Consider the following 142,979-nt stretch of genomic DNA (forward strand, 5'->3'; position numbering starts at 1 on the left):
GCTTCCAACTGCAAACTGCCCCTGCCACCGCACACCAACCTCTCCCATTGCTTTATAGACTCCTCAGAAATCTTGATGCTCCTGGTTACGGAATCCGGCCAGGCCCTACCGTTGGGTCCAAGCCCTGATTCACCCTCTGGGGAGCCCCTACTTCTTTTTTCCACCTAGGCCACCCCCTCCACCCTCGAACCTCCCTTTTTCCCCCTCTTCCAAGGGTTTCCTGTGTCCTTCAGAATCCTCGAAGACTCTCTTAGGCTTGCCTCTGTTTTGAAGTGGGGGTAGATTAGCCCGGGATAGGAGGGGGGTGGTCACAGCCAGGTCAGAGGGCTTTTTCCCAGAACCTCTGGAGTTACAAGGGAGCCTGTCTCGGGTGCCTCGGTTGGTAAAGAACCCACCAGCCAACGCAGGAGACGGAAGAGACACAGTTTCGATCCCTGGGTCGGGAAGATCCCCTGGAGTAGGAAATGGCAACCCACTCCAGTATTCTTGCCTGGAGAATTCCACGAGCAGAGGAGCCTGGTGGGCTACAGTTCATGGGGTCGCAAAGAGTCCTGAGGACTGAGCACACACACTCCCAGGCATGTGCCCACGCACAGTGCTATTCCCAGTGGTTTAGTATCTCACGTCTGCTCTCCTCCTCCGGCCCCCTACCCAACCATTCCAGCCCCCTCCCTCCACCGCAGGTCCTGTCTGCATTCCTGACCCTCCATCCTTCGCCTGTCTGGACACTGGTTCCACACTTGGAAACCTGCTTCCACTTCGTGGCCTGACCCCTGCTACAGCCCCCCCACCACCCACCTTCTTGACTTGAGGGTCCTTGGTGGGATTCAGAGATCATGGACCCCTTGAGGTTGTATGGGAAATGCTGGAAGTCTATGTGGTTTTTTCTTTTTTTTCCTGGGAGAAAGATTCAGTATAGCTGTGATAGTGGTACAGTGGCTCTGGAGCTATACGCTGGGGAATCAAGTCCCGGCTCCAGCTTATTGTTGGATGACCTTGAGCAAGTTATGCAATCTTCTGCAGAAACCTCATTTGAAATATGATGAAAGTGATATTTACCTCGTGAAATTGTTCAGGGCAATGCCACCCTTAGACCTGGGCAACAGGGGCCTCAGCCCTGGGCTGCTGAGTTTGGAGGGTCTCACTCTGGCCCTCCTTTGATCACACCCCCTCCTCCTCACTGGAAAAGTGGTTCCTGGGACAGCAGGGAAGGGTAATCCCTACACCTCATCTTCTAGACCATGCTCCAGACACCTGAGATCATGGAATTCTCTGTTCAAATGACCCAATTCTGAGCAAGCCTCTTCCCTGGGCCCATCCTCTTAGGAGCTGCCCGTGCAGAATGTGTACCCACAGGCCTGGGGAGAGGGCAAAGGGCAGCTGTTTGCAGAGGGTGGGGAGTGGATGGAACTTGACATTCAGGTGGAACCTGACATCCAGACACGCATCAGAGACCCTATCCTCCAAGGACCAGGGAAGAGTGGACCAGGGAATGGCTTTGGGCCCTGGCCTTAAAATTAAGACTGAGAAAAATCCATCAAAGACAGAAGATAATAGGTAAGTTTCCACACTTTTTTATCTTGATTCTTAACTTATATTTAGACATATATGTAATTTCCATTTGTGTGCTCACCCCAAGCATCACAGACATCAGATGTAGACCTATGGAGACTGGATGAGATGTTGTTGTTTGTCCTTTAGTCTCTAAGTTGTGTCTGACTCCTCTGCAACCCCATGGACTACAGCCCACCAGGCTCCTCTGTCCAGGGTTTCCCAGGCAAGAATACTGGAGTGGGTTGCCATTTCCTCTTCTAGGGGATCTTCCTGACCCAGGGATTGAACCTGCATCTCCTGGTTGCCAGGTAGATTCTTTACCACTGAGCCACCAGGGAAGCCCTGGATGAGCTATTATCACATGTAAAATGCTAATAGAGTTCTAGGCACAGGGTCAGCTCCCAGTACATTTTAGCTCTTATTATTCTCAAAGAGGTCTGGGGCCCTAAAAAGTCTAAGCCTCTTTCTGTCTCCAAGTTTGCACGTTCACCCCCTCCTTTGCCAGGAGGTTCCAGACACTAGATCCACAGGGCCAGGCCTCCTTGCTGCTCAATTTATTTTTACAGCAGGGGTTATGTTTCTCAGGAGCTGGAGCCTGAGGTGAGTCAGGAGGTGAGCCAAAGGGAAGGAACGTGACCCCTGCCCAGAGAAGGGGGTTGGGAGGGGACAGAGCTCCCTGGGTATCTCTAGATCCTGGTGACCCGAAAATGTGCCAGTTTCCTCCATGCCCTCCACCTTTTCAGCTGCATCTCTGCTCACCAATTCGTAGAGCCGGAAGGGTCTTTACAAAATCCATACGCCTCCCAAATGAAAAAACAGGCGCAGAGAGGTAAGATGTGTGGGCCAAGGTCACAGAGAAAGTGATTCTTCAAGTCAGAATTAGAATCTAGCCCATTATTTGATTCCCTCCCTCCACACCCCCAGCTCTCCTCTAAAGAACATCAGGAGGGCTCCACAACTGGGCAGAAAAAGTGTTTGAGAGATGCATTAGCGGCTAGAGGAATTTTACATTTAGAGAGCACTTTCCTCAAAAATTCTCAAAACCCTAGTCCATCGATTGATCCATCCAGGGATGCCAGGGGAGAGGGCAAGCAAAAGTCAGAATTCCTCTGTCCCACCTTTAGAAAGCTACTTCTTTGCAGAGCCCTCCCTGACATAAACCCCCTTCATCCAACTCAAGAGCCCCAGTCTGGGGTCTGGGAGGGAGATGGGCAGGTACCTTGGCTCTTTCCTCCTCCTCCTCCTCCTTCTGTTGGAAGTCCTAGAAGGCAGGATGGCAGTTGGGACACAGCCCCCACCTGCACCCAGCAGGGTGGATTCCTGAGGGTGGGCTCCTGCACCCTCAGGTCTTAGGCGGCTTGGCTCAGAAATACCCTGAAGAGCAAGTTTTCAGGGAGGCATAGAGGGATTGGGCCCTGGGCCAAGGAGCTGTCAGGGAGCTGTTATCAGGTGGGAGGAGATAGGGCCTAGATTTAAGGGGAAAGGATTTTTTTTCTATGTAGGGGGGTGGGGGAGGGGGGGTGGGGGGAGGGGGGACGGGGGGAGGGTTCAAGCGGTTCTTTGAGGCAGTTAGTCCAACAGTCTTCTCTGAGATAGGCGAGCCTCTCTCAGTTCCTGCTCTCGGCCCCCACCCCCGGCCCTCCCGGGAGCAAGATGGGAGCTAGGAAGGGGGCGCAAGCACGAGATGAGGGTCAGAGTGTCAGAGTGTGGTGGGGACATGGCCCGGGCAGGAACGGGGGTTAAAGCTCTGGCTCGAAGCCTTCCGGGAGATGCTCTTACCCGGGAAGGCACGCACCCCTGGGCGCGGTCCCACCTTCCACGGTGGGGGGTAGGGGGTGGTGATGGAAGATTCCATCCCCTATCTGTTCTCAGAAAGCGAGCCAAGACCCCGGCAGGGGAGGAAGGGAGAGATCTGGTGAGGTCTCCAGAGCTATTTTAAGAGGAGTTCCTTCTAAGTAAAGAGAACTTGGCAGGGAGCCGCCCCCCTCCACCCCCCGGCTCCCCTCTCGCCCTTGCCTCCCGCTCGCCTCCCCCGCTCCCCCACAAGCCCTCGCGGCTCCTGTCCGGGCATTGCAGGTAACGGGGCTGGAGGGCAACCCTGCTGACTCGGCTCTTAGAGGCAGAGGACGAGGGGCTCTGCAGGGAGCCCCCCAAGCCCTCCACTTCACAGCCTCTCCCACCAACCATGGACCACTTGCATCAACACCCCAGAGCTTATAACCCCCGGTTATAAACAGAGCCCCAACCTCAGGACCGCGGGACTGCAGGAGCCAGGAAGCTCTGCATGAACTTCAAGCTGAATGCCCCCAAATCCTTCTGCCTCTGGGGTTGGGGTAGAGTGGATGTGACCTGGACAGACATTTGGGAACCTCTTTCTAGTGTACCTCGGTCTATTCGCTGCCCATCCTTACTATTCTGCCCCCACCCCCAACTCACTGCCGGCTTGCCCCAGCCACAGTCTCAGCATCCGCTGAAGTTTGGCAGGTGCTGAGGGGGTTAACCCGACAGAGTGTACCTAACCAACCCGCAGGCACGTGGCTCAGCAGTCCAGCAAGGAACCAGTACTGGCCACCTTGCCTGCTGATCCCCAGCCCACCGGGCATCTGAGTTGGGGTGGAGATAAACCCTTCCTGAACCCTTCTCAGGCATCTCCACTTTCTAAGGGCTCTGGATGCAGGCAGGTAGGCAGCCACCCCCTCCATCCCTCCCTTCCTCTTTTTCTGTTTTCTGCCAGGTTCTTTCCAAACATCCTCTCAGGCAAAGGGGGGTGGGGAGCCCCAGACAGATGAGCTCATTGGGAGGAGGAGGGCAGAGAGAGGAGGAAGCTGAAATATCCTGACCAGAGAGATGCTCACCGGACTATCCTAAGCTGGAGAGGGGTGTGTGCCCTCTTCCAGGAACAGGCTCTGCTTCCCTCACAGCAACTCAGAGATGGGGTGAGTCCTGGGCATCCCTTTATTCTGGGCCACTTTGGGGTGGGGTGTGAAGCCCCACGGCAAGGTCTCTGCCACCCTGCCCAGCACCCCAGAGCTGTGTTTACCTCTCTGCTTCAGGGGTTACCATGCCTCCTCACTGCCTTCCCATCAAGGGAGGATGGGGGTTCAGGAGGGCTGGGGGTCGGAGGCATCAGGAAGGTGGTCACTGATCGCAGGGAGACTGCCTTGTCAGCTGAATGGCCAGATGTCCTCCCAGAACCCTAGACCTGGTCCTGCCACTGAGCTGGGCACTGGGACAGACTGACCAAACCAGGAGCATAAAATGGAACAGAGCGCCAGGCAAGGCTCCCTGGATGTTCTGATCCCGTCTGCTATGAACATTTTAGTGCAGGAGCAGTGGATCTTGTAAAATGAGGGGAAAGGGAGGGCATGGAGTAGGAGCAGAGCTATGACAGGGACAGAAGGTCAGGATTTGGCCAAGAGGAAGGGAAGCAGCATGGAGAGAGTCTGCCCGGAGTGAAGGGTCGCCTGGGGAAGTTGGAGTGAGACACAGGCCGAGGAGGAGGGGTAACGATAGAGGCAACTGGTCAGCAGGTGAAGAAGAATTTTCATAGATTTTCAGAAACCAAGAGAGGAGAGGGTGGCCGGCAGAGGCCAGAGCTGTTTGCACAGAGCTGTGGGGTCAAGGGCCAGGCCAGTCAGGGTGGGATGTTTGGGGCATCCCAAACATCCCAGTGGGGAGGCTTTGCCTCTGCTTCCAAACACTTTTGCCCACCTCTTGTTGTCTACAGTCATTTTGAGACTGGCTCCGAGTCGCCCTTCCCCCACCCACTCCCAGGTCTCTGGGCTGCAAGAGGCTGGTCCACTGCCCTCTCACAGTCTGATGTGATGGCTTTGGCATCGCTCCACCCTGGGTTTGAATTCTTTGCTAGTATTTTCTAGCTGTGTCACCTTGAATGTACACATACTTTGTATAACAGAACCTTGGTCTCTTTATCTGTAAAAGTGAGAAAAGAATGCATATTGGGGGAGTTGTCCTGAGGATTAAGTCAGCTGATGCACACAGAATACTGAGTTCAGAGCAAGGCACAGAGTGGCTACTCAGTAAAAAGTGATCATCCTTATTAGCCTAGCCAACTGTCACTCATCCCTGCAACCAACCCGGCCCCACCATCCAAGCCCTCTGAGGCTGGATATGAACCCACCTGAGCTTCTCAATGTCTCAGTGGTAAAGAATCCACCTGTAATGCAGGAGATGCATGGGTTCGACCCCTGGGTTGGGAAGATCCCTTGGAAGAGGGCATGGCAACCCACTCCAGTATTCCTGCCGTATGCATTTAAACATGCTATGAGACAAGGATGGGGAGGCTGAAGACTATAGCAAAGTTGGGAGGGTGAAGGGAGGAGGGGGAAAGGATTGTCACCATTTTCTGCAGTTTTGCTTGAAGGACAAGGGATACTCCGCCCCTGCTGGAGGACCAAGCATTCAAGTTAGGCTTGGTGTGATCTTTGGAAGGAAGCTCCTGAGGGTTCCTAACTCCAAATTTCCACCCTCTCCCAGCCTATTTCCCACTGTGAATAGGGTTTTGCCACCTGCCCTCTCCCCACCATTGCTAAGTCAAGTAAAGATGGCCAGGGCAGGCAGGTAGAAGGATGCAGAGGCAGCCTGGGATAGAGCACGACAGGAACACGGCAGCCAGACAGGACAGAGTTTGCCCTTGTGTGTGTCCTGTTCATCTTCAGCCAAGCAAGAGTTAATCCCACATCTGTCATTTGAATCCTAAGATGACAGCGGCAGAGGGACATCGCCAGTAAGTTTAGACAGCATCTAAAAGTATGCCCTAATATATGCATCTTCTGGACAACACCCCCAAGCTAGGCTTGAAGACCTTCCGGGATCGAGATCTCATTACCTCAAAGAAACTCAACCCTCTGCACAGCTCTGACTTACGCTGGATCTATACCCGCCTCTGTCTGCCAGCTCTAATGTTTCACCCTGGGGCAGAACAGGACAAGGCTAATCCCTCTCCCCTGTGGCCACAGCCCTAACCACTTTTTGGCCATCAGCTGTGACATATACTTTCCCTCCAAGCGGAACCCACCCTCTTCATTTGTCCGTTTGCCCACAGGGGGCTTTCAATCTGTTGAGGCAAACAGTTCCTAGTCCTCACGCCACCTGTTCACAGGGAATTTGTCACAGCTGAGAAGCAGAGACAGCTACGGTCAGGACAAAGGTGATTTGCCAATGAGGCAAAAGGGAAAGCCCCTCCCATGGAATCCTGAGTTGCCAAGCAGAGCATCCAGTGTCCACTTGCCCCCCTTCCCTAACACCTCATGGACCCTCAAGGTCATGATGGCCAGAGAAAAGAGGCTGCTTTGTGAGGCTTCCCACTACTAGCCTAGTGGGAGCACTCAACTCATCCAGTCCCGCCACCTGCATCCCACAGTCTTTCTCTCTCCTAGACAGAGATGTCCTCGGCCCCACAGAGGAGTGGGGTTCTAGGCTAGACTAATCTATATGGGGGCAAGTTTATGTGCCATATCAAGATGCCAGGATCTAGTTCTAAGATGAACTTCCTTCCCCATCACCCTCTGGAACCCTCAATCACTGGGTGGTTGGAGCCTTGCACGTCAGCATGGTAGCAGGCATCATGGCTGGCATCAGGATGAGTCTGTGCAGGGCAATGCCACTGGGCATCTGAGAAGCATGCCTGCAAAGCCCAGCCAGCATGGACCTTCTGAGGCCCCAAAACGCCAAAGGAGGAGGAGGGCAGGAGAGCTAGTGGGGCCCATGCTCCGCCTTCCGGCTGCCCAGCCCGCATTTCACCAGGCCCTGCTCCAGCCTCCTCTCACCTAAAGGTTTCTAGATACCACCCCCACCCCTGCAAGATGGAAGGAAGACGAGTGGTCTAAGAGGGACTGGACACCACCAGCATGAAGAAAGTCACTCTACTGGGGTGTAGAAGAGGACTCAGAAAGGCAACTAAAGCCAAGCTCTGTCAATAGCCTACTGTGTGACTTTGGGAAAATTACTTACCCTCTTTGAACCTCAGCTTTAAAAACTGCACCCTGACGAGAAGCCTGGGGCCTCTTCTTGTGCAACTCAAGCCCTCTGGGGAGGGGCAGGCAGGCGCCTGGGCCGGTGTGGGCTGCTGTGCTGAGCTGTGCCGAGCTCTAGGCCCAGACGAGGTGTGGGCTATGGGAAGAACAGGTTGGAGCCTGCTGGGAGATCCTGGATTGTCCTGGACTCATCAACTGGCCTTAAGCAAGTCACTGCCCCAATCTGGTCCTCAATTTCCCCTTCAGGATAATCAGGAGACCTGGTCAAGTAGTCCCTAGGACCCGTCTGATGTAAAGATCTACTCCCTCCCAAACTCCACCATTCTTCTGGGCTCTAAAACCTGTCTTAGAGACTCAGGCCCGGCACACAGACTCCTGTTCCATGGCAGCTGGCTGTGAGCAGGCCGATGGCCTGAGCCACGGGGGCTCCAGTGGGAAGCCAAGGAGCAGTGGGGATGGGGAGGCTCTTGTACAGGCACCTCGGCTGGGGGCCATGGGAGGCTGGTGAGCAATTCTGAACACCAGGGTGGGAGCTAACCTTCCCCTGACACGGCAGTGCCTTCAGCAATCAGAAACAAACCTCCCCCCAGGCCCCAAGCAGGCTGGGCCCCAAAACATCAATTTAGGGGAGACACCTGAGCCAAACCCAGCCCTCCCAGAAGCCAGTTGTTATTGTTTAGTGGCTAAGTCATGTCCAACTCCTTGTGACCTCATGGACTGTAGCCCACCAGGCTCCTCTGTCCATGGGATTTTCCAGGCAAAAATACTGGAGTGGGTTGCCATTTCCTCCTCCAGGGGATCTTCCCGACCCAGGGATCAAACACACGTCTCCTGCACTGGTGGGCGGGTTCTTTACTGCTGAGCCACAAGGGAAGACTCCCACGAGCCAGGCCCAGATCCGAGGTGTCCTCCAAGGCTCTGGTGGAAAAGCCCTGGGCTGAGTTAGATGCTGTATCCACCCAGAAGGAACCAGCCAGGATCCTAGCAGCTTCTACTCCTGAGTCCACGTCGCTTGCATCAGTTTCCCTGTTAGGTAAAGAAGCATCCTGTCTAACATCAGGTCCTTGGAAGGACTCCGGGACTCCAAGGACAGACATCCTTTTAAACTAGGGTAGCTTCAGTTCTGTCAAATACTGGCCACCTCTGCTTAAGGCTGCCAGCTTCTATCTGGCTGCTTTCTTGGGGAGCAGCTGCCAGCATTAGGACTATGAGTGTTAGGCTCCTCCTGGAATATTCTAAAATGCATCTGACCACTCACCACTGGTGAAGGTCTCTGGATTACCGGGGAGCAGGCAAAAATGAGAAAGGAACTAAGAAAAAAACAGGAACCAACCACTTCAGCATTCCCTTGACATTCAGAAAGTTGAGGCTTTTCTTATTGGGTGAGCTTCCTAGGCAAGGGTTTGTGTGTGTGTGTGTCTGTGCATAAGAGAGAGAAAAATGCAAAGAGAAACATAAGAACAGGAGGCAAGAGAGGAAAAGATTGTATGTGCCTAGGGGAAGCAGAACCCCAGGGCCAGGTGGTTGCTTTTGGTCCTAAATTGAGGGCTGACACATCAACACATCACTAGGATACAGCAGTTCGCAGATGGGACACGAGCAACTTGATTCCTCCCTGCAGCCACCCTCATCCGTGAAGTTGCATGAGGGCAGACTCTGCACCAGCTGTCGTCTATTTTCTGTGAGCCTGAAGCAGATGAAAGAGATGTCTGCCTAGTCAGAAGCAGCTTAGCAACAGGGAGCAGGAAGGATGGCCCATCCAACCCCAGAAAGAGTAGACAGCACCAGCATGACAGTCGGCCTTGGGGGCTTGCAGTGTTGTTGTCATCCAGAAATAACCAAGAGCCCTCCAAGAAGTGGGTGTTTAGCCACCCTGTCCCCAGGGTGCTTTCAAGGTGGATGGAGTCGCCCAGGATTCTGGGAAGGCCACGAGGGAAAAAGAGGAGACATCTGACAACAAGAGGGGAGCGGGACGACCTCATCCTTGATGGGGACCCGGCAGTGTCAGTGACGTCACCAGGAAAGGAGTAACAGGGGCCCCTGTGACGGTCCTGGCACTGCTTCAACTTGCCCCACCCCCTGAAAAAAGTCACACTCAAGGGAGGTTCAGGGGAGACCGTCAGTTTATTGCAGCCAATACATCCAAGCAAGGAGACACACCGCGGGAGAAACTCAGTCTGCTACCGAAAGCAGACACCTCACAGCGGTTGGGTCACAGAGGACCACTTGAGTTTCTCTCCCCACTACCTCTTCCATCACCACATAGCACATCAGTCCTAGAAAATGCATGAGTAGCTGTGTTTTCCCCTCCAAGTGCACAAACAGCCATGAGAACATTCCATAATTTGCCTTTGATGAATCAACTCAAAATATTGAGAAATGATTGTTTCCCCCCTACCCAGTGTAACTTTTGGGGTGGATGTAGTGAGATGTCCTATATTTGTATATATAATATATCTCTACCTATATATAGACTATGTACAAACGCATCGGCAAGCTTCAATAAAGGACAACATCAGCAAGAGGCACAGCAAAAGACACAGGCTGTCTATCCTTAAGACGCAGATAGGAAGAAAAATCTCTTGATCATCACCCGTTCCAATTACATCAAGCCATTCCTATGGCTGGGACTATCTTTTTTGGACCTAGCCAGTATTTTCATTTGTCCATCTGCTTAACCTGACCTTGCAAATACTTACCAGCCCGGCCTCACCAAGGAGATTCACAAGGAGAAATACGGATCCAGCTTCTCCTTTTTATAAACCGAGAATAAACTGTGATTAGCCCAGAGCCAGGGGGCAGATAGCTATTTCCAAAGCCAGTTCCAAGGCACCTCAAGGCATTTCAGTCCTGAAAAAGTGTACTTTGTTCTTCATAAGCTAAACTCCATGGGTTGGCCAGCCCACCTCTCTTTACAGGGACCCTTAATTAGGAGAAAGAGACAGATAGGGGGTTCCAAGAGAGCAGGTGAGGCAGGAGCAGTTGAGAAAACCAGCAGAGTGCAGTGATGGGAATGTGCAGCTGGAAGCAGGGCTTGAGCCCCATGGTGCAGGAGGAGGTCCACGCTAGAAAGCAGGGTGCCGAGGGGACATCTCACCGGTCTCCCACCTCTACTCGCAGAAGCCCCATTTTGTTCCCAACCTCATCGCCTTGGGGGAGGTAGCTCCATGAGGCCTCTGGAAGAGATTCTTAAGAGGCTTGGGAAGAAAGAGCATATGAAGATGGGCCCCTGGGACAAAGGTGGTTCCTGGTCCCTCCCCATCGGCTCAGGCATCTGAGGCCCCTTGGAGAGGCATTGCTCTCCCTAGGACCCTCCAGGTCAGGGCAGAGAAAGGAAGGAACCCGAAAGTCTCAGGCTTCTTTTATAGAGAGTAGAATTTCTTAGAATAAACCTAGGGAATCTTGCAAATAATTCCCCTAAATGTTATGAAAAAGAAGAGCTTCCAGCATCTGCAGATCCTTCCTCATCCTGGAAGAGGAGAGCACTTAAGAAGTTGCCCAAAAAAGCGAAATCTGCAAGGGGCAGACGTGTATCTACAACCACCCTTGATCTCAGCTGGAGATCAAGGTGCCCACCACCCACCTCTCCCCTCTCAGCTGGCTGGCTTCAAGGATGGGCAATGTCCACCCACCCCAGGTATCCTGGGGGCTTAGCCCACCCCCCATTGGCAGTGTGTTGATTGGCAGTTAGGTACTGATGACTTAGAATTTCCAGATGAGCTGGACTCATCCCACCTAGGAGCTCTCAGGCTGTGGCCCATCCCCAACTCTGTGTGCACTCTGCCTGGCCTCTCACCCTCTTCCCTATTGTATCTTCCCTTTTTCCTTCCTTTCTTCCCTTCCCAGGGCCCAGATTCTGGAATCTCTTCCTTCTTCTCCTACTCCAGCCCTGGAAGCAGTAGCTGCAGAGGTGGAATTAGATGCACCAAAAAAAAAAAAAAAAATCTTGGTTCCCCATAGTGCTGACCTAGCAGTTCCCAGCTCTGTTATGGCTTTGTGTACATCCCCAGTACCTGGCCCAGTGCCTGGCACATAGGAGATGCTCAATAAATGGATGGTGAGTTGAAGTGAATTAAAGTGAATCGTCCATATGCTATTGCTCTCTCCCCTCTGCTGGGCAGAGGCAGAGAATGGTCCCAGAGGCTGCTGGAGTCCTGTCTCCACCCCATTTCCCCAGACTCCCATTCTCGGGTTCTGGGCACTGACTCCCTGAGCCTGGGCAGGGCTTGAGCTCCGAGAAAGATTGGGAAGTGCTGCAGAGGGTCCGCTTGGGGCAGGGTGGGGCATTCTGGCAGCTCTGCCCTCCCACTGCCATCACCCCATCCCAGGCTCCCAAGAGGTGAGTGGGGCTGGAGGAGCCCGACTCCCTCTCCCCATCTCTTCCACAAACTGTAGCTCTGTTGATTCAAACTGGAAAATAAGAAACCCAAGGAGAAGCAGGCCCCTTGGTTTCTGTGAATGTGACCCTCAGTCTCCTGGTCTGTAGTATGGGTAACGAGGCTAGTTGATCTCCGAGGGCCTTCCAAGGCAGTTTCTCTCTGTCTCTCTCCCTCTCCTGAGGTTTAAGCAATTCCCTCTCCATGTGAGTAAAATGGCAGTGAAAGTTGGCTCCCCACAAATGCTACTCTGCTCTCCACAGAGAGAGTCGTCCAGGCAGGGGAGGGTGTAACATGGCTTCAGATGTGACATGGCCACACGGTCTCAGAGGCTTCCCTCCCGGCCAAAAGCCAGATGGAACCCTGCTGAGCTCGGGAAAGTTTGAGCAGAAGTCCCAGTGAAGCCCTCCACTCTGCGCACCAGCTCCTCCAGTGTGGCTCCCACCCCCACCCTCCTCATCTCCACACCTGAGGCGGCTCCTGGCCCAGTGAGAGCCGCCACCCTGGGCGAGAAGGCAGTTGACCGTAAACTCCATTCTACAACAGAGCCCCCAGCCCCTTGTCTCTCTCTCCGCTAACTCTGAACTTCATCTCCTGTTAGTGGGTAACTGTGGTGAAAACGGACCACCAGCCAGACAGACCCGACCCCTGCCCCATGGCCTCGCTCAGCAGGCCTTTGGTACTTTTCTCTCTCCAGAAGTCCCAAAGGCTTGGCAGCCAGTGCAGACCCAAGGGCATCTGTGGAAGCAGACGAGGTGGGGAAGGGCGAGGAGTAGAGATCCCGGGGTCAAGGCTTGTCTCTGGCTGCCTCCAGCTCCGGCTCCCCTTCCTTCCACACCCAGGAAACGCACAGGTGTCCCTTCAACAAGCCTCCAAGTTACAGGAAGCTGTCACCACCCCCATGACAAGGCCGCCCGGGGCTGGGAGCCGGGCCATGCGCCCCGCGCCTTGAAGGGGCAGCCCCAGAGCCCTGTCCCACCTTCAGGCCCCCTCTGAAGCAACCACCAGATCAGCCCACGCCCTGGACAGGCTGGACAGCTGGTCCCCTCCTCTCTCTCCGCGCCCCTCCCGCAGGCCTCCTGCCTCCTCTCAGGGGCTGGCAGTTTTCACCCCGCTTCTCCACCCCACCCCCCACCCCCCACCCAGGGCCCACACATCCCAGACGCCCAGCAGGTTTCTCAAATCAAAGAGAGGTGGGTCACTCTTGGTGCAGGGGACAGGAAGGGAGGGGCTCAGGAGGCGGCCCCAGGCGGGCCCCGGGGTCCTGGCTCGAGAGAAGCGCACCGAGAGAGGGCAGGCGGGGCGGGGTGGGGGAGGGAGGGGCAGCGCACGGGGGCGGGGCCGCAGGGCCGCCGCCGTTACTTGGCGCCGTCGTCCGCGTTGCCCTCTCCATCGGTCTTGCCCTCCTCCTCAGTCTTCAGGTCATCCGTGCTCAGTTTCTGCTCTTTTTTCCTCCTCACGCATTTCACCACCATCAGCACCAAGATGACCACAGCCAGAAAGCCTCCGACGGAGGCGCCCACGATCACGGCCACTGTGGAATCCCGCTCAGGGGGCTCTGGAGAACGAAAGGAGACAGACCGGCTGAGCAATAGGGCTGGAAAAGGGAGTCCCGCCAGCTGGCGCCTGCTCCCTGCAGCGCGCGCGGGATGGTCCTGCCTTCACTCTGCTGCTGGAAAGCTGCTGCTGCTGCTGCTAAGTCGCTTCAGTCGTATCCGACTCGGCGCGACCCCATAGACGGCAGCCCACCAGGCTCCCCGGTCCCTGGGATTCTCCAGGCAAGAACATTGGAGTGGGTTGCCATTGCCTTCTCCAATGCATGAAAGTGAAAAGTGAAAGTGAAGTCGCTCAGTCGTGTCCGACTCCTAGCGACCCCATGGACTGCAGCCCACCAGGCTCCTCCGTCCATGGGATTTGCCAGGCAAGAGTACTGGAGTGGGGTGCTATTGCCTTCTCCGTGCGGGAAAGCTAGTCATAGCCAAAATCCAACCCAGCCTCTCAGCGCCCGGCCCACCCCATAATCCCAGGGCACCTGAAATCGCCAGGGGTGAGTGGTCCAATACCATATCCAAGAGGATGGGCTTTGAGGCCGATGGACCAATCTGAGTCCCAATTGTACTATTTTTCCTTTTTGTTTTTTCTTCACACTTCTTCAGTAACATTTCTTTTATTAAAAACTTCTCTCAAAATTTTTTTAATTTTTAAAAAGTAAAATATAGAAAAGCTGCCGCACTCCCATATACTCTTCACAGTTTCACCAATTATTAACATTTTGGCAACGCTAACAAATTTGCCAATTTGTTTTATAAACCTTTTATTCTATATTGGGGCATAGCTGATAAACAGTGTTGTACAGTTTCAAGTGAACATCGAAGGGACTCAGCCACACATGTACAAGTATCTGTTCTCCCTGAAACTCCCCTCCCTTCCAGGCTACCACATAACATGGAACAGAGTTCCAAAGGCTCTACAGTAGATCCTCACTGCTTATCCATTTTAAATATACCAATGTCTGATTGCACTATTTTTTTAAATTCTCTTTTTTAATTAATTATTTATTTGCACCGAATCTCAATTGCTGCATGTAGGATCCTTAGTTGTGGCATGTGGGATCTTTAGTGGCAGCACTCGAAGTCTTAGTTACAGCATGTGTGATCTAGTTTCCTGACCAGGGACCAAACCTAAGCCCTCTGGATGCAGAGTCTTGACCACTGGACCACCAGGGAAGTTGCTGTACTATTTATTGTGTGACCTTAGGTACCTCACAAAGCCTTGGTTTTCTCATCTGTAAAATGGGGATGAGAAAGGGCTGTATGAAGATGAAATGAGATAATGCATATAGAGAGTTTACCTGTACCTATAACTGAGACATAGTAAGTGTCCAATAAATGAAAGCTGTTCTCAAGATTCTTAAGGTCATGATCATGATGGATAGCATCATCAGGACTCTCGGAGACACAGTCCTCAAGGACTGGAAGGAGTAAAACAGATGCCTTCCACCCAGCACACGCTGTGGCTCCCACCCCTCAGGAGGGCACAGCTTCTCCCAAGGCGCCCACTGTCCCTGCTGGAGAGTAGCGGGCTGGGAATGGGCAGGGCCCCCCCAGCAGCCTCTCACCTTCCATGAGGACCTGCAGATAGATCTTGCCGTGGCCGCGGTGGCGGTCAGGCGGATTCATGATGTAGCAGTTGTAGGTGCCCTCATCCTCCAGCTGCACTTTTTTCAGGGTGACTGACACGTCATACTTGCTGGGGTTCCCCGAGAACTCCACGCGGTCTCGGAACCGCTCCAGCTTCAGGTTAATGATCTTCATGCGGAACTGGAGGAACTGAGTGGGGGCGAAGGACAGGATGGGGTGGGGGGGGCTGGATGAGCGAGGAGCTGCAAGGACAGCAGGACCCCCCTCCTCCCTCCCCCGCCTTTACCTGGAAGGGAGGCAGTCACCTCCAGATCTCTGCCGCCCTCCCAGGGCCACCCAGGTGTGACCACACACCTCTGCTGAGGCCCTGGGGAGCAGACAGCCCACCAGGGTATGCTGCAGTCCTGGTCCAAGGCAGGGACAGGTGGTGGGAAAGGGGGCTTCATGTTGTGGGGCTCCTGCCTCCTCCCCCATCCCCTGCCACCATCCCAGGGCTCACCATCTCCTCGGAGCAGTTGTTACACTCCTGGTAAGTCCAGTTCAGGGAGAACTGTTTGTGGTTCACGGTGTAGCAGGAGTTGAAGGTGCAGGACAGGCGGGCATCAGAGCCATTGAGGACGTTGAGGGTGTTAGGTACTGTGACTTCCATGCTCCTCCCTGGTGGCACTGTGGACAAAGTCACACCCAGTGAGGATTCTGGCTGATGCTGCCGGGGAGGGGACAGGTGCGCCTGATGGGGAGTGGAGCAGAGCTCGGGCAGCTGGCTGAGTCCCTTGTGGCTGCAATTTGTCAGGGGAAGGGGTGGAGGGGAGGGCAAAACTCCTAAGGGGTGCCTCATGTGGCCCTTGGAGAGAAGTGGGGGACAGAACAAGGCTGGGGTGAAGAGAAAGCATCTGTCAAGCCAGGAACAGACAGATGGCCTCAAGGCCTCCCTCCACCTGACTGTCATGACTCCACAGGACTGTCATGGCCACCTGGTGGCTGAAGACCTTGGACAAGGCGCTGCATTATGCTGGCCTAGCTTTCCCCTTCTTGCCACCGCTTCCAACCATCTCAGCAGAGCCCATGCCCTTCCAGCTGCAGCTGCGGTGTCTCGGGGGCAGGCAGCCGGGAGGACAGATGCAGACCGGCACACCCCAGAGCAGAGGAAAGCTTGTGCACTCAGCCCAGCCCAGTTCCCTCCTCTTCCCCAGGGTCCTGGTGGGGATGGCAGATGAACAACAGGAGGGAAGCAATACCCCAGAAGAACAAGCACAATTCGAAGGGATCAACCGATGGGTCTACAAGGACAGGAGTCCCTTTAGGAGACATCAGGCCTGGACTGCAAAATGCCAGGCTGGATGAATCACAAGCTGGAATCAAGACTGCCGTGAGAAATATTAACAACTTCAGATATGCAGATGACACCACACTTATGGCAGAAAGTGAAAAGGAACTAAAGAGCCTCTTGATGAAGGTGAAAGAGGAGACTGGAAAAAGCTGGCTTAAAACTCAACATTCAGAAAACTCAGATCATGGCATATGATCCCATCACTTCATGGAAACAATATGGGGAAAAAATGAAAACAGTGGCAGATTATATTTTCTTGGGCTCCAAAATTACTGTGGACAGTGACTGCAGCCATGAAATTAAAAAAAGCTTGCTCCTTGGAAGAAAAGCTATGACAAACCTAGACAGCATATTAAAAAGCAGAGACATCACTTTACTCACAAAGGTCCATACAGTCAAAATTTCCATAGTCATGTAGGGAGGTGAGAATTGGACCATAAAGAAGCTAAGTGCCAAAGAACTGATGCTTTTGAACTGTGGTGCTGGAGAAGATTCTTGACAGTCCTTTGGACAGCAAGCCTAGCAAACCAGTCAATCCTGAAGGAAATCAACCCTGAATATTCATTGAAAGGACTGATGCTGAAGCTGAAGCTTCAATCCTTTGGCCACGTGGTGCAAAGAGCTGACTCATTGGAAAAGACCCTGATGCTGGGAAAGATTGAAGGCAGGAGGAGAAGAAGGTGACAGAGGATGAGATAGTTGGCTGACATCATCGATTCAATGGACATGACTTTGAGCAAACTCTGAGAGATAGTGAAGGACAGGGAAGCCTGGCATGCTGCAGTCCGTGGGGTCACAAAGAGTCAGACAGGACTGAGTGGCTGAACAACAACACAGAGGAGAAATAGTAATACTAAGTATCAATCATTCATTCATCCATTTACCAAATGTTTACCAAACATTTCTAAATCACCTTCTCTGCCCGCCCCCGCCCCCCCCCAGACACTCAGTCTAGGCCCCAGAGTTATTGCTGTGATACAGGCAGAGATGCTATAACTGAGTTTGTATTCTAGGGAGGGGGGCAGATGTTAACAGGGAAAAGATAATAATGTAACTTTAGTGATACAGGGCAAGGGCTGTAAATAATATAAGGTGCAGGGTGCTGTTTGACATCAAAAGTCAGGGAAGGCTTCCCCAAGGGGTGCCCTGTAGGTGGGCCCCACTAAAGTGAGGGAGGAAGAAGTTTTCAAATTTTGAAGGAAGCTGGGGCAGCAGAACATCCAGAGGAAAGTTCCAGTGGTTGAATGAGCATCACGTGTCTGGGGCACAACCCAGGAGGTGATCAAAGGGGCAGTTGGAGACAGCTGAGGTCTCAGACTTAGGCAGGGACCAGGCTGCCATTCTTCTGAGATAGGAAGCCACTAGAGGGTGCCCAGGGAGCAGCTAGGAGGCACGGAGTTCCCATTAGACACAGTTCAATCCTAGCTCTGCCTTCTGTCAGCTGGGAGAACGTGGGCAGGTTCTTCCACCTTCTGAGGCTCAGGCACCCCCTGTGTAAAATGCACTGATGATATCTACCTGCTGGGGTAATTATAACAATTAAATAAGACAAAACATATAAACCAAAGGGTAGAGGAATTCCCTGGCTGTCCAGCACTTAGGACTGCACTTCACTGCAGTGGCTGGGGGTTCAACCCCTGGTTGGGGAACTTAAGATCCCGCAAGCTGCACAGCATGGGCCCCCCAAAAATAAAATAAAGCAAAAGGTAGACTAAATTCTCCTCAAGCTCTGCCCCATAGAAGGAAGAGCTTCTGGGGCACTCTCCTGGCAGGGGCACCTTGGAGCCTGGCCCCTCAGGACAGCCCCTTGGAACTCCCTGGGATCTGGCAAAGGGCGCTCCTTCTGCAGAAGTTGTTTTTTGTGCCAAGCTGCGGAGGCCCCACCCCAGGCACTGCAGCCTGGAAGCAGGGATAGCAAAGTCCTTCCGCTCAGCTCATTCCTCGGGATGAGTGGCCAGGGCCCAGCAGGCAGCACTTAAGAACAGGGGATGCTCAGAAACATCCTGATGCTGGCCCCAGAGATCAGGACCTAACCATAGACAGCGGGGGCAGACAGGCGGCCCCACCTGCAAGGACAGGCTGCTAGGTGTGCTGACGTGCATGTCAGGGGAATATGAACTGGGGAGGCTGAGCTGCCGGCCCAGAAGAACAAAGCCCAGTTCCTACCTCCCCACTCGCAGCCGTTATGAAAGCGCCGAGCATAGATACGCCAGGCTAGGAGGAGGTGTGCGGAAAATGCCATCTCCACCCCAGCTCTGCAGAGGCGGAGGAATCTGCAGGGAAAGAGCCTGGCAGGGCCTTGTCCTGAGCTTACCTCATATCCCAGGAACACCCTGCTTCTCCAGCACCTTCCCTGGGAAGGGTCTGCCCTTTCCCAGGGCTCCTGAGCAAAAGGAGCCTCCAAGTGACATCAGGAAGTAGGTCGGGTGAATCTGCGTAACCCATCCCTGCCTCTGTCCCGCCCCAGCCCACGACATCACTCCACACACAGAACTTGAACCCTACCAGGAAACCCCTCCATCTTGAAGAAGCTAGCACCCTTCGGGGAGGTCGGGACTCTGGGAAGCGAGGGGCCTTTTCTGGCCCGCAGGAGGGAGGCAGACATAGAGATGCAATGCGGATCCCTCCTGCATCCCTACCGCACGTCCGGCAGGAGGCACCAGGCGGACACGTGTGCCCTCTAGCGGCCAGAGAGGTCAATCGTCAATTCCCAACTGCAGAGAGGGAAACTCGGGAATTGTATCCACAGATCCAGCTCCATCATCTTACCAACGAGGAAAGGGAGGCCTGAGGAAGACACACCGCGGATAGGGACAAGCCGGGGCCAGAGTCATGGTCCCTGACTCCCTGTCCAGCGCCTACTTCCACCTGAGGCCTCCCAGGATCCCAGCTCAGGGCAAAGTCTTGATGTCCTTTCACCAATCCAGGCGGTCCTTAAAGATGAGTAAGTCATCAGGCAACACAGGCAGAACTCTGAGCAAACTTCTGGGCTCCTGATGAACTCTGCTGCTTCAGGAAAGTAGTGGAATCCACAGCTAAGGCCACAAAAGGACTTCATAATAACAAGGCCCTTACCATGTACCAGGCTCTGTTTAAGCACCCTACAGATATTGCCCTATGACCACCCCCACTTTCCAGGTGAAGAAATGGAGCACAAAGAAGTAAATGAATAGCCCAAGTTCACAGCTAGTAAGTGACAAAGCTAGATTGGAACCCAGGCTTCTAGGCTCCAGACAGAGAGGGTTGAGGGGTGGAGACTGTGTGAGGGTGTGGGTTTTGTTCCAAGGGGTCCCAGAGACCAGGCCTCCTGCTGTCTGCAAAGCAGGTCCTGCGCCATAACTGTCAGCCCCCAGGCTGGCCAGAGGGGAATGGTCTTATTGAAAATGAACTTCCATACAAGAGGGGGCTTCCCAGGTGGTACTAGTGGTAAAGAACCTGCCTGCCAATGCAGGAGATGTAAGAGACGTGGGTTTGATCCCTGGGTTGGGAAGACCCCTGGAGGAGGGCATGGCAACCCATTCCAGTATTCTTGCCTGGAGAATCCCATGGACAGAGGAGCCTGGTGGGCTATAGGATCACAAAGAGTCTGACATGACTGAAGCGACTTAGCACACGTGCCCCGTACAAGGGGAGCCCACGGTCTTCCTGGACCAGGTCTAGAGCCTGGGTCTCCTGAATTCCAGCTCACAGAAAGGATATGATCAACAGGGGTACAGTCAGGATGTGGCTTTTGACATTACCAGGGCCCAGGCCCCCTCATTTTCTCCTAAGCTCATCTGGGCATCGTGGGCCCCATGTCATACAATGGCCCATCCTGCAGAGATCATGAACATTTGCTCATTACCGTCAAACACTTTCCTACAGAGACTAGGAGTTAATTCTCCTCATGCCTCCTTCCAGTCTATGAGGTAGACTAATTTTTTCTGGGTTAAAAAAAAAAAAAAGTTTGTCTAAGCAGAGAAATTGCCTCCCACCCTTCTGGAGCACATGGCCTCCTGCCACCCCTGACTCCCAGGTGAGTGTGACGTGCAGTCTATCTCCTGGGCTGCCTCACTATTTAGACCTATCACTTCAGGGCTCCCCTCCCAGGCCAGGCCACCCCCATGCAGCCATGAAAGCCCTTGTCCTCATCACCCCTCACTCCCAACCACCACAGGCTCCCTGGTACTTTCAGGATCTCGTCCAGGCTCCTGGGCTTCCAAGCCCTTTACCATCTGGGGCCAACCAGCATCCCAACCTCATTTCCGGCTCCCAACCCTCCATACTTCCTCCACTCCAGTGACTCCAGAGTTCTTGTGGTGATTTAGTCGCTAAGTTACATCCAATTCTTGCGACCCCATGGACTGTAGCCTCCTGGGCTCCTCTGTCCATGGGGTGCTCCAGGCAAGAATATTGGAGTGGGTTGCCATTCCCTTCTCCAGAGTTCTTACTTTTCTGAAAACACCGCCTTCCTCCACTCCTCCATGCCTTTGCATGAGTTTTTGTTCCAGGTTGGGACGCTCATTCACCCTGCTGCACCTGAGCCCTCCTGCTTATCCTGCAGACCCCAGCTAACAAGGCATCACTTCCCCAGCGCCTGAACCTTCTCCCCAGCCTTCCAGACCCATAGGCAGAGCAGTATCATGGCCAAGACCGGTGCTCTCATACCCTGCTCTGATCTCAGGCAAGATGGTTCACCTCCCAACACCTCAGCTTCCTCATCTGTAAAACGGGAGACAACAATAGGCCCTACCTCCTAGGGTTGTTGTGAGGATTACATACTAAAACATAAAGCTCATGGCAGTGCCTGGTACGTGGTCAGCCTCACCAAAGGTTAGCTGCTGTTATTATCACCATTCGGAGAAGGCAAAGGCACCCCACTCCAGTACTCTTGCCTGGAAAATCCCATGGACAGAGGAGCCTGGTAGGCTGCAGTCCATGGGGTTGCTGAGGGTCGGACACGACTGAGCGACTTCACTTTCACTTTTCACTTTCATGCATTGGAGAAGGAAATGGCAACCCACTCCAGTGTTCTTGCCTGGAGAATCCCAGGGATGGGGAGCCTGGTGGGCTGCCGTCTATGGGGTCGCACAGAGTCGGACACGACTGAAGCGACTTAGCAGCAGCAGCAGCAGCAGCAGCGTTATCACCATTGCTGTTGTTTTATAGCACATGTGATGTGGCATTGTTATTTATGTTCCCAAATCCCTCGGGAGACTCTGGGGAGCTGATTCTTACCCATCTTGGCATCCCTGGACCTAGAACAGTGAACGACACACAGGGGACACTCAGTAACAGTCTGTAGGGGGAAGGGAAGGCCTCTTCCCCCGTGTGTTCATGCACAGTGGGCTTGAGTGAGGACCAGACTCCACTTTCTAGGCCTCATCTAATATGACCCAGGGGCTTCCTGGGTGGCTCAATGGTGAAGAATCCACCTGCCAAGCACAGGTTTGATCCCTGGGTCGGGAACATCCACTGGAGAAGGAAATGCCACCCCACTCCAGTATTCTTGCCTGGGAAGATCTCATGGACAGAGGAGACTGGTGGGCTACAGTGTCCACAAAAGAGTCAGACACGATTTAGTGACTAAACAATACCAACAACATAATCCAGACTCTGGTAACCAGTCCAGTGACTACCGGGCCGAGGCTCTTGAGAAAAACTCTAGGAAAGATCAGTCAATTGGATTGCTTCCAACTGAGAGCTAGTCTCACGTGCTTCTGCCGTGTATACAGCAGGTTGACCCACTGTCCCCTGCCCTGTGTCCGCTCTACAGTCATCCTCACAAGCCTGTCGTGGCCCCACCCTTCTCACCTGTGGCGGTCCCTGCTACAGCCGTCAAAGTTTCCTTGTCCACCTGACTCCTTGGCCTTGAGTGCCAGAGCATGCCTCATCACAGCACCAACCAAGTCCAAGTTCAAGGTCCCCACTCTTGCATCCTCCCCCCGTCCAGGTTTGCAGAAGCTTTCCTCCCACCATCACATCACAGCCTCCACACCCTGACTTCTTCACCCCAGACTCCACCTTCCCCTGAGCCACACCCCGGTTCAGGACCCCCAAACACCCTCCCTTTCTTCACTTAGGGAAGGCTCTCCCTCCCACAGGAAGCTCTCTCTAACTCCTGGAAGAGATCGCCTGTCCTGCTTCCCCATCTCCTTATACACTGGTCACTCACCCAGCTCCCCTTTTTTTTGCCCGTACTTAAGATTCTTTAATCCAAATTGTTAGCATGTGCTGTGCTTAGTCGCTCAGTTGTGTCTGACTCTTTGCAACCCCACAGACTGTAGCCCACCAGGCTTCTCTGTCCATTGGATTTTCCAGGCGAGAATTTTGGAGTAGGTTGCCATTTCCTCCTCCAGGGGGATATTCCCAACCCACGGATCGAACTCAGGTCTCCCGCAGGTGGATTCTTTACTGTCTGCGCTACCAGGGTAGCCCAAGAATACTGGAGTGGATAGCCTATCCCTTCTCCACGGGATCTTCCTGACCCAGGGAGCAAACCAGGATCTAGGGCGTTGCAGGCTGATTCTTTACCAGCTGAGCTAACAGAGCCCATTTTTAGCATAGAAGTACCATTTCTCAAACATTGGGGGCAGTAGAGTTCAGTGGTTAAGAATGGGCTGAAGTCAGACAACCAAGGGTTCAAATCTCAACTCCCTTTAAACTATTCCTGGGACCCTATTGGGCAAGTTATTTCTCTGTGCCTGTTTCCTTATCTATAACATGAGAATCACAGCATATCTACCCCACATGATTACCAATTGCCTCAGGACTAAACAATCGCAGTGCACAGGCATGTGAAAAGCATTCATAAATGTTAACTATCATTGAGCATCTGCTGTGTGCCAGACTCAAAACACCCCAGGCAGTAGATACTCTTCAGTTCACCCAGGAAAGAGGTGAGTAACTTGGCAATCAGTTCAGTTCAGTCGCTCAGTCGTGTCCGACTCTTTGCGACCCCATGAATCGCAACTTGGCAATAGTATAAAGTAAATGACAAAGGTGGCTTTAAAACCAGATGGAATCCAAGGCTTATGCTCTTTCTACCACCTTAGCTTCTGTAACACTCTGTTAATACACCCAATAATCCAGCAAAGCTCATTTGCCTCATCGTGCAGGCTGCCAGGGGCCCTGTGCTGTCTCTGTTTAGCACTCCAGCCCAATAGCCAGCATGTATGCTAAGTCACTTCAGTCATGTCCAACTCTTTGTGACCCCATGGACTGTAGCCTGCCAGCTTCCTCTGTCCATGGGATTCTCCAGGCAAGAATACTGGAGTGGGTTGCCATGCCCTCCTCCAGGGGATCTTCCCCACCCAGGGATTGAATTCGCGTCTCTTATGTCTCCTGCATTGGCAGGCAGGTTCTTTACCACTAGCGCCACCAATAGCCAGCACAGCATGCCAGATAAGGAGAGAGAAAGAGGGTTAAAGAGAGGGAGTGAGAGAGAGACTTTGTGATAGGGAATATTCCCACTGACCGCCCTTGGACTGGATCCTCAATTGCTACACCAGCAATGAGTAAGTTTAAGAGCAAGAGTGAAACTACCTTGAAAGCAGGCTTGCAAGTAACTCCTTCACCCACCTACCCACCAGGAAGTCCATGAGTGGTCAGGTATGAAATTAGCATTTGGATCTCTTGACAGTCTGCAAGCGGGGTGGTGGGGGCAGTGCTGGGCAGTTTAGAGACATGATCTAAAGGGCCACAACCACCCTCAGTCCATGAGTTGCTTTTTTTTTTCTCCTGATCCCTTCACCTGACCCCTCCTCCACTCCATCTGGCCCAAGCCAGAGAGCTTCTTCATCAGTGCCTGCTTCAGCAGTTCTCATCCCAATGCAGAAATCATTCCTCAAGCCTGCTTCCCACCTACGCCCCCACACACAGCAACAGATCAGTGGTACAGATTTCCAGGAAGCCAGACCCAGACTCAACTTTCTGCCCCCTACTCCACCACCGAATACTCTTTTAAATACCCTAAATCCGCCAGATTCTGAAGATTCACAGACATTAAGTCCCAGATCATCTGTAGCAGCTGAAAGCAAAAATCCATGAAGAGGCTCTGCACATCAACCTACCCTCTGCCCCCACCCCCACATAGGTCCATTTCAGGGAAATCCACAGAAAAATCACTTCTCTTGACACCTCTGGGGAATTCTCAGATCCCCTGACCCAGCGTTTCTGTGACCAGATCACCCCAGCATTAGGCAGTCCCCAGACTGCATTATGCAGTCCCACAGTCCCAGCACCTCTCTCCCCAAGGACACCAAGGGAACCACAAGCAATGTCTTCTTTCCTGCCCCCGGCCCCCATCCTCCTCCTGTTGCAGCTGCACTTCTGGACCCCTCAGGAGCATGCAGATGTGCAGTCTAACTTACCCAAAGAGAAAAAGAGACTGAGCCCCGTGAGACTGAAGGCAGGGCGAGGTAGCCAGGCATTTCTGTGCATTTTCAGACTGAGATGTTAGTCGGGTGGGAGAGGGGAGAGGGCGATTTGAGAGGGGCCGAGGGCTACGAGGGAGGAATGGTTAGGTGCTAAAAAAAAAAATGCACGGATGTACTTCAAAGACACATACAACATTAAGGAACCTTTATTTCCATCTCTCTAATATGGCCGGCTTGTATGTTGCTGCTAAAAAAGAGAGAGGGAGTGTGGAAGGGAGAGAGAAAAAAGTGGATGGAGTAAATTTTGTGGTTAGTGGATTTTGAAAAGCAGGTGGGAGGGCATAAAAAAGTCTTTCTGCAAAGAAAAAAGTCCCTCCAACAGCAGCACTGAAGTATGGACTGCTTTTCTTCTTCACTGGGATGATTGTTGGGGTTTGAAAGTTGTTTGAGGAACCCATTTATCTCAAAGCAGCTGAATCCTTTTTTGGGGGTGAATTCTTTTTTGTCATTTAAAAACACCCAAAAAAGGAGATGATAATTTTTGTTTACTTGGAATGGGTTCAGGAAGTAGGCTGGGAGATTTTCAGGAAGTAAGAACTTCCTCATTTTTCTAGCATTTCCACTGAAAACAGAACAGCAGATTGGTGTGAAAATGTCTAGGAGACCTTATAATCAAATGTAATGTGAACTTTTGGGGAATCCTGATTCAATCAAATCAATAGTAAAAAGACATTGTTGAGATCACTGGGGAGAGAACAAATATGGACTGGGTGTTAGATTAATGAAGAATACTTCATTTCGGGGGTGTAATAAAAAAAATTGTAGTTATGTTCTTTAACGTTTTTTCTGTTATACGCACTGGAATGTTTATAGTTGAAATGATAGGATGGATGAAATTTGCTTTAAAATATTTCAAGAAAAAAAATTATGGGGGGAGGCCGGTGACACAGGAGACGTGGTAGTTGTTGACTCTTGAAAGTAGTGATGGATGCAAAGGTTTACTATATGTCCACTCTTCTGTTGTGTATGTTGGAAAATACCTCCTTTGAAAAAAAGAAGAAGAAAAAAAGCTAAAATCATAAGAGAACTTGCGGTGTAGTACCCACTCTTCCAAGGAGACATTTGAGGAGAACACAGACTCTCATGCAGCCACTACATGCCCTTGTGACGGGCCACTGAAGAGCCAAGAGGGAGCCACTTGCATCTGAGAGCATTAACTCTGTACCAAGTCTGAACAAGTCTCTACCTCGATATAAGCCTGGAAGAAGTGCTTTCTTCTTTTTTAAGTTTATTTTTTAATTGGAGTATAGTTTCTTCACAATGTTGGGCTAGTTTCTGCCCTACAACAACATGGATCAGTACACAAGCATCCTCTCCCTCTTGAGCCTCCCTCCCGCCTCCCCCATCCCAGCCCTCTAGGCCATCACAGAGCTCAGCTCCCCGTGTTACACAGCAGCTTCCCACTAGCTGTCTAGTTCACACAGGGTCGTGAAACAGGAGATACATGCCCACCCCCCAGGGTAAAGCAATTGGAGAGTCATTCCCTGCAGAATAATAATATAATATATATGTAAGTATTAATAATATGATTCCCTGGTGGCTCAGACAGTAAAGAATCTGCCTGCAATGCAGGAGACCCAGGTTCGATCCCTGGGTCGAGAAGATCCCCTGGAGAAGGGAATGGCTACCCGCTCCAGTACTCTCACCTGCACAATCCCATGGACAGAGAGTCTGGTGGGCTACAGTCCATGGTGGTGCAAAGAGCTAGACATAACTGAGTGACTAACACAACAACAATAATTGTTGTTGTTCAATAATTACATAAATTATGAATAATATATATGATTATGAATTCATATAATATTCATTATATATATGAATAATTATGAGTGAATTATAATTATATGCTGTTGTTCAATAATTACAATAATAAAAATGATATAATACTGTAGCCCGCCAGATTCCTCAGTTCATGGAGTTCTCCAGGCAAGAACACTAGAGTGGGTAGCCATTCCCTTTTCCAGGGGGTCTTCTCAACCCAGGGATCCAAACTGGGTCTCCTGCATTGTAGGCAGATTCTTTATTGTCTGAGCCACTAGGGAAGCCCTAATATAATGTAAGAGTAGGACAATTAAGGGAGGAGGCTGGGCCCTGCCTAGAAAACATATTTCTCATTCTTGAAATCAGGAGACCTCCCCAACCACATGTGCACAGAAAGGCTCCTTGGAGGTTAAAGGGGGATTGATGTCAATGGATGCTCTACCCACAGACCTTTGCGGTAGAATTCATCTTGGCTAAGAAACGCCTGTACACACATGGAAGGATCCTGAGATATACCAAATATAAACTGGCAACTCAAAATGATCAGGCAACTCAAAATGATTGGCCAAAGGAAAACAGGAAGAAATGCCCCCACGTAAGTGATTTTAACTGCCATGGGAGCACAGTTCAAGGACTTTCCCTCTGAGTTTGCACTTGTGTCTATGCACACATCCTGTACTCTTTCTTCCTCTTAATAACTACTTGCTTCCCTACTTTCTGTCTTTGTGGAAATTCTTTTCTGTAAAGCCAAAGGGCCAGGCCCCTTGTCACTGACCGCTGGTCTAATGGCCAGGATCTGGTGCACTCACCACCACAGTCTGGCCTCGCTCTGTGGCTGGGAACCCAAGCCTCCCTCCAAGCGATTGCGGGCCAAGGCCACCTGAGATAAGTAGTGTATGTGTGTCAATGCTGCTCTCTCAATTCATCCTTTTCCCTTTCTTTTTGTTAACTGCAATGAGGAAACAGAGGACAACAGGGCCTAACCCACTCAAGTTCAGTTCAATTCAGTCACTCAGTCGTGTCCAACTCTTTGCGACCCCATGGACTGCAGCACGCCAGGCCTCCCTGTCCATCACCAATTCCTGGAGTTTGCTTAAACTCATGTCCATTGAGTTGGTAATGCCATCCAACCATCTCATCCTCTGTCATCCCCTTCTCTTCCTGCCCTCAATCTTTCCTGGCATCAGGGTCTTTTCAAATGAGTCACCTCTTTGCATGAGGTGGCTAAAGTATTGGAGTTTCAGCTTCAACATTAGTCCTTCCAAAGAACACCCAGGACTGATTTCCTTTAGGATGGACTGGTTGGATCTCCTTGAAGTCCAAGGGACTCTCAAGAGTCTTCTCCACGCCACAGTTCAAAAGCGTCAATCCTTCAGTGCTCAGCTTTCTTTATAGTCCAACTCTCACATTCACACATGACTACTGGAAAAACCATAGCTTTGACTAGACAAACCTTTGTTGGCAAAATAATGTCTCTCCTTTTTAATAAACTGTCTAGGTTGGTCATAATTTTCCTTCCAAGGAGTAAGCATCTTTTAATTTCATGGCTGCCATCACCATCTGTAGTGATTTTGGAGCCCAGAAAAATAAAGTCAGCCACTGTTTCCACTGTTTCTCCATCTATTTGCCATGAAGTGATGGGACCGGATGCCATGATCTTCGTTTTCTCAATATTGAGCTTTAAGCCAACTTTTTCACTCTCCACTTTCACTTTTATCAAGAGGCTCTTCAGTTCTTCTTCACTTTCTGCCCTAAGGGTGGTGTCATCTGCATATCTGAGGTTATTGGTATTTCTCCCAGCAATCTTGATTCCAGATTGTGCTTCTTCCAGCCCAGCGTTTCTCATATGATGTACTCTGCATATAAGTTAAATAAGCAGGGTGACAATATATAGCCTTGACATACTCCTTTTCCTATTTGGAACCAGTCTGTTGTTCCATGTCCAGTTCTAACTGTCGCTTCCTGACCTGCATACAGGTTTCTCAAGAGGCAGGTCAGGTGGTCTGGTATTCCCATCTCTTTCAGAATTTTCCACAGTTTCTTGTGATACACACAGTCAAAGGCTTTGGCATAGTTGATAAAGCAGAAATAGATGTTTTTCTGGAACTCTCTTGCTTTTTTGATGATCCAGCGGATGTTGGCAATTTGATCTCCAGGTCCTCTGCCTTTTCTAAAACCAGCTTGAACATCTGGAAGTTCACGGTTCACATATTGCTGAAGCCTGCCTTGGAGAATTTTGAGCATTACTTTACTAGCGTGTGAGATGAGTGCAATTGTGTGGTAGTTTGAGCATTCTTTGGCATTGCCTTTCTTTGGGATTGGAATGAAAACTGACCTTTTCCAGTCCTGTGGCCACTGCTGAGTTTTCCAAATTTGTCGGCATATTGAGTGCAGCACTTTCACAGGATCATCTTTCAGGATTTGAAATAGCTCAACTGGAATTCCATCAACCTCTACTAGCTTTGTTCATAGTGATGCTTCCTAAGGCCCACTTGACTTCACATTCCAGGATGTCTGGCTCTAGGTCAGTGATCACACCATCGTGATTATCTGGGTCGTGAAGATCTTTTTTGTACAGTTCTTCTGTGTATTCTTGCCACCTCTTCTTAACATCTTCTGCTTCTGTTAGGTCCATACCATTTCTGTCTTTTATTGAGCCCATCTTTAACTTGAGCCCACTTAAGTTACCTATGATATTAATAGTTAAGGGCAGGGCTGGAGTCAGGACTCAAGCTGAGGTCTGTGTGAAACACTGCATATATCCAGCAATCCATATCACCTGTTACCAAGGGAAGGAGACATGAGAACTTCCCTTGGGTTGTTTAGAGACACAGAGAAGAGAAAACCAGAATAGATGAAGCAAGATGCCTGTGTGTGTGTGTGTCTGTGTGTGTGTGTGTAACAGAATGCAGAAAGAGTCAGGGCACAAAGGAATCAAATGGGAGGCCAGCACAGTGCTGAGTTCAGAGCAGACACCGGTGCTGCCTAGCTGCCCAGTGGTACCCTGGATGAATGAATGAGTGAATTTGGAGAGGGATGGGACATCATCCACATTATCGAGAAGGCAGTGAAATCTAGCCCAGGCCACTGAAGCCATCCTAGGTTGAGGAGGAGTGAAGTGGGTCAAATGTGGGTGGCAGTTGCTGAAGGCAGAGGTGTGGGGAGAAGACCTCTGAGCTTCTCCACACCAGAGGCGCTTATCCGCACCTGATCTTACAGAGACTCTGTTGCCAAAGTGCCTCTCTCACTTCACCAGAGTCTGGCTCTAGCTGGCTCATTCACAGAGCTCACAGCCCAAAGGAAGAGAAATCAGAGAAGGAGAGATGGGGTAGCCTAGGAGAAAAGGGTCTCCTGGTGGCCACAACCCTCAGATCCCAGGCCTCCTCTGCCATCAGCACTGGCCTGGCTCTCAGGTGCGCTCACAGGGATACAACGGCATCGGTCCAGGGTCCCCCCAGCTCCCTCCCAGCCCCTCAGCCCGGTCCCAGTCTGCAGCACCATGCTGCCGCAGGCACATGTCTGGCGGAGAGTTTTGGTTTGATGTAGCCGGCCTCCTCATTTTTCTTAACGCTGTTGAGCATGCCTGTGAGGCCCAGGGAAGCTGCTTGCTTACCCAGCTCACTTGGTCTCACACTGGGTCCAAAAGCTTCTATTTGGGGGACGTCTAAGAAACAGACCCAGAAGTTCCTTTGCCTCTATCCAGAATTTGGCTAAGAGAAGCCAAGCCTGTGACTTAGTATAGCCTTTGTCCAATTCAGCTCTCCAGGACCAAGAGTCAGAAGGCATTGGATCAGGGGAGAGGCACCCTGGCAGGGTGAATTGGGAAGAGAGCAGACCTCGAGCCTCCCCACAGCTCAATCGGGCTTCCAGATGCCCATCTGCTTCAAAAAGGTATGCCTTGCCCTAGGAGCCAATAAAAGCCTGGGAAGCAGAAACTCAAAGAGGTAATCAATAATCTGCAAAACGAAGACACCACTATTGAAGACGGGCTATCTGGGGAATGGGGTCCTCTTTTCAGCATTTCTACCCAGTGCCATTTATCCCTGAAGACTGGATTAGACTACACTCAATTTTCTATCCTGCTGGCAGAAGAATGTTACAAATAATCCAAAGGAAGGTGGTTTCCTTTTGCCTTTGGAATTCTTAGTTGAGGCTACAGAGACCCCCCTGGGTACCACTGCCTTACTGGACCAACATCCTCAGCCTCACCTGGGAGCTCCATAGAAATGCAGAGTCATGGGTCCCACCTCAGACCCAAAGAATCGGAATCTGCATGTTAAACAAGATCTTTAGATGTTTCTTGAGCACATGAAAGTTTAAGAAGTAATGCCTTCAATGAATATTAAAAGGTTTGCATCCCAGGAGCAAGAAGCAGTGCAGAGGCCAGGTATGGGAGGCTGGGAAGAAGGGGCTGGAGAGCAGGAACAAGCTTGGGATTAAATGTGTACAGCACCAAGTGGCCTGCTCAGGAATAACAATTGCACTCACCTTTCTTCTCTGCCCCGACCCTTCCCAAGCCGTTCTGCACCAGGCAAGTTTCGAGGTTTCTCTTACCCCATGCAAGAGCTTCACATCATGGTGTCTCTACCTTTGAAGTTTCCTCTTCCAGGAATGCCCTTTCTCCCTTGTCTGCTCAGCTAGCTCCTAGTCCTTCTTCAAAAATCTACTAAATGACTTCCCTGGTGGTCCAGTGATTAAGAATCTGCCTGCCAAAAATGTAAGGGACACAGGTTTGATCCCTGGTCCGGGAAGACCCCACATACAGTGGGGCAACTAAGCCCGTGCCCCACAACCACAGAATCACACATGCTCTAGAGCTTGAATGCCACACCTACTGAAGCCCGCGCCCTAGAGTCTGTGCTCCGCAACAAGAGAAGCCAGCACAATGAGCAGCCCATGCGCTACAACTAGAGGGTTGACCCAGCTCGCAGCAATGAAGATTCAGTGCAGCCATAAACAAATAAAACATAAATAGTTTTTTTTTTTTTTAATCTGCTACAAAGTAACCCCTTCCTTGTTGTACCTACATACTTCTCTCTGTGCTGCTTGACCCTGGGTCCGCTCACTCATCAGTTCCTTCATACAACAAACTCAAATATCTAATGTCCCCTGTGTGCCAAACACAAGGCTAGAAACTAGAGACATAAACAAGAATGAGAACCAACTCAGTCTGTGAAAGTTTACCTTCTAGACAGATAAATGTCTCAACTCTCATCTACGGTACCCCTGGGATTGCTTAAGCCAGGGAGTATTGTCGTTTTTTGTTTTTATATCTTACCTCCCCAACTAGACTGTAGCTCCTTAAAGACAGGGGTTCTGTCTTATTCCTCTTAGTTTGTGCTAGGCCACTATTAGTCCCTGAGGAGATGAGAATGAATGTATGAATGAATATCTATTTCATGTCTTGGGAAAGAGCAGAAACTCCATCAACCTGACCTTCCACAGTCAAAGAGTGGTGGAACCAGGACTGGGAGCCAGGTTCAGCCACCCTATTCCCTAGGAATTCCATTCAATGAAGGATTTCCCCACATGGAGTCAGATACTGCAACACTCACAGAAAAGACCTAAAGCAGGATCTCTAAAGAGTTTAAGATCTCTCAGAGAAAATAAAACCCACACCCATGAAACAATTAGAAAACATCAGATAATAAAATCCAGTAAGTATAGAGACATGTAGAAATGGACCATCACCCAAGCAAGACTCAAGCAGGTCCTTGAAGAAATGTTTATTTGGGCAGGTAAGAAGAAAAAGAGAATTCTAGACAGGGGAACACCAAGAGCAAAGGCTCAGAAGCCCAAAAGACAAAGGTATTTGGAGCATGGGGGAAAAAAATGGGAGGTGTGGATGGGTAGACAAGATGTACCCAGTGTCAGAGGCCATGAGCATACAATGGGTAATTCAGACAAGAGTTTGGGGAGTTCTGGGACAAAGTAAGTCACTATTGCTCTCACCATCTAGGAAATATGAAAGGGTTTAGCTTTCTGTTAAAACTCCAAGTTCCCTTATTTTTTGATGAAGAAGGGATGTTTCAAGAGTTGGTTTTTATAGAAGTGGTAATGGGCCACCTGATCTCCCTTGAGGAAGAACGAACCACATTTGCAAACCAACTGGCCAGGACAGAAGGTCAGGAGTTCTGAGAAACTTTGGTTTACTCTCAGTAAGAAGATAACTGGTCTGGGTTGGGACAAAACTTGCAACCTAAGGTTCTCTAGGTCTAAGTAACTGAGCCAAATCAATGGCAGCATGACCGCTTCCAAACACACACACACACATACATGTACAAAGAGCTGGTGTTTTTAAGAAAATTCCCAGTATAGACATGTAAGAACATAGACTAGCTAAAAGGAGAAAGAGTGAGGTGGCAAAGAGAAAAAGACTGAAGGGCTGGCAAGAAGGCAGAAGTCTTCTAAAGGAGGCATGTCTTCTGTAGTCCCCAGGGGACAGGCTGAACTGTTTCAATTCCAGTAGCCAAACTCTGATGGTGCCAGATTCTCCATTATTCCTGGATGGCCCCACCCCCTCCACCCTTAGGCTGCTTTCTGTTGGCAAAAATTTGGTCACTTCTGGAAGCCTTTGAATATGGGAGCATCTGGTCACCTAGAGACTTAAAATACTGCAAATTCAAGTAACATAACTGCTTGGATCTACAAGGAGATCCAACTTGCTCCATCTCTAGCAGCTGTCTTGCCCTTCAGAACGTCACCCCTCAAAGCTATGCAAAATCCTTCCCCAAGTTTGGCTTCCTAACTCTTTCTTTGGATGAGAAGAAGGACTTAGTTATTATATTTAGGGTTGCAGGGCTTCCTGCCCATAGACATAAAAAGTAATAAGATGGGGACTGAATCATCAGATGACAAATCCACTGGGGAAAACATGTTGGAAGGGGATGGAGGACCCAGACCAGGCTCTAGCCCCTAACCGACCTCATTTAGTTCCCATGATTATTTTCTATCAGGCAAATAGCCTCAAAGAATTGCCATAAATTTCGTCATATTGAACAGAGAGTAAGAGGCAGAACCACAATTTAAACCAGGTTTGTTTCACCTAGAAGCCATTCCCTACGCCATATGCCTTCATGGTCCTGGATTTAGTAGACAACCACCCCTAAGCGAAGGGCATAGGGGGCAGGCAGGTCTTTCCCATGGGCCCCTGCAGGGCTATTTTGGTTTGGGGCAAAATTGTATTTGACAGCTGTGAACTTGCGCTCTCAACCTTAACTCCATGCCTGTGTGTAAGAGGAAGATTTGTGGAGAGGCAGAGTTGAGGGAGAGAGGTAGACTTCCTCTTCTTCCTCCTCAGAATGAAAGCTTAACCTTGAATGAATGGAATTCAAATTTGATGTGCGCTAGTCAAACCCTGCAGGGCTATGTGCACACTTGTGGGGCAGAGCACCCTCTGCAGGGAGGACACATGGAGAAGCTGCCTGCCCCACTCAGCCCTTATCCCAAGTATTCCTTTCTACCCAGGACAACAGATGTACAATCACCATCCATCCACTCCACTCAGTATCCTGAAGGTTGTCATCACATGAAAACAATATTTGAGGAAGTGGAAAAGGGCCCCTTAGCCCAGGAAAGCATGTTGCCTAATAAGTCAGAAATGAAACCACTTCCTCCCCATGAACTCTTAGTATATGAAAGAGGGTCCCCACCCCATCATGTCAACATGTCTCCCCTCTCTGATATGTCTTGGACAGGATATTGCCTTAATCCACATATTGTAAATTACTGACATGCTCCTTATTGAGAGCTAACAATGAGGAGGAAACATTTCACGACTCTTAGCCATGGCTGAACAAAAAGAGGCTTCAAGCCTCCAAGTAGAGACCAGAGGACAGCTGGTAAAAGAGAAAGTTAATGATGAGTGTCTAGTGGAGGGTCCTTGAAATCTGGAGAGTTAGGGAAATCACTCAAAAATGTAGCTCTGGGACTTCCCTGGTGGTCCAGTGGTTAAGACTCCACACTTCCAATGAAAGGTGCATGGGTTCGATCACTGATCAGGGAACTAAGATCCCACGTGCTGTGGGGTGCAGCTAAAAAATATTAAAAATTACCTCAACTTGAGATTGGATCAGAAATCAGAGACCTACAAAGGATCTGCTCTTTATCCAGGCCCTAAATGGCTAAGAGGGGAAAATGGGACACAGTACCTGAGGCAGGCCGTATGGGAGTAAAGACAAAGAGATCTGAGCTGAGCCCAGACTAGAAACAGGAGTTCAGAACCAGAGGATTTAAAAAAAAAAACAAAAAACAACTAGCCTTATTAAATCTTACAACAGTAAAGGAACCGAAAGGAAAGGAATCTCACATTTCAGACCAAGAGTTAAATCAGTGGCTGTCCGCTTTGGTGACCCAGGAGTGTCGCTTCTGAAAAAGACAAGTGCTCCAGATCCACCCATATATTCTATCCAGACCTCTGGTGGGGCCCAACCAAGAGCCACCAGCCACTCTGATACCCAGCCGGCATCAAGAAGCACTGAGTTACATCAAAGAGATGTATTTGTATCCCACTTCCACCCCATTCATGCCCCCCAAACTTCCTCAGGCCTCAAACTGGCCCCCAACGTGTGAGTCACAGCAGGGCTTTCTTCCAGTCACTTCAGCTGTTTCAGGAGTTCCCAACTACAGATTCTTCACCAGCACACCACATGCCTTTCAGCCAGGGTAGAAACACAGGATGATTGCCACAGACTGCATTTATTTAGGGATCGTTGGCCAAAGGAATAATCATTTGGGGTGGTTTTTATCTCTGATTCTTCTCTGGAACCTTCCACAGAGAGCACTGTCCAAGCAGAGGGTCTGACCTGAAGGGATGCTCGAGGCCACTGCGGCAGCTGACCAGGGTCCCCAGGACCAGAGTCTCACTCCAGGGGGACCAAGTCCATGCTCCCTCTTATCAGCCTGTCTTCCTCCAGGGCTGTCCAGTCTCTTTGCTGGCCTTCGAGCCCTCCATCATCAGCCCTCTGCCCAAACAGGGAGGCAGGAAGAGGACTGGGAGGGCAGAGGGTCTGAAACAACCGCTACATGGATGGACTCAGGACACACAACAAAGAGAGTCTCTGCCGCAGCCAAGGGTAAAAGGACTACCCCTTCTTCTCAGAAGGCTTGCTCTGTTTTTGCCATTCCCCAAGTTGACCTTTGGTCTGGAGGGCTAATTGGTGCTGACCTCAGAGAAGGCCAAACTGGGTTCTGTGGGGGGGAGAGAAACAAAGCATATTTGTAAGAAGCATTTCAATCATAATAGTTACCATTTACTGAGCTCCTTCCATCTCTCTGGGCCAGTTCTGAATTTCACACGCTGCACTACCTCATTTGTTCCTCACCACCCAAGAGGTAGGTTTTATTAATATTATTCCCATTAAGGATGGGGAAACTGAAGCTCAAGAAACCAAGTTACCTGCCCACTGCCCAAGACGATCCAGCTTCTAAGTCAGGGTAAAGATGCGGATGCTGGTCTGTCCAACTCCAAAGCTAGGGATTGTAACCATTGTGCCACATGGCCTCAGAAAGAGGACGTGGTATGGCGCCCCTCCATTTAAGTAAATTTAATAGAAAAGCAAAGGTTCTGGGACTTCCCTGGCAGCCCAGTGGTCAGGACACCAGGGAGGCACGGGTAGGGGGGAAAGGGCTCAATCCCTGGCTGGGGATTTAAGATCCTGCACACTGCAGGTGTAGTCAAAAATAAACATCAATGTAAAAAAAAATCCATGATGAACAAAAAATCCAAAAAAAAAATTTTTTTTAAGCAAAATTTCTTTGTTACCCCTGCTCTCTATCAGATAACAGTCCCCTACCTGAAGTCTCAAACAAGTGGTACACAGGCCAGAATTCACCCACAGCCGTGTGTAACTTGACACAGTGTTTTGCAGTAGCTTGACGAGCCCCTGAAGGCCTTTGAGTCTGTGGCCCTGGTCCCCCATCACACTTGCTTTATTGGATCCGTTTCAAGGGGCCATGGGTGCTGTTTTCTGCAGAGTTTAAATCGCAAACACCTGGCGCCAAGCATGAGACGCTGGCACTGAAGGTGGCTCACTGCTCCGTCACCTCTGCCCCACAGAGCGTCTGCGAACGGCACCGCCCAGGTGACGGCCACACTGAGCAGCAGGCACCGTTGTCAGCAGGTCTCTAAGGCAAGGTCCTGGCAGCTGCTGCAGCATCACATGGCAATGATGGGAGAAGCATGGGGGGAAGGGGAGTGACTGTGTTCAACTTCAGAGGGGAGCTCGCGTTTCACTTGGTGGAGCAAGGCCAGATTCTGATCTCACTCTGCCCTGGCAGAACCTTTCTCTGCTGCAATCATCTGGGAGTCATGTGTCCTTGGAGCTGGTGTAACAGGAAAAAAACACAAGCCATCATCCTGTAAACAGAGGAGGCCAGCCTTCCTGAACACAGCAGAACACTGTTCCCTCCATGGCTGGGGTGCCTATTGTGAAAGTCCCTCAGTCGTGTCCGACTCTCTGCGACCCCATGGACTACACAGTCCATGGAATTCTCCAGGCCAGAATACTGGACTGGATAGCTGCTCCCTTCTCCAGGGGATCTTCCCAACTCAGGGATCGAACCCAGGTCTCCCGCCCTGCAGGGGGATTCTTGACCAGCTATTATTTATCTACAAATAGCATCATGTCCCTCGCCAGCTCATTCCTTTTGTCCTTAGCCCTTCTCACTATACAGCCAGTGTCTTTTCTAGGTGCTAGACTTCCCTGGAGAGTTGAACAAAGAGAACATAGGAATCAGACTCTGTATTTTTACATGAAATCCAGCATGCAGCCTTCCAGCAGTTGGATTATGTCAAGGTACAATAAGTCACAGAATTTAAAAATCTAAGAGTTGAAAGATATTGACTTTAAATACAACTGGTGGGTAAATTTAGTTTAGGGCTTCCCAGGTGGAGCTTCGACTCAGTGGTCACGAGTTTGAGCAAACGCCATGAGATAGTGAAGGACAGGGAAACCTGGAGCGCTGCAGGCCAAGGGGTCGGCAAAGAGCCCCCGTGGGGCATAACTGAGCAATTAAACAACAACACATGTGGAGCTAGTGCGAAGAATCTGCCTGCCAATGCAGGAGATGTGCATTCAATCCCTGGGTCAGGAAGATCCCCTAGAGCAGGAAATGGCAACTCACTCCAGTATTCTTGCCTGGAGAATCCCATGGACAGAGGAGTCTGGCGGGCTACAGTCCATGGGACCACAAAGAGTCGGATGTGACTGAGCACACACAGGTAAGTTTAGTAAACATTGTAAATTACAGGAAAATACCAGTGAAGGAGAAGCTCACAAGCTAACACTGAAGACGCGTAACACTCCAGGACATACTAGAACGTATATATTTGGATATACGTTGGCCATCCAGAATTGGAGCCAACTAGAAATCAGTGTGGAGAAGGCGATGGCACCCCACTCCAGTACTCTTGCCTGGAAAATCCCATGGACAGAGGAGCCTAGTGGGCTGCAGTCCATGGGGTCGCTAAGAGTCGGATACGACTGAGTGACTTCACTTTCACTTTTCACTTTTGTGCATTGGAGGAGATGGCAACCCAATCCGGTGTTCTTGCCTGGAGAATCCCAGGGACGGGGGAGCCTGGTGGGCTGCCATCTATGGGGTCGCACAGAGTTGGACATGACTGAAGCAACTTAGTAGCAGCAGCAGGAGCAGCAGAAATCAGTGTAAAGATAAAACCATTAGTAATCTAAGGAATTCTAAAAGATATGTGCAGAGAAGAGGTCATACTCAGAAATGTAAAAAAATAAAATTTAATAACAAGATAAAGCAATTAGCAAGTATTTAAAATATCCCAATGGATATGACTCAGTGGCAAGGAACCCAACTGCCAATGCAGGGGACACAGGTTGGATCCCTGAGTCAAGAAGACACCCTGGAGGAGGAAATGGCAACCTACTCCAGTATTCTTGCCTGGAGATCCCATGGACAGAGGAGCCTGGTAGGCTAAAGTCCTTGAGGTCACGAAAGAGTCAGGTATGACTTAGTGACTAAACAACAACAATAAAATATCCAGACACCATAGGAAAACTGTAAGGGCTGTGAATAAAGGAGCATTGGGTAAAACAGCATAAACAGTAGAGTTCTCATAGTTAGTGGTGCATCAAATAAAGAATGTTACTAGCATAAAGAGGACTTGGGAAAGACATGGAATTCATTAAGGGACCTAGGGCTTAAATCGTATATAGCAGTTCCTTAGCACAACACGCACTAGGAAGTAATTGGTGCTGGGCTTGCAGGCATGTGTATATGAGCATCTAATGTGCATGGTAAATTTGTGTTGTGTTCAGTTAATAAAGTGCAAATAATGATCTTATGCTGCAAAAACAAAAAAATCTAAGAGTTGGAAGGGACCTTTTGAAAGGGAGGAAAACAGTTCCTCATGACATGATTTTTGTACAAGGATCTTCCAGTCCCTCTTCACTACATTGTGAAACCAGTATTGTGCTGATGAGGAAGAGATCTTTGTCTAACCTCATGATGGCACTTCCTTTTACCTCTAAGATCAACCCTCTCTAGCCCTAGAGATGCTCAGAAGACTCGAAATTGGGTATAAGGACAAGTTTGCTACTACTCTTCTATCCAGCAGAGCTTCAACTTCTTACAATTTCCAACTACCTAGAAAAAGCTCTGCCTTCAGCAGAGTGTCCCCCTACCCCACCACCACCCCACCTCACCCCAACCCCTGCTCCCACCAGGAAACCTAGCAATGTCCATCCCCCGTGAGTCTGCCATATCCTTCCCAAGTTCTTTTCCTGCCTCCAGACACCAGGCTCAGCGGGACCCAGAACAATTCCTCACCATGGTCATGTAGGTGGCCTCTGATTTTCCACTTGATTCCTCCTCATCATTCACCTCTTGTGTGGTTATTGAGGAATAAATATGTTTCTGGAGGGGAGAAAATCATATAAACATTCTTAAAACTCAACAAATCTTACATGCCAGAGAAAAGGCTTTCTTTTCTATGTTCTTATGATCCCCTATGTTCACAGGGCATCAACCCCCAAAATCAGTGGGTTCTGAGGGTTATTGAGAGCTACAGAATGATCACAGGTCACAATAATCCAGTCCTCAGACTTCCTGAAAATTAACTCATTGGCAAAGAACACTATATTAAGAACCAAATTCTTTGGTTCAAAAGTCAAACCTTTGGGACTTCGCTGGTGGTCCAGTGGTTAAGACTCCACACTCCCAATGCAGGGGGCACGGGTTCAATCCCTTGTCTGGGAACTAAGATTCCACTTGTCCCACAGTGTGACCAGGAAAAAAAAAAAAAAGTCCAACATCTTTGTTTGGATGGGCATTGAGGTAGCAGCAGAGAATTCTTATTTTGCCTAATGATTTGAATTTTGTGGTTATTTCTTCCTAATTAGAGTCTTGGCAGGACAGCATTCATCAGCATGTAATTGTCATCATCCCTCTGATAGGGCTTCAGTGGCAGGAACAGCCCTCACTGAACTTCATGTCTGTGAGGTCGGGGTACTTTGTGACTCCCGTCCCTGTCACTATCTGGGGAAATGATATCATCCAGTGACAAATTCTTAGACTTCTGGAGTCCCCTGTACTATGATGTGAGAAAATCCTACTCTTGGGTCACAAACAGCCCAAAAGATGGATAGGATAAGTATGTAAGAAGAGTTTTTCAAAGGAAAGAAAGGAAGGCGGGAAGAAGGAAAACAGGAAGGAAGAAAGAAAGAGGGAGGGAGGGGGAAGAGAGGAGGGAAGAAAAGAAAGAACAAAAGTGGGGGGAGTTCAAGGAAATTAATCCATTTCTCAGTTCCTACTAGAAATTATTTATTTTTTATATAAACTATCACAAACCAATATGATCAAGAAAAAGTTCTTGCTTCTCTCTTTCTAAAGGTTTCTAAATATTTAATGTGAACTATTAACTCCTTCACAACCTCAGATCAGATCAGATCAGATCAGTCGCTCAGTCGTGTCCAACTCTTTGCGATCCCATGAATCACAGCACACCAGGCCTCCCTCTCCAACACCAACTCCCGGAGTTCACTGAGACTCACATCCATCAAATCAGTAAAACCATCCAGTCATCTCATCCTCTGTCGTCCTCTTCTCCTCCTGCCCCCAATCCCTCCCAGCATCAGAGTCTTTTCCAATGAGTCAACTCTTCGCATGAGGTGGCCAAAGTACTGGAGTTTCAGCTTTAGCATCATTCCTTCCAAAGAAATCCCAGGGCTGATCTTCAGAATGGACTGGTTGGATCTCCTTGCAGTCCAAGGGACTCTCAAGAGTCTTCTCCAACACCACAGTTCAAAAGCATCAATTCTTCGGCGCTCAGCCTTCTTCACAGTCCAACTCTCACATCCATACATGACCACAGGAAAAACCATAGTCTTGACTAAACGGACCTTTGTTGGCAAAGTAATGTCTCTGCTTTTGAACATGCTATCTAGGTTGGTCATAACTTTCCTTCCAAGGAGTAAGTGTCTTTTAATTTCATGGCTGCAGTCACCATCTGTAGTGATTTTGGAGCCCAGAAAAATAAAGTCTGACACTGTTTCCACTGTTTCCCCATCTATTTCCCATGAAGTGATGGGACCAGATGCCATGATCTTCGTTTTCTGAATGTTGAGCTTTAAGCCAACTTTTTCACTCTCCACTTTCACTTTTATCAAGAGGCTTTTGAGTTCCTCTTCACTTTCTGCCATAAGGGTGGTGTCATCTGCATATCTGAGGTTATTGATATTTCTCCCGGCAATCTTGATTCCAACTTGTGTTTCTTCCAGTCCAGCGTTTCTCATGATGTACTCTGCATATAAGTTAAATAAACAGGGTGACAATATACAGCCTTGACGAACTCCTTTTCCTATTTGGAACCAGTCTGTTGTTCCATGTCCAGTTCGAACTGTTGCTTCCTGACCTGCATACAAATTTCTCAAGAGGCAGATCAGGTGGTCTGGTATTCCCATCCCTTTCAGAATTTTCCACAGTTTATTGTGATCCACACAGTCAAAGGCTTTGGCATAGTTAATAAAGCAGAAATAGATGTTTTTCTGGAACTCTCTTGCTTTTTTGATGATCCAGCGGATGTTGGCAATTTGATCTCTGGTTCCTCTGCCTTTTCTAAAACCAGCCTGAACATAGGGAAGTTTACCGTTCACAAATTGCTGAAGCCTGGCTTGGAGAATTTTGAGCATTACTTTACTAGTGTGTGAGATGAGTGCAATTGTGCGGTAGTTTGAGCATTCTTTGGCATTGCCTTTCTTTGGGATTGGAATGAAAACTGACCTTTTCCAGTCCTGTGGCCACTGCTGAGTTTTCAAAATTTGCTGGCATACTGAGTGCAGCATTTTCACAGCATCACCTTTCAGGATTTGGAATAGCTCAACTGGAATTCCATCACCTCCACTAGCTTTGTTCGTAGTGCTGCTTTCTAAGGCCCACTTGACTTCACATTCCAGGATGTCTGGCTCTAGGTCAGTGATCACACCATCGTGATTATCTAGGTCATGAAGATCTTTTTTGTACAGTTCTTCTGTGTATTCTTGCCATCTCTTCTTAATATCTTCTGCTTCTGTTAGGTCCATACCATTTCTGTCACTTACCTCAGAATGGATCATAATCACCCCTCATATTGATACAGTGCCTCAGAGATTATAGAGCACTTGCACATAGCGTCATGTTATTTGAACCTCACAACTGGGCAAATGTGTTTGTCCTTATCCTCATTTGGGGGATGAGAAAACAGAGGCTCAAGAAGTGGCAGAGCTGGGCTTGAACCGGGACTTTCCGATTCCGAGTCCAGTGCTCTTTCCCAGGACCCTCCAAGACTGGGCGGGGCTGCTGGGCTGGCCCCGCCCACCCCTACTCACTATGCTCCTCACTACTCCTGGGCTGTTACTGAGTGATGGAGATCTCCTAGGCACTGCTCTGGGCCAGGCACTGGAGGTGCTGAGACATAACAATGAATGAGACACAGTTCTCAGGAGAATGATAAAGGCACCACCTGGGTGCTGGAGCAGTCTCCACCTTGTCCTCATGGGGCACAGCTGCAAAACAGGATAATTCTGTTTTTTGGTTTGTCCTTTTTTATTATTTTATTTATTTATTTGGCCCTACAGGCTTGTGGGCTCTTAGTTCCCTAACCAGGAATCAAACCCATGTCCCGTGCGTTGGAGGCACAGAGTCTTAACAACTGGACCGCCAGGGAGGTCCCAGAATGGCAGAATTCTTCTCTTACCTCTGCACAAGCCTTCTCTGTGTTCTCCAGGTTTTTGACCAGGGTGGTGGAAGTGACTGAACTGCAAAGACATGAAAAGCACATGCGATTAACCACCTGGCATTGTAGAGTTAAGGGTGATAACACAAGACCACACAGAGTTTTTACAAAAAGAGACCCCAGAGGAGGACCCAATTCTAGACACCTTCAGCCCACACTACACAGCTCAGCTTAGAATCTGAGGCATGCATCTCTTTAATGGAGAGCAGAGAAGTATCTAGAGAAAGCCTGGGCTGAAGACAGCTTCAGCCTCTCTAGTGAGTGAAAGTTGCTCAGTGGTGTCTGACTCTTTGCAACCCCATGGACTATACAATCCATAGAATTCTCTAGGCCAGAATACTGGAGTGGGTAGCCTTTCCCTTCTCCAGGGGATCTGCCCAACCCAGAGATCGAACCCATGTCTCCTGTACTGCAGGCAGATTCTTTACCAGCTGAGCCACAAGGGAAGCCCTCAGCCTCTCTACTGTCACCCTAATAACTTCCTGTAAGTGAATTAATAGAGGGACTCCATGGGATTAGATTTCATCATTTCCGAGGACTAGGGAGAAGAAGCTGGACCAGCAGGGGGCAGCAGAAACTCAGCAAGACACCAGTTTAAAGGCTCTGGGACTCTCCCTGGGGGAAGGACAAGCAGAATCAACCCCGCAAACACCCAGGGCTGGGAGCTCTGGCCCCTTCCTGGCCCCTTGGCCTTTGATCTCTTGACCATTTGCCTTCTGCTTTTGCTACTGAATGGCCTTCCGTTTTTCTACTTTGGCCTGAAGTACAGCTAAAAATAACAACCAGGGTTAAAGCTAGAAGGGGAATTTGTTTTTTTGTCTCAAAGTGTAAATATTTTAATCATATTTCCTGATTATAAAGTTGTACGCTCTGATTGTAAAATAATTCAAATATTACAGAAATGTAGACAGTCTGAAGTTCAAGTTCCAGTAAACCTCCTACCCTCATAGGACCCACCTTTTCTTATCTCCCAAATAGCACTATTAGTATTTTAAAATTATCCTTCCAAACTTCTCTCAATGCATAAGTATGCTCACACAGAATATATTTAGTATGTGTGCTGCTGAAGTGAGAATTACATAATTTACTTTTTTATTAAAATAAGACCCTACTATACATTATATATTACTTCTTGGACATCTTTCCCCATCATTACATACAGGGCTGAGCAGTATTTCACTGACTGCTGAAATTCATTGGATCATTACCTTTCTGACAGGCACTGACAATGATTTCAGTTTTTAATTATAACCTTTGTTACAGCAACCATGTTTATGCACAAATCTCAACACATCCATCTGATTATTCCTTAGAATAAACAGATACACAGACATGGGAGTTCTGTTCTTCATTTTGAGAGAAACTGAGGTCCAGATCAGGGAAGTGAGCTGATTGGGAAGCCACACTGTCTAACTCTTCGTTCCGTGTTGCCCACCTGCCCAGAGCAAAGACTTTCAATTTCAAAACCAAGTCAGAAAGCCCCTGGGGAGTCAAATGCAAACCTAGCGGACACCAGCAGTTTCTGTATGATCCATGTCCCATGGAGAAAGGAGACCTAAAAGTCAGCTCTACTCAGTCTAAATGGGGGTTCTTGCCCCTTGACACTATTTCAAAAGGAGAGTCAATTTGCCCTAGCAACATAGTTCATCAATAGCTGGGTAAACAGAAGGGTATGGCCCAGCCAAAATCAGTGAAATGCTAGTGCTCACACCAGAGCATCTACAAATTCCTGAGATACTAGGAGAACTGCAGGTGATGGAGCTGGTAAAGAATCTGCCTGTTCAATGCAGGAAACAAACAGATACAGGTTCAATCCCTGGGTCGGGAAGATCCCCTGGTGGAGAAAATGGCAACCCATTCCAGTATTCTTGCCTAGAAAATCCCATGTACAGAGGGGCCTGGAGGGCTATAGTCCATGGTGTCGCAAAGAGTCAGACACAGCTCTGAGCATGCATGTACAAAGAACTTCAAGCCTTTAAAAATACATTCACTAAAAATAATTTAGGACCTGAGGCTGTCCATTCAAAAGTAGCTTCTCATAATTAAAATGTGGTCCTTCAAATAAAGTCACTGACAACCTTCAAAATCTGAGCTTCTCTAAAAAGTGTATATGTACTATGGGTAATTCAAAAATCATTTCTTTCAGGCATTGAATAGCACCATTATGGTTCTTGCATAGGATTTATACTCTTAATTATGCTCTACTTGGACAAACATTTGTAAGTCTTTGTAATCTTATAAAATGAGGATCATGTGGGAATGTTGCAAGGCCTTTCAGGACAACCAAGAACAGAAGAGGCTTCCCTGGTGGCTCAGTGGTAAAGAATCCACCTGCCAATGCAGAAGATATGGGTTTGATCCCCGGGTCAGGAAGATCCCTTGGAGAAAGAAATGGCAACCTATTCCACTATTCTTGTCTGGGAAATCCCATGGACAGAGGACCCTGGCAGGCTACAGTCCATAGGCTCGCAAAAGAGTCAGAGACAACTTAGAGACTGAACAGTGAGCAAGGCGGGTGGGGTCACTATATGATGACATCTAACGTGATTACCCCAGATGATGGCCAGTTTAAAATACTCCCTTCCGGGCTTCCCTGGTGGTTCATTGGTTAAAACTCCTCAAGCCAATGCAGGGGACACAGGTTCGATTCCCTGGTCCAGGAAGATCCCACATGCCATGGAGCAACTAAGCCTGTGCACCACAGCTACTGAGCCCACTCACCGCATGACTGAAGCCTGAGCACCTAGAGCCTGTGCTCAGCAACAAGAGAAGCCACTGTAACAAGAAGCTCACTCGTCGCAACTAGAGAAGACCCACCACAGTAAATGAATAAATCTTTCTAAAAATAAATAAAATACACCCTTCTGGGGAAATGGTACACATAGGGTCCTACCACTCTCCTCCACTTCAGCCTAGAGGCACCTGAGCCTCCCGGTCCAAGAGATGGGAGCAGCCCCATACCTCTTATTTCCATAGGCCATCTTCACAATCAGTATCAGAACCGGAAGCAGCAGGATGGTGGCGCAGACAATCCCCACGATGATCACCAGCTGGTTACCACCCAGGATCTCTGGTCTGAGGGCTACCGGGGTCACCAACGCTTGGGAAAGGAGAGCAATGACAGAGCCTCAACATTCCAGAGAAGAGCTGGGAGCCTCACCAGTTCTATGCCAAGCAGCAACCGCCACGTCAGGAAGGAGGAGGAGAAGGCCAGCCTTCACCCCACACGGAAGCACTGGGACTCCAGCTCACCCGTTTAGACTGAGAACCAGCCTTTGCCCACCCCTTTTTCACTTAAAATATAGATGAAGGTGGGTGGGTAAACAGAATATCACCTGACGTACCATAGAGTTTCTGTTACATTAACAATTCTATCTTAAAATGCGGTTCACCGAATGACACAAATAACAGACATGAGGAGGCTGCTGTCCTTTCTATGGTGAAGTGATTGGTCTCAAAGGTATCTAGGCTACAACACAGCCCCACAGTCGTGATACCAAGCACGACACTTCCATCCGTCTATATAGCACCCTTCACCCATTTCCTCAATTCACTCAGAACACATACATCAAACACCTCCTGGGTGCCAGATAGTACTAGGCGCAGAAGATACGAAGACCAATGATGCATGGTCCGTGCCCTCAAGGAGGGGGGACAGTGTGCACGGAACACCGGACTGCTATAGGAGCTATGAGAGCAGTCTGCATGGGGGACAAAGCAGTGCTGAGAAAAGGGCACCCAGTTCTACGGGGAGCAGAACCTGAGACTTTGTCAGCAAAAGTTTTAAAGTTTGAGTCTGAAAGGAACGATCAAAGATTTTAGCAACAATGGGAGAAGGATAGGGGTGAGGGAGGTAGGGACATTATACCCAAGGTCTGGAGCCTTTAGGTTCAGGATGGTGCTTAGAGAAACTAGCAAGAGGTCCATGGCTCTGGGTCAAAGGTTGCGTGTGAGGGCGTGATGGGGAATGAGGCTGGGTAGATAATAGGATCTAAGTCATGAAGGACCTTGATTATCTCAATGAGGAGTTTGTTTCAATTTTCGTTTTGCTCTGTTTTTTGTTTTTTCTGTAGGCAATGGAGAAGACATTGAAAGGTTGTAGGAAGTTCAGATTGTAATTGAGAAAGATGGCACCGAGGATGAGGGGTAGTGACTAAGCGAAAGCAGAGACTGGTGAGAGGCCTACAGCCTGAGACAGGTCGACAGGCAGAATGAGGGGATGGTGCCAGATGAGAAAGAAGACAGATCCAAAGTCAGCAGTCTAAATGACAGGACCTGTTGACTTGTTAGATTGGGGGTCCTGGGAAAGGGAAAAATCAAGTACAACTCCCAGGCATGCAGTTGGATAATTGTGTAGATAGCGGTGGCATCGACTGAGGTTGCAGAGGTGGGCAGGGGAGAGGTGTGAGTGGTAGATTTGGATTATTCGTGTTTGAGTATTTGTGGAATATCTGGGTGGAGTTCATATACAGAGATAGATGGATGGATGGATGGATGGATGGATGGACAGATAGGTTGTGCCTAACAGAGTATATTAAATATATACAGAACATGGTGTTCAATACTGCTGGGGTAGGAAAGTCAAGGATGAACAGTTAGAGTGCCTCTGTGGCCTACACTGGAGGAGAGGTACAAGTAGAAGGCTGGCTGCAGGGCGCTGGGAGTTAATGCAAGATGAGACAGGAAGCACTGAGTTCAGTCCTCTGCAAACTATCTGATGGTGTCTAGAAAGAAATGTATTATGATGAAAGTCGCACAACTCAGAATATACTAAAAACACTGAGTTGTACGTTTTAAATGAGTGAACTGTGTGGCGTGTGAGTTGTATCTCGATAAAGCTGTTTCAAGAAAAAGTAAGACACTGGCTATTTATTTTACATATGGTAATGTATATCTTTCAATGCTATTCTCTCCAAGCATCCCACCCTCTCAACTCCTCCCACTGAGTCCAAAAGTCTGTTCTTTATGTCTGTGTCTCCTGGAGGGGTGGTGTGAGGAGGGATGTGGGGAGGAGTTCAAGAGGGAGAGGATACATGTATGCCTATGGCAGATTCATGTTGATGTGTGGCAAAAACCACCACAATACTGTAAAGTAATTCAATTAAAATAAATAAATAAATAAAGTTTAAGTGAAAGAAGAGAAAAAAGAAAAGGTATGACATAGGGTGAGAGCTAAAGTAGACAAGGACACAGGTAAGAGGAAGAGTTGAGTGTATGCATGGGCTTAATGGCAGAAGCCCATGGGGAGTATGAGCTTAAAGAGGCATGTTGTGAGGGTCCTAAAAAGGAGAAGAGGGTACCACCTGAGCACAGGGGCTCAGATAAGCCCCCAAAGGGAAGGCCACTCAGGATGGCAGGCCAAAGATGAGGATGGAGTAGATGGAGGTCTGTTTGTGGGTGTGGAGGGCTCAGAAGTTGCATGAGTTTCCGCTAATGGCTTCTCTTTCCTGTGAAGCACAGGTTAAGACTTCTGAGAGTGAAGAAAGCCATCTGCCCTGCTTCCCTCTCTAGCTGGGATCCTCCGTTATTGACAAGAAGGTGCCTCCATGGGCTTAAGTCTCTGGCCAGAGGTATTGAGGGTAGAGGTGCTTCCTCACCCCTATCCCTGCCCCCAACCAACCACAGCCAACCCCTGGGGCCCTTGCAAAAGGCAAAGTCCACAGGCCACATCCTGACTGCTAACTGGGTTCTGGTTTAACTTTAACCCCTCACTTATCAACCCCTCTCAGTCAACACAATTGAGTCTTTACTCTCCTCCTCACCAATGCCCTTAATACACACTGCCAGAATAAAGAACCTTGGATCAGAAACTCCCTCTATTTTTGGTTCCTTCCCCTTCCTGTTTCCTCTGTTCTTTGCTGTCTCTCACCAGCTCAGGAGCATCTTCCCTTCTACTACAGAGCATAGAGCATCTTCCTTGAAGCCAAGTCAAAATGACCCCAACCCATCTCTGAGCTCCTGTATCTTTAAATTGGTATATTACAGAAACCATGAGTGAGGCTTGGCAGAGGGGTTGGCATTCACTCAGTATTATTATCTTTTTTTCCCTTGACCTACCATCAGGGAAGCACTAGGGTGAGGCAGGCAAGGTGCCTAGGGCACCAAATTTAAGGAGGGATTACTCTCAAGGTCATGCAAGCACAGGGTAGGAGTGCTTGATAAGTCCGAGGCTTATCAGGGTCAGGCAAGTACAGGACCTGAGAGTGATGCCTCCTTAAATTGTGCATCCTAGAAGCCTCTCCAGCTTCCCCCCGGTACTGCCCCTGCCTACCGGCTATGCAGCCCCTCCTCCCTGCCCGGCCAGTTGCTACATACTTCGGGACTCTTTCAGGATCACTTGCAGCACAGTGGTTTTCCTGAATGTCAGGTTCCCCAGGTAGATATGGCAGGTGTAGTTTCCCCCATCAGACTCCTTCACTCCGTGGAGCATTATAGAGACATCATTGCGGGAAGTGTCTCCCACCAAGTTTACACGGTTCAGGAAGCGGCCCCAGTTCTGGGAGTACCCCATGGGTGTCCTGAGTTTGCGCTGATAACGCAACACAATCTCCTCCTAGAAGGGAAAGGTAAAATGTAAGAGACTGAAGGACTGGGGTGGGAGGGAGCTCTCGGGATTCACAGGCCCTGTGTGTAGAAGCAGTAAAGGTATCATCAGAAAGTATCAGAAAACACAAAGCCACGGACACACGTGTCCACACCAACCTCCTTGCTGTTCCTTGAGTGCTGGCCTCAGGGCCTTTGCACTTGCTGCTCCCTATGCCTGGAACAGTCTTCCCACCTAGACAGATGCATGGTTGCCTCCTTCACTTCCCGAGACCTCTACTCAGATGTTACCTTTTTGGTGAGGCCTCCCTGGCCACCTACATAAAATAACAATCACAAAAGCCTGCTTTCTTGTTCTCCATAGCGCTTACTATTACCTGACATACTGTGTATATACTTCTTCATTATTACTATTATTTGGCCGCATTGGGTGTTAGTTGCCCCACAGCATGTGGGATCTTAGTTCCCTGACCAGGGATCAAACCAGTGTCCCTGCATTGCAAGACGAATTCTTTTTTTTTTTTTTTTTTTTATCCCCAGCTGGAAGCCCCCCCTCAAGACGAATTCTTAACCACCGGACCACCACGGAAATTCCTACTTCTTCACTATTCTTCTATGTATCTCCCTCCATCTTGATTGTAAGTCTCCCACCAGGGCAGGAGCTTTGAGTATTCACCACATAACAGACACTTTAAAAATACTTGTTAAATAAAAAAGTGTCCGAATTTTTCAAAAAGGTATATAAATACCATTATTTTTTAGAAGTTTTTAAGAACAGGAAATGAGGATACAGACACAAATATGAATGAAAAGACCTGGCACCAAACCTGTTGTCTCTTGTGATTCCAATTCATAACTCACAAAAGTCAACTACCATCCTGTGTTCTGCAGGGACTCACTTTGGTGGATGACAATTAAATACACAGTGAGTTCCCGGAGGTGAACCCGAAACTACATGTAATTCCCCAGACCCCACCATGAAGCCATCCTTTCTGATCCACTCGGACAGCATATAGGAATCAACTGAGTGTAAATGACATTTTGTATGGATGACCTGGAATATGTCTTCATTTGTAAAAGCTAAATCTTTTCTAAGCTTGGTACCTTAACTTTTATTAATCATAAGTCATGTGAGATACCTCTCAAGACACAGCTTGACTCATCAGGACATCACCATGCCATAGTTGACATCTACTGGTCTAATGAACTAACCTGCTGTTTACTGCTTCAGAGTCCCTGTGAAGTACGCTCCTCATCTTGGCCTCCAGCACTACTAATCCCAACATTCAACACATCCATGAAGACAAAGAAAATCCCATCACATAAATGGGGTGAAGGGGCACAGAAGAAAACTCACAAAAATAACCCAAATAAGACAATCATTCTTATGCCTAACCCACTGCTTTCTTGGCTAGATCACCAAAAGCATTCCCCCTTGTTATTCCATGAATTCTATAAAAAGGAAAAGAGAGAGAAAGGATAAAGCCAAGACGCAGTAGCCAAGTCATGAACCAATGCTCTACATCACCATGTCCTAGATGCATCCTGACAACCCAAAAAGTCGAGCGGTAGCAACATCTACTTCTTCATCATCTTCATTGTCATTTTTCCCAACCGGAAGCTGAAATTGCCCAGCCAAGCTAAGAGGCCCAGTTGTTGTTGTTGTTGTTGTTTTTAACAAACTCCAAAGTCCAAGCCCTCATGAGACCACCATGTGGCACCTGATGCCTAGGTTCTTGTTGTCCCCACTCTGTCCTGACACCACTGGCCAGGGGCTTCTTCTACACAACGAGGGCTTCTCCTCCTTACCTTGGCAGGCTCTCCTGATGAGAACATCCAGTCTGCCCTGCTCATGTGCTTCTCTTCTGTGCTGTGGAAAACACATCTCATCTGAGTCGAATCACCCACATGAACCATCAGCTCTGGGGATAAAACGATAAGTCAAGTCAAACTCAAAGTATAATCTCTAGAAGCCAAAGAACTTCTGGAAGAGATCATGTTTAGCCAAAGATCCTCTGCAGTAAAACCAATGTCACCACCACACACTGCACACTTTCCCTCTGTGCGGCCAGAATATTCAGAGGCCTCTCATCAAACCAACACGATGCCCCAAGGGTAAGACAGCACCCTCTAGCTGCCAACACACATCAAGTCTGAGGGTCCCACTGACGTCAATAAACACTTTCTGGCTTCTCTTTAATTTCTTTCTCCTTCTCCTTTTCTAGAACTTCTCCCACAAGCCCCAACTTCACTTCAAGCCTGTAATAAAGAACGGAAAACCATGAAGCCCTCCACTTTCTGTTCGCCCACTTGAGTACCCACATCTGCTTAACATAAACAGGAAGTAGAAATAACTCTCATTCTTATAAATAACCCACTGGCTCTCCCAGGTGAAAAACTGAATCATGGGTGACTCTTCTACTTAATTCTTTTACAAGTTGTCTTAGGACTTGCTTAGGACAATTCTGGCTAGACTACAGGTCACAGGACTGCTTGCTAATTAGGTCAAATAACAGACAGTTTTCCTTTTGACTTTTCTCTCATTTTAATCTCTGCCCCCACTTCCCCACCTGTTCCCCCTTCTGCACCTGCTCCCCCTTCCCCTCATTCTTGGCTTTCCAACTCATAGTCTCTTCCTCCTGCTTATTTGTGTAAACAGCTGATCCCATACTATTTATATCATTTTAAGAAGTCCCTGAAAAAGAAAATAATTAGAAAGATGCTTCTGATTTTTCAACAGTGCTCTATATAAATCAACCACAAACTCAGTCAAGATATTAAAGGCAGGATGGTATTTAAGGGAGACACAAGTCTAGGTCTTATTTGGACAGAGTTCCTTCAAAAGAGCATTGAGCAAAGCTCACAAAGCAACACAGTACATCAGCTAACTTTTTCATCCAAATTGTGTCCCTGGCAGAACACTAACTTCCCGCTCAGCAGGAAAGATGTACAATGGGAGGAAAGCAAAAGAAAATATCATGAACTTGGAACTCTATGGAGGGAATTAATTTGGAAGTGATAAAAATTCACTCCAAAGAATATCAATAGCAAACGAAATGCCCTCTAAATCTATGTGTATATCAAAAATTGAACCCTATATTTTAAATGCAGTAATAAGAACTAAATATTATGAATTCTTTCAACACACCAGACATGTGCTAAACACCTAGGTTATCACCTAGTCATTACAATATTTTGAGATATGCACTATTATTCTCCCGTTTCACAGAGAAAGAAACTGAATGAGTGCAACGCTTCACGGCCAGTAAAAGGCAGAGTAGAACTCACACCCAGGTCTGAGTGAAAACAAAGCCCATGTGTTCTCACTCCCTTTACTGTTACCACCTCACATAAGTGGAAAGGTGGCTGATTCTAGAGCAAAAGTACAGGAAGTTAACATTATTTTTATTTGTAAGAAAACTGCCTATACAACTGAAATTTGTCTTTCAAATATTAGGAACTTTCTCTAAATTAAAATTTAAAGCCTGTCACATGTGATTCTAAAACATGGACTTTTAATTATTTCATTCTCTTCCCTCCTTTCTAGTATCATCAGTTCAGTTTAGTCGCTCAGTTTTGTCTGACTCTTTGCAACCCCATGGACTGCAGCATGCCAGGCTTCCCTGTCCATCACCAACTCCCAGAACTTGCTCAAACTCAAGTCCATCAAGTCAGTGATGCCATCCAACCATCTCATCCTCTATCATCCCCTTCTCCTCCTGCCTTCAATTTTTCCAGCATCAGGGTCTTTTCCAATGAGTCAGTTCTTCACATTCGGTGGCCAAAGTATTGGAGTTTCAGCTTCAGCATCAGCGCTTCCAATGAATATTCAGGACTAATTTCCTTTAGGATTGACAGATTTGACCTCCTTTCAGTCCAAGGGACTCTCAAGAGTCTTTACACCACAGTTCAAAAGCATCAATTCTTCAGTGCTCAGCTTTCTTTATGGTCCAACTCTCACATCCATACATGACTACTGGAAAAACCATAGCTTTGACTAGGTGGACTTTTGTGGGCTTTTTCTAGTATCATGGGGCTTCCCTGATAGATCAGTTGATAAAGAATCTGTCTGCAATGCCGGAGACCCCAGTTTAATTCCTGGGTTGGGAGGATCTGCTAGAGAAGGGATAGGCTACCTACTCCAGTATTCTTGGGCTTCCCTTGTGGCTCAGGTGGTAAAGAACCGCCTGACCGGATTTGTGGGAGACCTGGGTTTCATCCCTGGGTTGGGAAGATCCCCTGGAGAAGGGAAAAGCTACCCACTCCAGTATTCTGGCCTGGACAATTCCAAGGACTGTATAGTCCATGGGGTCTCAAAGAGTCAGACATGACTGAGTGACTTTCACTTTCACCTTCACTTTCTTTCTTTCTAGTATCACAGACCTTCATAAATTGAGAAGAGATTACAATAGAATAAAAATAGCTAGAGTAATGAAGTAATGATGTTGAAGCTGAAACTCCAATACTTTGGCCACCTAATGCGAAGAGCTGAGTCATTTGAAAAGGCCCTGATGCTGGGAAAGATTGAAGGTGGGAGGAGAAGGGGACAACAGAGGATGAGATGGCTGGATAGCATCACCGACTCAATAGACATGAGTTTGAGTGAACTCCGGGAGTTGGTGATGGACAGGGAGGCCTGGCGTGCTTCAGTCCATGGGGTCACAAAGAATCGGACACGACTGAACGACTGAACTGAACTGAATGAAGTTAGGATCCAGAAGTCACCTAAAGCTCACCTACTATGCCACCTATCACGTGCATGAGTCTCTTCAATAAGAGTATTTTCTCTCCCTGAACAACTCAAAACATTGTTCAGGCAATTCATCTGCTATGAAAACTTTAATTTCATTTTGAATCTTAAAAATACAGATCACACAATTGAAATAATATGCACATGCTTGAGCAACAATTACTTTTTGTTCTCTTTATACATCTCATTAACTATTATATATCTATACAGTGTAATTATATAATCTGTGAACACACACATTCAGATGCCTTAAAATCCTTTCACAGAATACAAGGAAGCAAATTCTTAAAAGAGAGAGAGAGAGAAAAGAAAAGAAAAATAAAACTGTCTCTAGCTTTTAAAATAAGAATTAAAAGAGTTGGAGCAGTAGAAAGACTGAAGAATTACAAACTGAAGAGTAAACTTCGTGGAGGAAGCCGTACATGAGTTTCCACATGGGAGGAGATGGCCACCAGGCAAATGGTGAGCACTCAGAGCTATCCCCACTCTGGCTGGAAGGAAAAAGTAAATACAAGTTGCTCCACTGGCTACTGGAAAATATCTGCCTCCCATAAAATTGCTCTAGCCTACTCCCATGGACTCAACTCTTAAAATTGCCTCCTTTGGATTTGTTCCCTCTGTGCCTCTTCTAAGCAGGAAAAGGCACCATTTTGTAGGACATGCTTGCATGTTCTCAAGGCCAGCATCAGAGAACAAAGAAGAAAGGGGTAACTCAAAGATAATCCTTGGGAGACACAGGTAGCTGGTTCATTTCTTCTTCCTGGAGAGCCCTAGCTTTGAAATCAAAAGAAAAAATGCAATTGATAAAAAGTATTAGTATGAAGTTAGGAGTGAGGTCAGAGGCCACCTTCCACAATTCCTTCTACCACTTCATGTTTTTAGAAAGCAGATTCAAGTGAGAGATGCTCACCTAAGGATTTCATTCATTTGACCAATGTTTATTGACTGCGTACTCTGTGCCAGGTGCTGAGCCTGGGGCTGGTCATGGAACCAAGAACACGGATGCAGGTGGACAGGGAGACACAACTGAACAGGTGTGATGAGTGTGTCACCAGAGAGGAGAGCTGGGTGCTCCAAAGGAGCTCACTGAAAGGACAGACCTAAGCAGGCTGGCAGGGGGAGCGGTCTAGATCCTAGCTCCTGCCCTAGACAGCAAGCTCTCCTGAGGACAGAGCCGGTTCTTCCGCTTCACACTTTTTTGTTGTTTTCTTTTTTTCAGTTGTTTATGTTTGGTTGCACTGGGTCTTCGTTGCTGTGTGCAGGCTTATTCTAGCTGTGGAGAATAAGTGCACTCTCTAGTTGCACTGTGCGGCCTTCCCACCGTCGTGGCTTCTCCTGCTGCGGAGCACGGGCTCCAGGGTGCACAGGCTTCAGTAGTTGTGGCGCACAGACTTAGTTGCTCCACAGCGTGTAAAATCTTCCTGGATCAGGGATCAAGCCCGTGTCCCCTGCACTGGCAAGTGGATTCTTATCCACTGTACCACCAGCGAAGTCTCCATTTCACACATTTAAAGATACTTCATTCTGTGATTTTCAAACTTTTTAAAGCAGCAGAATTCTTTCTTCAAACAAAATCTTACCTGGAAGCCCAAGAATACAACAGAAAAAAGGAAAAGGACTCGGTTGTAGTGGAGGTGGAAACCTGAGGTCCTGGCGTGACTAGGTCCTCTGTCCCCGCTGCCTTGTTCTCACCCTCTGTGTGGCCCACCAGGTCCCTTGGACCCTGAGTGTTCCACAGAGTATGTTTTTAAAACCAACAAACTACTGAAGCTATTTATAAATAGGAACATGAGGGAAACCTGCTCATTTCTTTTATATCCCCCAGAAAACATAGTTACCTACAAAGTATGGAGACAACATCAATCTGCAAAACTCATGGGGAGCATCAGGGTATAGTGGAAAGAACATGAACTATGTGGACAGAGGTACAAGGGTCCAAGTATTGGATATGCCATTTAATAAATATATGTCCTCAGGCAAGTCACTTAAACTCTCTAAGCCTCAGTTAACATGTCTATAAAATGAAAAGGAGAACACGGTACTTCCTTCACAGAATTTTCATAAGGATGAAATATGTTTAAAGGAATGATAAAATAATAATCATCATTATTTTTATTTAAAGAGCACCACTGGAACTTCCCTGGAGGTCCAGTGGTTAAGAATCTGCCTGCCAACACAGGGGGCACAGGTTCAACCCCTGGTCTGGGAACTAAGATCCCGCGTGCCGTGGGGCAACTAAACCCACGCACCACAACTACTGAGCCCACGCCCTAGAGCTCATGACCCGCAACAAGAGAGGCCACCTCAGCGAGAAGCCTACGCACCACAGGTACAGAGTAGCCCCTGCCGCGAGCAGCAACAAGGACCCAGAGCAGCCAAAAATATTAAACAGATCATATGTTTTTTAATCCTCTATGGGTTACTTTAAAAAACTAATAATAAATAGAGAGCACCATTTATTGAGGACTCACTTCGCGGTAAGTACCTAGCCCACTGACTAGGATTTAGTCAACAAAATCAGTTCACATCCCTCTTTGCACACCAAATCTCTTGCCCTTTGCCCTTCTCTGAGTAAGCATTCATGTTACCTTTGGGTTCCTCTGGCAGTACATGCAGGACCACCACTTTTTTGAACACGAGGCTCTCCATTTGGAAGCGGATTTCACAGGTAAAGTTTCCTTGGTCGGTCTCTTCCACGTTTTGGAGCAGGAGGGAACCGTCATGGTGTAAGATGTCCCCCACCAAACGCACACGATTCTGGAAGTGCCCCACAGGCACGCTGATGTTAGAGTAATAGAAGAGCACGTACTCATCCTGGAGGGCAACACAACATCAGAGGAAATTTCAAGCCCATGGCACCAGACCCAGAAGTCCGAGTTCAAAAGCCCCTGTTTCATGGAGGCAGCATAGTCATTGTCACCACCAGCATCAAAGAAGTACTTGGTACCCAATTAATAAGAAGAAGAATAAGAAGAATGTGCCAGACAATACTTTAACTGACACAAGACTCTGTGGCTTCTATTAGACAATGACAATTGGAGAAACAGGATGAACACATTTTCATTTCTTATAGTTTAAGGTAAAATGTAACACCTACCCTGAAAATCACTTTGGTGATTCAGACTCACAACTTTTGGTGTTTGTTTGGCCACGCTGCATGGCATGTGGGATCTTAGTTTTCCAACCAAGGATTGCACCTGGACTCTAGGCAGTGAGAGTACAGAGTTCTCACCACAGGACCTCCAGGGAATTCCACAAACTCACAACTTTTGAAAAGTACCTCCCTGTGTTCTGCCATGGCCCCTGGATTCAATGGCATCTAAATGCAACCCCACAGACTGGCTGTTGTAAGAATTCCTGCCGTGTTAGCTGTCAGCCCTCTCCTTTCCACCCTCCTCCAGGCAGCACATCGTAAGGCATGAGAAGGAGTCATCAAAGGAAATGGTTTACAGACTTGGGGGAAAAGCCATAGGGAATTCGTGGTTTCACTTAGACCATGGGTATACCCCTCCTATAACAATAAACAGTCAGGAGGTTAAGACTTTGCCTTCCAATGCAGAGGGTGAGGAGGGTTCAATCTCTGGTCAGGAAACTGAGATCCCACATGTCTTGGGGCCAAAAAACTAAAACATAAAACAGAAGCAATATTGTAACAAATTCAATAAAGACTTTAAAAATGGTCTGCAGCAAAAAAAAATCTTTGAAAAAAATAAATAGTAACAAACATTTGAGTGATAGTAACATTATGGAAATAACATGCTCTGAGCTACTGAAATAATATTTCATTTGAAAACCTTAGGACTTTATTGCTAGTCATACATTACTTGGAGTATATTTCACAAATGAGACCAATACACAAGTATCTATCTCCACAGAATCCCAGATGAGGCTTCATACACTTTTGCCAATCCAAAGAGCTCCCTCACTCAGCCATGCTGAACCCGCCAATCCTAACAGTTTAAGCAGCCATGAAGGAGAAAGAGATGATTCAGCACTTAAACGGATCGGCAGAATGCCGAAAGACTCTCCACCCTCCTGAAAGATTACAGTGACATCATCCCTGTGCCTGGGCCATAACTCTTTTTGTCTAGACCAATGTGTTTTCATTCTTCTCACCCCTCCCACCCACCTATGCTACTCCACAAATGGGAGAAACAGGAAAGAAAAGAAACTAAAAGAACTTTATGTGTATGTCTCCCATTAGCTTCTCAATGACCTGAAAAGTATTACCATTATTCACAGATGGGGAAGTGAAGCTCTGAGAGGTTGAGTAACTTTCCCAGCTGATTGTAATCAGCTGTGTACCACCAAGAGCTCAAACTAGGAGGAGGCTCAGTTCTGGTGAGCTCCAGAACCGAACTCCTGAAACCCCCCCCCACCTCATGGCATGGGATGACTTGATTCTCCCTCTCCCCATATTCTGACACCATTGGCTGGGGCTTCTAATACACAGCAGGGTTTCCTCCTTGTTACCTCGATGTGCTTTCCTGATGAGAACATCCAGTCTACCTTGGTCACATGTTTCTCTCCTGTGCTCTGGGAAACACATCCCAGAAGGGCTGAATCACCCACGTGGACTGTTAGCTCCACGGCAGAAATACTCAAGTCATCCAGGCCCAAGGAATAACCTAGAGAAGGCAACAGGCAAGAGAGACATCATCAGACAAACACACTCAACACAAAAACTAGTATTAATCTCCAAGTAGATGCAGACTTTCCTGGTGGCTCAGATGGTAAAGAATCTGCCTGCAATGCAGGATACCTGGGTTCAATCCCTGGGTCAAGAAAATCCCCTGGAGAAGGGAATGGTTACCCACTCCAGTATTCTTGCCTGGAGAATTCCAGGGACAGAGGAGCCTGGTGGGCTATAGTCAATGGGGTCACAAAGAGTCCGATATGACTAAGCAACTAACATCTTCCCTCCCCAGATAACCCAACGTGAACAAAGTATTCAGAGGACTTTAATTCAACCCAGCGTGGCATTCCCAAGGGTAAGAAAAATACCCTGTGGTTACCCCCACGTGGCTCAAGTCAAAGGACTTCTACAATCTTTATACTGTCCAATAGCTCCTAGCTAGACCCTCTCTCTTTTCTAGTCTTCATCCCTGAAATCTCCTTTCTAAAGAAAGAAGAGAGGGAATTCCTTGGCAATTCAGTAGATAGGACTCCGTGCTTTCACTGCTGAGGGCACAGGTTCAATCTCTGGTTGGGGAACTAAGATCCTACAAGGCACATAGCAGGGCCAAAAAACAAAACAAAAATAAGAAGAGAAACCCTGAAGTCTCTCCCCTGAGGTCGTGAATTTAGATGCCTCTAAGCAGGTGATGATGTCTCTGGCTCCTAGTTTCCCACCAGTCCCCTAACTGAAAGGCCAGTTCACAGGTAACTTTGCTTCCCTCAGTTTTTCTCCTTTTTTCGTCCCTCTACAAAAGCTTATCTCTGAGTGTGCCAGCTGATTCTGGCCGTAGTGCAGATCCTTGTAATTAGGTCAACACAGAGCACGGCCCCTCCCTTGAATTTCCTTTGTTTGCTTTCTCCCCACCTGCCCCTTCCAGGTCTGCCCTCAGCCTGGCTTTCCAGCCTCTAGGGGTTAATCTTCATCATACCCCTCCAATATCTGTCCATTGTTCAAGTAATTTCTCTTTTCACTTAAAGAGAAAACCATTTCTAAAGAGAAAACCATCACATGGATTTTTCTGTTTTTATAAGACATGCTCTATGCAAAGAGACAACCACAGCAAGACACAATCAGATGCTGGCCAGTTCCCATCAAAGAAGAGCCAAGTGAATGGATTTGGGTATAAACAAAATGCACCGGCCTCTCCATCCAAGTTGTTGTTCCAAGAGAAGAGTGTTAACTTCCTGCCCAACAGCAGGCACACACAGTGGGGAAGATGGGAAAGAACACATGAACTCACCACCCTCTGGAGGAAATTATTTTGAAAGAAATCAAAAGTACCTCCAAAAATGATTTGGAATTTTCCTGTAGGGAAGAACTGAGCAGCTTCAAGTGTGGTTAAAGGGATAAGAAGCTATATAATGTGATATGAAGAGTGCTGACTGTAGAATTAAATGAGCTTGCTAGAAGGTAATAGCAGCAAGCAAAGCGGACAGAAACTTAGACTTGACCGGCAGCCTTTGTACAGAAATAACTGAAGAAATCAAGACTTTCTACAGAGGAAAACCTCTCCATCAAGAAGTACAATCCTGGTCGCTCAGTGTCACCAGGCAACTCCACAGGGGGTTAGATTGCTAAGTCTCTGATGGAAGGGCAAAATGCTGCAGGCTGCTTCACCCATCTCTGGAAAGAAAAGAAAGTGAAAGTGAAAGTCTCTCACAACCCCATGGACTAAACAGTCCATGCAATTCTCCAGGCCAGAATACTGGAGTGGCTAGCTGTTCCCTTCTCCAGGGGATCTTCCCAACCCAGGGATCACACCCAGGTCTCCTGCATTGCAGGCAGATTCTTTACCAACTGAGCTATCAGGGAAGCCCCTGAGATTATTATAACACTGATTCCATGGTGAAAAAAACTTCTCTAATATGGACTATTTTCTTGTGCGCGCACGTGTCTAACTGCATGTGTGTGCAAATGCTATGTTGCCTGGAATTAAAGCAAAGACCATTCTTTTGTGCACTTTGCTGAGTCATTCTTTAGGTCACCATGCAAAGTCCAAAAAGCTAATAAAGAAGAGAAAAATGGAATGGATAAACAACAAGGTCTTACTGTGTATCACAGGGAACAACAGTCAATATCCTGTGATAAACACAATAGAAAAGAATATGAAACGGTATGTATATATGTATAACTGAATTGCTTTGCTACACAGCAGAAATTAACACATTATAAATCAACTATACTTCAATAAAATAAAAAATTTTGGACTTCCCTGGTGGTCCAGTGGCTGAGACTCTGAGCTCCCAATGCAGGGACCTCAGGTTCAATCCCTCAACAGGGAACTGGATCCCATATGCCACAACTAAAGCTCCCGAGTGCTGCAACTCAGGCCCAACACAGCCAAATAAATAAACAGAATAAATTTTTAAATGAAATTCAAAAAAAAAATTTTTTAAGAAAACAAATTTAAAAGTCATGAGAGTAAAGCACCTAATTAATTTATCCATGGGATAAAGAGAGAGACAAGGTGCTAACGGATGAAAGGGGGCCAAAGGATGAAAAGACAACAGATGAGCAAGAAGCAGCAGCCTTGAGCACTGTAGGAACAGGAGACTCCAACCCGGTTCAGGGAGGCAACCACAGCAGGCTTTTTAAAAGGAAGTAGAGCTTAAGGAGAAGGCTGAAGGCTTAGGCAGGCTTGCTAGGGTGAAGTGGGGAGAGACGGTACTAGGCAAAAGAAACTATCAAAAACTGGGCAAGAGCTTGGTGCATTTGAGGAACTGCAAGAAGGCTGGCATGACTAAAGCAGGAAAACAATTACAGAGACTTAGGGACTCTCTTTGATGATTTCATTTCCTGATAAAGATAACAGTTGAAAGTGCAGGAATGGAAGTGAGAAACTTTCTTCATATTCTGTAAGAAGGTCATAGAACACCCAGTCAGGACCAAAAGGCATTCTGTTTCTAATAGAAACAGAGGAATATTCAGCTTTCCAAGAAAGAGTCTGCTACCTGGCTTCTAAAACAACTGTTTCAACAAAACTATAAAGTTCCAGGCTGGGGTTTCCGTTTTCAGCAAAGCAAGGGGAAATGAAAATACATAACATTGGCTTCTGAACACACATGAGACTTAAATCAAATACCCTCCTTGGTCCCTTGGCTTCCACTTACCCAGTAACACTGGTATCAGGATGACTTTCAGTGGGTAAAACATGCTGTTGTCAATTTTTCAATCTTAAAAGAAAAAAAAAAGTCAGAAAATAGTGTTAGGAGGAGTTCATTCATTCAACCAATCACTAGTGAGTACCTCTGTGAGCCAGTCTTTCTCTGAAGTACTAGGATGCAGCATGGAACAAGGAAGACAAGGGCCTAGTCACATGCAGCTTGCATTGGCAGGGAAATGGAGAGAAAAAAGCAGCAAATGAATGAATAAGAAACAGCGGATGCTGGTAACTGCTATGATAAAACAGAGTGGTGTTTGAAGAGTCACTTGGGGGCTGCCTCAGATTGGCTGTAAGGGAAGATCATGTGAAAGTTGCTTTTCGAGAGAATAAAAGCAAATAATTCCAGGATAACCTTGAGATGACAACCCTAAACAATCTACAGTCTGACAGTTTCATAAAAATGAAAGATTACAAGATACTCAGCCTGAAATGTTGATCTATATCTCCAACTAAATTAAAACAACTGCCTTAAATATATAAAGAACATTCTGAACATGTAAGAAGGGAGATACACAAATAAGGGGGAAATTTCTAAGCTCAGTTAAGGCATTCACCAAGTTCTATGACACAAAGAAGCCACCTGAAAGGTCCATGGCGAGATTTTATTTTTTCACTTTTTCAGGCAGGATAGCAGGAGTAGAAGGAGAATCGGGCTGTACACAGGCAAAAGTACTTTAAAAGCATCTCTATTATCTCTGTGGTATAAATTTCACTGCATCCACCATTTCCTGGGAATAGATTTGCTGTTCTACACAAAGCCCCACAGTTTTCTTAACAAAACAGAAATAAATACCTTAACTCCAAAGAGTCACAATTCAACCAGCCTTAGGCTCCAACCTACTCCTGCGGCGGGCCTCAGCCATGATCTCTGAACCCTTGACAGCCTGGAGTAATTCCACCTCAGAATTTGCTGAAAGGAAAGGTCTTCTTGGTGTATTAACATCATATTACCCTAGCCAGCTCTGCTGGAAGTCCAGCATGTGTGTGGTGGCCATTTCAACTTATAAAAAAATGATTACCTAAGAGTTTCTTATCTGAATTTTAATCAACAAAATTCTCCAACTGGGTCTTCCCTGGTGGCTCAGTGGTAAAGAATCTGCCTGCCAGTGCAGGAGACATGGGTGCAATCCCTGATCTGGGAAGATCCCACGTGCCGCAGAGCAACTAAGTCTGGGCACCACAACTCTGTGCTCTGGAGCCTGGGAACCACAGCTAATGAAGCATGCACGCCCAGAGCCCGCGTTCCACAACAGGAGAAGCCACCACAGTGAGAAGTCAGCACACCACAGAGAAAGCCCGCACACAGCAACGAACACGCAACACAGCCACAAATGAATAAAATCATTTTAAAAAATTCCCCATCTGGAAAATCAGGGTCAAGCTGTTCAAGGCAGCCCTACCTAGGTCTTGCTTGTGCCGAAAGTCAGTTGACCTTGATGAACCTCAATTTCCTCACTTATAACATGGGGATAACGACGCAAGAATCAGATGTAAGAATGTAGATATCAGTGCTTTAAAAAATAGAAAGCATTACTATATAAGATCCTATTTTTTATAGCCTAAAAGTCATATAGGAAATTTAGAGGAGATTTTGGACTCTGAGAATCTACCTTTACAAGAATGGCAAATGATGAGTCAGAATGAACTGGAAACTTCTTAAGTTTCGGTTCTTGAATCCATTACAACAATGAAGGTAACAATTACACTGACTCAGATGTACCAAAAGTCACATTAAGTTTTCCCAAATATAAGTATTTCTAATGAAAATACAGATCTCTCTCAAGATAGCCACAGCGTGCTTTATTCCAGCTCTATGTAAAAGATACACCCACCTTATCCCACACATCCATCGCTGAGCATAAGGGGCTTCCTTTATAGTATAACTTTAATTCATCATATCTGGGACAACTAAGATCCCTGTTGTATTCTGGATGAATTTTTTCTCCAGGAAGTTGGTTGTGCTCCCTTCATTCCCCAGCAAATAGTTTTTCTATATTCCCCAAAGCAGTGCACTATTTGCACCGAGGAGTAATCATTGATTACAGAGTAGACTTACCTACACCCTCAAGGGCAGGACCAAAATGCATCTCATTTATGACTGTCCATGCCTGTGCTACAGCAGTGGTGAAGTGTCTGGCATATACTGGATACGTGCTGATAGCTGCCAATATAACCATCAAATTGAAATCAGCTTCGACATCCTGCATAAGCACTGTTCTATTTTAAGAGGAAACCAGCGACTCCAAAAAGATTCTGAATCTAGTCACCAAACTCAAGACACACAGAGCCACACCCAAACCTTTTTCAAACAAATTCTAAGAAATGTGCCAACAATCTGACAAATAGAAGATACCCATTTTCAGTCCTAAGTACTCAAAGGCACCATTAGAACTCTGTGTGAATGAACAGAGAAGCAATGACTTAACAGTAAAAGCATTAAGTTTTTTAAAAATTCCCTTCCCAGATCAGACATTCCATTAACTAATTCTTTGATATTTGGGAAACCACTCCATCTCCCCAGGCCTTATTCTTAACATTAAAGGATCAGACTTTTCCCCTCTAGTTATAGCACCACACTAGAAGTCAGTAACTGACACTCATTAAACTAGAGAACAGTATGTGACAGGCACTGTCTGAGTGCTCTGCACATTAACCAATTTAATTCTCACAACCCTCTATGAGGTTTTACACATGAGGAAACTGAGGCACAAATTGGTGAAATAACCTGCCTAACAACACAGAGCAAGTAGCAGAGCCAGGATTCAAACCGGGGTCTTCTGGATCAGAGACCATGTTCTTAACTACTATGGACGTCTCCTCCATGCATGTGAAAGTAATCAGTGTTTTAGAGCAAAGCTTTCCTGAACTTCATTTAACAAAACAAGATTAATCTGATCCCCCTGACTGACTGACCTTCTCACCTCCTGCCCCTAGTTAACTCCTGTTCATCTTTCAGATCTCAAATTAAATGTAATTTCCTCAAAGAAACCTCTCCCAAACCACCCTATCCAGGACACATCCTAGCCACATGTTTTAATAGTACTGTTATTTCTCTTTCTTTTAGGGCACTTGTCACAATTTCTAATTACATATTCGCTTAAGTGCTTGTTTGATTAAAGGCTTGTACTCCACCCCTCAACCCCCAAGACTATAAACTTCATGAGGCCAAGAGCCATGCCTATTGGCCAGTGCATCTCCAGCACCATCACAGAGTAAGACCCAGAGTGAAAGTCCAGGGACCACTGATCAGATGAATTAATAAACACTTAAATGGGCCAAGAACATGACTTGAGTCAAGTTTCAAGTTTCCTAGTTAGTTGGTAGATATTCAGAAATTCCTACCATGTAATACAGATAGATAAATAATAGTAGATGGGTAATCTTATATATATATATATATATATATATACACACACACACACATATAGTTCAGAATTTTATTATTCAGATGAATAATTCAGAATACATATATGAATCTCAGTCTCTAAAAAATCTAACAGAAGCACTCAGATGAACCTTAAGCACCTTGATGGACTCCATCTGAATCTTCGACTCTGCCAGCTTCCTTCCCAGATGCTGATTTATCTTCTCACAAGCATGTTCTTGAGGTAATTCTGCATAGTAAGTTATCTCATGTGTTGGTCAAATGTTTGGAGCTAAGCTTATGGTTCTTTCACAATATAACTCTTGGCAAGTATCTTCTATCACCCCTGGGGATAACTGTAACTATCAGGACCTCCTTTTCTATTATTAAAAGTGTAAGGGAATTGTTGTCTTTGGCACAATTAGAAAAAAAAAATCTTCAGAAAAGAGGTTCACGGCAATGAGATGACCACAGAGGATGTGGAAATGACCCCCTCAATATTACAATATTACAGGACAAAATAACGGAGAGGCACTCTCTCTCAGTCAAGTGTTTGCCCCTAGTAAGGACAAGTGACCACTGAGCTCACCGATAACCTCACCACCTTCCCTCAATCAGGCAGTCATTATTCCTGCTCTCTCCTTTAGACCAGCTTCTATCTAAACCATCCTACTTTATCTTCCCTGAGATCCAGCCATGCAGATGGTGAGGCAAGCATGAACAACAGCCTAGCCCTCTTGGGAGGTTTAAGTTCCTGACTTCTTAAGGTTAAATATTGGCCTGTGTAGGATTGGGAGAAAAGAAACAGTTCAGGAAGAGTTCTGCCATGAGTCCAAGGAACAGCCAGCCACAGCTCTATCTTAAAGACACAGGCAACTTAAAAGCTAAAGCTTATCACCATCATCATCATCATTTATTCTTTTATTAAGAGCAAACCTTACTGGTTTTTTCTCTGAGGATCTTAATACAGGTTACTCTACACTGCAGAAAGGAAAACTGGACCCACTAGACTACCTTATGGCAGTCCTCCTGCAGAGGCTCACAGTTCTGGGATTGCCTCACAGCCCAAAAGGATGGCCTTTAAATGAAAACCTTCAGAACCAGCTTTATTCCGAGTGAGAAAAGTTCAAGTCACTGCTTAAGAAATACAAAGCAGGCGCTTACCCAAAATGATGAACACCAGGAGAAGCAATTCACTCAATTCTCCCACCACTGCAGTTCCCAAGTCCGACTGAAGACACTTCTGCCTGCACAGAAGGTCAGGCTCAGATCAAACCATATGCGTGCATCCTGAGGTGGCTGCTGCGACACAAACAGGAACCTCCGAATTAAGGTTCTCGTTTCAGTCAGCTGGCCTATTACTCAATTTTTATTTACACTTTCATTCTAAAATGAGGTAATAAATTCACCTTACTGAGGCAAGCCTCATGCTTCAGACCTCTGCAGGTGTCATCTCCTCTCCTAGGTGACAACCTCCTAGGGTGGGATGTTGAATGGTCCCAGGTAAACAAGCTGAGAAATCAGCTTCATGCAAACAAAATACGTTTAAGATTAACACAAAACATTTTGCTCTGTATCTAAAATATAGCAATCTTGCAATTTTATTTTTCCTCTCAGTACAGAGGGGCAATATAGCCAATCCCTGCTTCCAAAGGTATGCCTGTCCCGTCCTCCAACTCACCACCGAGGCATGTCAGTCTCCCCTGACCATGTGACATCAGCATTTCTAGCATGCAAGAAGCATTTTATTCCTCAGAGAATCCCCCGGGTGACTTGGACATCCTAGATTAAAAACTCAAAGCTTCTTTGAATCAAGGTATCTTTTGCTTTCAAGTCACCACTTCAAAATAAGTGTTTTCAGTGTACACACCTTCAATCTTGCCTGCATTTGTTTGACTTACACATGGGCATACTTGTTTTTTGAAACTTGTTCTGTATTGTTTGACAAGTTGTTGAATGCTTGCTCTTCTCCAGGACTATGTCTCATGGTTCTTGAGAATGGGTATGCCGGTAAGCCAGCAACTGAGCAAATACCCACAATGTGGTCTATTTTAAACTACCAACATTTTAACAATTGTTAAAAATTCCTAAAAATTTAACAATCAGCTCTTAAGCCATGAGCTGGCTCCAGCACACCTCTGAATCTATGTAGATTTTTGCTGGGGTACGGCTCAGAGATGAATGGTTACTGGGTGCCGAAAATCATAAACCACCTCCCTTCTCTTTCACATGATGGCTCTAGTCTTATATGTACACACACACCAAAAAGTAGCCAGAAAGTGCAAAGAAGTTTATTAACTATGATGTGGTAAAGATCTCAAGAGTTACAACGTCTGTGCATATGACCCAATAGTGCATATCCTCCTACAAAAATTAACAAACAAGAAACAAAGTGAAATGCAGCAGGTAACAGTCCAACACTAGAGTCAAAAGGACGGAGTTGCCTCTTCTAGCAGCAAAGTTTTAATTGTGCAATTAAATGAGAGTCTTGTGCCACACATTATTGGTCTTCTTACAACTCCTGTTTGGAATCATAACCGAGTAACACACAAGAACATGCAGTCTCAGGATTTGGCCACCAGAATTTTTTCTAAACAAGGACATGAAACATTCCCTCGTGAAGCACAGAGCCCAGTTTAAGGGCTGCAGAGAATGTGCCCCCCAAGAAGCTTGAGGTACTAGGTCACATGGGAAACACAAAACATTTTATAAGTTCACATTTGGTAACAGAATTAAGAGCTCAATGCACAAAACTCATAAAAGCAATGTAGCCACAAGTAAAGACTTCAGCAGCCAAAAGAAAAATTCTGAAAGGCTTTTAACCCCCTCTGAAGGTTCAGAATTCAATTCCGTTTCTAGACAAGGCTGGTCTCCATAAAGTGTGATAAGAACTCATGGAGAAGCAAAATGAAAAAAATAAAAAGAGAGAGTAGCACCTTAGAAAATATTAAAACAGTAAGTTAAAAAAAAAACACTTTATCTTCCTTTCATCCTTAAAAGGCAGGTATCCAAACACTGCTTTGTGCTTCTTTGAAGAAAAAAAAGAGCTGTAATTCAGACCCCAATAAAAGGGCTGAAGAAGGAGACTGAGAGCAACCTTAAGACTGTGATGTGACCACAAATCCATGGAACAGACTAGTGGTCAACTTACTCTCCTACCCTGAAGGATTTCATCATTTGGTCACTTAAAAAGGAAGGAACTGATTCAAACCATGATCAAGGCTACAAAATAACATGGCCAGGCAGTCACACAGCACTATTTACCTAAATTGATAAACATATCCCGCTGGATGAATCCTTATAACATGCCCGAAAGGAAACTGCCAGAAAACTCAGTCAAAACTGGTCCTTTATTGAATGGGATATAACTTTCCCTGGATTCCTGTAACATCATCTCTTTCTCAAAGAATAAGGACCCACAAGAAGTCTATCTCACAACTAGATCTCTATCTTTTAAATGTCCTAGAGCCCAAATTATCTACTCTTGTTGCTCAAACTGTTTTCCTTTCTGCCTTGAGGTGTCAGACTAGACTGTCTCACTAGATTGGCCCCAGACAACCGCATACTTTACAAGTAGCCCAAGACTGTAAGACTAAACCACTGTAGATGCAGACGACAATCTTGCTTCTGCCTCTTCTTTCTTATATGATCAGAGGTAAATCATAACATCTATTAACTAATCAGACTTTCTCATTAATGGACTAGATTAACATAAAAGGCCAGGCCAAATCTATGAGACAGAATAACCTAAATTTTTAAAAATAGATCTTGGCAAAAAAGTATAAAAGTGATTTTTGTACAGCATACAGTGCATTGTGCTATAATATGGAAACCTCCTGAGTCACTAGCAAAGAATCACAGAAAGGGGCTATCCTGTTAAAAGAATCAAATTATGAGACACATTTTTTGTCTCTCATAATTAAGAAGCAAATTCTATCCCTCTATTACAGAGGACTAGACAGTCAACCCTTCCTGATATGTCATACATATTTCTTAATGGCTTATAGAAAATCCCATGTAAATTAATATTTGAAATAATGTGGTGCAGTAGAATGGAGGAACTTGATAGAAGATATCGAGAGAACAGAAGAAGGAACTATAAGTTGTGTACACCCTCACTTCCTTATCTCAAATATTATGCAAAAAAGGATTTATAAATACCTTCTTTCACTCATATTTTCTGCATTTTAGAAGAAAATTTTTAAGAACAGCATAGGTTAAAAGAGATTTCATTGCAAATAACTGGTAAAGTTATTCTACTTATCCCCACTAAAAACCCTATGAAGAGTTTTTCTTGCCTCTGATCTGAAAGGTCAAGAAGGAAACCATAAACCACTCAGCTGTAAGAAAGTAAAATAACAAATTGCACCTAGTGAGAAAAAGAAGGGAACCCCTCCATCTCAGCATTTCTTAATTGTAAATTGTTGACACTTTAATACTTTAGAAACTCAGTCAAATAAACCACTGACTCCCGATCCCACCATCTCTAAAAAACTGGGGTTATACACTCCAAGCCTCCCAAACACAACTGATGATGAGATAATTAAACCAATGAGTATATGCTGTAGGCTAACTCACAGCTGAAAATATTCATGGAGCAAAAAACAAAGAATATCCCCAAAAAACATTTTGTCCAGGAGCACATCAGGAAGCTCTAAGATCCATTTCATTAAATACATACATACATATATGTGTGTGTGTGTGTGTGTGTTTCAGCAGTGTGGCCAACATCTAGGATTCTCCCTCATAAAAACTGGAAGAAAACATGTAATACATTCAAGAGCAAAGACTAAACAAAAAGTTATCTACTTAGGAAAAGAATTCCTTCATTCAATTAGAGTATAAGTTATTAACAGGGGTAGTTATGAGTCTCTTCTGAGAGTTTTTGAACAGTTTATAAATACAAAAAGAATATTTCTTCAATAAATAAGTCACTCCTAAAGTCTTTACTGATGACTTCCAGGATTCTCCACCATTATTGTCCAAGCCAGCTCCACTTCTCTAGGAGGATTTAGCTGCCAGTGGAATGAAACATTTTCTGTTGTTAGGTGACTCTTCTTCAATCATGCAAACTTCCATCAATATGTCTCTTCATAGTCTGAATCCTGGAAAGGAAAGAATAGTAGTTGTGGTGTGTATATGAAGTACATGCCACAGTCAGAATTCAGGTAAAGACCATACGGAAGGGCCCCCCAAATGGAACTCAGCTAGGGACTTCATTAAGAGTAAAATGGCACTGACTCAATCCACCTAAATTTACTAAGTATTTCAAATTTAATATATCCAAACTCAGCTCCTGATCTTCTGCCTAAAACTTGTTCCAGCCACAGGCTTGTACATATTAGAAAATGGCAACTCTATTCTACCATTTGCTCAGGTCAAGAACTTTGGATTTATCCTTAACTTTTGTTCACAGACACATGCAACTCATCAAGAAGTTCTTCTGGCTTTACCTACAAACTATAACCAGAGAACAACCACTTCTCACCATCCCCACTACCACCGTCTTGGTCCAGATCAACACCCTTTTCCCTCATCTCCATTATTGCTAAAGTCTCCTAAATGGACTGTGTTTCTATCATGGTCCCTCACCACCTGTTTTCAACACAGAAGCCAGAATGACATTTTTAGCACTTAAATCAGTTCAGCGTTCTCTTTGCAAAAACCTCCAGTGGATTCTGTTTCAGTAAGATTCAAAGTCTAGGTCATTACAGTCATGCAATGTTGTATAAGATATGACGTTATCTCTCTGAAGAAATGCTATTCTTTGCCTTGCTCTCTTCATTCCTGCCACACTGGTCTCCATGCTGTTCCTAGAACATGCCAATCATGGCCACTCCCCGGGGTCTTTGCGCCAACCATTTCCTCTGCCTAGAATAATGCTCCTCCATGGTAGCCATGTCTCTTGCTTCTTGTTTTAGATGTCTATTTAAATAGTGTCTCAATAAAGATGCCCCCAACCATCCTATTTTTTTTGGCCACAGCATATGGCTTATGGGATCTTAGTTCTCCAACCAGGGATTGAACCTGGTCCACAACAGTGAAGGTGTCTAGTCCTAACCACTAGGACCACTAGGGAATTCCCCCAACCATCCTATTTCGTACCATACCCCCTTCTCTAGCCATTCCATCTCCTCTTCCTATTTTATTTTTTCTCTATAGCATGAAGCACTATCTGAGACACCATGGGAAATAGATGGGGAAACAGTGGAAACAGTGTCAGACTTTATTTTGGGGGGCTCCAAAATCACTCCAGATGGTGACTGCAGCCATGAAACTAAAAGACGCTTACTCCTTGGAAGATAAGTTATGTCCAACCTAGATAGCATATTCAAAAGCAGAGACATTACTTTGCCAAAAAAGGTCCGTCTAGTCAAGGCTATGGTTTTTCCTGTGGTCATGTATGGATGTGAGAGTTGGACTGTGAAGAAAGCTGAGCGCTGAAGAATTGATGCTTTTGAACTGTGGTGTTGGAGAGGACTCTTGAGAGTCCCTTGGACTGCAAGGAGATCCAACCAGTCCATTCTAAGGAGATCAGCCCTGGGATTTCTTTGGAAGGAATGATGCTAAAGCTGAAACTCCAGTACTTTGGCCACCTCATGCGAAGAGTTGACTCATTGGAAAAGACTCTGATGCTGGGAGGGATTGGGGGCAGGAGGAGAAGGGGACGACAGAGGATGAGATGGCTGAATGGCATCACTGACTCGATGGACGTGAGTCTGAGTGAACTCTGGGAGTTGGTGATGGACAGGGGGGCCTGGCATGCTGCGATTCATGGGGTCGCAAAGAGTCGGACACGACTGAGCAACTGAACTGAACTGAACTGAACATTTCAACTGTGTCCTGGAGGATGAGACATAACTAGCAATGTTGTGTAGTTTCAGGTGTACAGCAAAGTGATTCTTTTTCTTTTTAATTTTTACCTTATATTGAAATATAGTTGATTAACAATGCTGTATTAGTTTCAGAAAAATGATTCTTTTTCCTCTGTTTTTTAAGTTTTTATTCTATCTTGGAATATAGTTGATTAAAAATGTTGTGTTAGTTTCAGGACATTAGCTTATTTTGTTTCATCAAAATATTCAAATCCCAAAGGGTTTTAATTAGATTTTATCCACTGGCACTATCCACCTTTCTCTCATCAGAGAAGCCACTTATAATACGCAAGTACATGAGAGAAAGAGAAACAAAGAACACTGTGATGAGTAATTGGGCTGTAGTCATCTGGCCAAGTGCTGAGCTTAGCAGTAAGTACAAAGAAGGCTCCAGCTTAAACCCTGAAATGACAGGTATACTTCATATTAGATCATGAGTTGCTTTTGACCTGTTTCCAACAGTACTACATCAGAAAGCCTCTCCTCCTAGGATCCTGGGGCAGCCACGCAAGCCTACCAGTCACAGCAAGTGCTTTCTGCAATTTCAATCAAAACTCAAGCCTTCCAACATGGGTATTTCTTATGGACAAAACAATCAAGTCATCTAAACGGTGATATCACTCTAATTTCCTGGGAAAAACTGAGGCTCAGCAGAAAAGCTCAGTTCCACTGGCTTTAGGTTGAGCCAGTTCAGCCAGCTCTCCCACTATGACCTTAGCAACACAGGACACTCCTCTTTCAGGATGCTCCTTGTTAGTCAGCAGAGGCTGCCTACACAGTCCCCTTCCCTAACCTAAGGACACCACTCAGTGCCCACAAGACAGAAAATAAAATAGTGGTTAGAACTGGGAAGGGTCCCCTGAGACTAAAATGCTCTGGGCAAAGACCTTGGTTCATACTTTGCTGTAGACCTACCTGCATGTCCCCTGCTTCTCTGAGGACAAAGGATTACCTTAATTAAGCAGGAAAATAAAGCATGAACAGTGAAATGGCATGGGCTTACCACACACTCGGCACAACGAACACAGAGCTTCGCCATGCAGTCATCCCCCTCCTGGTCAGTGCTGTAGAAAGAGGACAGACCAAATATGGACAGTCACCATCCTTGGTAGTGACTGTTAAGAGGACAAGTATTGAAGTCAGACGGGTGTGGTTTTAAATTCCAGTTCTGCCACTTACTAACAGGGTGACTGGGCAAATTATTTAAGCTCCAGGAGCCTGTTTCCTCATCTACAAAATGCAGGTATTACCAGCTACACTTAAAGGATAGTGGTGAGGAGTATATGCAAAATAAGCACATGTAAATCATGGACCACAGTGCTTGGCACATAGTAAGTGCTCAATAAATAAGAGCTAGTGGCAACTGTTCATTTAGAAATATACTCAGCATCAATCATGTCTGGGCACTGTTCCTTGAGCTCATGATTTCCTGAGGGTGAAAGACCCATTAGAACGTAACAAGTATGTCACAATACAATGTGATAAATGTTTTCACAGAGTTAAAATCAAACTGTTGCAGCAGCAAAGGGGAGAGAGAGATTAGTTTACCCTGAAAGAGTCAGGGAAATTCAAGAGAAGGAGAAGCTGCAGCAGGGTCTTGGAAGATAAGGAAGAGTTTTCCAGGCAAACAAGGGAAGGAGGGAGGGGAATCCAGGTGAGAGGGAAAGCACATTGAAAAAAAATTTTTTTAATATCTAACTAGGGCTTCCTTGGTGGTCTAGTGGTTAAGAATCTGCCTTGCAATGCCAGGGACACCAGTTCAGTCCCTGGTCTGGGAAGATCCCACATGCTGTGAGGCAACTAGGCCCATGTGCTACAACTACTGAGCCTACGCTCTAGAGCCCATGCTCTGCGACAGCAGAAGCCACCACAGTGAGAAGCCCGTGCACCACCACTGGAGAGTAACCCCCGCTGGCTGCAACTAGAGAAAGCCTGTGCACAGCAACAAAGACCCAGAGCAACCAAATAAATAAATAGTTATTTTTAAAGATCTAAATGAGTATACTGGGTTTGGAGAAGGAAACAGCTCACTGGAACCAATGAGAAGAAATAGCAAGAAACAATGTGGTTCAGGCTTAGATCATAAGGAGGTCTTATTAGACCATACTTAGAAATAGACATTTTAGTTATTTTTTACCAAGAGTTCTTTGCCTTGTGGGAGGCCACAGATTCCTTTAAAGGGGACTCTTACTCCCATTATATAAATGTGTACATGCATACACACACACAGAGAAAGATTTTAGACTCTCTCAAAGTCAGATTTTTCTCCCAAGGTTCCAAGCCCCTGAAATTGACAATGGAGAATCAACAGAGTTTTATGTAGACTTTTGCTACCTTTTTTTTTTTTTTTTTTTTTAGTGGATTTGTTCTTAGGGAAAATACTGGATCACACCTGCTCACCTGCTTTTGATAATCAGAATCCAGTTAACCTCTTTGGAGCATTTGCTGACCAAGAATAGTGCTCGCTTATTTAAATTATGTTGCCCTCCATGGCTGTTCTAAAGCCTCTCTCACTGCTCAGGCATTTCTGTCAGCTTGGTGCCAAAACAAGGAAAAGGAAAAAATAATTGACTTGGTGATCTCCTGTTCATTTGGAAAGAATTAGAGATTCATTTCAGAATTTACCCTCTGAACCACAGCACTGTACAATCTTATTTCCAAAAAAAAGAGACTAGGACCATGCTATTAACTCCTCTATTTCTTTCTCTCCAAATTAATATCCACAAATTTCCCTTTCAGCAGAACTGAGGTCAGCCTGGAAGAAAGGAAGGCATGGATGCAGAGGTCTGGTGCTGTCCAGAAAGCACGGCTCTGAAGAGGGTTGACGGCTCAGGACTGCAACTGGACTTACTCATCTGAAACCTCAATAGACGACTTCTTATAGCCAGACTTGCTCCTCTTCTTCAGCCCCGCAGACTTCCTTCCCATTCGCACCAGTAGCAGAATAACCACTACAGTTGAGGGAATGAAGACAAGAATGGAAAGAAGGGCCACAGAGGACAGCATCGTGCCAAAACCTGAAGGAGGAAAAGAGAAGGTAAAAGAGGATGTGCAAAGTGCTTCCTATGACATGAGATAGTCTTACTTTTGCTCCAGTTTCCTTCTGATTACAAAAGGAATGAATTCATGGTAGAAACACTAGAAAACACACAAAAATACAAAGGATTAAAATTTACCTATAATCTGGATACCTAGGATCAACATGTCAGTATCTATCTGTTCACTCTTCTTTCTAGGAGTATGTGTCTCTGTTTTATGTTTTGGGGTTTTGGCCACGAGGCAGGTGGGATCTTAGCTCCCCTGACAGGGATGGAAAACACACCCCCAGTGTTGGAAGATGAAGTCTTAACCACTGGACCACCAGGGTAATCCCCAGGAGTATGTGGGTATGAGTGGGAATACAGGGAGGAGACTATATGTTCAGAAGTGTAGACCATACTTTACATACTTTTTCTAACCTCTTTTTTATTTACTATATAAATATTTTCCATAAATATTCCATCCATGTGTGATTTTTTTCCATTTTATTTATTTTTTTCATTGGAGTATAATTGGTGGCTTCCTTGGTGATTCAGACAGTAAAGAGTCCACCTGCAGTCCAGGAGACTCGGGTTCAATCCCTGGGTTGGGAAGATCCCCTGGAGAAGGAAATGGCAACCTTCTCAAGTATTCCTGCCTGGAGAATCCCATGGACAGAGGAGACTGGCGGGCTACAGTCCATGGGGTCACAAAGAGTCAGATATGACTGACTAACACACACATGATTTCTTTACAATGGTGTGCTAGTTTCTGCTGTGCAACAGTGTGAATCAGCTGTGTGTCCGTATCTCCCTCCCCTCTGAGCCCCCCTCCCTCCTCCAGGCCATCAGTGCCGAACTGGGCTCCCTGTGCCCCACAGCACTTTCCCACTAGCTGTCTATTTTGCCCATGGTGTACGCGTGTGTCAACGCCACTCTTCCAGTTCACTCCACCCTCTCCTGCTCCCACTGTGTCCACAAAGTCCATTCTCCAAGTCTGCATCTCTTTTCCTGCCCTGCAAATAGCTTCATCAGTCCAACTGTGACTTTTTTTTAAGGGCTGCATGCCCTTCACTTCAGTCGTGTCCGACTCTGTGCAACCCCATAGATGGCAGCCCACCAGGCTCCCCCGTCTCTGGGATTCTCCAGGCAAGAACACTGGAGTGGGTTGCCATTTCCTTCTCCAATGCATGAAAGTGAAAAGTGAAAGTGAAGTCGCTCAGTCATGTCCGACTCCTAGCAACCCCATGGACTGCAGCCCACCAGGCTCCTCCATCCATGGGATTTTCCAGGCAAGAGTACTGGAGTGGGGTGCCATTGCCTTCTCCAAAGGGCTGCATAGTATTCTGCATATTGAATAATTTATTGAATTAATCAGCTAACGCTGGATATTCAAGTTGTTTCCAATTTTTGAATCTATCAGTTATGTAGCAATGATCATCCTTGTATATAAACGTTCATACTTAGCCCTATTTTTTAAAACAGTTTAAAATGGAATTGCTGGATCAAAGGATATATAATTTTAAGGTATCTGATTTATACTATCAAACAGTCTGCCAGAAAAACTATACCAGTATCTACTCCCACCAGCAGTATGAATGTGCCCATATCTTTTAAATCTATGAGTTGTCCTAAAAAAATAAAGAGAAAGGGAAGGGGGAAAGAGACAGAGACATACAGAAAGATTTGAGAAATGACAAAGTAGCTATAATGAACCATAATGCAGGTCTCTATCTCTAAATCTTTGGTTCAAATCCAAATAAGGACTAGAATGACCACTCAACAGTCACCAGGGAATGGTGGAAGAAAAAAGGTCAGTCCTTATCCCACTCATGTTTCACACCGAATGCAAACAGCTGCTCTTTGCAACAGAAAAGAAATGTGCAGCCTCCATATTTAAAGGAGGTACCCTTTCAAGACTCAGGCAAAAACACAGTCTCATAACTGAGGGTATGAACATATTAGGGAAACCAGAATGACATGTTTCACACAGATAGCAACCCTCCATTTACTCAGGGGTTTCATTACATTCCACAAGACTCTGGTCACCTGAAATGAAAATTTAAAGAAGAATCATGGTGAAACTGACAATATTTGGGGAAAAAAAAAGCTTTAGTTTGCAAAATAAAGAACTCGTCTTCAAAGACAATTCAAGATGGCAGAATGTTCTGATAAAGATAAGGTAAGTTCTGCTTATCACTGATCTCTCCACAAACCACCACAGAAGTCCCAGAGCACTCACTGCAGCACAAAGTTGGTAGCAGTTAGCTTACCCCGTTCTGTGACTGTCAGCTCTGTCGCCGGAATATTATGGTGCACGTCCGGGGGGTTTTTCACAGCACAGCTGAATGTCCCATTGTCCTTCATGGTAGGATTGCTTATGCTTATGGATGCATCCCCTTTGTACACATCTCCAACCCAGGATATCCGATCCCGAAAAGTGCCCGCTGTGGTTGGGTACTGGAAAGACTGATAATGAAAAATCTAGGAAAGCAACACCATGAGAAAAAAAAAAGAGTTAATATGGACAATGCAATGAAACGTAAATCTAAGTAGGTCCAAAATAAAATACAAATGTATAATGGGTTTTCCCAGTTGGACAATTTTTTCTTACACTTTGTTCACTTCTGTACTATAGGTTAAAAAGACAGGTTTATGAAACTTGTCCCCAAAATAGTCCTAATGAAAGAATCCAAAGATTCTGATTCTCAAATCTCTTCTCCCCAAAGTACTAAAGTAGTAGGTCTCAATTAGGGGCAATTTTACCCTCAAGACATTTGGCACCATCTGGAGATATTGTTTGTTGTACTACTGGTATCTGGAGGGTAAAGGCCAGGGGATATTGCTGAAAATCCTACAGTGAATAGGCTAGCCCCACACAACAAAGAATTATCTGGATCAAAGTGCCAATAGTGCCAAAGTCGATAAATCCTATCCTAAAGCAGCACCTACTATCATATGGTACTTCATAGGGTGCCATCAATCTCTACACATTCACTCATCTGACCTTCACAACAACACTGAACTATCCACGGGGCAGACGGGGAAACAAGGCCAAAAACAGAAAATTAAGTGAGTTACTCAAAGGCACACAACGAATAAGTGGGAACAGAGAGATTTTTCATTTATCCTCAAAATCACCAAGAGACTATAACATAAGCCTCTCTCAAGTCATCTATCTTGGAAATTAATAAAACCCCAAGTCAGATGTGTGATTTGTACTCAATGAATATACACTGAATTAAAACAACACTGCTTCAGATTGGTGATCACAAACCTAATCGCCAAAAAACACCTCATTACACCTGATGGTAGGTTGGGCAGGCGCTACAATACAATATCATCTTTCTCTCTTTTGCAAGACTCTAGCCTTTCCTCGTTCTTTTCTTACTTGGTATCCTCCCCACTTAGGAGCCCAGGCTTTTACAAACTGCATTGCCCAATTTTGAAAAGCAATTTCCCAGAGAGGACACTAAATCACTTCCTGGTTCAGGCATTCATTCAATGAATACTTGTTGCACACCTACTACATGCCCTTAGTCACTGTGTTTAGCAAAATGATATAGTGGGATTAGGGCAGGAATTTACCAGCTAGTGGGAAATACAGATATTAGTAAACAATATCTGTTTACTAATTGATTTACACAGCTGGAACACTCTTTGAGTGTTCCAAAGAGGGAGGTAAAGAATACCTATCACAGATTATCAGCATCAGCATAAAAGGGTTTAAAACTCCTTATTGACAAAACAATTTTTGTTCAGAAAACAAAGATCATGGCATCCGGTCCCATCACTTCATGGCAAATAGATGGAGAAACAGTGAAAACAGTGGCAGACTATTTGGGGGGTTCCAAAATCACTGCAGATGGTGATTGCAGCCATGAAATTAAAAGACACTTACTCCTTGGAAGAAAAATTATGACCAACTTAGACAGCATATTAAAAAGCAGAGACATTACTTTGCCAACAAAGGTCATAGTCAAGGCTATGGTTTTTCCAGTAGTCATGTATAGATGTGAGAGTTGGACTATAAAGAAAGCTGAGTGCTGAAGAATTGATGCTTTTGAACTGTGGTGTTGGAGAAGACTCTTGAGAGTCCCTTGGACTGCAAGGAGATCCAACCAGTCCATCCTAAAGGAGATTAGTCCTGAGTGTTCATTGGAAGGACTGATGCTGAAGCTGAAACTCCAATACTTTGGCCACCTGATGAGAAGAGCTGACTCATTTGAAAAGACACTGATGCTGGGAAAGATTGAAGGCAAGAGGAGAAGGGGACGACAGAGGATGAGATGGTTGGATGGCATCACCGACTCAGTGGACATGAGTTTGAGTAAACTCTGGGAGTTGGTAATGGACAGGGAGGCCTGGTGTGCTGCAGTCCATGGGGTCGCAAAGAGTTGGACACGACTGAGTGACTGAACTGAACTGACTGACAAAACAAAGCCTACTGTGAATCTTCAAGATTAATCTAACCTGTAAATTTCCAGTTAAACTAGTGATATTCAAATCCTGTTATCTGATTAGTTTGATAGAATCCTGACTGAGCACATAACTGCAACATAGCATAATGCAAACTTTAAGGGTCCAATAATTCCAGCTTGGGTGTGTTTGCTGATTTCCTGACTAGCCTCACAAAAAGCAGCATCATATGAGAACTGCTGTTTGCATTTCAGGTTTCTACCCCTAGAAAATCCCCATTGTTTATTCTGTCCTACTTTTGGCCAAGGAAGAAGAGTCATATAAAGCCAGCCATAGTTTCCTGCCCACTCAAAATAAAGTGACCTATTTTAAGTCTAAAGAAAAAGGGACTGCAAATACAGCCTTGCTTCCCTCACTGGAGCCACCGTCACTAGAACACCCTACCGGGACACCTACTGTAGCTACTGGGAGATGCTACATGGCATTCAATAATGGCTCCTAAAACAAAATCCAAAGCTTACACATTAAAATCAAAGAGAAAGTACTTCCAGTGAAGGAAATAGGATAACAAATGAAGGATACTTTCAAAAACACAATCTTACATACCGCTATGACATTCACATTCTTAATAAAATGTATCCTGACCTAGGATGTTGCTGAAAGCATACGGAGAAAGTATTTTTTAATAGCATTGCAATCTTCAATTAGACATCCACAATGGATTTGAGCCATAAACATGTTTTATATGTGTGATTAAAATATATTGCTTCTAATATTTCAAGACCAAATGTCACCAACAGCATCTGTCATCAACATAAGGTGCCACCACTTCCTTCAAAGGGAGCTATGTGAATCAATGCAGATGTTTATACACTGGAGAAGATGCCAAGATAAATCTACACAGTACCGATATGCAAACAGATACACCCACAGAGATGACCTCACATGACAGGAAATGAGCAGTATTAAGTGAAAGGATGTCTAAGACTGGGACCTGTAGAATTTTTCTATCCAACAGCCTGGAGGTACCCTTTTTGTACAACAAATCTGAAACTCAAGCTATGAAGCCAAGCAAAATGAAACAACAAAGGGGAAACAAAATTAAACCACATTTCCTCTGAGTTTCTGACTGGTTTTTTCCTATAGCATATTTACAAGATTCTTATGTAGAAGAAAAAGCCCTCCATGACCAAAAATGGCTGTCATACAGAGTAGAAGCTCATCTCCTTCTATTTAATAGAAGCTCATCTTCTATTTGAAGATGAGAAGGCCTAAAGTATGCCTGTGACTTAGAATAAAAGGGTTCCAGAGTTGCTGACCACAGAAAGCTCAAGGAAAGAGCCTTAAAGTATACACTTACTGGGATTTCCCTGGTGGTCTAGTAGTTAATCCACCTTGCAACGCAGGGGACGTGGGTTCTATCCCTGGTTGGGAAACTAAGACCCCACGTGCTGTGAGGCAACTAAGACCACATGCCACAACTAAAGAGCCCATGTGAGTCAACACAGCCAAATAAATGAATGCTGTAAAAATTAAAGTGTACACTTACTGATTCTGTGCGACTGCTGCTCGGAGGCCGGTATGTCCAGTCTATGGTGAGTTTGTCTGTGATAGAAGAGGATGACTTGAAGGTGCATCTCAACTTGATATTTTCTCCAACATAACCCCGGACGTGGGCATCCGCTTTAATCTCCAGGGAAAAGATGACATAAACACCTAATCAAAGCAAGCCCAAACTTTAAAAATGTGTGCATTGGATGGAATACATAGATGTAAGTGAACAACACAGAAGCAGTAGGTATCATTTTTAGGTCTCTCATCAAAAAGCCATGGGAATAAACATCTTCTCAGGCAGGCCCAAAAGGATAGGGAGTAGATATCTACATTAATTAACAGTGGGGTGGTGGTTCATCATTTTACGAAATGAAGTCATAGAATGAAAGTCTGGGTAAAAATTTTAAACCTGGTCATACCAGCATTTTTCCAATAGACTTGTGGTTAAATTAATGATAATGAAGCATGTCAGCCCACAGAAGGCTAAAAGGCAATGCCACCCACTCCCTTGACACACTTACACTGCAGGAGTATGACAACTATTGTATCTGAGGGATTTACCCCAAATACAGTTCAGCTGTTAACCTAAAGCTATCACTGTCCCAACCACCAGCAGAAATAAGAATTGGAATTTTTTTCAAAGAATTTTATAAATCTACCTCAAGGTTCTATCTGGTTTTGTTTTGTTTTTCCCTTTCTTAAAGCCGGTTAATGAAATAGATGGGGAAACAGTGGAAACAGTGTCAGACTTTATTTTTCTGGGCTCCAAAATCACTGCAGATGGTGACTACAGCCATGAAATTAAAAGACACTTACTCCTTGGAAGAAAAGTTATGACCAACCTAGATAGCATATTCAAAAGCAGAGACATTACTTTGCCAAAAAAGGTCCGTCTAGTCAAGGCTATGGTTTTTCCAGTGGTCATGTATGGATGTGAGAGTTGGACTGTGAAGAAAGCTGAGCGCCGAAGAATTGATGCTTTTGAACTGTGGTGTTGGAGAAGACTCTTGAGAGTCCCTTGGACTGCAAGGAGAACCAACCAGTCCATTCTAAGGAGATCAGCCCTGGGTATTCTTTGGAAGGAATGATGCTAAAGCTGAAACTCCAGTTCTTTGGCCACCTCATGCGAAGAGTTGACTCATTGGAAAAGACTCTGATGCTGGGAGGGATTGGGGACAGGAGGAGAAGGGGACGACAGAGGATGAGATGGCTGGATGGCATCACTGACTCGATGGACGTGAGTTTGAGTGAACTCTGGGAGATGGTGATGGACAGGGAGGCCTGGAGTGCTGTGATTCATGGGGTCAAAAGAGTTGGACACAACTGAGCGACTGATCTGAATCTGAATGAATCACATATCCATTAAAAGTAAATCAGGGGCAGGAAAAAGTTTACTAAATTTGCAATTTAATGCATTTTTTTTTTTGGCTTGGTAAGGTTCTTTTTATTTTTTTTATTGGAGGATAATTGCTTTACAATGCTGTGTTCATTTCTGCTGCACAACAACGTGATTCAGCTGTGAGTATACATGTATCCCCTCCCCCTTGCGCCTCCTCCCACCCCATCCCCCATCTCATCTCTCTAGGTCATTACAGAGCTTAGTATTCCTTGCTGTACAGCTGCTTCCCACTAGCTATCTACTTTACGCATGGTAGCGTATATATGTCAGTGTCACTCATGTCAATTTGTCCCATCCTCTCCTTCCCCCGCCGTGTCCGCAAGTCCATTCTCTGCGTCACTATTTCTGCCCTGCAAATTTGTTCATCAGTACCATTTTTCTAGATTCCAAATATATGTTAATATACGATATTTTTTTCTCTTTCTGACTTACCTCACTCTGCATGGCAGCCTCTAGGCAATTTAATGCATTTTAAAATGTAAATAAATGTAAATTTAAATGTAAATGTAAATGTAAAATGTAAATTAAAAAAAAAAAAAAGATATGATTTTAAAACTCTCTAGAGACTTCCTCTGTCCAAAACCACCGCCATAGATCCAACTCTGAAACCCTGTCTCCCCTAAAAGAGTTGGCACTTTCTTTGGACAATTCCCTCTACTTTCAGAGAACAGTAGTAGAAATTTCTCTCCCACTAGGGAGCCAGTTTTTAGGAAAGTAAGCCACTAGCAGTTCGTTTTTCCTGCTTCCTTCTCCACCACAATGAGCTATGATTCGTACGGCAGGCCAAAGGCAGAGAGAGCTGCAAGGTTTCAAAAGAGAACAAACCCACACACCATCCTGAAAACCAGCAGTCCCTCTGGTTGAGACAGTATACAAATCCCAGCCCTATCAATTGCTGACTCTGTGGTCTTCATACTTGATTTCTTCAGCTTCTCGTTCTGGTAGGAATGAGAATAATAACACTTACCTTAGTAGGTAACTGTGAGAAATGTTTGAATTAAAACAGGTGCCACACTAAGAACCCTACCTAACCCAGAGTAAGTGATCAATGCGCATTAGCTAGCTTCATCCTTACTGCCAACTCTTTAGTTCTATCCTTAACCACCTCAGAAATGCAGAGGATACCACCCTAATGCCAGAAAGTGAAGAGGAACTAAAGAGCCTCTTGATGAGGGTGAAAGAGAAGAGTGAAAAGGATGACTTAATACTAAATATTCAAAAAACTAAGACCATGGCATCTGGTCCCATCACTTAATGGCAAACAGATGGGGGAAAAATGGAAACAGTGACAGACTTTATTTTCTTGGCTTCCAAAATCACTAAGGACAGTGACTTCAGCCATGAAATTAAAAGATACCTGTTCCTTGGAAGAAAAACTATAATAAACCTAGACACCATACTAAAAAGCAGAGACATCCCTTTGCAACAAAGATCCATATAGTCAATGCTATGGTTTACCTAGTAGTCACGTAGGGATGTGAGAGTTGGACCAAAAAGAAGGCCTAGAGGAAAAAAAAAAAAAAAGACTCAGCACCAAAGAGTTGATGCTTTTGAACTGTGGTTCTGTAGAAGGCCCTTGAGAGTCCCTTGGACAGTAAGGAGATCAAACCAGTAAATCCTAAAGGAAATCAACCCTGAATATTCATTGGATGGACTGATGCTGAAGCTCCAATACTTTGGCCACCTGATATGAGGAGCTGACTCATTGCATGAGCCCCCGGTGCTGGGAAAGACTGAGGACAGGAGGAGAAGGGGGTGACAGAATGAGATGGTTGGATGGCATCATCAATTCAATGGACATGAATTTGAGCAAACTCCAGGAGATGGTGAAGGACAGGGAAGCTTAGCATGCTGCAGTCCATGGGTTGCAAAGAGTCAGACACAACTTAGCAACTGAACTGAACTGAACTTGGGCTCTCAACCTTTCTTATCACAGACATACTTATGAGTCATCCATTCCACCGCCTTTACCTCTGCTGCTTTTAATCACGTTTCTCTCTCCTCTCTGGACAATCCAGTCTGTTCACATTCCTCTTAAAAGGAGGAGACCAAGACTAAGCTCACAAGACCAAGACTAAGCCCATCCCCAAAATGAGGACTATTTTTGGCTCATCTAAAACATCCTGACTTTGCCATGCTAAACTTGTCATTCTTCCCATGCCTTTGCAAATGCTGCTACTTTGTCTGGAAAGACTTGATCCTTCAAAACCTAGTCGCTCCTAAGCCCTCACTCCTGATCCAAGATACAGGGTCTCTGTACTAAAGATGCAGCTCTAAAAACTGGAAAGCAGAAATAAATAATAAACGGATAATCTACATTCTCCTCATATCCTTTATATATTTGGATTGGCCAAAAAGGTCACTCGGGTTTTACATAAGAACTTATGGAAAAACCCAAACAAACTTTTTGACCAGCCCACTATCTTTATCTTAAAACATAAGAATACCAGAGAGATTTTAAAGTTGGGATTTAGAATTAGACAGACTTGAACTTGAGTTCTAGCCCAGCTACTTTCTGCCTATGAAATCTTGATTATAGTTACCTAACCTGTTCCAGACTCAACTTTCTCACTCTAAGTGGGAATAATAAAAAAGACCTACTTCACTGAGTCACTGGGAGGATCTAATAAGATTAAAGAAGGTAACACATAAAATGTTTAGCATAGAACCCGAAATTGAAACTTCCAATAAATGCTATTATCATTAAAATGAACACCACGAAGATTCAAAAACCTTCAGGAATTTTCTATTGGGCTATAACATAAAATCTAAATAGTGCCAATCTGGCCTCCTTCTGCTACTGTACCCACTACCCATCCCATTCCCTTCACTATGCCCAAAATGTCCTACCATTTCCCAAATTTACTATATCCTTCATGCCACTGTGACTTTTGTTGACTATGTCTTTGTCTAGAATGCTCTCCCCATCCCTACCAAACCTGCCTGGGTTGTTCCCACAACACCACATCCCCCACACCCTTCAAAACTCAGCTCAAATATCAGCTCCCTTACAATGCCCTCCCAAGTTCTCTGATGCAGTTTATTTTTTTTTTCAATTTTCACATAATATTTAGCATATAGTGCTACTCAAGCATACATACCACTGTCTGTACTCAATTTGTAAAGATAATTTCCTCCATTAAATAGAAGTAACTTAAGGGCAAAATTCAGAGGAAGAGAAGCAAAGAGAGACTGAGAGAAAGAGGTGGACAGGTCACCAAAGTTCTCATATAGCAACAAAGTGTGCTTATTAGTCCCTCACTCTCCTCCTTTCCCATTTTTATAGTATTTTCAACATTTTTAAGCCTCCTAGACACCTATCTTTCCTTTGCACTGATTCAGGAAAAACAGCCTAAATGACCACGTCTAGACTATAGCTGGTATCTACTGAAGGAGAAAAATCACACCGTTGCACAAATAGTTACCATAAGAAACTCATGAATTCCATCACAGCTAAGCCTTTAATGAGGCAAGATGACTTTTTTTTTTAATTATCTAGATTTTTTTTTTTTTTTTTTTTGCCACACTGCACAGCATGTGGGATCTTAGTTCCCTGACCAGGGATCAAACACACACTCCCTGCCCAGAGTCTTAAGCACTGGACCACCAGGGAAGTCCCAAGTTATGACGACTCTTTCACCAGCCTTGGTCAGCTCCTCTGACTCCTCAAACTTTGCCATTCTCTTTTATCCCCTGTACAACCTATAAACACCTCATTCTCAAAAGAAAACATCTCTCTTCTTCAAGAAACTTGAAGCAGTACAAACTGCTTAGTCACACACCTTCCTGTGTCTGTACCCATGCCTACCTCCAATCTGAAAGGGTGTGGTGTCCCTTTTTCTATGCAAGGTCAAGCCCTTCTTCTCTGCCTGAATTCCTCCCTTCCAAGCCCTGCTCCAGAAAAAAAAACAAACAAAAACAAAAACCCTCTCAGTATCTTCAGCTTACCCCTTTCAAGAAGGGCGGTCTCTTCCCTCAGCCTCTAAAAACATAGGAGTCTCTCTCATCTATATAAACAAATATATAACTATTGTTACAGTATTACAGTTTCCTTAACCCTGTCATACTATTCATTACCAACCACTGCCCTCTCTTTCCTAAGCCAAGTTTGTGCAAGAGTTCTCTACATCTAACATCTCCCTTTCTTTCCTGCCTATCCACTCCTGGACCCCTACAGCACAACCTGGACTCCACTACCACTTTTAATAAAAGGTAGTATTGTCTTAAACCTGAAAAATCCAAGGGATCAAAACTGACTTTTCTCTCCTGACTTTACTGGCTCCCTCTGCAAGAGTGACCATTTGCTCCATGACCTTCTCTGTCTCAAAGTTTCCAGGATGATACTCTCATTCATTCACTCATTCTTCAAACATAGATTTATTGAGCATCTGTTTTGTGCCACCCTCTGAGTTTGAGATTAAATGTGAGCAAAATACATATACTCCCTGTTTTGGAGTTTAAAATGCAGCAGAAGGGGACTTCCCTGGTGGTCCAATGGCTACAACTCCACACTCTGGGGTTTGATCCCTGATTGCCCCACTCCAGTACTTCTGCCTGGAAAATCCCATGGACAGAGGAGCCTGGTAGGCTGCAGTCCATGGGGTCGCTAAGAGTCAGACACGACTGAGCAAGTTCACTTTCACTTTCACGCATTGGAGAAGGAAATGGCAACCCACTCCAGTGTTCTTGCCTGGAGAATCTCAGGGACGGGGGAGCCTGGTGGGCTACCGTCTATGGGGTCGCACAGAGTCGGACATGCTTAAGCGACTTAGCAGCAGCAGCAGCAGGAAACTAGATCCCACGAGCTGCAACAAAACATCTCACATGCCACAACTAAGACCAAGTATAGCCAAATAAACAAATATTTTTTTAATGTAGCAGAAGTTCAATATACTAATCAAATAATCATAAAGACAAATGTATAATTACAAACTCTGATAAGCACTACATGGAAAAGACAAAGAGAGTGCTATGAGAACTATTATCAGTTTGACAGGGGAGTAGGGAGTGGTTAATGAAAGTTTCCCTGAAAAGGAAAATTAATTTTGGGTTGAGTTCTGAAGGAAGGGTAACAACGTGAGGAGACTGGGAGCATTCCAGGCAGAGAATTCTGCATATGCAAAGGTCCTGTGCCAGAAAGAGGACAGTCAGTCAGGGAACAGAAAGAAAAGCAGAATGGGAACAACACAAAAGCACAAGAGAGAAGAATGAGACGTGACTAGGAGGTAAACTGAAACCAGATTAGGCAGGACGTTAGAGATTTGGGTCCTTATTCTCCGAGTAATGGGAAGTCGTGCTTTCAAAGTGGAAAATACTTAAGTATGGGACAGAGTGAGAAGGGGCATGATGAAGTTTGCATTTTTAAAACATCACTCTAGGGAAGACACTTAAGAGTGAGCCAAGAGTATATATAAAGAAATAACCTAAGAAGCTACTTAAATAGTCAAAGGGGGAAATAAGGAAAGCTTGAACTAACTTGGTGGCAGTGGACGTGGAGAGAACTCAGAAGACAACAGTACTTACAACGTAAAACCAGCAAGAGCTGGTGACAGGTCATATGTGAAATGTTTGGGGAAGAGAAATGTCAAGGGTAACTCCCAAGTTTATGTCTTGGTGATACCATTCACTGACACAGGGAAGACTAGAAAAGTATCAGGCTCGGCAGGATAGAAAATGAGTTTGATTTTGGATAAGTTTAAGGTGACTTTGAGATATCCAAGGGATAATATCAGGGGCTGGGGGTGGGGAGGCAGTTGATTTAGGGCAGGGGTCAGCAAACTATGGACCATGGGCCAAATCTAGCCCACATCAAGCTTTTTTTAATCATCAATTTGCTTTATTTATTAGGATTGCAAAATGGTTATATTCTATACTATTCTCTACATTCTTTTTTAAAAACTTTTATTGTTGATTTACAATGTTGTGCTAGTTTCTGCTGTACAGCAAAGCAAATCAGTTATACGTATCAGATCAGATCAGATCAGATCAGTTGCTCAGTCGTGTCCAACTCTTTGCGACCCCATGAATCGCAGCACGCCAGGCCTCCCTGTCCATCGCCATCTCCCAGAGTTCACTCAGACTCACGTCCATCGAGTCAGTGATGCCATCCAGCCATCTCATCCTCTGTCGTCCCCTTCTCCTCCTGCCCCCAATCCCTCCCAGCATCAGAGTCTTCTCCAATGAGTCAACTCTTCGCATGAGGTGGCCAAAGTACTGGAGTTTCAGCTTTAGCATCATTCCTTCCAAAGAACACCCAGGGCTGATCTCCTTAGAATGGACTGGTTGGATCTCCTTGCAGGTATTTATTTTTTTAGATTCTTTTCCCACATAGGTCATTACAGAATATTTATTAGATTTCCCCGTGATACCCAGTAGGTCCTTATTAGTTATCTATTTTATATATAGTAGTGTGTATCATAACATCTTTTTATAGATAAATTTTTATTCAAACACAACCAGCTCCATTTATTTATGTATTGTGTAGGGATCCCTTTGTGCTACTCCAACAAAATTGAATAGTTGCAACAGAGATTATATAGCCTACAAAGCCTAAAATACTATCTGGCCCTTTACAAAAGTTTGCCAATCCTGGTTTATACCAAAGAAGAAATATGGATTAAAGCTATAAAATCAGAATCTCATTAGTCTCCCTCCAACCAAATCTCCACACTGTGTTACATATACATACACACGTACACACTCCACTTCTCTGAGAGTTTCTATCAAATTTCTTTCTAAGGCTCCTTTTTTCCTACCCCATCTCTTAAACATTGGTGTTGCTCAGAGTTCACCCTGAGCCCATGGTCCTGCTTTCAACATGTTCTCTTTAGACAACCTTATCCAGTTTTACAGATTTCACAACCACAAATGATTCCCCAAAGTATGTCGCCTGCCATGACCTGCCTCTGAGTGTCCAACTATTACAGGATATACTCACTTGACTATCACCACCACAGGACTCTAACCTGAAGGTAGTGAACTCTTGTTTGTTACCAGCTCAATACCCATTCCTTTCCTCATCTCCTTTCTTCACGATACCCAGATTTTCTCAGGATATCCACCTTTCCCACATAGCCCAAAAGCTTGCAGGCCTCTGTCAATGTCCAGGCAGGAAACAGAAGGCAGAGTCAGCTAAGACTTTAAAAAGTGTATGGGCCACTTTTCAGAGGGACTTTTCTCAGGGTCAGGGTCAGGTCTAACTCTTATCCGTCTTTCTCAGGGTCAGATCCCCAACGAAGGCACAAAGTCTTTACCACTCCAGTCCTGAGGGGCAAAGAGAGGAAATGGTGTTACTGCAGCCTGGTAAGAGGTGGATGTGTGGCCCATTTGACAGAAGCTGTATCCACAGCCACTATCAACCATGGCACCATGACAGGGAGGGAGTATGGAAGAAAAATGTCTTTCTCCTCCTGCCTTCCAATCTCCTGCCAATGCCTCCCATTGACCAAATCTAATTGGAAGCCAGAGGACGGGAGCCTGGATGATGTAGTTTATAGGTTAGCTTTCCGGGGAGTAGGAAAAACAGAGAAGAAAAGTGAATGGATTTGGTGAGAGAACAGCAAATTAAGAATAAATAGACCCTACTTACTCCCAGCTTCCCTGGTGGCTCAGAGGTTAAACGTCTGCCTACAATGTGGGAAACCTGGGTTCAATCCCTCGGTTGGGAAGATCCCGTGGAGAAGGAAATGGCAACCCACTCTAGTATTCTTGCCTGGAGAATCCCATGGATGGAGGAGCCTGGTGGGCTACAGTCCACAGGGTCCCAAAGAGTGGGACACGACTGAGCTACTTAACTTTCACTTTTCACTTTAACTTTCACTCCCAGCTCTGGATGGTGCCTCAGACTGGCCTAAACCAATCATTACATCCAGAGGTGTGCTGGTGAAAAACTAAAAATAGAAAACCCAAGTGTGTAGGGTTTCACAATTTCTGTGGTACAGATACTCCCACCATGGCCATTTTCAAGCTACAAATGGCAAAGTCTGTGAATGCGAGTTAGGAAGACACATGCATGATCAACTCTTGAAAGCCAGTAGGAACTAGATCCAGCACACCATCCTCCTGACCACAGAGATATACCTGGGGTCAACATGGGATTTAGGTTAATCTAATCAAATTTGTTTGGAAAATTACTTAATACCGCCATCCCTTGTTTATGTTTCTATGTCTGGAATTTTTCCTTACTCTCTTTCTCTACTGTTGTTGTGTTAGTAGCTCAATCCTGTCCAACTCTTTGTGATCCCGTGGACTGTAGCCCACCAGGCTCCTCTGTCCATGGGGTAGCCAGTCCCTTCTCCAGGGGATCTTCCCAACCCAGGGAGCAAACCTGGGTCTCCTGCATTGCAGACAGATTCTTTACCATTTGAGCCACCAGGGAAGCTCCATTTTCTATTCTTCAAGACCTAACTCTTATCTGTCTTTTAAGATTTAATTTTTGAGACACCTCCAGTAAGTCTTCCCTGTATCATCTTAGCAGATTAAGGGCACCTCCTCTGTGATGTCATGGTTTCTAGTGCATTTTGCTTAGTATTAGATTCTAAAATAATCTGTTGACTTGTCTGTCTGATTCAATAGATCCTAAACTCATCCAAATGGAACCTAGCATATTATGGATGCTCAGTAATATTTATTCAATGGAAAAAACCAAGAGTTTCCCTTTACAAAATGAAAATTGCTATAAAGTAAGCATAAAAATGACAAGTTCTGAGCAAATTTTGATTACTGAATTATAGTAAGCACACCTTCAATAAAACTACCTACTAGAAACTTTCTTCTTTATAGAAACTCCATTTCCATGAACATAATTTTGCCACAAAGCGATCAATATGTAAAGTCACTTTCAGTTCAGTTCAGTCACTTAGTCGTGTCCAACTCTTTGTGACCCCATGAACTGCAGCACGCCAGGCCTTACTGAACTTTAAACACTAGATAAGCAGGTCTTCAATGTATAGTTACAGAAAAGTAACCATCTTATCCATGGTGAACTAAACAAACCTACACTAACATTGGTTCCCCTGGAGGAGAAGGGAGAAAGCCTGAAAGGAGGCATGAGGAAAGTTTCTGGAAAGTCAGTAACAACCTGCATCCTGATTTTGGCTCTGGTTAGCTAACCAGGCATGCTCAGTTTCTCAAAATTCACTAAGCTGTACACTTATGACAAGGGCACTTTCCTCTACATGTTTTACTGGAATTAAAAGTATTCTAAAATCACTGGATATAAAATAATTCATCTCTTCCACTCAAAAAAAAAATGAGGAAAAAAACATCCATCCAAAGTTACATTCATTCAGAAACTTTCACCCTAGGCCTAATGTGCTAATGGATATTTATCTTTTCCCCAGAAAGAAAAGGGTTTTCCAGGTGGTACTAGTGGTAAAGAAATTGCCTGCCAGTGCAGGAGACATGAGATGCTGATTCAATCTCTGGGTCGGGAAGATCCCCAGGAGGAAGGCGTGGCAATCCACTCCAGTATTCTTGCCTGGAAAATCCCATGGAGAGGAGCCTGGCATGCTACAGTCCATAGGATTCCAGAGTCGGACATGACTGAAGTGACTTAGGACACATGCAGAGGGAAAAGCATTTTGCCAGGTAAAAATAGCCAACAGAAGTAATATATAAATTAAAAAACTTTTTTAATCTGGGAAGAAAACAAGAAAATCATATTTAAGCATACGTAATTTTATACATGGAAGAAATGGGGGGAAATTATAAAACTCCCAATTTTATACACCCAATTTTCCAAAATACAAATCTGTCAAACTTTGATTCATAAAATTGTACACTTAGATGGAAAAGAGAAAAGTGTAAGCTCTAGGAGTCTTAATCCACTGGTTCTACATATTTGGGCTTCCTTGGTGGCTCAGACAGTAAAGAATCCGCCTGCCAAGCAGGAGACTTCTGTTCAGTCTCTGGGTCGGGAAGATGCACTGGAGAAGGAAATGGCAACCCACTCCAGTATTCTTGCCTGGAGAATCCCATAGACAGAGGAGCCTGGTAGGCTATTAACAGTCCATGGGGTTGCAAACAGTCGAACACGACTAAGCAACTAAACATCAACAACAAAAATATGAAAAGGCAAGGCAGGTAACTTGGAATGAAACCAAAGTCTCTTACCTAATAGACTCAAAAGTAAGACCTCCCAAAAATAGATGAACCTTGAAAACACACTAAGTGAAAAAAAAAAAAAAAACCTAGTTACAAAAGAACACATATTGTACAAGTCCAATTCTATGAAATATCCAGAATAGGCAACCACAGCAGTAGAAAATAAATTGGTGTTTGCCAGGACCAGAGGAGTGGGAAGAATAAGGCATGACTATTAATGACTATGCAGTTTCTCTTTGAGATGATGCAAATGTTATAAAACTGTCGTAATAATTGCACAACTGTAAACAATACACTTTATTTTTCTTTTTTGGCTGCACTGCACAGCATGCAGAATCTTAGTTCCCTATTGTGCTCGTGCTCAGTCGTGTTCGACCCTTTGTGATCCTATGGGCTTTAGCCCACCAGGCTCCTCTGTCCATGGGATTTTCCAGACAAGAATACTGGAGTGGGGTGCCATTTCCTCCTCCAAGGGATCTTCCCAACCCAGGGATAGAACTTGAGCCTTGTGTCTCCTGCACTGCAGGTAGATTCTTTAGCACTGAACCACCACCAGAGACCAAACCCCTGCCACCTGCAGTGGAAGCAAGAAATCCTAACCACTGGACCATCCCCAAATTCCCTGAATGGTACACTTTAAATAGGTAAATCATTTGGCACATGAACTATATCTCAATATATCTGTTTTGGTTTTTCTTTTGCTTTTCAAGGCAAAAGATAAATCAACAAGTATATACAGATCATAAACTCAACTTTGAACACTTGGATTTTTTTGGCCTGCTGAATTGATGGATGTTTTTTAATGTGAAATGACTTCAAGTTTGTGAGATCACCCACTATTTCTAGAATTTTTTTTTTCAATAGGGTAATATTTGAACATTTGTGTGAGAGAGAAAGAGGGAGACAGGAAACCAGGATTATTTAGAGTGACAGCAATTCAGCCTAAATAGTATATTGCAAAATAATTTAGCTGAAAAGCTGGGAAGGATCAGGGAGTGTCCTGGCGGCATAAATACTAGTCATCATCAAATAAATAAAAACTCCCTAGCCCTACCTGCTGAGACTTACAACACCTGAAGCCTTTATGTCAAAGGTCCTCTTCAGAAATTCCCACAGGGAAATTTTTTACAAAGTTAACAATTCACTCTAATGCTAGCTCTACTAACATATGATTTCCTGGGGAAGACAAACACATACATACACAAAAATCCAGGAAATAATTGCACCCTAGATGAAGGTAATTAGGTTGACTGAAATTTATGCAACTTGAAAACTGAATGAAAGCAAAACTTATCCAAATTTTAATATTATGTCATAGAGTGAATATTAACGGATGTTTAATTAAAATTTTAACAGAATTGACATTCCCTACCTTCCATTAAAAAAAAAGAAACTTATTAAAATACTAAAGCAGTTGCTTTTCCTCAACAAATGCATCACTATCACGAGATCAAAGCACATCCTTTCTGCGGCTAACAAATGTTTTACTTCCTTGGCCCTGACAATCTCTTACAAAAAATAAAATTGCCAACAATCATGAATTTACTTTCCCAAAATTACTGGGACAAACTGCTGAAGACTAGAACTGTTCTCTCCTAAGCAGAAGATAAGGCCCACAAGACCACAGCCGAGTCAACCGTTGATAACTCATCACAAGATAATGCCAGGTGCCCCCAAAATCAGTGCCCTCCGTGTTTCTATCAAGTCGCGCCCTCGCCCCAATACAAGAGTCACGCAAGGTGGTCGAGCTCTCAGGGGCTCGGGAAAACACTGACAAGCAACCGACCCCCTGCTCAGTGGGTGGTAATTCCGAGAACATCCCCCGCCACGGCCTCCCGCTTACTTCCTTCCTTCCCAGAAGCTCAGTGGGGGCTTTCCTCAGACCCCCCACCGGAACCGGAAAAGCGACCATCTTCCCTGAGCCCCCGGCCGGAAGTGTAAGTCGAGCCCGCCGCCGGCTCACTCACCCTGGAAGAACAAGACACCCAGCAGTGGGCACAGAGCGCAGCCACGGCTTCCAGGAACCCCGCTCTGCTGCATCCCGACAGGTCTCCAGAAGTTTGCACACCTTGTTTACGGCTCCCGATAACCACACAGGTAACACCGGAAGTGACGCTTGGGCGGGAGGCCGCGAGAAGACCTAAAATGGCGATTTAAGTTGCCATAGCAACGTGGCATCTTTCCAGAGCCACACCTGGACTTGCTCACTTCCAGTCAGAGACGCTTAACTCTCAAGTAGGAGTTCATTATTCTCTTTTACTCGAAATGAAGTCGGACAGGCTTTGGAGAATTGACTTTTGTAATGGAATTCTGCAGGACTTTATCGTCTTGATCCTCTGACTCTAAGCCAGAAATCCTTTAACTCCTTACAGATTATTTTATTGAATGCTTTCGGAATAGATTTCTATGCATTTAAGAGTTCACAGGAACCCTGGAGAGTGAGTATACAGGGTCATTCAGTGAATAGATAAATTTGTATTAGGCCTTCGTGGGCAGTTTGTACAAAACTGATTTGTATTTTGTGTGTATGTGTAGCTAATACAGCATCCATCTCAGTACGTACCTAAGTTTAAATTAGGTGTCTGTTAAATTACTGTAGACTCGGGTTCGATCCCTGGGTCTGGAAGTTCCCCTGGAGAAGTAAATGGCAACCCACACCAGTAATCTTGCCTGGGAAATCCCATGGACGGAGGAGCCTGGTAGGCTACAGTCCATGGGGTCGCAAAGAGTCGGACACCACTGAGCGACTTCACTTTCTTTCATTTAAATTACTGCTGACAGTGGCAATGATGAAATCATTACAAAAAGGAGCTGAGGCTTATGCTTCTTTTGGTTGGAAAAGTGAGAAAGTGTTTTCACAGTGCTTGAAGTGCAATGAAGAGGCGGTGTCAGATTCTTCTGAAAAAGAAATGGGATGGTACCTTCCTTTAATTATTAGTCAGTCTATTCTCCTGGAATCTACGCATGTTTAATGAAAGCAAGGGAATGAAAATATGCTTCAGCTTTTGGAATAGTTAATAACTTCACATTTTTCAACTTGCATTTCTTTACCAGACTTGAAAGCTGGTAGTTTTCTCTATTAAGAAGGTAATGTAAGAGTATCAGATGGGATAGATGATACTGTTCCTTCAAAAGAGTCCCCAAACTAAGTAGTTTGTTGTGCTCAATCCTGTTATTCAAAGCAATGTGAAAATTCTGTGGAAATTCATATAGGTTTATTTACCCAGTAGAAACTAATTCTATTATTGACTTCCAGGCTGCTCCTTAGAAAAATTTTCAATAGAGGTAAAATACATTCCCATCAGTTTTCTGTTACCTGCTATGTAAAAATTTTAGATTTTTGTATAAGCAAATTATTTAATTGTAATGCTTTATTACTGACGGTTATTTACATAGTGTTTAAGGCACAATAAAAAATAAATTACAATACAAAAGTTCTCTGTAAGTAGAAGATACTGAACAGTGGGGCTGTATTAACCCTTGAGCATTTAATCAAGACACGGAAACTACAGGTTTTGCTGGAAACAGCTTCCATGAGTTTTTAACTATCTCTTTACTCTTTATCGGAGAAGGCGATGGCACCCCACTCCAGTACTCTTGCCTGGAAAATCCCATGGACAGAGGAGCCTGGTAGGCTACAGTCCATGGGGTTGCTAAGAGTCGGACAGGACTGAGCGACTTCACTTTCACTTTTCACTTTCCTGCATTGGAGAAGGAAATGGCAACCCACTCCAGTGTTCTTGCCTGGAGAATCCCAGGGACCAGGAGCCTGGTGGGCTGCCGTCTATGGGGTCGCACAGAGTCGGACACGACTGAAGCGACTTAGCAGCAGCAGCAGTTACTATTTATCCAGGCCATCTGTTTGAAGAAATATCCACTTACTATATTTTCAAAGGTTGAATGTAGAAGAAAAAAAGAAAATGTGAATGAAAGCTAATAATGGACTTTAAATCTGATTTTTAGTTTCAAAACTGGGTACTGAAACTACTTTTTTAGACAGCATAAAAAGCAAAATGAGACAGGCATGAGAAGCATTTCAAGTTCATAAGTAAATTATACCAGGGTGGGTTTTTTTTTTTTTTAGTATTGGGGGAAAAAAATCAAAGTTCATCATCTTTAAATACAAATAAACTGCTTTGAAATTCCAGTTTGTTAAAAGAAATAATATCCTCAGCCTAGTTGGTGAAAACAAAGTATCAAGCTGTATTAAAACAAAAAATAAATAAAAGAAAGAAAAAATGTAATCTCTTCCAGTTCTCAGAGCTTTGTATAACACTAGAGAAAATTATCACAACTTAGGGTTGATTTTTTTTCATTAGCCCTCAATTTTTAAACTGTAATATACTACTTCAGAATCCTTCCATTTAACTGCTTAAAGATTCCAGTCTACAAATGAGCATAGATTTTGCTCTGTTGTTGTAAATAATTGAATTGGAAGTGGGGAATACAGTAATCTAAACAGTCATTCACTGCTCGTGAAAAATAAGAGCACAGAAAAAAGGTGACAAGCATTTCACCTTAGCAGATCACTTAGCAGAGCACAGAAAAAAAGTAACAAGCATTTCATCCTGAGGTGGCATTTGTCAATCTATTAGCATTTATATCACCTTCCCTATTTACTCTGTGGTTTTGGCTTGTGCTACTGTAAACCTTGGGTCAACTGGCCAAAAACAAACAAAAACAAAACCCTGCCATCTAGGGTATTGAAAGAAATTCAATAAAATAAGATGTGTCTCATACTTAAGGAGAGCCATAAAAATCAAACTGTTCTTTAGCAGTTTGAATTTAGGATTTTCTGTTAATTAATCAAAACTCTTGAAAGAATTAGCTCACCTTTTAATCAAGCATGTGAGAAGGAAAGAATAAACATGTTAACTTTAGTAGCTAAAACGCTGCTCTAAAGAAATTAATATACCAAAGTAAACATAACAGACAGTTTGGTTTTTATCTCATTTGAGGCCAGTATATGTGAATATAAATCATAATCCACAAGGAGTGTTTAAGGGCAAAAATATAGCTTCTTAGTATATAAAACCTAGTGAGCATTTGAAAAATATTTGCACTCTGAAATTAAATAAAACCTTAGTAACAGAGCTGTTTGTGAGTCTGGTGGTATTTGCTCAAGAAGGGCCCTATGCTGGCTCCAGAGGAACGTTGCTGGTCTAGGTGGTTATATACTGCAGCACTGGTTGGAAGGTAGGTCACAACCGAAAAAGCCAAAGAAAAGCTTCCATTAACTCCAGCTTATCTTAGGGTTCTTGTTCTGGGAAATCTTCAGCTTCCTGAAATACAAAGCAGAAGTTTAAATGGATAATGCATTTGGCAAGAGTGCAATAGGAATACCTGACGTGAATATATATATATTCAGATCAGATCAGTCGCTCAGTCTGTCCGACTCTTTGTGACCCCACGAATCGAAGCACGCCAGGCCTCTCTGTCCATCACCAACTCCCAGAGTTCACTGAGACTCACGTCCACCGAGTTATATTACTAGATCTATTTCCCATTGTGAAGAAAAATATTCTTAAGTATATTTGTCCTCTCCTAATTTAACTTTTAAAAAAATTTCCTGATCTTTATTACATAGTTCTCAGGGTCAGTGTCCTTAATTCATAATCCCTGCCTCGCATAGACCCTTGGATGATCCATAGCTGCTTACTCACATATATACATTCTCTCTCTGTCTCCCCCCAACCCCTTTATAATAAAGAAAATCAAATATACAGAAAAACAAAGAAGTCAGTGTGTGGAATACACTCTCACTTAATTGTATAGCTATAAATTGTACCTGCTATAAATAACATATGGGGGGGCCTAGAGTTTTTAAAACAAATTTCTGACATTTTACCCCCAAGTACTCCAATATGCATTTTTAAAATATGTATGTCTGCCTGTGTAAGCATAATATCTTTATTATACCTGATAAAAATTAATGATAATGCTCTAATATTATCCATATTGACATTTTTCATATTAAGACTTTCCCAATTGTACCCCCAACTCTTTTTACAACTAGTTCATTCAAACTAGTATCCATCCAGTCAAAAGTCATACACTGCACTTGATTGTATCACTCCCTTAAATTTCTTTTAATCTTAAACATCCTCTGTCTTTATTTTCCATGCCCCTGACTTAGAAAATCTGCTTGATTTTAAAAATAGCCCTTGGTAAAAATTTCTGTGATACCAAATTTTTTTCCTAGGTTTACAATAGAATCATTTTTCTCCATACTGTTTTTATAAATTCTTGTGAACTTTCCCTGGAGCTTTAGGCTGTAAAATTGTGGCTCTTTTTGCAAATGATAATAGTGGGCTGACTTCAGGGAATAGAAATTGTAATCGTATTAAAATAAATCAACCTACCTTTTAAGCCTAATAAACCTAAAAACTGGAAAAACAAAATTACACACGCTAAAATTAGGTTCATAGTCCCAAAAACTAAATGAGAGGAGTTGAAATCAGTTCCAAAGAATACAAAAGTTCTCTTGTCAAAATGTCAAGCATATCTATTGAGTCACTCTCTGAACTGCCATGATTAGTTTACAAGAAAAGAAAAGAGCAAATATTAATTCTTTCATTTAAAAAAATTTACTTACATATTGCAAGTTAATTTATTATTCTTGGAAGTGGTAAATATAACCCCAAAGTTTCAAATAATCATAGAATTCTCAGCTTTAATGATAGGGGGTTCTAACTTTCTAGTCCTTTGCACAAAACACACTCAAAGGGGAAGCCATCCATAACACAAGAAAAGACTTATCTCTCTGCCCAGCTCCTTTCATTTCATACAGGAAACACCGAACAATCATATCATCTAGGAGATCTACAGTAGAGATGAGACGTGCAAGTAAGCTAAGGAAAGAAATCAACCCAATTGTGAAACTTACCATGTAGACTGTTAGTCTGTGTATTCTAAAGAAACAGAAGCCTTTTTTTCCTGGTTGAGCTTTTCTTCTTCTTTTCTGTAACATAGAAGCAGAAACCAATGTCAATAGAACAAGACAAGGAACAAGGGAGGCAAATCTGTATACAAAGTTTCAGGTTAGATATATTCCCCCAAATTTGTGTAAGAACTATATGTACCTGGGAGTAGATCACGCTTACAGAGCACTAAACCACTAGTACTGTCTAACTAATAATACCCATGCCTCCACATGACCCTGGGTATGTGGATTTAGACACTTTTCAGAATATTGCTAGAGGGAAGTTATCACTTGGGAACTCCAGGTATTTAAAACAGATACTTTAGCATTAGTATTGTACTTCTAATTCTACTTCTTATTCAAAAAAGAAAAAAGCATAAAATTAAAACCAAAACAAAGGCAAAAAAAGACTGATCTAGAAATGTTTATCAATTGTATTCTATTCAAATTAGCTCAGAGTTGGATTCATTAAGCTCCTTAAAAATCAGTTCTGTTTACTATAGTAAATATTTCTTGAGGGAAAGAAACAAATGATGCTGGGACAGCTGAAAAAAATTACAACTGTGAGAGAATGAATTTGGACTCCTCCTTCACACCATATATAAGAATTAATTGAAAATGAATCAAAAAATAATAATAAAAGAATCAAAGGCCTAAATGTAAGAACTGAACTGTAAAACTCTTAGAAGAAAACAGGCATAAATCTTTTTGACCTTGGATTAAACCATGGTTTCTTAGTATGACACCAACACAAGCAACAAAAGAAAAAAGATAAACTGGAATTCTTCACAATTTAAAACTTTTGTGCTGCAAAGGACATCAGTCACAATAATGGAAAGGCAACCCACAGAGTGAGAGAAAATAATTGCAAATCCTTTATCTAATAAGGTGCTTTTGTATACTCCAAAATATATAAGGACCTTAAAAAAAAAAAAAAAGACAAATACCCTAACTTGGAAATGGTTTCACATATTCAAAAATTCAAATATTTAACATATTTGAGTAATATCTTTCCAAATTAGATATTAAAATAGCCAATAAACACATGGAAAGATGCCCAGCATCATTAGTCGTTAGAAAAATACAAATCAAAACCTTAATGAGATACCACTTCACACACACTTAGATGGCTGTAATCAAAAGGACAGACAATACAAGTGGTGTTGAGGATGCAGACAAACTGGACCCCTCATACGTTGCTGGCGGGAATATGAAAAGGTGCAGCTGTTTTGGAAAACAGTCCAGCAATTCCTCAAGAAGGTAATGTAGAGTTACTATACATCCCAGTAATTCCACTCCTATTTATATACTCCAGAAAATTGGAAAACATATGCCTATACAGAAACTTGTAGATGAATATTCATAGTAGCATTAATCCTAATAGTCAAAAAGTGGGGAAATTTTAAGTGTCCGTCAATTGAATCAAATAACAAAATGTGGGGACTAACCTAGTGGCTCAGTGGTTAAGAATTTTCCTTCCAATGAAGGGGACGTGGGTTCTGGTTGGGGAACTAAGATGCCCCATGCCCTGGGGCAACTAAGCCTATGTGCCCTCCAACTAGAGAAGCCTTTCATGCTGTGAGGAAAGTTCCTATGTGCCACAACTAATACCTGATGCAGCCAAGTAAATTAAAAAATAAATACTTTTTTAAAATGTGGTATATGTATATGATGGAATATAATGCAGCCACAAAAAGGAATGACATACTATAACATGGTTTAACCTTGAAAGCATTATACTAAGTCAATGAAGCCAGACATAAAAGGTCACATATTTTTTTAAATAAAAATTTTTTCAAATTAAAAAAATATAATTTTTTTAAAAAGGTCACATGTTATATGAGTCTCTTTACATGAAATGTCCAGAACAGGCAAATCCATACAGACAGAAAGCAGATTGATTAGTAGCTGTCAGGGGCAGGGTGGGAGAGGAAGATAGGCAGTGATAGCTAAAAGGTATGGAGTTTCTTTTGGAGGTGATGAAAACGTTCTGGAATTAGCGGTAATGGTTACACAACTTTGTGAACATTAAATAATGAATTTTATTATATGTAAATTTTATCTAAAAAAAAATATATATATATATATATATAGTGTACCTTACATCAGCATGGCTGACTTTCCTAGGCACTGATTCAGAGGCCCTGCTGACAGCCCAGTGGTTCTTAGAAATGTATGCTTTACATTAAAAGGAAGGAATATCCTAGAAAAGCTTTACATAAGCAAATTTTTGTATATCAAATCCTACATAGTAAAGAAAGACTATGATGAAATCATCCCTAACATTAAGAAACTAAACACCCCAGAGGAAACAAACTTACAGCTACCAAGGGTGAAAGGGTGGGGGGGGCGGTAAATTAGGAGTTTGGAACTAACATATACACACTATAATACATAAAATAGTGAACCAACAAGGACCTACTGTATAGCACAGGGAAATATACTCGATATTTTGTAATAACCTATAAGGGAATTGAGCCTGAAAAAGAATATATATATATATATATATGTGTGTGTGTGTGTGTGTGTGTGTGTGTAAATAATTGAATCACTTTATTGTACACCTGACTCGATGGACGTGAGTCTCAGTGAACTCCAGGAGTTGGTGATGGACAGGGAGGCCTGGTCTGCTGCGATTCATGGGGTCGCAAAGAGTCGGACACGACTGAGTGACTGAACTGATCTGATCTGATTGTAAACCTGAAACTAATACAGCAGTGTAAATCAACTGTATTTTGATACAGAAAAAGCTAAAGTTACTAATTCACACCCTAATTTATCCATCCTGTGAATTTGAATTCTGTATGAGATTTACCCAAAAGAAAGGACATTTGTTCAAGAATGATTTAGCCCCGCTATAAAATACCAAGAGTTGCCATAAAACAGTGTTCGAAGAAGACTTCTCCAGAACTGCCCAGCCTTACGATTTTATCTCCACCACTCTATGCGCTCTTTCAGCCCGTCGCTTTTTCCGGAAATGCTGGAAGAGGACCACCACAATTACTATTATGACCATCAGTGCACAGGCGGAGCCAATGGCCAGAGCCAGGAAGTGGATCTCAGAGAAGCGTACTGTAAGGAGAAAAGATCAAGTTGGGATTCTGAAAAGAGGAGGACTGTGATGAAATCTAAAGATATAATAGGGGTGTGTTTTCATCCTTAAATGAAATATTCCTTTCTACTATATTAACTGTGTAAACTCTGGTAGCAATAGGAAAGCCATACACACTACGGGATTTTCCAGGCAAGAGTACTGGAGTGGGGTGCCATTGCCTTCTCCCACAGACTACTTTAGTGGTTCTCAAACTATGGTCCTAGGAGAAGCAGCTACAGAATGACTTGAGAAGCAGCTACAGAATGACTTGAGAACTTCAAAAGGCAAGTTCCATCAGGCCCCACCCCAGATCTACCCAATTACAGGTGGGGCCCAGCAACGTGTTCTAACTTGTCCTCCAGGTGATTCTGTTGCATGCAAAAAATTTGGGAATCACTGGGGCAGGTAACCTAGCTAATGGGGTAAGGTTATTGCTGACCTAATCAAATCCAGTGTTTATTTCTCCCTGAATCCTTCTCACCTCTGTCATTCAGTCAGTCATTTATTCAGGTTTATTAAGAGTTTATTATGTCCTAGCACTTTGGTGGAAATACAAAGCCAGAAAAGACATTACCTTCAAGGAACTGATGCCCACAGGAAAGAAAGGCAAGTAACTGTACTCTAGTGGATCAATGAGGTAAGAAAGAACCCAGAGGGAAGGGTCCCTAAACAAGGTTAGAGACTGTGAAGTCTGGGTCTCTTGATTTTGAGCTTGATTTCTGATTTAAATTTCAAAAAACCTAGAGCTAGAAAGGACATTAGCGAATATCTAGCCCAGGGGTTCCCCAGCCTCAAGTCTGTAAAGGAAGAGGGCAGGGAAGGTGGGATGAAGGAGAAAAAACCCACGAAATCCATGTCAGATTGTGTGCCTTGTTTAAGGTAAACAGGGGTTAGGGGTTAGGCTTTCATTAGGTCCTCAGAGGAGTCATCCCAGTATGTTTAAGACCCGTGGGTTCTTATCTACCTGTTCATTTTGCAAAGAAGAAACTGAGATCCAAAGACATTACATTACTTCTTTCAAAACTCAAATGACTTCTCCAAAGTCACACAGCTCTCTGTTGATAGGGCCTTGAAGGATGATGCTAGGACTAAAAGGATTTCATACCATTTTATAGGCTTTTATGTTTTGGATAGTAACGTATTGGTTAAGAGAATACACCAATGACAGCTAGGTTAAAATACCAGCTCCTATGTGACTTGGGTAGTTAACTTCTTTGAGCCTCAGTTTCTTCAATGTATAAAGTAGAGATAACAATACTCATTTCTTGAGTTCTTATAAAAAAATAAAATTGCTTATGTAAATTGTTCCATGCTGTGCCTGCACATAATACTTTCAATATATGTTAGCTATTATAATTTTCAGTACAATTTAGACTTTGGGGATTTTTACTTTTATTATGTCATTTTATCCTCATCATAATCTTAGCTCTATTATTCTCACTTTACAGAAGAAAAAAATTTATTTACAGCTGATAAACTGTAGCAGTGACTCAGACCCAAATTTACAACTGTTAAGTTTTGTGGTCTTTACTTTTTGTTATCTGGCAGTTTTCTAGGTTGTCCTTTCTAGGCCTGCAGGCAATACAGTGCATTAGATGGAGCACAGTTTTGGAGATAGAGATGCTTGGGTCTGAGTTCTGAGTGACTCCATTTATCTGCTCCATGACTTTGGACAAGTGACTTAACCTGTATGAGCATTGGTTTCCTCATTAGTAAGATGGGGGGAGGGGAGCACTAAGAGCACAGTGGATTGATGTGTGTAAAGATTAGACCGAGGATGCTGTGGCTGGACGGCATCGCCAACTCAACGGACATGAGCTTGAGCAAACCCCGGGAGATGGTGAAGGACAGGGAAGCCTGGCACGCTGCAATACATGGGGTCACTGCAGTCCATGGGGTCGCAAAGAGTTGGACATGACTTAGCACTGAACAACAACAAAGATTAGATGCGTTACATAAATCTCCTTGCATGTGGGAAGGGCTCGATAAACAATAGCTACCATTATTGGTAGCTACTTCCAACAGTGAGTGTGAGAATTAAATGAGATGGTACATGTCAAGCACTTTGGACAGTGAGTAGGTACTCAATAGTATCTTGTGACTGAGTGGATGAATGGACTTATTGTTAGCCTTTTATCAGAGCATTGCTTCCTCTCCCTTTCACGATCTCAATGCCATTTTTGTAACCGATTCCCTAGGTCCCTTTGCCTTATTTTCTGTTTCTTTCCACAGCCAAACAAAGCCCTTCTCTTTTTACCCCAGGACTCTTCACTCTTCCTCTGCAATCTCCAGATCCAAAGAGTTGGTCCTCCTCTCTTACTCTTTCAGCCATCACAAAACTTTGCCCCTCTATTTTCTACAAGCTCTCATACTTTCCAAAAACAACTTGTCTCTGCATCACCTACCGGTCTGCACGACGCTGAGCTGGATCTCCCCAATCAGCCCATCAACGTCAGGCGGGTTCTTCACCTGACAGGTGTATGTCCCGTTGTCATCAAACTGCAGCTTCCAGAGGAGGATGGAGACGTCATACCGCTCGGGGTTCCCATCCCAGGCCACTCGGTCCTTGAAGCGCCCACTCATGGGCTTGAAGGGATCCACATGGTAGTAGAAAACCTAGAGAGGAGCCACGACCAGAGGTGTTACTCGGCACCTGGGCAGGGAGACGGACAGCAGGAGCAGACAAGAGACACCGGGGCGTCCCCGGCAGCCCAGGGGTTGAGACTTCACCTTCCAGTGCACGGGGTGTGGGTTTGATCCCTTGTTCCCACGTGCCTCGTGGCCAAAATACCAAAACAATAAGGCAGAAACAGTATTGGAGCACATCCAATAAAGACTTTTTAAATGGTCCACATCAAAAAAAATCTTCAAAAGAGAAGCACCAGCAAGCCTGACTGTCCGGTCTGCAGCTCTCCTGCAACAACCTCTTGCTTTCCCCTCCACCAGCCTCTCAGTTCTGTCTCTGTGCCAAGAATCGTTCCCCAGCTGTACCCTGTGCTTATGGCCAAGAAAAATACAAAAGGGCCAGGAGAAATGGACTGGCTTATTTTTCTAATCAAGGGCCCCAAACTTACAAACTGCTCAGGGCCCCCATCTCGAGGACGGAAATTCCAGGTCACCGTGAGAGCATCACCCACTGGGGCAAAGCTGGAGAAAGTGCATTTTAACCGAACATCTGTCCCATTGACAGCCTCCAGCACGCGGGGAGTGTAAATTTCCACAGCTGCTGTTGGCCAAAGAGCTGCAATGGAAAAAAGGCAATGAAGGGTTAACGGGAGATGTGTCTTAAGAGAATTTCTGCTGACACTACCAAAATAAAGGTCTGAGTAGGGTGTTCTTGCCTGGAGAATCCCGGGGACGGCGGGGCCTGGTGGGCTGCTGTCTATGGGGTCACACAGAGTCGGACACAACTGAAGCGACTTAGCAGCAGCAGCAGCAGGGCATCCAACAGATGTGAGATGCCCCAGCTCTCACTCAAACTCAGTTTCACCCACCACGTATTCCTACCTACATGTAACCTTGACCCTCCCATTCCTTTAACAACTAAAAATAGCACACAGTAAACTTTACTTAGCAGTCACACTTTGTCTAAAACACGATACCCTAGCCTCATGGTACACACTTCAAAACTGCTCTAACAAACTATAAACATTGGCAAATAAGATTGAAGGCAGAAACAAAAAAAATTAAAACTAATCAGAACATGAATTAGACCTCTGTTCAGATTAACCATAATACGTTATATGTATAATGGTCCCCTAGCAGTAAGTTTTCCAGAAAGGGTCCTTGTTAAGTGAATTTCCTACTATTCCTAGTCTTCTGGAAAAAAACGGAATTAATCAGCCCCAGACAGTTTAGCTTGCTTGTACGGCTGGAACCTTTATACCATGTAGCGTTTTTTTAGCATGATATTTACATTTAGTATGTGCATGTTGGGGCAGTTAGCAAGCCACAGTGGGTCTCTCTCCTTAACCATCTCCGCTTTCCCAGTGCTGTCCAGAGTCTGACAAGACCCACACACAGAAATCCAAGAGCCGGGTTCTGCCTGTAGTGGGAGGTGGAGAGCAGCCACCAAAAAATGGAGTGTAATCTGAGATTAGAAAACCCTCTCTGTGCCCCAATCACTGGCAACCAGAACGCACCTAAACCTGTTTTTCCAAATGCAGTTCCCCCAAAACAACCCCCACTTCAGTTTCATTAAAGTCAACACTAAAGCAAAATATAACTGTGGCTCAGGCTCCAGTAAAAGACTCGCAACTTCTGGGACAATGAGCTAACTTTATAGGATAGGCAGTGGAGGAAATGCTCAGAGAAGCTCGTGAGCTCTTACCTGTGAGCTGTAAGCCAAGGAGAAAAAGCACAGCACGCGTAGGGCTCTTGCCATACATGAGGGAAACCCAGCCCTGGCCCCAGAGACCAGACCGGGCAGACCAAGAGCGCCAGCACCCTGCCAAGGCCACTCCTGGCGGAGAGAGCGCCTCAGCGTTTTTCCGGAGAAAGGAGTCTGTCGCCTCACCTGTGGGAACCTGAGCACCCGTGCCTGTGAGTCATTCCTGCTCTGCCGGTGCACTTTGCTGGAATGAAAGGTGGGGCTTCAGCTCCCAACACCCTCCTCCCCTCCTTCCTTGCCTCCCTTCCACCCTCCGCGCTACAGGCACGTCCACACAAAGTCCCAGACGCTGCAGATCTGTCTTTTCAGCTCATCTGGACCCTGGCCTCTGGATGGCCTCAGAAACAGCCAGAGGAGGTGGTGCCTGTCTGAAAGGTCCCAGACTGCTGGGTCTGGCCCACACGCACACATTTTATTTTTTTTTAAATGTGTGCGTGTGGGCCAGGTTTTAAGCTTGCCTAAGAAGTGAATGTTGAACTTACCTGCAGTGATTTCACTTATCAAAGCACCGCCCTCAGGCCACAGTAGCCTGAACTGGATTACCACCTCCAAAATAATCAGAATTCCTTAGGACCCTCTGTATTCAAAAAGTCCTAGAGTTTGTATACTTGATTTTAACCAAATGTTACCACAAGGATCCCTGCGCTTTTTCTAGCTGGTAGATTTCCCCTGAAAACCCTCTTCCCCCTCCACCCCACCCCCGTCTAAAACAGACTGACCAAAATAAATCTCAGACTTTAATGACCCTTTATGTTTGAAGGATGTAAAGAGGAATCGTGTGGTATCTCAAGACACTTTGCAAAGCGCTTTTATTGACACGACACTTCCCTGAAAAGTGTTCCCATTTCACCAGTGAAGACAGACACTAAAAACCCAGAGGTGATTTATTTGCACACCCAATAGGTAGCAGAACTGGAACTTTTTTTTACTTTTTTTGGCCACACAGCATGTGAGATCTTAGTTCCCCAGGGATCGAACCCATGCCCCCCTGCAGTGGAAGTGTATGCCTGTTAACCACTCGACTGCCGGGGGAGTTCTCTTTTTTGCCCTAGTCTAGTGCTCTTTCCACAAAAATCATAGCTCATGTGAGCAATCAGACAGAGGATCCTCAAGAAAAGCTTTTCCTAATAATTTTTTTGTACTTCAGGTTTTATTTGCCATTTTGGGGGCAGTCAACTGTCTGAGAAATCTGAAGAGCTGAAGATTTGAAGTGAGACAAGGTGTCTCCTTGTCTGTAAGGATGAGGGGTAATTGTTACAAATTAGTGAAGCTGTATGGAAACTCAGTAGAAGGAGGATGAGTTACCCATGCAATTAAGAAGTAATCTCTTACTGCCCTAGGTCCAGGGTTTAATCCCTGAGTGGGGAACTAAGATCCCACAATCCGCGTGGCACGGCCAAAAAGAAGCAGGTTTGACCAGTAATCCAACCCAGAACAGAAGAAATGAATTGCTATCCCTGGATTATCGATCTAGAAACTCTTAAGTGATTCATAAAATCTCCCAGTGAAACCGCAGAACAAAGAAGTTTCTAGGACCGAGAGGAAGGGGCAAGCTGACTAGAAAAAATAAAACAGCATAAAGAGGGAAGCAAAGAGAAAATTCCACCGAAAGAGGCAGGTTACAGAAGAAAAAAGCAAAAGAGAGAAAAGCAGCAGGAGAAAGATGTGTCATAAAAAAAAAGTTAACAACAACCAAAATAGCCCCCATCAGAACTGAGAAATCAGGGGCTCCACACATGAAGAGGCGTGGTATCCCAGCCTGAGTGTCTTGGGAAGAGTGTTCCTGAACACAGGATGTTTGGCTCCTTTGTCAGCCTCTAGGTCAAATCACACACACACAGTCAGCAGTCAACCTCAAATCAGAATGCTGGGGAAACATTTTAAATGGTGATAGAATAAAAGAGCCTTTCTGGCATGCAGGTCCAAGAGGTTCAGCTCCAGGAGCCAGAAAGAAAAGCAGTTAAGGAAACTTGAGCCTCAGCTGGCTTTCATCTTGCAGGGCAGTGCAGCTCTAAACGAAGGAGAGGAGAAGCCTAAAGTTTTGAAGTCTACCACAAACTGCAAATTTTTGGTGAGAGGTAGAGTTATCATAGGGCTCAGGGGATGCAGCAAACAGCAGCAGGAGAGGAATCAGGGCAGGAAGAGCTGAACAAACTGTCGTCAGGAGGGAAGACTTCCTCCCCACCCTGCCCTAGGTAGCCAGGCGCCCTGAGAGCAGGCAGACAGCGCTGCTCTGGGAGTTAGCCACTGCCCAGAGCCCATTCCTCCTCAGCAGAGTTCAAGTTCCTGGCGGGGTGCCCAACAACGCCCAATTCCTTCCAGTTAACAGCAGAGTCACCCGGTTCCCCTCCCTGGGTTGGGAGGGGAGAGACCAAGGGCTGGACTTGCTAAGTAGAGAAAACACTAAAGAAAAAGGAGGCCTGTCCCTAAGAGTCCCCAGGGTGCCGATCAGCAGGACTCTGATCAGAAGTGGAGGCACCTGGGTGAGGCCTTAGTTACAGTTTGTATCTGGGCAAGTGAGAGAAAAAGAAGAGGACTTCTGGAGATTGAAAGGAAGAGAAATGGACTCCCCTGGTGGCCCAGTGGATAGGTGTCCGCCTGCCAATGCAGGGGACACGGGTTCAACTCCTGATCCTGGAAGATTCCACATGCCACGGAGCAACTAAGTCCATGTGCCACAACTACTGAGCCCACACTCCAGAGCCTGTGCTCTGCACAAGAGAAGCATCACTGCAAGGAGAAGCCCCCGCTCATCACAGCTAGAGAAAGCCCACATGCAGCAACAAAGACCAGTGCAACCAAAAAAAAAATTATAAAGGAAGAAAAGTGAAGTTTTCAGAGACATCACTGTGTCCGTTTAAACTTTTCCAGAGAAAAATTCTGATTGTCATTAAAATTTTACGGTATACTCAGTTTTGAAAGCACCTCATCTATCCCTCCCCCTACACATTCCCTAAAAAATATTTCTTTTTTTTTTTTTTCCAAATTCACTTACTTATATATTCATTTGGCTATTCCTGGGTCTTTTGAACTGTGGTGTTGGAGAAGACTCTTGAGAGTCCCTTGGACTGCAAGGAGATCCAACCAGTCCCTCCTAAAGGAGATCAGTCCTGGGTGTTCATTGGAAGGACTGATGCTGAAGCTGAAACTCCAATACTTTGGCCACCTGATGCAAAGAGCTGACTCATTTGAAAAGACCCTGATGCTGGGAGGGATTGAGGGCAGGAGGAGAAGGGGACGACAGAGGGTGAGATGGTTGGATGGCATCGGGCTGAGATGGTTGGATGGCATCACCGACTCGATGGACATGAGTTTGGGTGAACTCTGGGAGTTGGCGATGGACAGGGAGGTCTGGCATGCTGTGGTTCATGGGGTCTCAATGAGTTGGACACGACTGAGCGACTGATCTGAACTGAACTGATACCTGGGTCTTAGTTGTGGCATGTGGAATCTAGTTCCCCAACTGGTGTCAAACTCAGGCCCCCTGCATTGGGAGGCCGCACTCTTAGCCACTGGACTGCTATGGAATTCCCTCCTAAAAATATTTCTAGTGGGTACCTAGGCTTTGGTCAGTAGAAAACTCACTGGGGGCTCAGAAGACAAAAAGGTTAATTGACCCGTATCAATATATGTAAAAATTGTTGTCTTAGCATCCTAGGCAAAAAAAAATTTTTTTTTCACTACAAGATGAAAATAACATTCTGTGAAGCAAGGAAAACATATAATTTAGCTCTTAGGGAGGTTCAAATAAAGTATTTATTTACTCAAAAGTTTTGGTCCATATGTCTTTCTTACTAGAAAAGCTTAATGAAATTTTTATTACTTTGTTGCTGGGCTAGAAATGCAAAGTAGAATTAGACATTTCTGCCTGGGGCTGGGGCAGGGAGGAATCAGTCTGAAGAGGATTGGAAGGTGGAGGGTGGATGTAAACAAGTAATCACCGTTTTTGTGACTTTTGACCCAGCCCTGAAAGGATGAATAGAGAGGAGAAGCAGATGGGTGGAATGTGGTATCCACAGGATTGTTTGTATACATTTAATCCCTAAGTCGTGTCTTTGCAACCCCATGGACTGTAGCCCGCCAGGCTCATCTGTCCATGGGATTTCCCAGGCCAGAATACTGGAGTGGGTTGCCATTCCTTCTCCAGGGGATCTTCCTGACCTAAGGATTGAACCCGCATCACTTGCATTGCAGGCAGACTTCTGCATTGCAGGCAGGAGACCTTCTAAACCAGAAAAAGTTAAAAAAAAAAAAAAAGGAAAAGGAACTGTAGATTGGAATTGTTGGTTAGGGAAGGCTGGGAGTCTGAGTCTTCAGAAAACAGGTAAAAAGTTTAGCTTTCATTGTGGCTTCTAGGCCAGGAGACTATGAGACAGTTGGTAGAGTATGTGCTGGTTGATGACTCAAAGCTTTCCCTTCTCACTTTTTAAAAAACCATTAAAATAAATTCAAGTATAGTTAATTTGCAAAGTTTGCAAAGTATAGTTAGTTGCAAAGATGAGTGTGTGTGTGTGTGTGTGTGTGTGTTTAGCCGCTCAGTCATGTCCTACTTTTTGCAACTCCATGGATGGTAGCCTGCCAGACTCCTCTTTCCTTGGAATTCTCCAGACAAGAATACTGTAGTGGGGTGCCATTTCCTTCTCCAGGGGTTCTGCCCTATCCCAGGATCGAACCCACATCTCTTGCATTGCAGGTAGACTCTTTCAAAGATCAGTTCAGTTCAGTTCAGTCGCTCAGTCATGTCCGACTCTTTGCAACCCCATGAATCACAGCAGGCCAGGCCTCCCTGTCCATCACCAACTCCCAGAGTTCACTCAAACTCATGTCCATCAGGTCAGTGATGCCATCCAGCCATCTCATCCTCTGTCGTCCCCTTCTCCTCCTGCCCCCAATCCCTCCCAGCATCAGAGTCTTTTCCAATGAGTCAACTCTTCGCATGAGGTGGCCAAAGTACTGGAGTTTCAGCTTCAATATCAGTCCTTCCAAAGAACACTCGGGACTGATGTCCTTTAGGATGGACTGGTTGGATCCCCTTGCAGTCCAAGGGACTCTCAAAAGTCTTCTCCAACACCACAGTTCAAAAGCATCAATTCTTCAGCGCTCAGCTTTCTTCACAGTCCAACTCTCACATCCATACATGACCACAGGAAAAACCATAGCCTTGACTAGACGGACCTTTGTTGGCAAAGTAGTATCTCTGCTTTTGAATATGCTATCTAGGTTGGTCATAACTTTCCTTCCAAGGAGTAAGCGTCTTTTAATTTCATGGCTGCAATCACCATCTGCAGTGATTTTGGAGCCCCCAAAAATAAAGCCTGACACTGTTTCCACTGTTTCCCCATCTATTTCCCATGAAGTGACGGGACCAGATGCCATGATCTTAGTTTTATGAATGTTGAGCTTTAAGCCAACTTTTTCACTCTCCTCTTTCACTTTCATCAAGAGGCTTTTGAGTTCCTCTTCACTTTCTGCCATAAGGGTGGTGTCATTTGCATATCTGAGGTTATTGATATTTCTCCCGGCAATCTTGATTCCAAATTGTGTTTCTTCCAGCCCAGCGTTTCTCATGATGTACTCTGCATATAAGTTAAATAAGCAGGGTGACAATATACAGCCTTGATGTATTCCTTTTCCTATTGGAACCAGTCTATTGTTCCATGTCCAGTTCTAACTGTTGCTTCCTGACCTGCATACAAATTTCTCAAGAGGCAGGTCAGGTGGTCTGGTATTCCCATCTCTCAGAATTTTCCACAGTTTATTGTGATCCACACAGTCAAAGGCTTTGGCATAGTCAATAAAGCAGAAATAGATGTTTTTCTGGAACTCTCTTGCTTTTTCCATGATCCAGAGGATGTTGGCAATTTGATCTCTGGTTCCTCTCCCTTTTCTAAAACCAGCTTGAACATCTGGAAGTTTACGGTTCACATATTGCTGAAGCCTGGCTTGGAGAATTTTGAGCATTACTTTACTAGCGTGTGAGATGAGTGCAATTGTGTGGTAGTTTGAGCATTCTTTGGCATTGCCTTTCTTTGGGATTGGAATGAAAACTGACTTTTTCCAGTCTTGTGGCCACTGCTGAGTTTTCCAAACTTGCTGGCATATTGAGTGCAGCACTTTCACAGCATCATCTTTCAGGATTTGAAGTAGCTCAACTGGAATTCCATCAACCTCTACTAGCTTTGTTCATAGTGATGCTTCCTAAGGCGCACTTGACTTCACATTCCAGGATGTCTGGCTCTAGCTGAGTGATCACACCATCGTGATTATCTGGGTCATGAAGATCTTTTTTGTATAGTTCTTCTGTGTATTCTTGCCACTTCTTCTTAATATCTTCTACTTCTGCTATGTCCATACCATTTCTGTCCTTTATCGAGCCCATCTTTGCATGAAATGTTCCCTTGGTATCTCTAATTTTCTTCAAGAGATCTCTAGTCTTTCCCATTCTGTTGTTTTCCTCTATTTCTTTGCATTGATCACTGAGGAAGGCTTTCTTATCTCTCCTTGCTATTCTTTGGAATTCTGCATTCAGATGCTTATATCTTTCTTTTTCTCCTTTGCTTTTCGCTTCTCTTCTTTTCACAGCTATTTGTAAGGCCTCCTCAGACAGCCATTTTGCTTTTTTGCATTTCTTTTCCATGGGAATGTCTCTCAAAAATGAGAGAGGATGTCAAAGTCCTAGATGAGAGGTGGGCTCTCAGCCCAAGGGAGACATGTGTTCGCTTGGGTCCTCCTCCTTGCCTCAAATTTCCTACAGATGGTCCAGGGCAAGTTAGGATCTGAAACTGAGCTCTACTTAGTAAAAGCGTGGGCAGGAATGTGCTCCTATCTCTCCGTCTTTTGGCAGCTGATGTGAACACTTCCCCAGTAAAACCTCAGACTCTTTTTTCTTAATTATAGAAAAGAGGCATCATAATCTAATTAACCAGCCCAAGGAAGAGAGTCTGAAGTTTAACCCTTCATATTCTAAAGAGACGTTAGATGGATTTGCACAGAGCTGGATAGATGGGGTGTCTTTAAGATAACCTTGAAATGTCTCCCAGGAAGATAAAGAATCCTCAATGGATGTATCTGCCTATCTCCCTGTTTATCATATGCACCGCATCTAAGTAATGGAGGAGAATTTACATTTATATAGTGTTTATTGATGAATTCAGTATCTCTTGTTTACCAGGACCAACTTTCATCCTTAAGAAAGGAAATAGCCACTTCCTTCTTCTTTTTTTTTTTTTCTTCTTTTCTTCTGTTTTGCTATTAAATACTAGAATCATGAGGCAGAGGAACGGGAGTCCAGATCCAACCTTGGCCACTTACTCGCTGTGTGACCTTGGGCAGATATTTAATTCTCTGTGCCTCAATTATCTTACATGAGAAATGAGAATAATAATTTCTTCCCCATACACTTGGTATAAGAATCAGGTGAAATGCTATATTTAAGTAAAGCTCTATGCTCAGTTCCCGCAGAAATTTACACTCAGTAAATTTAGTTGCTTGTGGTTATACTTAGTTGGCTTTTGAAAGCTGTTCCCATGACCATGTTGAAAAAAGGTCTAGCAGTTTTTTGTTTGTCTTTTGGCTGTGCTGGGTCTTTGTTGCTGCAGGCACGCTTTCTCTAGCCATGGCAAGTGGGGGCTACTTCCTAGTTGTGACGTGCGGGCTTCTCATTACCGTGGCTTCTGTGGTTGCAGAGCACTGGCTCTAGGCGCATGGGCTTCAGTAGTTGTGGTGCTGGGGCTTAGCTGTCCCAAGGCATGTGGGATCTTCCCAGGCCAGGGATTGAACCCATGTCCCCTATATTGGCAGGTGGATTCTTAACCACTGGACCACAAAGGGGAAGTCCAAAAGGTCTAGCAGTTTCTTATAAAGCTAAGCTTCATATAAAGCTAATCACCTTAGCAATTCCACTCCCTAAGCCTTAGTATTTATCCATGAGAGATGAATATACCCACAAAAAGGTTTGTATAAGAATATTTGAAGAAGCTTTATTCATATTAAGCCCAAACTGGAAATAGCCCAAGGGTCCATCAACAGATAAATACTCTGTAGAATACTCATGCCTTGAACTGAACGATCAGTTCAAGTTCAGTTCAATTCAGTTGCTCAGTAGCATCCAACTCTTTGTGACCCCATGGACTGCAGCACACCAGGCTTCACTATCCATCACCATCTCCCCAAGTCCACTCAAACTCATGTCCACTGAGTCGGCAATGCCATCCAACCATCTCATCCTCTGTCGTCCCCTTCTCTCGCCTTCAATCTTTCCCAACATCAGGGTCTTTTCCAATGAGTCAGTTCTTCGCATCAGGTGGCCAAAGTATTGGAGCTTCAGCTTCAGCATCAGTCCATCCAATGAATACTCAGGACTGATTTCCTTTAGGATGGACTGGTTTGATCTCCTTGCAGTCCAAGGGACTCTCAAGAGTCTTCTCCAGCAATAAAAAGGAATAAACTACTGATACATTACAGCCACATTGATGAATCTCAAATATATTATGCTGAACAAAATTAGCCAGACATAAAGTAGTACTTACTCTTTGATTCTATTTATATGAAGTTCTAGAACAGGCAAAACTAATGTTTGGTGGGAAAATATCCTAATGGTGTTTCCCTTGGGCAAGTGGAGGAAGGGATTGAGTGGACAGGCATGAGGGGAATTTCTAGAGTGATATATTCTGCATCTTTTTTTGTTATTGTTGTTTTAATTTAAATTTATTTATTTTAATTGGAGGTTAATTACTTTACAATATTGTATTGGTTTTGCTATACATCAACATGAATCTGCCACAGGTATACACGTGTTCCCCATCCCGAACCCCTTCCTTCCTCCCTCCCCGTACCATCCCTCTGGATCGTCCCAGAGGGATACCAGCCCCAAGCACCAGTATCATGCATCGAACTTGGACTGGCAATTCATTTCATATATGATATTATACATGTTTCAGTGCCATTCTCCCAAATCATCCCACCCTCTCCCTCTCCCACAGAGTCCAAAAGACTGTTTTATACATCTGTGTCTCTTTTGCTGTCTCGCACACAGGGTTATCGTTACCATCTTTCTAAATTCCATATATATGCATTAGTATACTGTATTGGTGTTTTTCTTTCTGGCTTACTTTACTCTGTATAATAGGCTCCAGTTTCATCCATCTCATTAGAACTGATTCAAATGTATTCTTTTTAATGGCTGAGTAATACTCCATTGTGTATATGTACCACAGCTTTCTTATCCATTCATCTGCTGATGGACATCTAGGTTGCTTCCATGTCCTGGCTATTATAAATAGTGCTGTGATGAACATTGGGGTACACGTGTCTCTTTCCCTTCTGGTTTCCTCAGTGTGTATGCCCAGCGGTGGGATTGCTGGATCATAAGGCAGTTCTATTTCCAGTTTTTTAAGGAATTTCCACACTGTTCTCCATAGTGGCTGTACTAGTTTGCATTCCCACCAACAGTGTAAAAGGGTTCCCTTTTCTCCACACCCTCTCCAGCATTTATTGCTTGTAGACTTTTGGATCGCAGCCATTCTGACTGGCATGAAATGGTACCTCATTGTGGTTTTGATTTGCATTTCTCTGATAATGAGTGATGTTGAGCATCTTTTCATGTGTTTGTTAGCCATCTGTATGTCTTCTTTGGAGAAATGTCTATTTAGTTCTTTGGCCCATTTTTTGATGGGGTTATTTTTCTGGAATTGAGCTGCAGGAGTTGCTTGTATATTTTTGAGATTAGTTGTTTGTCAGTTGCTTCATTTGCTATTATTTTCTCCCATTCTGAAGGCTATCTTTTCACCTTGCTTATAGTTTCTTTTGTTGTGCAGAAGCTTTTAAGTTTAATTAGGTCCCATTTGTTTATTTTCGCTTTTATTTCCAATATTCTGGGAGGTGGGTCATAGAGGATACTGCTGTGATGTATGTCGGAGAGTGTTTTGCCTATGTTCTCCTCTAGGAGTTTTATAGTTTCTGGTCTTACATTTAGATCTTTAATCCATTGTGAGTTTATTTTTGTGTATGGTGTTAGAAAGTGTTCTAGTTTCATTCTTTTACAAGTGGTGGTTGACCAGTTTTCCCAGCACCACTTGTTAAAGAGATTGTCTTTTCTCCATTGTATATTCTTGCCTCCTTTGTCAAAGATAAGGTGTCCGTAGGTGCATAGATTTATCTCTGGGCTTTCTATTTTGTTCCATTGATCTATATTTCTGTCTTTGTGCCAGTACCATACTGTCTTGATGACTGTGGCTTTGTAGTAGAGCCTGAAGTCAGGCAGGTTGATTCCTCCAGTTCCATTCTTCTTTCTCAAGATTGCTTTGGCTATTCGAGTTTTTTGTATTTCCATACAAATTGTGAAATTATTTGTTCTAGCTCTGTGAAAAATACTGTTGGTAGCTTAATAGGGATTGCATTGAATCTATAGATTGCTTTGGGTACTATACTCATTTTCACTATATTGATTCTTCCGATCCATGAACATGGTATATTTCTCCATCTATTAGTGTCCTCTTTGATTTCTTTCACCAGTGTTTTATAGTTTTCTATATATAGGTCTTTAGTTTCTTTAGGTAGATATATTCCTAAGTATTTTATTCTTTTCATTGCAATGGTGAATAGAATTGTTTCCTTAATTTCTCTATTTTCTCATTATTAGTGTATAGGAATGCAAGGGATTTCTGTGTGTTGATTTTATATCCTGCAACTTTACTATATTAATTGATTAGCTCTAGTAATTTTCTGGTGGAGTCTTTAGGGTTTTCTATGTAGAGGATCATGTCATCTGCAAACAGTGAGAGTTTTACTTCTTTTCCAATTTGGATTCCTTTTATTTCTTTTTCTGCTCTGATTGCTGTGGCCAAAACTTCCAAAACTATGTTGAATAATAGTGGTGAAAGTGGGCACCCTTGTCTTGTTCCTGACTTTAGGGGAAATGCTTTCAATTTTTTACCATTGAAGATAATGTTTGCTGTGGGTTTGTCATATATAGCTTTTATTATGTTGAGGTATGTTCCTTCTATTCCTGCTTTCTAGAGAGTTTCTATCATAAATGGATGTTGAATTTTGTCAAAGGCTTTCTCTGCATCTATTGAGATAATCATATGGTTTCATTTTTCAATTTGTTAATGTGGTGTATTACATTGATTGATTTGCAGATACTGAAGAATCCTTGCATCCCTGGGATAAAGCCCACTTGGTCATGGTGTATGATCTTTTTAATGTGTTGTTGGATTCTGATTGCTAGAATTTTGTTAAGGATTTTTGCATCTATGTTCATCAGTGATATTGGCCTGTAGTTTTCTTTTTTTTTTTTTTCTTTGTGGCATCTTTGTCAGGTTTTGGTATTAGGGTGATGGTGGCCTCATAGAATGAGTTTGGAAGTTTACCTTCCTCTGCAATTTTCTGGAAGAGTTTGAGTAGGATAGGTGTTAGCTCTTCTCTAAATTTTTGGTAGAATTCAGCTGTGAAGCCATCTGGACCTGGGCTTTTGTTTGCTGGAAGATTTCTGATTACAGTTTCAATTTCTGTGCTTGTGATGGGTCTGTTAAGATTTTCTATTTCTTCCTGGTTCAGTTTTGGAAAGTTGCACTTTTCTAAGAATTTGTCCATTTATTCCACATTGTCCATTTTATTGGTATATAATTGCTCATAGTAGTCTCTTATGATCCTTTGTATTTCTGTGTTGTCTGTTGTGATCTCTCCATTTTCATTTCTAATTTTATTGATTTGATTTTTCTCCCTTTGTTTCTTGATGAGTCTGGCTAATGGTTTGTCAATTTTATTTATCCTTTCAAAGAACCAGCTTTTGGCTTTGTTGATTTTTGCTATGGTCTCTTTTGTTTCTTTTGCATTTATTTCTGCCCTAATTTTTAAGATTTCTTTCCTTCTACTAACCCTGGGGTTCTTCATTTCTTCCTTTTCTAGTTGCTTTGGGTGTAGAGTTAGGTTATTTATTTGACTTTTTTCTTGTTTCTTGAGGTATGTCTGTATTTCTATGAACTTTCCCCTTAGCGCTGCTTTTACAGTGTCCCACAGGTTTTGGGTTGTTGTGTTTTCATTTTCATTCATTTCTATGCATATTTTGGTTTCTTTTTTGATTTCTTCTGTGATTTGTTGGTTATTCAGCAGCGTGTTGTTCAGCCTCCATATGTTGGAATTTTTAATAGTTTTTCTCCTGTAATTGAGATCTAATCTTACTGCATTGTGGTCAGAAAAGATGCTTGGAATGATTTCAGTTTTTTTCAAGTTACCAAGGCTAGATTTATGGCCCAGGATGTGGTCTATCCTGGTGAAGGTTCCGTGTGTGCTTGAGAAAAAGGTGAAATTCATTGTTTTGGGGTGAAATGTCCTATAGATATCAATTAGGTCTAACTGGTCTGTTGTATCATTTAAAGTTTGTGTTTCCTTTTTAATTTTCTGTTTAGTTGATCTATCCATAGGTGTTAGTGGGGTATTGAAGTCTCCCACTATTACTATGTTATTGTTAATTTCCCCTTTCATACTTATTAGCATTTGTCTTACATATTGCAGTGCTCCTATGTTGGGTGCATATATATTTATAATTGTTATCTCTTCTTCTTGGATTGATCCTTTGATCATTATGTAGTGTCCTTCTTTGTCTCTTTTCACAGCCTTTGTTTTAAAGGCTATTTGATCTGATATGAGTATTGCTACTCCTGCTTCCTTTTGGTCTCTATTTGCATGGAATATATTTTTCCAGCTCTTCACTTGCAGTCTATATGTGTCCCCTCTTTTGAGGTGGGTCTCTTGTAGACAACATATATAGGGGTCTTGTTTTTGTATCCATTCAGCCAGTCTTTGTCTTTCAGTTGGGGCATTCAACCCATTTACGTTTAAGGTAATTATTGAAAAGTATGATCCCGTTGCCATTTACTTTATTGTTTTGGGTTCGAGTTTATACACCCTTTTTGTGTTTCCTGTCTAGAGAATCTCCTTTAGCATTTGTTGGAGAGCTGGTTTGGTGGTGCTGAATTCTCTCAGCTTTTGCTTGTCTGTAAAGCTTTTGATTTCTCCTTCATATATGAATGAGATCCTTGCTGGGTACAGTAATCTGGGCTGTAGGTTGTTTTCTTTCATCACTTTACGTATGTCTTACCATTCCCTCCTGGCCTGAAGAGTTTCTATTGAAAGATCAGCTGTTATCCTTATGGGAATCCCCTTGTGTGTTATTTGTTGTTTTTCCCCTACTGCTGTTAATATTTCTTCTTTGTGTTTGATCTTTGCTAATTTGATTAATATGTGTCTTGGGGTGTTTCGCCTTGGGTTTATCCTGTTTGGGACTCTCTGGGTTTCTTGGACTTGGGTGATTATTTCCTTCCCCATTTTAGGGAAGTTTTCAATGATTATCTCCTCAAGTATTTTCTTATGGTCTTTCTTCTTGTCTTCTTCTTCTGGGACTCCTATGATTCAAATGCTGGGGCGTTTAACACTGTGCTGGAGGTCTCTGAGATTGTCCTTATTTCTTTTAATTCATTTTTCTTTTTTCCTCTCTGATTCATTTATTTCTACCATTCTATCTTCTAATTCAGTAATCCTATCTTCTGCCTCTGTTATTCTACTATCTGTTGCCTCCAGAGTGTTTTTGATCTCATTTATTGCATTATTCATTATATATTGACTCTTTTTTATTTCTTCTAGGTTCTTGTTAAACTTTTCTTGCATCTTCTCAATCCTTGTCTCCAGGCTATATATCTGTGATTCCATTTTGATTTCAGGATTTTGGATCATTTTCACTGTCATTATTCAGAATTCTTTATCAGGTAGATTCCCTATCTCTTCCTCTTTTGTTTGGTTTGGTGGGCATTTATCCTGTTCCTTTACCTGCTGGGTATTCCTCTGTCTCTTCATCTTGTTTATATTGCTGAGTTTGGGGTGCCCTTTCTGTATTCTGGCAGTTTGTGGATTTCTCTTTATTATGGAGTTTCCTTGCTGTGGGTGGGGTTGTACAGGTGGCTTGTCAAGGTTTCTTGGTTAGGGAAGCTTGTGTCGGTGTTCTGGTGGGTGGAGCTTGATTTCTTCTCTCTGAAGTGCAATGAAGTGTCCAGTAATGAGTTATGAGATGTCAATGATTTTGAAGTAACTTTGGGTAGCCTGTATACTGGAGCTCAGGGCTGTGTTCCTGTGCTGCTGGAGAATTTGCATAGTATGTCTTGCTCTGGAACTTGTTGGCCCTTGGGTGGTGCTTGGTTTCAGTGTAGGTATGGAGGCGTTTGATGAGCTCCTGTCAATTAGTGTTCCCTGGAGTCAGGAGTTCTCTGGTGTTCTCAGGGTTTGGACTTAAGCCTCCTGCTTCTGGTTTTCGGTCTTATTTTTACAGTAGTCTCAAGACTTCTCCTTCTATACAGCACCATTGATAAAACATCTAGGTTAAAGATGAAAAGTTTATCCACAGTGAGGGACACCCAGAGAGGTTCACAGAGTTACATGGAGAAGAGAAGAGGGAGGAGGGAGTTAGAGGTGACCTGAATGAGATGAGGTGGAATCAATAGAGGAGAGAGCAAGCTAGCCAGTAATCACTTCCTTACGTGCACTCCACAACTGGACCACTCAGAGATGTTCATGGAGTTATACAGAGAAGAGAAGAGGGAGAAAGGAGACAGAGGTGGCCAGGAGAATAAAAGGGGGGAATCAAAAGGAGAGAGACAGATCCAGCCAGTAATCAGTTCCCTAAGTGTTCTTCACAGTCTGCAACACACAGAGATTCACAGAGTTGGGTAGAGAAGAGAGGGGGGTAGGGAGGAGACAGAGGCGACCTGGTGGAGAAAAAGGAGAGCCCCAAGGGGAAGAGAGCAGTCAAGCCGGTAATCTCTCTCCCAAGTAAAAATGGGTACTGAAGATTGGGTTCTTAAGGGTACAAAATTGATCAGAAATACCAAAAAGCACAGATTAAAAATATAGAGTAGAGTTTGGAATTTCAAAAATACAATATTAAAGAAAAGAAGGAAAAAAAAAATAAAGAAAAAAAAAGTCACAAAAATTATGTAAAATATATATATATGAAGTTTGCTTTTAAAAAATAGGGTCTTTTTTTTTTTTGCAAAGTAATAGTAGATTATAAAAGTGAAAATTAAAAGAGTAATAGAGGACTTAAAATTTAAAAAAAAAATTTTTTTTAAAGAATGATAGTAAAAATAGTAAAAATATATCTAGGACTTTCTCTGGTGTTATTGTGGGTATTGTGGGGTCAGTTCATTTTCGGATAGTTCCTTGGTCTGGCTTATATTTCTCAAGATCTATAGGCCCCTTCCCATGTAGTCGGTACTAACGACAGGGTTTTAATCTATTGCACCTGTCACTTTCAAGGCGGTTCCCTCTGTTTTAGCTTCTTCTGTTTGCTGGTCTCTTCAGTGTCTGATTTCCACCCTGACACAAAGTGGGCTGTGGTGGACACTTTCTTTTAGGCTCACTTGTTCAGTTGCGCTGTGGGGAGGGAGGGACGCTGCAAACAAATAACACTGGCGTGTGCTTGCAATGCCTCAGCCACACTGGGCCTGCCCCCACTCACAGCACGTGTGCCCTCCCTGCCCACACTGCTCAGGCTCCAGGTTGCTCCGCTGGGAACCATCCGAGGCTGGCCCTGGGCTGCATGCACCTCCCAGGTCTAAGCCGCTCAGGTTCAGGCACTCGGATAGTCCTCAGAGGTGCAGACTCAGTTGGGCCTGCGTTTTGTGCCCTTTCCAGGTCCAAGCAGCTCAGGTGATGAGGTGTTTGAAGAGCATGATCGCTGTGACTTATCGCCTCCCCCATCCCTGCTGCTCAGTTTTCTGGGTGTACAACCGGCGCAACTTCTCAGGCGGATGTTGACTGTCCAGAACCCCAAGAAGTCTTAGTTAGCAAAGAAGCCTGCTTGCAATTTGGTAGATAATGTCTCTCTGGGGCTGCGATTGCCCCCTTCCAGCTCTGGCTGCCTGTCACTGGACTGGGACGGTCTGCAGCCAGCTATCTCTGTTCAGTCCTTTGTTTTGTGCGTGGGCCTGGCAGTGTCTTAGGTTAGGGCTGGCTTTGTGCGTGGTAGCTATCCAGCAGTCTGGTTTGCTAGCCCAAGTTAATTCCCTCAGATTGCCTTCGGGGCATTCAGGCCCAGTCCTTACTCTAAGCAATGCAGCCCTTGCCTCCCTGCCCAGCCCCCGCTTGCTAGTGGAGGGTGCAGGCGTCTGCGCTGCTTCTCCGCTGGGGGAGTTACCTGTTGGGCTTGTAATCTGTGGGTTTTAATTATTTATTTATTTTTCCTGCCTGTTATGTTGCCCTCTGTGCTTCCAAGGCTCGCCACAGACTCGGCAGTGAGAGTGTGTCCTGGTGTTTGGAAACTTCTCTCATTTTAAGACTCCCTTCCTGGGATGGAGCTCTGTCCCTACCTCTTTTGTCTCTATTTTTTGTCTTTTATATTTTTTCCTACCCCCTTTCGAAGACAATGGGCTGCTTTTCTGGGTGCCTGATGTCCTCTGCCAGCATTCAAAAGTTGTTTTGTGGAATTTACTCAGCGTTTAAATGTTCTTTTGATGAATTTGTGGGGGAGAAAGTAGTCTCCCCGTCCTATTCCTCTGCCATCTTAGGACCACCCCACTATGTTCTGCATCTTGATATGGGTTTGGGTTACACAGGCTTTGAATTTGCCAAAGTTATTTGAATGTATATGCTTAAGTCTTGTGTGTTACATTGTATTCAAATTTTATTTCAGTATATTCTTAAAAAGAATTGTAAACAAATATTGAATTCTCACTAATGCTGAAATATATAGGGAGATGTGTCCCACTGTCTGCAATTTTATTTTTTTAATTAATTAATTAATTTTAATTGGAAGCTAATTACTTTACAATATTGTGGTGGTTTTTGCCATACATCGACATGTATCAGCCACTGGTGTACATGTGTCCCCCCAACCTGAACCCCCCTCCCACCTCCCTTGTCTGCAATTTTAAAATGCATCAAAAAAATAAATAAATAACATATTAATGGATAGGTGGATAAAAGGATGAAAAAAGAATTGAATAGGTATATAATAAGCATGTACATAGTAAAATGTTAACTGAAGAACCTAGGTAGGGAATATAGGTGTTCACTATAAAGTTCTCCCAATTTTTCTGCATGTTTGAAAATTTTCCTAATAAAATGTTGGCAAAAATCTGCTTCCTCATTTACCAAGTTTCCTTAGCATTAAGTATTGAATAGGGGCTTCTCTGGTGGCTCAGTGGTAAACCAGTCTTCTTGCATTCTACCTCCTGCATAGCTCTCAGATCCTAACTTCTCTCCATTCCCTCTGCCACTGTTTCAGTTCCGGTCAAATCATCTGTCTGGATTACTGTTCCCAGAAGCAGCTTCTTGCTTCTGGACTTGTTTCACTCCATTGTCTTTCTCCAAATTGTATTGTGTGCTCTTTTATTTATTATTATTTTTTAAAAATACTTATTTATTTTCTTTATCTGGTTGGGCTAGATCCTCTTTGTGGCCTGTGGGATCTCATTCCCTAACCAGGGATTGAACCTGGGCCCCCTGCATTGAGAGCACGGCATCTTAGCCACTGGAGCACCAGGGAAATCCCCGTGCTCTTTTAATTACACAAATCTGATCAGGTCCCTTTCCCCTGAAAAGTTTTCAATGTTGTCCCATTGCCCTCTAGGTAAAGTTCACATTCTTTAACCCTTATCAAGGATCTTTAGGGTCTGGACCCTGATTAGAGTTTCAATCCCATCCCTGGTCATTCACTCTCCTTTTTCCCTTTTTCTCTCCACTAGGTATTGGAATGAATAGTCAATAGGTATTAGAATGAATGAGTTTCTTTGTGCCTCAATTTTCTTATCTATAAGATGGAGACATCTGCTTTTCTTGCAATTATGATAATCAGAAATAATATCTGTGTCATGCCTGCTGCATTGCTGGGTGCATAGTAGGCACTTGATAAATGGTAATTTTTAAACTAATGGTAACTTTTGTTAAAATATGACCAATATTCTAAGAAATGATGTCTAAACTCAAGTGATGTAAAATAATGATTCAAACATTGTATTTCTAAGTTTGGTCCTGTCATTTATTGAATACTTTTTTTTCATATTTATTTATTTGGTTTGGCTGTGCTGGGTCCTCATTGCTGTGGGCAGGCTTTCTCTGGTTGCAGTGAGTCGGGGCTACTCTCTAGTTGCAGTATGTGGGCTCAGTAATTGTGGTGCACGGGCTTAGTTGTCCTGAGGCATGTGGGATCGTCCCTGACCAGTGATTGAACCCATGTTCCCTTTTCCCTGGGAAGCCCATAGTTGGAAGGGAGAAAGAAGTTTTTTAGTTTTGGGTTCATTTGTTGGTTTTAAGAAGGTAAATTGTTAGCATGAAATGCAGGAGGCCCTGGTTGGATTCCTGGGTCAGGAAGATCCACTGGATAAGGGATAGGCTACCCACTCCAGTATTCTTGGGCTTCCCTTGTGGCTCAGCTGGTAAAGCATCCGCCTTGCAATGTGGGAGACCTGAGTTTGATCCCTGGGTCAGGAACATCCCCTGGAGAAGGGAAAGGCCACCCACTCCAGGATTCTGGCAAAGAGTCGGACGTGACTTTCACTTCACTTCATTTGTTGGTTTTAAGAAGGTAAAATGTTAGCATGTTAAAATGAGCCAGTAAACAGGAAAAAATGTACCTCCCTCATTATTAACAAGAGGTTAAGAATGTTTGGAATGCTCAGGACAGCCCTGGTTTATACCTGCTGTCCCATTGTAATGGTTAACAGCACCTCTTTCACGCTTCACACTGTGACAATGTGGGAGATAACTTTTATGGTCAACCTAGACAAGGGGGAAGCCCAGGATGGGTCCAGATTTGGCTAATGTTGAAAGTGAAAGAGTTGGGCCCCAAAAATGAAAAAAGTTTTCATCTGTGTGTGTGTAGTTTTTTTTTTTTTTTTTAACCCCTCCTGAGAGAGTACTCATCTAGTGGTTTCTACTTCCTTTGTGTACTAGGGAAGGAATGTCCCAGTCCTAGGGAGATGTGAAACCATTTATCTCAGACAGGGACTCAAGCCCAGCCAAAACCCAGTTTAGGACTTGAACCCAGTAGCTGGGACTCAGACTCAGCCAAAACCCTGCTTGGGACTTGACCCCAGTCAAAACCCAGTTTGGGACTTGAACCCACATGGCTGGGACTTGAACCCAGCCAAAACCCATGGTACCTGGTTTTAGGGCCTAATAAAGCTCAGGTTCTTGATGTCTCATCACAGAAAGAATTCAGTAAGAGACAAAGTGGTAGGCAAGAAAATGATTTATTCAGATTTAGAGAGAAGCACACTCCACAGACAGAGTGTGGGCAATCGCAGAGGGCGAGTGCAGCCATGTGGCCTGGTTAGTTTTTACAGGCTGGGTAATTTCATATGCTAATGAGTGGGAGGATTATTCCAACTATTTTGGGGAAAAGGTGGAGATTTCCAGGATTTGGGCCACTGCCCACTCCTTAGTCTTTTGACAGTGCATGGAACTGTCAAGGCACCTCTGGGTCTGTCATTTCACTTGTTGATTGACGATCAAGGTCTGGTCTTGTCTGCCATCTTGGTCCCATTTGGTTCTAACTGGCCTATGTTGTGTCCTTCAGTTCAGCTCATTCGCTCAGTTGTGTCCAACTCTGTGACCCAATGGACTGCAGCATCCCAGGCTTCCCTGTCCATCACCAACTTCTAGAGCTTGCTTAAACTCATGTCCATCGAGGTGCCATCCAACCATCTCATTCTCTGTCATCCCCTTCTCCTGCCCTCAATCTTTCCCAGCATCAGGGTCTTTTCTAATGAGTCAGTTCTTTGCATCAGGTGGTCAAAGTATTGGAGCTTCAGCTTCAGCGTCAGTCCTTCCAATGAATATTCAGGACTAATTTCCTTTAACACTGACTGGTTTGACCACCTTGCAGTCCAAGGGACTTTCAAGAGTCTATTCCAACACCACAGTTCAAAAGCATCAATTCTTTGGCACTCAGCTTTTTTTATGGTCCAACTCTCATATCCATACATGACTACTGGAAAAACCATAGGTTTGACTAGACGGACCTTTGTCGGCAAAGTAATGTCTCTGCTTTTTAATATGCTGTCTAGGTTGGTTGTAGCTTTTCTTTCAAGGAACGTCTTTTAATTTCATGGCTGCAATCACCATCTGCAGTAATTTTGGAGCCCAAGAAAATAAAGTCTCTCACTGTTTCCATTGTTTCCCCATCTATTTGCCATCAAGTGATGGACTATGTCATTCTTTCAAAAACTGTGCCCTACCCCTTTCCCTGCTGTTACAGATGGAGAAGAAGCCAGAAAGAGAGATGGATTTGGACAGTTTATGACAGGAATGAGAGGAGAAACTGGCCAAAGTCAAGTGGCATCTCTAAGGTCACCAACCTGGTGGCATGGTCAGAATTCAAAACCAGGCCTGCCCAGCTCTCAAGTTAACTCCAGAGGTAATTTGCGCTCTTTCTACAATACCAGTCTCCCATCCTCATTAGAATGTATCTATCATGTCTCCTATCAGCCCTCTATTGTATGTTCAGGCCACTCTCTGAGCAAGGGTGCCTTTCTCCTCTCCCCATCACAACCATCACCACCATTCTGGAAGACTTTCCAAGCACAAGTAAATGAAATAAACATTAGGCATCCTCTTCTTGGCATCTCTTCTAAAAGAAAAGATTTGGTGGGAAATTACTTGGAAATTTTGTCAAAACTGCAGTTTGGATTATGCCAAAATATCACCATGTTGTTCCTTCTGTGTCTTGTTACTCATTTGTTTGTTGTTGGTGTTTTCTTTTTATTCTTCTTCTTCTTCTTTTTTTAAATAGCTTTGAGCAACTACCAGGTGTCAGGCACTGTCCTCAGGAACTCAGGAACCAAAAAAAAGATAAGATCCTAGCCCTCAAGGCATGATCAGGCTAATAACAACAAAAAAGGTAATCACAATACAGGCTGAGAAGCAATGCAGAAGTACATACCAGATACCAGTGATAACACAAGAATAAGAATAAACTCTGCTTGGGAGCACTAGGGAACCTTCTCTGAAAGGGTTAAATATACTAGGCATCCTGAAAAAGGAAGACCAGTTGACAAAAGAGGAGGGCACTCTGGGTCAAGGCCTTGAGTTAGGGGTGGACCAGCATGGCTTGTGCAGGAACTCCAAGTAGGATGCTGGAGCTTGCTCATGGTACTAATAATAACCACCATCTGTTACATAACTTAGTATATTCACATTCACAACAACCCTAGAAAGTACTTCATTAATCTCCCCATTATACAGATGAGTAAATTGAGGCTGGGAGATTAGTAACTTGCCCAAAATCATGTAGCTAGGAAATAGTATCAGCTGGCCTTGAACTCTGGACTCTAGGATTGTTCCTCTATAAAACAAGTTCAGAAAAATAAGAGGGAGAACAGCAGGAAAGGAGCTATTTGAAGGTGAGATTCATCTGCATTGCATTACAAGGGTTTTCATTTAAACTCTAATGAAGTAAGGGAAATTCTAATCAGTAATGAAACTTTTAAAAGAGTAAGGCAATGGCAACGTGACAGTATGCTAAAGAGGTTTTACTTTTTTCTAAAGGTAAAGATATTAAAGGGTTTTACACACATTTACGGAGAAAGCAATGGCACCTCACTCCAGTACTTTTGCCTGGAAAATCCCATGGACAGAGGAGCCTGGTAGGCTGCAGCCCATGGGGTCACAAAGAGTCGTACACGACTGAGCGACTTCACTTTCACTTTTCACTTTCATGCATTGGAGAAGGAAATTGCAACCCACTCCAGTGTTCTTGCCTGGAGAATCCCAGGGACGGGGGAGCCTGGTGGGCTGCCGTCTATGGGGTCGTACAGAGTCGGACACGACTGAAGTGACTTAGCGATTAGCGACACACATTTAAGGATTTAAGCATAAATAATCAAAAGTAATGGACTTCCCTGGTGGTCCAGTGGACAAGAATCTGCCTGCCAACGCAGGAGAAGTCAGTGAAGGGAACACGGGTTCTATCCTTGGTCCAGGATGATTCCACATACAGCGGAGCAACTAAGCCCGTGTGCCACAACTACTGAAGCCTGCTCACTCTAAAGCCTCTGCTCTACAATAAAAGAAGCCACCACAATGAGAAGCCCATACACCACAATGAAGAGTAGCACCTGCCCACCGCAACTAGAGAAAGCCCTTGCTCAGCAACGAAGACCCAGCACCGCCATAAATTAATTTTTTAAAGTAGTTGCATCAAGCATTCCATGAAGTATAACAGTAAGTGGGAGGGAGAATAATATGTTAGTTAATGAAAAGATGGAGAGAATGTAGAGAAAAGGAAACCCTCTTGCACTGTTTTTGGGAATGTAAATTAACAGAGCCACTATGGAAAACAGTATGGAGATTCCTTTAAAAACTAGGAATAAAACCACCATATGACCCAAGAATCCCACTACTAGGCATATACCCTGAGGAAACCAAAGTTGAAAAGGACACATGTACCCCCAGTGTTCATTGCAGCACTATTTACAATAGCTAGAACATGGAAGCAGCCTAGATGTCCATCGACAGATGAATGGATAAAGAAATTGTGGTACATACACACAATGGGATATGACTCAGCCATTAAAAGGAACACATTTGAGTCAGTTCTGTTGAGGCGGATGAACCTAGAGCCTATTATACAGAGTGAAGTAAGTCAGAAAGAGAAAAACAAATATCACATACTAACACATATATATGGAACCTCGAAAGATGGTACTGATGAAATTATTTTCAGGGAGACACAGACATAGAGAACAGACTTATGGACACAGGGGTGGGGAGAAGGAAGGAGAGGGTGGGATGTATGGAGAGAGTAACATGGAAATTTACATTACGCTATGTAAAATAGATAGCCAGTGGAAATTTGCTGTATGACTCAGGGAACTCAAACTGGGGCTCTGTAGCAACCTAGAGGGGTGGGAGGTGGGAGTTGGGAGGGAGGTTCAAGGAGGGGATATATACATACCTATGGCTGACTCATGTTGATGCTTGGCAGAAACCAATACAATTCTGTAAAACATTTATCCTTCAATTAAAATATTAATTAATTTTTTAAAAAGTAGTTGCATCAAGCACTTAGTGAATTATAACAGTAAGAGAATAATCTGTTAGTTCACTAAAAGATGGAGTCTCCACATGTGCAACACTGTGCCAGGTAGGATGGGAAAAAGCTTCACCTTTTCCAAAGCCTTAGTATATTTTGCTCCATAAGTATCACTGAGACTGTGCACTTACCTTTAGAAAGAGACTTGAGCTGCTTAGAGGAAGCTGACCTTGCAATTAGCCTGCTTACAGAATAACAGCAAGTAGAAGCTGACTAAAGAAACATGCAACTTTTGATTTTAAGTGACTTATAATCCAAATCATCAATTCTGTTCCCTGGTCTCAGTATCAACTTTTTTTTTCCTCTCTAGGGTTTTTGGTTTTTTTTTTTTAATTTAAATATAGTTGATATTCAGGCTTCCCTGGTGGCTCAGTGGTAAAGAATCCACCTGCCAATGCATGAGATGCGAGTTGGATCCCTGGGTCAGAAAGATCCCCTAGAGAAGGAAATGGCAACCCATTGCCGTATTATTGCCTGGGAAATCCCATGGGCAGAGGAGCCTGGTGGATTAGAGTCCATGGGGTCTCAAAGAGTTGGATACAACTTAGCGACTGAAAAAAAAAAAGTTGATTGTTTTTAAAAGTGTTGTGTTAGTTTCTGCTGTACAGCAAAGTGACTCAGTTACACATACATACATATATATATATATATATACACACACACACATTCTTTTTTATATTCTTTGCCATTATGGTTTATCATAGGATTTTGATTACAGTTCTCTGTGCTATATAGTAGGACCTTATTGTTTAGCACTAGCAATTTTCTGTCCAGAGTCCTTGATATATTGTAACACCACCTCTTGCTCTTTACTCTTTTTGTAGCAAACATCTCGCAGAAAAAGAGGAGTTGCAGTCACACTAGGTTTGTGGTGATGTCATAAGCAGGAAAAGTATGGAATCTGTAACTGAGGCAATAGGAAGGAGTGGTCTGATCCTAGGGTTAAAGGTAGAGGAGAAGAGAGCACAGGATCAAAGGTCAAATTCTAAGCACTGCAAGAAGTCTGGAGACCTGTTACACTATGCACACATGCATGTAGTCACTCTGCCGTGTCTGACTCTTTGTGACCCCATGGACTGTAGACCTCCAGGCTCCTCTGTTCACGGAGTCTTCCAGGCAAAAGTGCTGGAGTGGGTTGCCATTTCCTTCTGTACAGTATCTTCCCAACCCAGGGATCGAACCCACGTCTCCCACGTCTCCCTCATTGGCAGGTGGATTCTTTACCACTGAGCCACATGCCCCTTAACTGGCATTCAGACAAAGACCACTCCCCAAGATGTGAGTAGGTACTGAATGAAAAGATTCGGTACTCATGGGGAAATGCTCAGTTAAACTAAACAGATACTTGTTTATTTTTGTTTATCGCTACAATATTTCTCAGGGCTTTTAAAATGCTAGCATGAAGCCAGTTTTCTTACACATCATCTGTTAATCTTTCTAGAACTCTGTTCACTGAAAAACTTGGGGACAGTGCTTCTCAAAGTGCAATCTGCAGAATCCCCTAAACTCTCACAGATCCTCCAGAAGATAAACAACAAACAAACAAAAACCGGAGACAAAGCGTTCAAAGCTATTATAAGTAATCTGATTGCCACAATATCCAAGGCCATGATCAGAGGGCTTGTTGTATAGGGTACAGAACAGTGTGGGTGTTGCAGGTTGCAGGGCAGGTGGCATAGGGTGTTAGCCTTGTCCTAGTCACGTGCAGCAGAATCACATATAGATTGCACAGCAGAGTTTGCTGATCACTGGTTTAAGAAACACTGATGAGCCCAATCTCTGTTGTACACACTGGGTGTTGACACCAAGAGACATAAAGTGACTTGTTCAAGGTCATGAGGGTCAGTAGCAAAGGGCTGACTCTAAGGATTGCCCATCAGGGGAGCCAGATGGAAGGAAAAATTAAAAAATAGAAGAAAAATGTCACTTGAAAATGATTTCATGACAGTGGTTCTGATTTTTAAGTGGCATTTATCTAGCAGGTCTCCATGTAGCCCCTCCCAGGATCCCTACAAAGAAGATGAAAATTCAGTCAGCTAGACAAAGCTGAAATCTGCTAAGACCCTCCATGATAAGCAGGACTGAGGAAATTCAGTCTTGAAATAGTTCATACCTGGAAACAGTGGGAGAACAGGGTGTAGCTCCTTCCTTTGTCTGGCATTGACCCAGACTCAGGAGTAGGCAGGTAACAAATGAGTGAAGCTGGCCAAGCGAGAGGTAGGAGGCGGTGAGCAGGGCCTGCGGCCAACCAGAGAGAAGGTGACCTTGTCCACAGGCACCTCTGCTCCTCAGCTCTAGCCAGCTGCCGCCATGAGAAATGCAGGCCTAGCTTTGTCACATCTTTTTTAATATATTATTTTCACCTTTGACTTTTTGTTTTGAGATACTTACAGATGCACAGGTAGCTGTAAGAAGTGTTACCCACCAGGGTTCTTGGCCTCCTTAATCAATAGAAATTGATAGGAGGCCAGATAAGAAATTCAGACAAGGCTTTACAGGGACCCCTGCTCAGCAGGAGGGAGCCAAAACAAATAACTGGTTTCCTTGTTCACTCCCTAAGGAGGGGTGAGCTGGTTCCTTATATGGGATAAGGGTAAGGGTGGGTCCAGGGGTGGGGCCTGAGGGGGTGGCTCAGGTGGTTTGCCTTGGTGGTGTTATGTGGGTTTTGGGTCTTTTTGTACCTTTTTCATAATTTGCCCCAACTGCACATGCAGTTATTTTTAATCCCTTATAGTTTCTTTGTATTCTGTTGTTGAGATGTTTGTCCAGGTGCAAAGCACTGCAGCAAAGGGCCCCAGGTCTGTCTCAGAAGTAATACAGATAGCTGTAGCAGCACTGTTTACAATAGCCACTGCTTGGAAGCAACCTAAATGTCCATCGATAGATGCATGTTCTATATAGATGTTATGAAAGAAAATGTAATTTAGAAGAATAACTGAAAAAGAACTCTGCTGTACTAGATTCATTCCTATGTTCATCTCTATACCTTTTCCAAACTTTCTTTCCTCTAACATTCCTTCTTCACTGCTTCTCACCTATTCACACCCTTTCTTCTCTTTTAGGGTGGATGTGAGTGATCATATAATTTATTGTCCAAACTGGAACCGTTTTGAGAGTGAAACTGGCATGGTTGATATTTTCGCTGGAAAAACAGGCATAAAACAGGACTTTTCCAGGGACACTGGAACGTAGTATTACCCTGTTTTAAACTCTCGTGTCCTCAGTTTCCACCTTAATAAAATGAGGGTTTTGGAACAAGTGACTTTTAGGGACTCTTCCGGTCTCCTCTTCCTTTTTTTGGCTGCTTCAGGTCTTAGTTGCAGCATTCGGGATCTTGTTTCCTGACCAGGGGTTAAACCCCAGCCCCCTGCATTGGAAGTCTAGAGTCTTGGCCACTAGACCACCAGGGAAGTCCTGACCCTTCCAGTCTTAACCTTCGAAGAATCTACTGTTCTGATTTAAAGTGCTTCATCCATGAAATTCAGTCTTACTCAGAAAACCTCAGATGTCACAAGGTCTCAGAACCACTCTTTCCCATCACAGATCCGCTGAATGCTGAGAAGCAGCCAAGGTGCTGAGTTAGCGAAGGCAGTTCAGCCTCTCTGCCCTCCCCTCCACGTCCCATGGAGGTCTGATGCCTGCAAGGGAACGGGCAGGTTAGACTCATCTGCTCAGAAGCGTTTCTGGGTAAAAAGGGCAGGCCCGCTGCTTGTCCAGGCAAACAGGATATGAGTCTTTCCTGCTAAGTAAGAGACTAAGAGAGAAAGCATACCTGCCCAGTCCCTTGGGGGATTCCCCGGCCCCCACCCCCAACTCCAGCTTCCCCCAGAAGACTGGAGAAAAGTCTCAGCAATGTTGCTGTTTTTTTCTTCCCAAAAGTCCCTGTGTTTACAGTCTTTCAGTGTCAGTTGGAGAAGGAAATGACAACCCACTCTTGCCTGGAAAACCCCATGGACAGAGGAGCCTAGTAGGGTACAGTCCATGGGGTCGCAAAGAGTCGGACACGACTGAGCAACTAAACTAAACTAGTGTCAGAGCCTGCTGAGTTGTTGTAGCAGGAACCAGAGGAAACGAGATTTTCAAAGAAAAACAGCAAAAAATGACCGTTTAAAACTGTCAAGTGCAAGCTCTTACTCTAAGGATGCTAACATTATTCCAAACCTTTCTAGAATGATTCTTAGCATCTTGAACCACAATTTTTTTAGATCCTTAATAATGGCAAATCATCACACTTTTGAGAGCTAGTTTGATTCTCTGACACATTAATCAAATCTTAAAATCCTGAGAAAGTGAGCAACCAAATGCCGCTAATTATAAAACTGGGAGAATGAAGATCCTGTGAAGTGTATGTGCTCCCTAAGGATCCTTTCAAAGACAAAAGACTCTGGAACCATTTTGTGCAGAACTATGATGAGGAGATAATCTCTCCTAGAGTTTAACATTGCCCCTACAATTACTGAGCTGAACACAGACCATAAGGGGGAGGACTTCCCTGGCGGTGCAGTGGTTAGAACTCCACCCTTCAAATAGAGGGGCTGCAGGTTTGATCGCTGGTTGGGCAATTAGGATCCCACATGCTGCGTGCACAAGGCCTAAAAATTAAAAAAAAAAAAAAAAATGCCAAGGGGCGCTTCCCTTTTCACAGAATAAGGCCTTTTATGATCTGGCCCCACCAACTATCCAGCCCCACCTCCCCACTTTCCAGGTTCCTTGAAACTTACTCTTGGCCATGGCAAACTAACTGAATGTGTGTTCTTAGCTTCGTGTGTATATATCTGTGGGCTTCCCTGGTGGCTCAGGCAGTAAAGAATCTGCAATGCAAGAGACACAAGTTCGATCTCTGGGTAGAGAAGATCTCCTGGAGAAGGAAATGGCAACCCACTCCAGTATTCTTGCTTGGAAAACCCCATGAACAGAGGAGCCTGGCTACTCCCGCGCTGGGATATAGTCTATGGGGTTGCAAAGAGTTGGACACACTAAGTGACTAACACGCACACACACACATGTATCTGTACTTGGTATTCTGTCTACTTTGTCCACTTGATGAATTCTTACTTGCCTTTCAAATTTAATTTCACATTCTATGAAGCCTTCCCTAACTTCTGGAGCCAGAATTAATAGTTCCTTACACCTTGTAATATCTTTATTATAGCCATCATTTCTTGTTTACATGTCTGTCTCCACTCTAGTCTGAGTCCCTTGAGGACAGTTCCAGGTCTTTTCACCTCTGTATCCTCAGTACCTACAACTTCTAGGCACATGGTAGAAGCTGAATGTACTTTGCTAAAGGGGTGACTGCGTACTTACAGCATAGGTTCCTGTGGGCGCCACATCTCAGCAAAGGCACACTATATGGAGCGCCCTCTGGTGGAACCCAAAGAAGCTCCAGGGTAAAGACCTAAAACAGTTCCAGTTTTAACTTTGCTTATTTTTGTATCTCAGTAAAGATCCCAGGTGGCGCTAAAGAACCCGACTGTCAATGCAGGAGATGCAAGAGATGCGGTTCAATCCCTGGATCGGGAAGATCCCCTGGAGAAGTAAATAGCAACCCACTCCAGTATTCTTGCCTGGAGAATCCCATGGACAGAGGAACCTGGTGGGCTACAGTCCATAGGGTCTCAAAGAGTCAGACACCACTGAAGCGACTTGGCACACAAAGATCCCTGGATCGGGAAGATCCCCTGGAGAAGTGGCAACCCGCTCCAGTTTTCTTGCCTGGAAAATCTCATAGACAGAGGAGCCTGATGGGCTACAGGCCATAGAGTCCAAAGAGTGGAATACAGCTGAGCACACACCCACACAAAGATCATTCATGACTGAAGGCTACACACTGATCAGCAGTTTTCCTCCTTACACTGTTTTCAGCCTAGGAGCCATCATGAAAGGAGGGGAGCAACTACAGTCTATAATATATAGTAGATTCTATTTGAAAATGGATAATGTAATATATTAAATTATAATTGTCAGGATATGTCTCCTACTTTTATTCAGTCATTCTAGGTCTTCATTATTGAATGAATGATTCAACCTGGAGTTCTGAAACAGAATTTGGAATGTACTCTTTCACTCATTTATTTAATAAATAATGATTTGATTAAAGAAATTGAGTCTACGCTTAAGGATCACCTGATATATGCCCCACACTGTGCTGAAGAAACATTAGAAGATGCCTTAGCCAGCTGTAAGAAATTCACAGAAAGTTGATACTAGAACCTCCCATCTGCAAAGCACTGTGCAAAGCATTTGAAGACATTGCATCCTTTAATTCTCAATATTCTTTTTAACAGAAGAAAATGAGAACGGTGATAAGAAGTGATTTGCCTCGCTATCCAGCTCAGTCCCCCTATAAAGTATGTGGAAGAATCGGGGCCCAGTCTGGGAATTCTGTATTTAAATCCAAAACTTTTCCCATGGGTTTTTCACAAAGCCCCACAGAGTCAAAGGCAATTTCTTGTCTAGCTTTTTACTATAGAGAATTTCAAACACATACAACAGTATACAAAATGGTATAATGACCCCTAGGTACCTATCACCCAGCTCCAATTATAAGCAACCCTCAGTCAACTTTTTCACATTTATACCTTGACCTACCCATCTAATCTTATTTTGAACAAATTGAAGAAATCATACCATTTCACCCATAAATGTAATTTCAATGCCACTGTCACACATAAAAAAATGAACATTTCCTAAATATTAAATATCTAGTGTTAAAATTTCCAATTATATCATAAATGTTTTTACAACTTATCATTTTTTTTTTGGCTGTGCCACACGGCTTGTGGGATCTTAATTCGCCATCCAGGGATCGAACCTACCCCTCAAGTGGAAGTGCAGAGTCTTAACCACTAGACCACCAGGGGAGTCCCTTCAGTTTATATATTTGAATTAGGATCCAAATAATGTGCTAAATTTGCAATTGATCTACATATTTCCTAAGTCTCTTTTAATCTATATGTTCCTCTTCATCCCTTTTTTTATTTCCTTGCAAATTACATTTAAAGAAACTGGGTCACTTGTCTCTGGATTTTTTCAGAGTCTGAATTTTTGGCTTGCGTTGCTAGGATGTTATATAATATATTCCTCTGTATTTCCTATAAATTGCTATCGGATTTAGAGCAATGATTCTCAATCTTTAGTGGGCATCAGAGTCTCTTCTGAATGGTTTGTCAAAACAGCTTGCTGGACCTCACCTTGAGAGTTTCTGTTTCTGGTCTGAGGCAAGTCCTGAAATTTTACATTTCTAACAGGTTGTCAGCTGATGCTGACTACACCTAAGAGTCATGCTTAGTCAAGAGTCTACTTGGTCAAGTAGACTTGACCAAGCCTCAGTCAGATTCAGAGTTGATTCTACCTCATAGGTGATATGGTGTTCTTCCTGTCTTTTTTTGGTGATGTTAGCAGTCTTTGATACTCAGTGTCTAGAACTACTCCTTCATTAGGTGTTACAAAACAATGAGTTCTAATTCTATCATTCCGGCTTCATTTACTAGCCTGGCTACTTCTAGGAAGAGAATTTCCCTCATCTACAAAATGGTTACCCAGCTAGTTCACTAGTATCATCCAATGGTTACCACTTCGAGATTTTTTGTGTATGTGTTCGTTTGTTTGTAGGTCATTATAAACTCATGGCGTTAAACGTATTCGGTGCATTGCAAACATCATTCCCAGGTGGCACTAGTGATAAAGAACCTGCCAGCCAGTGCAGGAGACATAAGAGACAGGGGTTTGATCCCTGGGTCAGGAAGATCCCCTGGAGAAAGGCACAGCAACCCACTCTGGTATTCTTGTCTGGAGAATCCCATGGACAGAGGAGACTGGCGGGCTACAGTCCATAGGATCACAGTCAGAAATGACCCAAGCGACTTAGCATGCACATACAAACATCAACAACCTCAGAAATGCAGATGATACCACTCCAATGGCAGAAAGTGAAGCGGAACGAAAGAACCTCTTGATGAGGGTGAAAGAGGAGAGTGAAAAGATATGCAGGTAGAACCCATAGCTGCCTATTATGGTAACTGGCACACTACAGCTGCAGCCTGGAATTCTTGCCCTTATGTTCCTGCAACAGAGTGTGTGTCTGCGTGTGAGTGTGCACGTGTGTGTGTGTGTGTGTGTATGTGTGTGTGTGTGTGTGTGAAGTTGCTTCAGTCATGTCCAACTCTTTGCGACCTTATGGACTGCAACTCTCCAGGCTCCTCAGTCCATGGGATTCCAGGCAAGAATCCTGGACTGGGTCGTCATGCCCTTCTCCAGGGGATCTTCCCAACCCAGGGATAGAACCCATCTCTTATGTCTCTTGCATTGACAGCCGGGTCTTTAGCACTGCTGCCACCTGGGAATCCTCCAAAGGAATATAGGAGAGGGAAAAGTCTTCCTTGAAGCACAAGCTGGACTCAGGATTGCAGGGAGAAATATCAATAACCTCAGATATGCAGATGATACCACTCTAATGACAGAAAGTGAAGAGGAATTAAAGAGCCTCTTGATGAAAATGAAAGAAGAGAGTGAAAAAGCTGACTTACAACTCAACATTCATAAAACTAAGATCATGGCATCTGGTCCCATCACTTCATGGCAAATAGATGGGGAAACAATGGAAACAGTGATGGACTTTATTTTCTTGGGCTCCAGAATCACTGTTGATGGTGACTGCAGCCATGAAATTAAAAGATGCTTACTCTTTGGAAGAAAAACTGCGACAAACCTCAATTCAGTCCAGTCGCTCAGTTGTGTCCGACTCTTTGCAACCCCATGGACTGCAGCACACCAGGCCTCCCTGGCCATCACCAACTCCTGGAGTTTACTCAAACTCATGTCCATTGAGTTGGTGATGCCATCCAACCATCTCATCCTGTCATCCCCTTCTCCTCCTGCCTTCAACCTTTCCCAGCATCAGGGTCTTTTCAAATGAGTCAGTTCTTCACATCAGGTGGCCAAAGTACTGGAGTTTCAGCTTCAGCATCAGTCCTTCCAATGAACACCCAGGACTCATCTCCTTTAGGATGGACTGATTGGATCTCCTTGCAGTCCAAGGGACTCTAAAGAGTCTTCTCCAACACATTTCAAAAGCATCAATTCTTCAGTGCTCAGCTTTCTTCACAGTCCAACTCTCACATCCATACATGACTACTGGAAAAACCATAGCCTTGACTAGATGGACCTTTGTTGGCAAAGTAATGTCTCTGCTTTTTAATAATCTGTCTAGGTTGGTCATAACTTTTCTTCCAAGGAGCAAGTGTCTTTTAATTTCATGGCTGCAATCACCATCTGCAGTGATTTTGGAGCCCAGAAAAATAAAATCTGTCACTCTTTCCACTGTTTCCCCATCTATTTTCCATGAAGTGATGGGTCCAGATGCCATGATCTTCGTTTTCTGAATGTTGAGCTTTAAGCCAACTTTTTCACTCTCCTCTTTCACTTTCATCAAGAGGCTCTTTAGTTCCTCTTCACTTTCTGCCATAAGGGTGGTGTCATCTGCATATCTGAGGTGATTGATATTTCTCCCGGCAATCCTGATTCCAGCTTGTGCTTCCTCCAGCCCAGCGTTTCTCATGATGTACTCTGCATATAAGTTAAATAAGCAGGGTGACAATATACAGCCTTGATGTACTCCTGATTTGGAACCAGTCCATTGTTCTATGTCAGGTTCTAACTGTTGCTTCTTGACCTACATACAGATTTCTCAGAAGCAGGTCGGGTGGTCTGGTATTCCCATCTCTGGAAGAATTTTCCACAGTTTGTTGTGATCCACATAGTCAAAGGCTTTGGCATAGTCAATAAAGCAGAAGTAGATGTTTTTCTAGAACTCTCTTGTTTTTTTGATGATCCAACGGATGTTGGCAGTTTGACCTCTGGTTCCTCTGCCTTTTATAAATCCAGTTTGAACATCGGAAAATTCACAGTTCACATACTGTTGAAGCCTGGCTTGGAGAATTTTGAGCGTTGCTTTGCTAGCGTGTGAGATGAGTGCAGTTGTGCAGTAGTTTGAGCATTCTTTGGCATTGCCTTTCTTTGGGATTGGAATGAAAACTGACCTTTTCCAGTCCTGTGGCCACTGCTGAGTTTTCCAGATTTGCTGGCATACTGAGTGCAGCACTTTCACAGCATCATCTTTCAGGATTTGAAATGGCTCAACTGGAATTCCATCACCTCCACTAGCTTTGTTCATAGTGATGCTTCCTAAGGCCCACTTGACTTCCCATTCCAGGATGTCTGGCTCTAGGTGAGTGATCACACCATCATGATTATCTGGGTCATGAAGATCTTTTTTGTACAGTTCTTCTGTGTATTCTTGCCACCTCTTCTTAACATCTTCTGCTTCTGTTAGGTCCCTACCATTTCTGTCTTTATTGTGCCCATCTTTGCTGAAACATTCCCTTGGTATCTCTAATTATCTTGAAGAGATCTCTAGTCTTTCCCATTCTATTGTTTTCCTGTATTTCTTTCCATTGATCACTAAGGAAGGCTTTCTTATCTCTCCTTGTTCTTTGGAACTCTGCATTCAAATGGGTATATCTTTCCTTTTTTCCTTTGCCTTTCACTTCTCTTTTCATAGCTGTTTGTAAGGCCTCCTCAGACAACCATTTTGCCTTTTTGCATTTCTTTTTCTTGACGATGATCTTGATCCCTGCCTCCTGTACAATGTCATAAACCTCCATCCATAGTTCTTCAGGCACTCTATCAGATCTAATCCCTTGAATCTATTTGTCACTTTCACTGTATAGTCGTAAGGGATTTGATTTAGGTCATACCTGAATGGTCTAGTGATTTTTCCATAAGTAAGTATAAGTGAAGTCGCTCAGTCATGTCCAACTCTTTGCGACCCCATGGACTGTAGCCTACCAGGCTCCTCTGTCCATGGGATTTTCCAGGCAATAGTACTGGAGTGGATTGCCATTTCCTTCTCCAGCGGATCTTCCCGACCCAGGGATCGAACCCAGGTCTCCCACATTGTAGACAGATGCTTTACCATCTGAGCCAGGTTTTTCCATACTTTCTTCAATTTAAGTCTGAATTTGGCAATAAGGAGTTCATGATCTGAGCCACAGTCAGCTCCCAGTCTTGTTTTTGCTGACTGTATAAACAGTCCATCTTTGGCTGCAAAGAATATAATCAATCTGATTTCCGTATTGACCATCTGGTGATGTCCATGTTTAGAGTCTTCTCTTGTGTTGCTGGAAGAGAGTGTTTGCTATGACCAGTGCGTTCTCTTGGCAAAACTCTATTAGCTTTTGCCCTGCTTCATTCTGTACTCCAAGGCCAAATTTGCCTGTTACTCCAGGTGTTTCTTGACTTCCTACTTTTGCATTCCAGTCCCCTATAATGAAAATGACATCTTTTTTGGGTGTTAGTTCTAGAAGGTCTTGTAGGTCTTCATAGAACCATTCAACTTCAGCTTCTTCAGCATTATTGGTTGGGGCATAGACTTGGATTACTGTGATATTGAATGGTTTGCCTTGGAAATGAACAAATTTAGTGTATTAAAAAGCAGAGACATTACTTTGCCAACAAAGGTCTGTATAGTCAAAGCTATGGTTTTTCTAGTGGTCATATGGGAATGTGAGAGCTGGACAATAAAAAAGGCTGAGCACCAAAGAATTGACACCTTCAAACTGTGGTGCTGGAAAAGCCTCTTTAGAGTCACTTGGACAGCTAGGAGATCAATCCAGTCAATCCTGAAAGAAATCAACCTTGAATATTCATGGGAAGGACTGATGCTGAAGCTGAAACTCCAATACTTTGGCCACCTGATGCGAAGAACTGACTCATTGGAAAAGACCCTGATGCTGGGAAAGATTGAAGGCAGGAGGAGAAGGGGACAACAGAGAACAAGATGGTTGAGTGGCATCATCAATTCAATGGACATGAATTTGAGCAAACTCTGGGAGATGATAAAGGACAGGGAAGATTGGCATGCTGCAGTCCATGGGGTCGCAGAGTCAGACAGGACTGAGCGACTGAACAACAACAATGAAAAGTCTTCCTTGATGCTCTTAGGTTCCCTGGCTAGGTCTGAAAATTAAACTAAAAAAGATTCATAGGAGGAAAACCTACATATTGATTTAATGCAACTTTTGCACTACATGGGAGATTTCATAAGGAAATGAAGACTCAAAGAAATAGACCTGAGTATTTTTTGCTGAGTTTGATGAAGAGTGGTCCACTGTGGGGACTTCGCTACTGGTTCAGTGGTTAGGAAACCACCTTGTAGTGCAAGGGACATGGGTTCAATCTCTGATTGGAAATCTAAGCTCCCATATGCTACAGAGCAACTACGCCTGCGCCCCACAATTAGAGCGTTCACATGGCTCAGTGAAAGATCTCTGCACCCCACAATTAGAGCATTCACATGGCTCAGTGAAAGATCTCTGCACCCCACAATTAGAGCATTCACATGGCTCAGTGAAAGATCTCTGCACCCCACAATTAGAGCGTTCACATGGCTCAGTGAAAGATCTCTGCACCCCACAATTAGAGCATTCACATGGCTCAGAGAAAGATCTCTCATGCCACGACTAAGACTCGAGGCAGCTAAATAATAAAGTTTTTAATACTAAAGGAAAGAGTGGGCCATTGTGGGGGAATAATATTTTGAGGAGTATAAGGTCATTGTATACTACACTGGGGGAAACTTTCTGGATCTTTGGAGATAAGAATGTTCCTTTCCTCCAGGCAGTGGGCGGGCACCCAGAAAGAGTCCGCCAGTGTTCCACCTTAATATCTAGGTTTCTGAGATAGAATTCTGTTTTACATCATTTTTAATAGCATCTTTAAAGTGTTCGGAAAATCTGGAGCTCATAA

At 44.4% G+C, this 142,979-nt stretch overlaps 4 protein-coding genes and 1 long non-coding RNA gene across 31 annotated transcripts; 1 reads left to right on the top strand and 4 right to left on the bottom strand.

Annotated features, from left to right (window-relative positions):
- Positions 1-9,655: 9,655 nt before the first annotated feature.
- Positions 9,656-25,574, bottom strand: SCN2B (sodium voltage-gated channel beta subunit 2). Of its 2 annotated transcripts, none has more exons than XM_086339465.1 (4): positions 24,748-25,574; positions 15,566-15,732; positions 15,045-15,255; positions 9,656-13,484 (listed from the first exon to the last, which is right to left on the bottom strand). In XM_086339465.1, the coding sequence occupies exons 1-4, from the start codon at positions 24,815-24,817 to the stop codon at positions 13,285-13,287; spliced, it is 648 nt and encodes a 215-aa protein (XP_086195591.1). In that variant the 5' UTR covers positions 24,818-25,574; the 3' UTR covers positions 9,656-13,284. The 2 variants fall into 2 exon arrangements, with proteins under 2 accessions (XP_086195591.1, XP_086195592.1); XM_086339466.1 differs by having other exon boundaries at positions 13,146-13,484; positions 24,945-25,011.
- Positions 25,575-35,252: 9,678 nt separating this feature from the next.
- Positions 35,253-66,587, bottom strand: JAML (junction adhesion molecule like). Of its 20 annotated transcripts, none has more exons than XM_086339474.1 (13): positions 64,681-64,820; positions 64,008-64,112; positions 63,352-63,406; positions 62,745-62,861; positions 61,899-61,961; positions 58,584-58,738; positions 56,699-56,924; positions 51,170-51,282; positions 49,133-49,370; positions 45,779-45,917; positions 42,779-42,839; positions 39,376-39,462; positions 35,253-35,763 (listed from the first exon to the last, which is right to left on the bottom strand). In XM_086339474.1, exons 5-13 carry the CDS (start codon positions 61,939-61,941, stop codon positions 35,671-35,673), a joined length of 1,155 nt encoding a protein of 384 aa, XP_086195600.1. In that variant the 5' UTR covers positions 61,942-61,961; positions 62,745-62,861; positions 63,352-63,406; positions 64,008-64,112; positions 64,681-64,820; the 3' UTR covers positions 35,253-35,670. The 20 variants fall into 20 exon arrangements, with proteins under 20 accessions (XP_086195600.1, XP_086195597.1, XP_086195602.1 ...); XM_086339471.1 differs by having other exon boundaries at positions 63,352-63,462; XM_086339476.1 differs by lacking the exon at positions 62,745-62,861.
- A 997-nt stretch (positions 66,588-67,584) lies between these two features.
- MPZL3 (myelin protein zero like 3) lies at positions 67,585-94,794 on the bottom strand. 6 transcript variants are annotated; one of them, XR_015141902.1, is made up of 7 exons: positions 94,651-94,794; positions 81,176-81,342; positions 77,481-77,691; positions 75,042-75,207; positions 74,591-74,724; positions 73,194-73,254; positions 67,585-70,420 (listed from the first exon to the last, which is right to left on the bottom strand). XR_015141902.1 is itself a non-coding variant. In XM_086339490.1 (6 exons), the coding sequence occupies exons 1-6, from the start codon at positions 94,721-94,723 to the stop codon at positions 70,394-70,396; spliced, it is 705 nt and encodes a 234-aa protein (XP_086195616.1). In that variant the 5' UTR covers positions 94,724-94,794; the 3' UTR covers positions 67,585-70,393. The 6 variants fall into 6 exon arrangements, 5 of the variants coding, with proteins under 5 accessions (XP_086195616.1, XP_086195619.1, XP_086195620.1 ...); XM_086339490.1 differs by lacking the exon at positions 74,591-74,724; XM_086339493.1 differs by lacking the exons at positions 74,591-74,724; positions 94,651-94,794 and adding an exon at positions 94,527-94,601.
- On the top strand, positions 94,600-106,033 carry LOC147357533 (uncharacterized). The gene is made up of 2 exons (XR_015141903.1): positions 94,600-94,780; positions 104,962-106,033. It is a non-coding gene; the product is annotated as an uncharacterized LOC147357533 (long non-coding RNA).
- MPZL2 (myelin protein zero like 2) lies at positions 96,037-107,243 on the bottom strand. 2 transcript variants are annotated; one of them, XM_086339495.1, is made up of 6 exons: positions 107,030-107,243; positions 105,774-105,940; positions 105,105-105,315; positions 102,530-102,677; positions 99,570-99,644; positions 96,037-97,965 (listed from the first exon to the last, which is right to left on the bottom strand). In XM_086339495.1, the coding sequence occupies exons 1-5, from the start codon at positions 107,085-107,087 to the stop codon at positions 99,581-99,583; spliced, it is 648 nt and encodes a 215-aa protein (XP_086195621.1). In that variant the 5' UTR covers positions 107,088-107,243; the 3' UTR covers positions 96,037-97,965; positions 99,570-99,580. The 2 variants fall into 2 exon arrangements, with proteins under 2 accessions (XP_086195621.1, XP_086195622.1); XM_086339496.1 differs by lacking the exon at positions 102,530-102,677.
- Positions 107,244-142,979: the final 35,736 nt, after the last annotated feature.

The sequence above is a fragment of the Bos grunniens genome, chromosome 15 (genome assembly GCF_055505025.1).
Source record: "Bos grunniens cultivar Pamir isolate PY7600 chromosome 15, Bosgru_T2T1.0, whole genome shotgun sequence".
NCBI classification, from domain to species: domain Eukaryota; kingdom Metazoa; phylum Chordata; class Mammalia; order Artiodactyla; family Bovidae; genus Bos; species Bos grunniens.

Coding starts and splice junctions, on each gene's coding strand:
- SCN2B (XM_086339465.1), bottom strand. CDS start 24,817: ATGCACAGAAATGCCTGGCTACCTCGCCCTGCCTTCAGTCTCACGGGG. Junction 15,733..24,747: donor CAGTCTCTTTTTCTCTTTGG/GTAAGTTAGACT, acceptor CTTTGTCCACAG/TGCCACCAGGGAGGAGCATG. Junction 13,485..15,044: donor TCTGCAGGTCCTCATGGAAG/GTGAGAGGCTGC, acceptor TTCGTTCTCCAG/AGCCCCCTGAGCGGGATTCC.
- JAML (XM_086339468.1), bottom strand. CDS start 64,774: ATGGAGGAGACGTCCATAGTAGTTAAGAACATGGTCTCTGATCCAGAA. Junction 49,371..51,169: donor CATCAGGAGAGCCTGCCAAG/GTAAGGAGGAGA, acceptor TTTCCCTTCTAG/GAGGAGATTGTGTTGCGTTA. Junction 42,840..45,778: donor ATGGCCTATGGAAATAAGAG/GTATGGGGCTGC, acceptor ATGTCTTTGCAG/TTCAGTCACTTCCACCACCC.
- MPZL3 (XM_086339490.1), bottom strand. CDS start 94,723: ATGCAGCAGAGCGGGGTTCCTGGAAGCCGTGGCTGCGCTCTGTGCCCA. Junction 77,692..81,175: donor GCAGCAGTCGCACAGAATCA/GTAAGTGTACAC, acceptor TTGCTTTCCTAG/ATTTTTCATTATCAGTCTTT. Junction 70,421..73,193: donor TTCGTTGTGCCGAGTGTGTG/GTAAGCCCATGC, acceptor TTTCCTTTCCAG/GATTCAGACTATGAAGAGAC.
- MPZL2 (XM_086339495.1), bottom strand. CDS start 107,087: ATGTATGGCAAGAGCCCTACGCGTGCTGTGCTTTTTCTCCTTGGCTTA. Junction 105,941..107,029: donor CCTTGGCTTACAGCTCACAG/GTAAGAGCTCAC, acceptor TTTCCATTGCAG/CTCTTTGGCCAACAGCAGCT. Junction 105,316..105,773: donor ATGGGGGCCCTGAGCAGTTT/GTAAGTTTGGGG, acceptor GCTCCTCTCTAG/GTTTTCTACTACCATGTGGA.